At 36.0% G+C, this 144,179-nt stretch overlaps 1 protein-coding gene and 1 pseudogene across 1 annotated transcript; one reads left to right on the forward strand and one right to left on the reverse strand.

Moving 5' to 3' along the window:
- Positions 1 to 3,335: 3,335 nt before the first annotated feature.
- PSMD14 (proteasome 26S subunit, non-ATPase 14) lies at positions 3,336 to 99,921 on the reverse strand. The gene is made up of 12 exons (XM_060016686.2): positions 99,663 to 99,921; positions 93,213 to 93,341; positions 90,888 to 90,939; positions 45,262 to 45,333; positions 44,915 to 45,034; positions 42,287 to 42,357; positions 41,143 to 41,293; positions 27,192 to 27,299; positions 20,452 to 20,526; positions 17,145 to 17,270; positions 7,313 to 7,375; positions 3,336 to 4,874 (listed from the first exon to the last, which is right to left on the reverse strand). Exons 3-12 carry the CDS (start codon positions 90,933 to 90,935, stop codon positions 4,776 to 4,778), a joined length of 933 nt encoding a protein of 310 aa, XP_059872669.1. The 5' UTR covers positions 90,936 to 90,939; positions 93,213 to 93,341; positions 99,663 to 99,921; the 3' UTR covers positions 3,336 to 4,775.
- LOC132428606 (AP-3 complex subunit sigma-1 pseudogene) lies at positions 87,502 to 89,437 on the forward strand (annotated as a pseudogene).
- Positions 99,922 to 144,179: the final 44,258 nt, after the last annotated feature.

Below are 144,179 nucleotides of genomic sequence, written 5' to 3' on the forward strand. Positions count from 1 at the left end.
TAAGCTTTGTGACCACTGCTTTAGGAAGATTCAAAGATGTGCAATTTACTAAACATTTTCCTACCTTCTCCCCCCACCTCCCTCCTTTGGAGCTGAGGGGCGGAGGAGGGAATTCAACGATGCTAGGAGATTTTTCGGATCTGAATGAGCCAAATATTCAGTTGAATGTAACGATTTCAAGTGCAAAGTATACAAAGCGCGAGCCGGTGGCCTCTTCTCGCCCTGTAAAAGTTCCAGAGTCTGTCTTTTCCAGTTAATACAGAAGCACAAGACACCTGACCCAGTCCTTTGTGAGCAGGTCCTGTGTGTCCTCCACGAACACCCCCACCAACGCACACCTTTTAAACTACATACATACATAAATAAATCACTGCTGCTGAGAGCCACCTCCATGAGAGAGAGCGGGAAGGGGGAGTAGTGGGGGAGAAAGGCAAGCAACTCAGCCCCCCCATCCACCCACCTCGGGAAGGTTCGGTTTCTTGGTTGAGCACAGAAACAGTGACAATCAATGATCTCCTTTTTAAGTTTTGAAATAATCATAAGCTGTCGGGCTGAAGTGCCTTAATGTAGTTGCTGTGATGTTTACGAGGTCTTCCCTAAATATTTTATCAGCGAGCTTGGTTGCAGATTATCTGAAGAGCATCTAACTGGGGGCAGGCGCCATGCATGCCTCGCATGCCACTGCACTTCCTTCTCTCTGAGGTACGGCCTTGGCGACAGGTTCAAAAGCCTCGCCAGGAAAAGAGAGGGCCGGGTCCTCGCGCAAATGGGTTCCCTAGAAGCGTTGATCTGGGGAGACAGAGTGGAAGTGGTGTCAACGCAGTGATCGTTACGGAAGACTGTGTGTGTGTGTGTGTGTGTGTGTGTGTGTGTGTGTGTGTGTGTGTGTGTGTGTGTGTGTGTGTGTGTTTAATGTTTTTATAATCTGGAGGGGAGAAAAAGAATCCATGCCAGTAATTTTAAAATGAGAAAGAATCTAAAGAGGAATAGAGAAAAGAACCAGTTTAAAAGGATGTTGGCACAAATCAATAGCACGAGGCCCAAAGCAGCACCGAGGTGTAGGAAGAAATCTCCCAGTACTGGGTCTACAGAGGAGCCCAGCCCTCCGCCCGAACCAGAGGGCCAAGAGGCTTCACCGCTCTACGCTGCTTCCCGTGGCCGGCACCCGCCAACCTGCCCTCCTGTGGCTTTCCCGGGACGCCGAGCCGCGCGGGAACTAGGAGGAGGAGCGCAGCGCCGGAGCTCAGCTCGGCCCCGCGAGCTGGCTGACTGGCGGGCCGGCTCCACGCGGGGCACTGCGGGGGCAGGCGGCGAGAGAAGCCACCCCCGCGCCCGGCGCTCGGCCCCAGGCCAGCCGCCCCGCTCTGGCTCCATTGTCTAAGGTCCCCGTAGGCTCCCCAGCACCCTGGCGGTCCCGAGAGGGAGCCGCCCACAGACCCGGGGAGCGCGGGGCGAGCGGCCGCTGGCGCGGACCCCGGGGGCACACACTCTTTCCCTGCCGGAGGCTCGGCCTGGGCGCCTCCGCCCGGTGGAGCTCGTACCTTCCTCCGAGAGAGTGCATCTGCCTTCCTCGGGCCCGGCCGCTCCCTGAGGGAGAGCGGCGCCGGGGACATTGGGTGGGTCTGGCGCTTTGCAGAGAGGGTCTAACCCGACTCGACCTGCGCCTAGGCGGGCGCATTTTGAGAGCGCCGCCTCTGGGGGCTGAGCGGCCAGCGCTGAGCCCGGACTGCGCCCCCGAGGCGGGCGGGCGCCTTGGCCGCAGAGGGCACCAGGCGTGGCAAGGCCCGGCGAGCGCGGCCCAGGGCCGGAAGGGTTGGTGCCCAGATGTCCTGGACTGGGAAAAAAAAAATACAGCCAGACCCCATTTTCCTTTCGAAAGCAAATCTCAGCTCGTGGCCAGGAAGCTTCACTAACAAGCAGGGCCTTAACTGTTGAGGCGTTGGGGTGTGGGGGGAGGGGACAGCAGCTATGACATTATTGGACGCTTGGTTTTCTTTGCCTTTTACCTTTCACCACCATTTCTCCCGAGAGCCTTTGGCCTGGTTTTGGCTACTCTCGCTTTCCCCTTTTTCGATCATTCACTTCTTTGTCCCCGAATGCCTCTCCACCCCCTCCTCGGTGGGACAGAGCCTTCAGTGTGTCGCAGAAAGGAGAGACTCTACCTGGACTCTTTTTCGGGTTTTGTTATTCCCGGTACCCTGAACTGGCTTTTTAAAAAATGAAGAATGCTAAAAATGACTGTTAAAGTAGAGGAAAGAGAGAGTGCCTCCTCCTCAGAGTTTCTAAGGAATTGGATTAGGAGATAAATGTGCATTCTCACTTAGATTACCAGTACTGAATTCAGTGATTCCTCACATACAGGCTACGTCTTTAACATATATGCTCAAGAAGGAAAACAGGCTTTTCTCAGAATCAGCACATCAGCTCTTGAATCATACTTCCATAGAGCTGGTCTTCTCAAACTTTAGAAGTGCTTATGCACCACACCAGGACTCTTGATTCGGATTCAGCAGGCCTGTATTTCTAATGAGCTCCCGGAAGACTCAGGTGCTCCTGGTACAGGCAGATGGCACTGAATAGTGAGGCTGGAGCTTTTGATGCCCCCATACTAGGCTAAGTGGAAAGCGGGAACATCTCTGTATTAGAGGCAAGAGTTTTGGTTCTACTGCTGCTTTAGTGCTGCAGAGACCGGTAAAGATGCTCACATAAACACACACACACACACACACACACACACACCCTGAAGTGGCTTATTGAGCTTGTGATTAAATAAGTTGTTTCAGTGCCTGCCTCGGCCTGGGTTATCAGGCTGCTGCTAAAATAGCTGTGCATTCCAAGAGAAAGGTGTTCACTGAGCCTTCTTAAGACATCCTCATTCTGATTGACTCCAAATCCACAAAACTGTAGGTTTTTGCTAGGAGGGATTCTGGTAAGGTTTTGAAATTGGGAACGTCTCCAACATGAACCAAGTGGGAGAACATGGTATGTGACTGTGGGAAGTCCCGGAAGATGAGGTGATCAAACAAGAAGAGCAAAAGGCAGGCCTTGTGTAAGCCTTTTCAGTCACTTTACTCACTCAGGAGCTATTTTTCAGGGGACTAAAGTGAAAGAAAGAAAAAAAAAAAAAAGTAGTTTCCAATGCAATGTTGAGAATAACCCTTGTATTACTGAGGCCTTCTTCTTTGGACATATTGTACAAAAATAATCCTGACTAGCTTTTCACACTATATGTGAAGAAGTCACAGAACCTGATTTATGTAAAGGGGAAAATCATGTATTAAAAAAACCCGGAACACTTGCACACAAGTTTAAATCAGGCAAAAGGAAAATTTCTACAAACTTCAACTCATATTTTAATTGTAAATGGTTAGCTGTTATAATCCCAACAATTAATACATATTACAAGTCCTATATAAAATATACCATCACTATATTTAAAAGAAGAAACCACAGGACAATCAAGAAATGCTCAGAATACCTTATTCCGCCAAAAACAGAGACTGTGAAACATAGTGGGAATTTAAGCCACTTCCACTTTTAGTTTCTGGTAACTTTTCATTAGGCAACCAAGAACAGCCTAGAATTATTCAAATAGGAGAGTAATTTGGTTCACCACATTATTCATACTACTCTATCAGAGGCTGAAGCTCAATTCTAAATCCCCAAGTAAATTCCCTCTTTAATGAAGCCTTAGAAACATTCTTACCATTTTTCACAAAGAGAGAGACAATTAAATCTTTGTCTCCATGCGTTTTGCACATTCTTTGGTGTACCCAGTATGGTGCTGTACCATGTGTGAGTACTTATGTACATCAGGTTAGAAACAGGTTGAGGGACGAGGTCATCTATGAAAACTGCCATTAGTCAAATTTTTGTCTTTATCAGAAAACTGGGTACTTCTAAGTTAATTTAAGAAAGATGAGAGAAAACAGTAACAAAATTACTGCTTATGTGCTCATGATATTCAATTCACATTATGGCTACGTTTCTCGTTTTGCTTTGAGGACACTGCACACCTTCTATGGCTGTTTCAGCTGGAAGTCTAGTGAAGTTTTGCAGCAGGCAATTCCCAGACAATCGCAACACTGTTGGTGGAATGTACTCTTTAAAAAAAAAAAAAATCATCAAAGTCTAAATTTAAACTGCCTCCCTTTTCTCCTTATATGTACCCCTCTGAAATACTGAAAGTATAATCTGTTAACAAGATATTGAGTATTCAATATTAACTTGTGACAAATATTTTTAATAAAATATGTCAACATTTTTCTGGGTTACTCACTAATGAGGTAGCCACTCTTTAATGGCAGTCATTTTACATTTGTGAAGTTTTGTTATCACACTGATGTTTTATGTGTTATCTTAAATTACAAAGGAAAACATATCTTTGTGTGAGATTTCCAGTGCACTGTCAAATGTTATTCTGTCAATTCCACCCAGTGCCAAAAAGACCTCAGGAGACATAGACTGTAAATGTATTTTATTTTGTAAGCAACAATCAAAATATATTTGTGTTACTGATTTCTTCAAATATTAAATGGGATCTTAACAAAATTTGTCCACTTTGATGTATTCTTATACAACTTTGGAATCTGCAAAGACCCTGACTAAAGAAACAGAAGTAATTGCACAACGGAGACTGAAGGTGTTACAGTGCTGCAAATGATGCCAGATGTCTTACATTTAACCAAATACACCTTCAGAGGTCCCTTGATTTTGAGCATTAGGAACAAGAGGACTATACACTGAAAGTATCACTAAGAGCTTTTTGCATTGCTTTATTTAAATACAACAGTATCCAACATAGCTGCTAAACACTGGACAATATTTGAAGTCATAAGTACATCCACATGTTCCTCCAAATGACGTTTGGGGTCCTAAAAGAAAAAAGGAATAAGGAAAGAAAAAGAAAAAAGAACCATATTACTGGTAGATGAATTATTTAGATTTTTTTTCAGTAGCTGATGAAATTGGTAAAGAAAGCCAAAACTAAATTTATATATATTTTACAATTTAACTTTCCCTATATATTGTTACATTTTCAGGATTTCTAAATCTGTTAAAATGTTAAGGAGCTGATAAAATAAAGACCGATTTACACAATCGATGTTATGACTCTGCAGCAGAAATGATAGTCACAAGGAATTCTATACAAATCCGAAATCATCTGATTTTTTTAAAAAAGCATAAGCATTTTATCTGTGTGTATAAGCCTGATTATGTGTGTATACTTTCTGCCATTCATATATACTGAATGTCTGAGGGGGTACTTTACTCAAAGCAGACATACCAAAAGGAAAGAGTTCAATGTGAATTCTCATCACTTCCTCTGTAATTTTAATTTAATTCCTATGTAATTTTAATATTTCAGGAATAATGCTTTAAATGATTCAGGAAATATTCTTGGATCAAAAGTCACTGTTAGTAATTTAAAAATTTAAATACAATTTGGATCAATTCTAAAATGTTAAGGATATTTCGTGTAGCTATTTTGAAAAAATGTATCACAGAAAAGAATATAGGTACAATCCATTAATTTAAACCTGATCAAATCTGTATTTGAAACATCTGAGTTAAAAACAAGACTTAAAATTGCATTGTAATAAAGGAGGTTAAGTTTAAATGCTTAATATACATTTATGTTTAAGGCTGAGCTGATTGAAATAGTTCAGCTAAATTTGAAAGCTTTGAAATAAAGGATAGATACTGCACACAATAAAAAACTTTCAACTAAACCATTATTTTCTTATATGTATTTTGCTAAAATACCAAGACTCCTAACTTTAAACAAATGTTCACCACTGAAATTACTTCTTGGCTGTTCTTTTCTAAACTACAATTTCAATACGCTTGATTTCTTTAAAATACCCAGAGATACAACACGCTACAAATAATTTCAAATAACTAGACCACAACACTAAATTTTCTTTATTTCAGAAATAAGCCTTAGGACATTTTAGGTGACAGAGACTAAGAAAGACCGGCAGGAGAAAAAGATACTGGTCTGATTCCATCATAGGCAGTTTTGCTTTTGCCACAAAGGAGGCCAAACTAGTGAAGTACTATATTTTTAAAAAATGATTCTGATGATTATTAAACTTTGCCAATTATATATATTTTCAGTTTCACTTTTAATTTCTTTGCTGCTAACTGTTAAATAGAATCTACATCAAGAAACTATAGCATCAGAGTCATTTATTCAAAAAATAGTTACTGAATGCTAGGCTCCAAGTTGGTGATCTAATATTACATATTAGACTAAAATAAGTAGTGGGAAAAGACAACAAGGGTGACTGTATCACACAGGATGAGAGAATAAGATGAATTATACCTCATTTTCGGTTTTGGAGGGTTCCTCTTGTTAATGAAACTGTAATATTCAGAATGCAGTGAGATTTGACTTCACCAATTATGATACTTAAGTCAGACCCTTGCCCCTACTGCTCTATTGGAATAACTGGTTTTGCGGTGAATTGGTAACACACTTCCCTCAGTTATCTACATTACTTCTTGTGGCAGCTGGGTGATTCTTAGAGATTTCCCATCCAAGAATGGTCCTGGCCCAAACCTACATAGCTTGTGAGATGTGATGGGATCAGAGCATATGGTAGGATGGCTGAAAGCAAAGACAGCTTAGTGTCTTGCATCTGAAATATCAAGATTCTGCCAACATCAGCAATATGATAACCATGTTCCATGAAATGAAAAAATGTAATCAACATTCTTTAAAAAACAGTCTAATTAATCTGTAGATTCTTTTAATTGGTTGCTGTGTTCCCCCCAACCTTCAGAAAAATAGGAACTAAAATATATATTTCATCTTGGGAAAAGTGAAAGAGCAAATACTTAAAACCCTTTCCCTTCACTCAGTAGAATCCAACAGGGCTCTAAGCTTTCTCAGGAATATTACCTATATATTGAAGCCTACATATTGATAAACTATATCATTTTTAAAACTGTTACATATGAAATAAACCTATCATTCTATTATCTTCATGGACAATATTATTTCAAGTAAAAATAGTGCTTGGAAAATCAACTCAGGACACAAGTTTCCTACTTTATTTCTACAAAATTGTTTTCACTAAAGATAGTATCTCACAGGTATATTTGTGATTTACTTCTCTATAGATGGCAAAAAGAATCTGACATCAAATAATTCAGGGACCTTTAAAATTAGCATCACATTTACATGACAGAAGAAAAATGTACAGTGAACAGACAGGGAAAAAAAATCACACAGGCTCCAAAATACTTTTAACTCTACAAGAGCATGTTATTATGTGAATGCATAACCTATTACAGTACACCTCACCTGCTTGCCAACATTCTTTATTGCCAGCTGTTCAGGTGTCATCTTATCTTCTTCTTCTACAGCCTGTGAATGAAACACAAAGGACAGAGTTTCAAATTCTAAATGTACTTTTCCCACTGCTGAATAATCATCAGATAATGATGATCATAATTTTCATTCACAGAACCTTTTATTCAAGTAATTTATTGCACAAAAAAGTAATTCTGCTAATCTTCAGAAGAGCCTTCAGGGTAATAAAAACTATAACCACCATCATTTTGAAAACAGACTTAAGAAATTTGTAAAAGACATTGAAAATATCCAATTGGACCACCAAATGGAAGTGGTAACCATTTGAAAACTGTTACGGAATTATCTGAGGGATGGCCAAACTGGAGGATGGAAGACCCCCTAAGGGAGCTGCTTGTGGCACTGGGGTACTAACTACTCCCATTCTGTCTCCTTTTTCTTTTCCTACTTTCACTATGGCTCTCCCCCAACTTCCTATTATCTTTGTCACCTTTTTCTTGTCAACCAAACTGTGCATACCCAGTATCTAACTATCAGTAACACTTAGGATCAAAGGACCTGCTACTGACTTTTGATCCACAGCTAACAAATCATATAGTGTAATCCCTTAATACCTTCACATATTTAAATCTGTAAAAGTAATAGATATACTCAGAAAAAATTCTCAGTTCTCCACATGAATGATCTTTAATAATCATGAAGAAATAGAGTAATCTGAAGTTTTCAACATCAAAAAAATTACTTGAAACAAATGCCAAATCAAATAAAAATTAATTCAACCAAACCATATACACAAACCACTTTCTACTATTTTCAAAGCCAGCTACAAACTTTTATGCGTATGACCATAAATTTTCTAGCAGAATAATTTTGAAGTAATTACAGCATTTACATTAGCTACCAATATTGCCCTCTACCCTAATAATGCACCACTGTGTAACCTCTTTATTGAGAATTCTAAGTTTAAGCAACCTCCTTCGTAACAGTTTTGGGTATGGTACTGCCTGAAGCTAGGGCCCTGCATCAGGTGAACTCCTGGTCTATGATTTATCCACAGCATTAGATAAATGGAAAATGAAGAAAATTTAAGTATCACCAATCTTAAGAAGTAATACCATAGCACTTAATATGGTTACAAAGGGAGTGAGAAAACAGGGGCAGAAAGCAGGAAACCAAAATCCCAGTGAGGGTTAGATTTGGATACTCTAAACTTAATCATCTCGCAGCTGCCAAATTTCTTCATGTGTGAACAATGAACACGTAGGAAATGCAATCATCAGACATTTCCCATAAACTGGGAAGTTTGGCTGCATTTCACACCTTCTTAATAGTTTTGTAAACAGAGAACTTGAAAATGAGCAAAGATGGCAAGTATCTAATTTTATAAACGGACAAACTATCTGGAGAATTTTCCGCAGTAGAATCTGCCTAAAGAGAAAAGACAGTGAATAAGTATTGCATCTACTGATTATTATAGGATACTTATTTACAACACATCATTAGGAAATACATTTATGACTCATAAAACTAAAAAGGGGAAAATAAGTTAATAACACTCCAAATCTAGAATTCCCTAGACAGAGAATATATTCATTTTCAGAGTCAGATGTCACTCCTATTATTCGCAGCTAGTTAAAAAAAGTATCTTCTAACTGGAAAATTGCTTCTCCTACTATCTCAGTGTTTTACATATACAGAAACACTGGCAACGCATAAAAAGTTTGTCTTTCTAAATTACTTTTACAAATCATGACACTATACCTTACCAACCTGAAAACATATTAGATAAATGGAACAATTCACATTAAGTCTGTACTCTATATCCATTCAGTGTTAGTTCTATGCACACGCCAACAATAGTACTTTACGGTACTGGAAGGAGGTAAGGGTTTTGGAATTTGGCTCAAAATACCAATCCATGTACAAAATAGTTATTATGGAGTATTTTGGAGTGTTGCAAATATCAAAGATGGCAGACATGCAAAGATGAAAGTAAAAAAGCACTTAAAGCATTGATCTTATTTGAAAGGTTAAACAGAATATAAAAAGCTCTAACTCAATTTAAAAAATCTTTTATATCATTTAACCACTTTACCAATTAGTTTTTCCATTTCCTATAATTAAAAGAGAGAGTTCACAAACTCTTTGAGAAGTGCAGATGGTAAAAAGTACTCCCAGCCATAGATGCCATCTGGAAAATGAGGAGCAGCTGTAGATTTAGGCATATACTAAGGTTGCAAACCCCCATGACAAAAGAGTAAGCACATCTCTTACACTCTGAGATAGACCAGATCATCACATTAAACCCCTAAATATTTTCTCCAGCTACCTAAGTTACCTTTATCTCATCTATCATCTGAGCAAGACCAGTTTGCCTTCATTCATAGCTCTAATCTGGCTAGTCACCAGGAAAAATTAAGAAATGGTAGCAGCAGAAACAAATGAAATTCAGGCACAGGCAGTGTCCTTACTAGGGGAACTTCTGTGTTTATGGCAACTTCTGTGATTTGGCATCAAATTTTGCTTTTGCATTCGTGCTCTTCGGTTTACTCAACCAACAAAAAAGCACTGAAAATGTTTGTGGCTATTCACACTAGAAACGTTTTTAACAGTTTATCAACAAAGACCCCCAGATGGCTATCCCATCATGCACGGTCTGCACAGTTCTAAGAAATTCCTGGAATTTGGTCTGTTGTGTTATCATAATCCCCTCAGATGTACCCCCCATCTTAAAGAGGCTTTTACTAAAGCCATTAACCTCATTATCTTTTTCCTGGTAAGAGTCAAATTTCTCAAATGGAAAATCTGTGTTTCAAATTCTACCATTTTATTTACCTTCTAACAAACATGGATTGGACCCTTAGCACTTCATGAGTACTCTTTTAAGGATCTCCACCTGGCAAATTCCAATGGACTCAGTTTACTTGAACTTTCTGAACACCTTTTCCAATACCCCTTTTCTCTTCTAATCCTTTAACCTCTGCTTTCATGACACCATGTCTCTTATTTCACTTTATATGTCATATCTATTCCATTCCTTGGGCTTCTTTTTTTCCCTTTGATATGTTTGCAGTGTTCACTCTCAACATGTCATGCTTCCATTTAAGCACATGCTTTGTAAAATCACCTATATGGTATATTTTTTCACCATTAAACAATCTCTGCATAAACTGCTAGTGAACGTAATATAGGCATTTTAGTTCTTTCTTGATTTTCATAAAAAGTCAATGCATTGACTATATAACTGAAAATCACATTATGGGTTATGGGGATAGAGAATAAGTTTAAAGAAATGGCTTTTATAAAACATACTTGGGAAAGCAAAATTAACGAACATGAAACAATTAGAAAACTATATGAGAAAGTATTACAGGTGTGAATATGGAGAACAAAAAAGTGGGTTCCCTACAACCATTAGTAATTAAACATTAACATGTACATATTAATTTACTGAATCCTTAAAACATCCCAGTGAAGTAATCTACATTTTACATAAAGAAATTAGGCACTATCTCCTATATGTTAATTCCAGCAATACTTTTACTATAAATTTTTTTTCTAACTCTCCTTTTGAAAGTGCTTATAACGCTCTAGTACATTCTATGTATGTCCTCAACAGTAGAATTTTCCTCATTTTATACATTCAGTAAGTAACTATTAAGTACTCACTATGAGTAAGACAGTTCTTGCTCTTCAAGAAGCTTGCATTTGGGTTTTACTTTACCTGCCTGTAAATCTCAAATTATAATGCAATATGAAATATACAAAAAAGGAGTGTGCCCAACTGATGGGGACAATATAGCCACACAGCCAATAAGCAATGAAACTGTGAGTTAAATACAGTCTTATCTATCTCCAAAGACCTCAAAGCAACATTCATGGCAATTCGGGAAATCATTACTTTTTAATGACACATCCTGAATAAAGCCAAACCCATGATTTATTAAGTGACCCAGAATACGTAAATTCCTTCTAAAAATATTATAAGGAATCCAATTTTAAAATATAATTATATAAAATAGAGATATAAAATAAACATCATGTGTGTGCCCATACAAGTGTGTGTATGTATAATAGAAACTGCAGTTTAGACTGTTGAAAAAACTTTCTATGGCAGAGTCTACTGCTAGTTGCCTACCTAATACACATCTTCTTTTATAATATAGCTCTAATTTTATTAAAGGCAGTAATGCTCACAGGTAAAAGACTATATAGCCTTTCTCAAAGCAAAGTATGTCCACGTGATTAAGTTCTGCCAATGAGATATAATCAGAAGTGCTGGGTGGGACTTATAGGAAGGATCCTGAACAGGAATTGATTTAGTTGAGAGGTCTCTCTCTTTTGCCCTTGCATTTCTTCCTGTTGCTTGGAACTCAGATGGGATGGCTAAAGCTTTAGCAATCACCATGAATCATGAGGAGATCTAAACGATGGAAGCCAATACAAGGAAAGTGGAGCAAAAGATGGAGATATCTGGGTATGTAAATGTAATAACTTCAAAGTTTCACATGGACTTGAACTGCAAGAGATGTACATTCCTATCCTCTTTAAGCCATTGCTACCTCAAGCTAACACAATAGATATAAATAACACCTGCTTAGTGCAAAAACTAAAAAGAATCCAGGATTTACATAAAGTATAAAATTCCCCTACCTTCCACCTGAGAGGTGACACTGTTAACAGCATAATACGTTGAGATATATGTGAGACAGAGAGGTATCATTGAAAAATGGAGGGAAGGTAACATAGTAGGGACTTTTCATATTGTTACACAATTTCATTTTATACACATAACATCAAGTTTTAAATATTTCTCTAAGTTGGTACTTGTAGAATTTCATTCTTCATAATAAATCCTTAAAAGAGAACACGTTGGCTTAAAGAGTTATATGCACTTAAAATTTAAAGATAAAATGGGAGATGGCCTTCAAAAATGTCATATATCACTTTTTTATTTTCCTACTAGTGGCGCATTCTCCCAAACCATTTTTTTTTAATTTGAAAAGAAAAAAAAAATCTTATACTTTTAACTTTTTTCTTTGAATACTTAATAAGATTGAATTCTTTTTCATGTTTATATGCCATTCATCTTCAGTGAATTTTCCAGCTCTGTTGTCCAATTTATTATCCTTTCTTTATATTTTATAGGAATTCTTTGTCTGTTATGTACTTTTTGGATACTAGCCTTTTCTGTGTTATAGGTACAAATATTTTCTGCCAGTCTGACTCCTAATAAGCATTTAATAAATGTTATTTTTATTGCAGGTAAACTTTACTGTCAAGTTATCAAAATTTAAAAGCTCACTGATATTCTTACTAGCACTAAAGTAACCTTTGGGAAGCTTGACCACAGCTTTACAAATACTAAGTCTTACTTTTGGAAATGGGAATTTATTCACAATGTTTTTAGCATTTTTCAAAGAAGTCATATATACATATTTATGCATTTACATTTTTTATGGTAGTTATTCCTAAATACTTTGTAATTTTGGATGCTTCTGTAAACTGATTTGCCTTTTATATATATATACATATATATATATATATATATATATACATATTTTTTTTTTTTTTTGTGGTACGCGGGCCTCTCACTGTTGTGGCCTCTCCTGTCGTGGAGCACAGGCTCCGGACACGCAGGCTCAGCGTCCATGGCTCGTGGGCCCAGCCGCTCCACGGCATGTGGGATCTTCCAGGACTGGGGCATGAACCCGCGTCCCCTGCATCGGCAGGCGGACTCTCAACCACTGTGCCACCAGGGAAGCCCTGCCTTTTATATTTTTCAACTGGTTTCAGCCTATGTAACTGCATGGCTACATAATTCTCAATCATAATAGTTCTAATAGTATTCTAGTTTAGTTTCATGTATTTCTATGCTTGATTGCAAACATATCCTATCATACTTAAATAATGATAATCTGGCCTGGTTTCCCAATATTTATATCTTATTTTGTTTTTCTTATCTTATTGCACTAGCACAAAACAAGACCTTCTTATTTAATACAGCTACTTTGATAAACCAAATGTAATCATATAATTACATATTTTGTATGTAATTACATAAAAGTTGCATCCAAACCTTCTTTCAGGTTCCTAAGTAGGCAGTTTTTCTACCTGAAAAGTAAACTGTCAGATCCCTGAATTTATAGGGCTACATGCTTGAAAACAAAGCAAACTTTTATGTGTCTATGCTATTCTTAAAAAAGTCTTTTACAATTCATTTTTTCACTGGCAGATTCATTTACAAATATCCAATCAAATGTTATCAATATTAAAATACTGATACATCTTGGCACGAATAAACTAGGAGATTTGGAATAAAAGAGTTGTGGGTGCTAAAGTTCAGTAACTAGAGAAATCAATGACTAATAATCAAGCAGAACGTCTGCGTGGACTTCAGACTTGAAATCAAAAAGTTGGTACAAAGGAATTTAATTATTTTCTAACCTTCTTTCACTTTAGGAGCTAACTGGCACGTAACAGTAATTACCTTAGTTTAAAACACCAACCAATTAAAAAGAATACTATGAAGAACTGGTTGTATGGGCCTTTCTTTTTATATTTTAAGTGTTACTAAAAACTCCACCACATTCTCTTTCAATCACAGAGGGAATTACAGCCCCAAATTTGGACTCCTTCATATCACAGCTTATACATTGTTTTCACTTTATAACCAAACCTTACAAATTTTTGAGTACTTCAGAGATTTTTTAAAACTGTAAAATAGCAAAAACTTCTGTGGATGGGCAGCAGTAACCATAAATAGGTTATTTCCTGGCAGTAGTACCAATAAGAATTTACTTAAACTTGTAATGTTACAGAGAAATGAAAACCATTCCTACAGTCCACTGAATAATAACTTAAATTTCTTTAAAGGTTAATTTATAAAAGGTTAACTGTTTTAAATAGGATGAACTATTGTTTTCTCTTTAATCTCCACAGCATGAAAACATACACTAGAAAGATTAAATATATATATATATTTTCCCTACAATCTAGAAGCAATGGGAATTTCCAGCTGGAACACTACATATAAATCAGGGCATGCTCTTCAAAGCCAAACCTAATTCTGCTGGAATTTAGCTTGTATGGGCCCATCAACATTTTTTCAAAGCTCAATTCTCTCAAAAGGCTTGTTGTTAACACTTGGCAAATCTTATACACCGTCCCTTGGTTAATATTTATTTTGTAAGATGTGTTTAATTTAAAAAGTAAAATATTACTTTTTTGGTGTGTGCCAACCAATATCAACTTTAACTGTCTCCAAAAGCTCTAGCCCCCACCATTAATTTTTAGTCCCACATAGTAAACTGCTTGTTTAAACTTTTTTTTTCTTTTTTTTGGTCGAGCCATGATTTGTGGGATCTTAGTACCCTGACCAGGGGTTGAACCTGCACCCTCGGCAGTGCAAGTGCAGAGTCCTAACCACTGGACCGCCAGGGAATTCCCTGCTTGTTTAATCTCTTCATCTTCTTTCTCAATCTTTCTACTTCTACTTAAATTGGAAATGTTAATGCTACCAACATACTTCTGGTCACCTAGGCAGGAGACATTTAACTCATCTTTGATTCCTTCTTCTTCTACTTTATCTATCCAACTGGCACCATGTTTTATTTTATTAGTCTATTGATACCTCCCTTCCCACTGCCACTACAGTAATTCACACACTTAGTACCTTTTGTTTGGGTAATAGCAAGCTCCTCCTAAATATAGAATCTCCATTTCAAATCTCCTCTTACAACACTCTTTCTTCTATAGCCTTGTCAAATTATGTTTCTAAAGTCAGGTTCTGGGTATACCATGCCCCTGATCAAAAATAACTCTATCATGATTCTCCAAACTCTGTTACTTGACTTCAGTAACTTTAAAAATCTTTATTCCCCACTATTCACCCTTTTACGTACACCCTTCTCATGTACTCTAGCCAAACACAGTTTCCTAAAGATGCCCTTGCTTTTCTGTCTCCTAGTCTTGCTCATGATGTTCAGTTGGCCTAGGGTAACATTCCTTTGTACGTCCAAATCTTATTCATGCTTTAACGTCCAGTTCAAATGTTATTCTCTAAAGACATCATCCTGGGTCTGTACCAGCTGAAAGCAAAAGCCTTTGAACTTCTACAGGACTTCACATGGACTTCTCTATGGCAGTGTTCTCTAACTTCTAACTTGAATGAGTATACAAATCTCTTGGAAATCTTGTTAAAATGTTGATTCTGATTTAGAAGGTCAAACACCTGCATTTCTAACAAGATCCCAAGTGATACTGATGCAGCTGGTCTGTGGACAATCTGAATACTAAGGTGTTATCAAACACACGAATTTTGGTCAAGTACTCTGGTTATGAACTTTTCTTAATGCCCCTGTTTTCCTAAAAATGAAGGAAGGATCCCTGTTTTCCACTGCAAATTGTACAGAAGATATTTGATAAGTATCTGTAAGCATAACACTGTATAGTATGTATATGTTTTACAAATTGCAGGTTTTCAACCCATTAATAGGTTGCAAACTATATGTCGATGTATATAATATGTATGTATATAACTGAAACAGTATGAAATTGAGTCAAATGAGAAAGAAAATAGAATATAACCACTTGTAATAAGGGTAAATATTGCTTCATAAAACTTTTGTTGCAATATATATACACACATACATATACATTTGCAGGTACTGGGTCAAATGTAAAATCTATTTTTTATATGGGTTTTGGTCAAAAAAGTTGAAAAATACATGTTATGAGTTGAATCATGTCCCCCCTAAAAGGATACATTGAAGTCATAACCCTGGTTAGAGATTAGAGTTATGCTGCCACAAGCCAAGGAATGCCTGGGGACCAAGAGAAGCTAGAAAAAAAAAGAAGGATGCTCCCCACTAGAAGCTTCACAGGGGGCATGGCCCTATCAGTACCTTGACTTTGGACTTCTAGCTTCAGAATTGTGAGGGAATAAATTTGTTGTTTTAAGTCACCCATTATATGGTAGTTTGTGATTGCAATGCTAGGAAACTGATACAATACAGAAGATACACTTTAGTCTTGGTCAAGTATTCTCTTAATTTCAGAATTGTAAAAGAACATAAATCTATAAACAAAATGTTATCATGGCCACATATACTTTAGCATACAATAAATATTTTCAGGAGATTGTGAAAAATGTAACTTTTTTACATCCTCAATATGAAGTGGTCTCTCTTTGCTACTCTTTACATCATCCTGTTTATTGTCTTCACAGCACTAATTACAATGTATTATGTTGTGTTTATTTGTTTACTTTCTGTTTCCCCTACCAGAAAATAAATTCCATGAGGATAGGTCTTATTTTTTTACCATATCCCCAGCACCTGGCACATAGCAGGTTTTCAATAAATACGTATTAAATGAAAAACAGAGAAGTTCATAGAATAAGTTATATGTTATCAAGTATTAAATGCTGTTGTTGTTCACATCTCCTTGTTCCTCCTTCCCTTCCAAGAAAAAGTCCTCTGAATAATGAAGAGATTTCAATTGTAAAGCTATTTACAACAGGGGTTGGCAAACTATAAGCCACGGGTCAAATCTAGCCAACTGCCTGTTTTAGTAAATAATGTTTTACTAGGACATAGCCTCACTCATCCCTTTACGTAGTGTCTGTGGCTACTTTTACACTGTAACAGCAGGGTTGAGTAGTTGCAACAGACTGGATGGCTTATAAAGCCTAAAATATTTACTATCTGGTCTACAAAATAGGCCATTCTACTCTTAACTATTTATATTTATACAATGCCTGATATCTAATCATATATATTCTAAAGATTATAAGAAATAAATGTTGAAAGTAAGTTTTTACCTTATTGTAATTTTTGGCTAATTCCAACATCTCTTTTACCACTGATTCATTGTGTTTACAGTGTTCACTGTAGTCCTGAAGTGTCAAACCTTCCATCCAACTCTTCTTATGCAAATTTAACAACATCTAAAAAATATAAAGAAAAATTAATTATTTTCCTGTATTGAGAAAATTTCCTTTATTTGTCTTGAGAAACAACTTTACAAACAACTTTTGGAATTAGTGAATTTAAGTTTAATTTTATTAATTTAAATAAACTCTAATAAGTATCCTTCTAAATTTATATTAATAAAATCTAAGGAATACTCCAACTCATGGCCTTTGCATTTGCTGTCCCTTTGCCTCAAAGGCTATTTTTCTTATCTTTCTATGGCTTACACTTCTCACTTCCTTAGATATAGCTGCCATTCCTCACCACTATATAATAAAGCCACCCCATACCATCTAAACATCTTTCTTTCCTTAACTTGCTTTATTATTTTTATAACACTATAAACAGCTGAAATTTTTGTTTTCTTGTTTAGTGCATTTCTCTCCCATTAAAGAGAAATCAAGGCAAGGACTCTGCTCTGTTTACTTCAAGATTACCAAGGTCTAGATTCTAGAATCTAGATCATAATCTAATCATAGCAAATACTAAATAAGCATATGTTGAATGAATGAAACTACTATGTTACACACAGGATTTCTAATAGTTTATATAGCCCTGCTCTCAAATGCCGAGATAAGGAGGTAAATGCCTCCATTTACTGAATGACTGTGTCAATCTTTCTGAGTCCCTGTTTACATATCTATGAACTGAAGGCTTGTATTAGATAATCTTTAAATTTTCTTCAAATTCTAATATTCCATCTATAATTTAAAATTTTTGAACTTCTTTATACCAGAATGAAAAGTCGTAAAACTGGGAAGGAAATCACAGATCCATCCACTTTGCAATCACATCAGCAAACTGGGATCAGACCCTATTAGTAGTGATCATGGAACTAAACACTTTAGTTCATTATTTCTCAAACTGGACTCCTAATTCTGAATACGTATTCTTCGAAGTTCGTAAGTTTTCAAGTTCAGAGTCTTAAGACAGTTTTTCTTAAAAGTCCTACTCTATAATGTCCTTCAGTTGAGGATAATCATTGAATAAGAAGAGTTTTCTAAACAATTGATAAAATTATGCAATGTGAAAAAAAAAACGGTACCTACAGAATGACTATTGCTCTTTTGCTATGAGAACCAGTATACTTTAAGTAAGATCCACAAGCTATGAGGATCTAAAGACATAGTCGGAAGTGTATGAGTTTAGTTTAGAACAATTATTTGTTTAGAGGTTTGCAGCTAAAAGTGGTACAAAGTTTTCCTTATGCTGGAGAATAAGCTGCATGTCAAAATCACCTATGAGAATTTTCAAGACACAAAAGATCCGTATTCCTCCATGCCCCTCCTAGGGCCCATGGAAGCAAGAGTAGTTTGGAAAAAAACTGGAAAATTCCTGCACATGTAACCCGAATTTCTTGGATTGCTTCCCATCTTCGCCAGTGACAGTGTTTTAGAAAATACATCCTCAAGAAATTTTGGTGCAGCTGCAACTACCTATGCTATAAAACTACCTATAATTAAGTGTTGAGAATTGGATTTTTCTACACTTCAGAAGCAAACAAAGAAAGTTCCCACAGAGCAGGAGAATAATTCTACCATGCCTGGACAAAGATTGGATTGGGCCCCTCAGGTAACACTTGGAGTTAAGTATACAGGTTGGTGAGATAAGAGTAAAGGCAGGGCTTTGAGTATCAAGAAAGCACCTGAACTGAGCTATACTAGGAACATAAACAAAATATTAATTAATTTATGTAAGTATTTATATGTGTGTTTTTTATACCAAGGATGGTGGCTAAGTTTATGGGGTACCATAAAGGAAAAAAAGAAAAAGAAAATTTGATGTAATTAGATGGATATTTCCAAATAGCTGGGTGTCAGACTGATAAAATATTTATATATCTGAATGAATTTTTCAGTTTATGTCTGAGTGGTACCCTTTTATCCCACAGCCTGTACCTATTCTACATAAAATTAAAATAAGTGTTGAAAATGTACTTCAAGCTATCAACTAAATCTACCACAGGTGATATGAACTTTGGGACAAAAGCAAGCAGAAGGAAGAACTATGGCTCTGTGTCTCCCCTCAGGTCAAGGAAGAACTGGTCCCCTGCAGCCCCTCACTCAAAGTCATGCTCAAGCACCTAGGACCTTTGAGTGAGTTTACTGGTGGCTTTGAACTTTTAAAACAATTGTTTATCAAACTTCAGAAAATCTTATACAGCACATTCTGCCCACAATATATAAATAAGACCGAAAAGGGAGATGATCTGGTTGAAAGAGGGAGTAGTATGGAGAGCCCTCTAACTCCACTCCCATACACCATCACTAGAATCCCTTCTAGGGTGACTTTGTGGGGAACACTTTCAACTAGTAAGAAAGGTCTTGTTTACTACTGATTACTTATGTTTGGACTTCAGCGTGCATGTAGAAATCAAAACTTAGGGGCTGTCAACAGTACTCATGTTCTTTCAAATTTTTTAAGTCTTTCTCAGAGAGAAATACAAGAAGCTTATTTGGAGGATGACTAATTGTAATAATAAAGAAAAAAAGCAGTTCAGATTGTAATTTCAAAAAGCAGTAGGCAGACTTAAATATTTCCAATTAGTTGAGAGAAAAACTGTTCTTGAGGTAATCCTAAAACAGTAGAAACTAAAGAATGCTAATCTACCAAGACGCTAGGTAATTTTTAAAGTCATCAAATTTGATTACTATAAAAAGGTATAAAAATTTAGATCTAAATATCTGAAAACCCTTAAAATGCATTTCCCTTTTGACTCACCTTTAGTTTATCCTAAGTAACCATGGTACTTTTTTAAAAAGCACTACACAATTACAATCTAATTTATTCCTTTCAAATCTGGAAAGCTATTTATTTAGCAATTTAGTAACAAAAGGCCATTTTATTGGAGAAGATAAATTAATCAGAAAAATCGCAGAACTAGAAGAAAGATTTTTATAATTCATCATAAAACCAAACTGGAATGTTTGTTTCCTACTTCCTCTCCTGTTTTAGCGCCTACCAATAAGGTAAAATGTCTCTCAATTTGTCCAATAAAATATTCCTTTATTTTATGCTACAGTTCATCAGGAATGAAAAAATATTTGAACGCATCAATGAAAGAGGTCAACAATTTAAATTCAAATATACCAGGTAATAGTTTAAATTGTTTGAAATAGATTTTTTTCCGCCTCTAAGATAAAAATTTAAGCTTACCTTCTGTTCCAGTTCATTTTTCCGATAGTTAATAGTAATGGAGTAATAATGTCTGTTTAGTCCATGAATTAACGCCTATATAGATAAATGATTAGAAGGACAAATTAGTATTTTTCATCTAATAAAATAAATACAACTGTTTGAAACTGTTGACATATCCTGTAGACAATACCTTTACCATCTTCTAAAAATAGCTTTTTATCCTAAGTAAATATTAAACTTTTTCTCTCAGCTACGAGTTTAGAAGTGAGGTTTAGAGGTACAGGGCACACATTCTTTAAAACATGACATAGAGCCGCACAAATTCAACAGTTTTAGTAGCCTTGCTCAGAGTCAGAGATATGATTTGACCTCATCATAATCTAACCTATAATTATTCATAATTTATAAATAATACATAATTTATTAAGTCTGATTTTATTATTATCTACATAGGGGGATCTTTCTTATTTCAAAAGAAAAGCCTAAAGAGACATAATAATATAATTATTCCTTCACCCACAACATTAATCTGGAGTTTCCATTTTTCTTAATTCAGTTCTAACATATTAAAAATAACTGTGTCTGGGCTTCCCCAGTGGCGCAGTGGTTGAGGGTCCGCCTGCCGATGCAGGGGACACGGGTTTGTGCCCTGGTCTGGGAGGATCCCACATGCCGCAGAGCGGCTGGGCCCGTGGGCCATGGCCGCTGAGCCTGCGCATCCGGAGCCTGTGCTCCGCAACCGGAGAGGCCACAACAGTGAGAGGTCTGCATACCGCAAAAAAAAAATAAAATAAAAAAATAACTGTGTCTGCATATGTCTCCAAATTAACGAAATGGAGTTTGTTTTTTAGTGGGTCCAGTCTCAGGCAACCTCACTAAGCAGAAATTTTTCCACTGTACTTGATCACCAAGACAAACACTCAAATCATCATAAAAACTGAAGCTAATGGCATGGCTTTATTAAGAAACAATAATCCTGCATGTGCTGTAATCCATTCACAGCTGCACAAATGTCTAACTCTAGCTACATAGGTTCAAATGAGGTCCAAAACAGTTTCTGTGGACCCCTCTGTCAGCCTTCTAAGACATTAAAGTACAGAAATACACCCTGGACATATCTTCAAGTACAAAAACAAAAAGGGCTTTGGGGTTAACTCTCAGGAATCTAAAGATAAAGCTAACTAAAACAACCACCACACTAATAACTGGATTTTTACAATGTAGTCTTAAGGTGTTGAGGTAGAAGAAGGGGTGGAAAGGAAACATTTGATGAGCACCTGCACCTGCTTTACACAATAAGTCTTCTAATCTTCACAACAACCCAGTAAGGTAGGCTGGTTCCATTTGTATTTTGACAGATGAGGAAATAAGACACAAATCTCAATTTGTCCTAGTTTATACCTAATAAAATGCAAAGCTGGGATTTGAACCCAAGTTTTTCTGACTCCAAAGCCCATGTTTTTTTCTATCATACTATGCTACAATGTATCTTAGGAAATTCTTAAATTAAGTCTTTGTACTTCAGGGATCAGAATGAAAACAAAGCATAGTCTTATTTTTAAACTTTGCTAGCAAAAATCGCCCTACCAAATACTAACCCGTTTTAGGTATGTACTATAACAATCCATTCTTTTTAGTTTAGTTTTGTTTTTGGTTTTTTTTGTGTGGTACACGGGCCTCTCACTGCTGTTGCCTCTCCTGTTGCGGAGCACAGGCCCCACGGCCATGGCTCACGGGCCTAGCTGCTCCGCGGCATGTGGGATCTTCCCGGATTGGGGAACGAACCCGTGTCCCCTGCATCGGCAGGCGGACTCTCAACCACTGCGCCACCAGGGAAGCCCAACAATCCATTCTTATATTCCTAACATCTGCTATAATAAAATGGTTGCTATATGAAATTAAAGTACTAGGAGTATCTATTAAATCCTTATTCATTTCAATAATAATCAGGAATAGTGAATTCAATTTCAGTGCCTAGATATGCTGTACTGTGTGAATCAAAAAGTGGAGCTAATCAGTGCCTCCCTTAATCTGTACTCACCTTTATGCAAATTAGGAAGTGCATCCTCTGGGTGGAAGAATTAGAAAAAGGTGCCCAGTGCTCCAAGCAAACTCAGCCTGGCTGGAGAGCAAAGTTTAGGCTAGATTTCAGGTGCCAACTGCCCTCTCATCCAATCACCTTTATGCAGTGCTTCAACTATATAATTCTATATAGTGGCCATAAAGCTAATAACAGGTATGGCCAAGAGATACAGAAGTCAGACAAATGGGCACACAGATAGGTCCACATTTTGGAGATTAACTGTACTGCTGAAATATACAGTTTGGAACTTGAAGGCACTACCTACTTGATTTTCAATTACATTATTTAGATGGAAGTAGTACAACTAACAGGCAGCATGAAAGATTAGCAGGGACAATAATAAAACAAATATAAATTTAAATCAAATGATATCCTCAAGCCATTTCCCAATTTCACTTACTCACTTGCTGTGTGCCCCCAAGTACATTCATCCCAAATCACAGGTAAACTGGCCATGTACAGTCCTCCTTCCATATAAACCCAAAGGCACAGGCTCTTTTATTTAGCTCAGTGAAAAACAAATTCTCTCAAATTCCCCATTCTAGTTGACATTGAATTACAAGTTGTGACAGCATACACCAAATATAAGATTAGCTTTACCAAGGGGGAGACTAGCCTTTTGACAGGGTCAAATTGCAAATTAAACATAACATACTAGCAAATGCCATAGTATGTCAGGCAGACAAAGAAGTTACATAATCAGGAAATTTCTCAAAACATCAATACTTAACTTTTAAATTTACACCTAACAAACATATGATGAATTTAGGAAAATTTAGGCAATTCTTCATTAAAACAGGATATTGTCCTGAAGCTCATTCATTAATTATTTGAAATCTGCAACAGTTTCTCATAGAAGCACTGTTAAAAAGCATGGTTCTATTCTATAGTGTTTATATTGTGGGCTAAATAATATTTCAGTGACTGACCTGGAAAGCTAGCCACCTTTTAGAGCACTGTTTCTGGGACAATACTTTTTGGAATTACTAACAGGACTTAGCTTATTTGCTTCTTGGATATCCTGACCCTTGTTTTCTTTGCTCAAAGGCTGCCAACCTTTCAAAGTAGGAAGTTCTTCCTAGGTTGGTACTATCAGTCTAAGATGCTATTTATTCTAGACAAAGAGTGGCTTGGAGGAGGAACTAGACAAAGCAGAGTCTTGAGATCCCACTGATTAACTTCCAGGTTATTTCTATGTTTCTTTAAGCTAATCTTTAGAGTAGAGCTTTATAATTTTGTTGGTATGACAAATTCAAAGAAAAGCACACAAATAATCATTACGGTGAAATAATACTTCACTGGCATTGTCCAGACTACTGAGAAGAGGTTAGAAGTTATAACTCCATTTGCTCACTGCTGTGGAAAAGCAGGCATATTATAAAATACACAGCTTATGAACTATGTAATAACCTATTTATAGGTTCTTGATAGGTTAAAAAAGTTTCATGCTCTTAAAAAAGGCATATTTACTTAGATCTAAAGATATATGTTTGCCTTAAATTATTTTACATTGATAAACTGAAAATGTGGTACTAAATATAATCCAGTAAACCATACTTTAAAATGAATCTTTCTTTATATAAATATAATAGCTCTGGAAAGAAACAAAACATGTGCTTTGTTCCCTTTAGGGTGGAGAACTGGGTCACAAATGGCAAAAGAAGACAAGAATTTTTGCTAAATACCTTTTCATACCCTTTGAATTTTGAGCTGTATATATACATTATCTATGCCAAAATTAATGAATTAATGAAACTTCCAAATATAGTATAAAAGAATGAGGAGCTCTGGTTATGTACTAGTTCCTACAGTAACTCAGTGGATAAGCTAGGCAAATCACAAACTTGCTGGGCCTCAGTTTCCTCACCTACAAAATCATCACAATGGTTCCTTCTAGTACAACTATTTTATAGCTGTTTAACAACTACCGAAAGCAATGTTTTTCAAATAGTTTAACTGTGTTAGACAATGCAGTTGTACTCAGGGCTACACTTAGAGGTTCATAACCCTAGTATAATGCATCTATGCATCAACAGCTACTAAATTTCCATTCAGTTGACAACCTGTCTTCATATACACTGTGGCCCTTAAGCATCTGAAATGTTGTTGAACAATTTTTAGTGGAATAGTTTTACATTTTTAGTTACTAAAATAAATGCTTGCTAACTCTCAATTCTATACATTTGACAATAATGGTCAAATGTTCCAAGAACAAAATAATACAAAGTCACATATATTAATAGAAAAGTCTACAGTACAGGCATTATACTCTTCCCTCTCTATCAGGATTATTAATGACCTCTCATTTAAAACATGAAAGTTCACATAAACGTTGTCTATTAGCTTTGTCTTGTGGCAGATACTTCAATATTGCTATTAGTGCTTTAAAAATAACATTTTCTAAAAGCAATATATGTTTCATTGTAGAAAGTTTAAGAAATATAGAGAAGGAAAAACAAGAAAAAAAATTCAATAACCCTACAACCTAAAGGTAATCAATACTAATATCATATTGTAAATATATAGGCACAGTTTATAAAATATATATTTTCAAAAAGGAGAACTTGCATATGATTTTATAATCTTTTTCTTAACATATTTTGAACTTTCCTCAATATATTAAATAGTAGTCTACAGTATAACCCTAATATTCCCCCCCCTACTTTAAGTATGATAGTAAAAAAAAATCAGTGTTAGAAAAGCATTAGTAACCACCCACATGAGTGCTGATGGTACCTGTTAGGTTCCTATTCCTACCAGTAATAAGCTGGTTTAGGAATAAGATCCCTCTAAATACAAACTAACTTTCCTTCAAAATAAAAGGCACGGCCTTTCTGAAAGGCTTCTGATCCCTGAGGTAAAGATTCTGCTAACACATCTTAAAACTCTATTATGAATATCACCATTCACTTCCAGTTCTTCTGGGATGCTTTCTTTCTAGCTTGTCTTAGAAAACTAAGAAATTGTTTTAAGGTGTGCCTTTGTTCCGTCACTTTTTGGCTTGATCCCATTTGAGTGTTTCAGTATTGGAATTGTCTCAAAACTGTAAAGCACCCAGATAGATGTTTTCCTGATGGACGCTATAAAAACTGTGAAATAAATATATATACATTTTAATTGGAAGCCAAAACAAACTAAAATGAAATGGAAAACAATGACGCTGTAGCTGTTATATACACAGGTCCTTTTAACTTTGGTTTGGAACCTGCTTCATAAGGTTCACCTTAAATTACAGACTATAAGGTAAAAATACAAACTGGACTGATGTAGAAAGAAACAGATTTTAATTATTTAATTAACTCAAATTTTAAGGTTAAAAACCAGTGTTTAAATTTAAAAGATGAAATCTGCAACAGGTGGCTGTTGACTTGCAATTAGTAAAAACTTCTGGCAGAAACACACCATGCAGTAATCACAATGATCTTAGACTGTGAGATGCTACTTAACAAAAAAAATAATATTTGCAAAAAAATAATGAAGCAGTATGATGCTATGGGGGTTATAAGAAAGGTCATTATCACAGGCTAAACAGGTCCAATAATATATTCTCTTGGAACATGCAAGTATGGGCTTGTCTGTACCCAATCAAAAACACTAGTAGCTTATTTCATCGTACTCACTATACTTTGCAGTTTTCCCTGGCTTCTAAGTAATTTTTTCAAAAGGAACACACCTCAATCCTTTGAAAGAACTTTTTCACTTTGATGAAGATTTCAGATGAGTGACTGCTGAAAAAGTAAGCATCTAAAAGTATAAAGTTATCAAAGTATAACCAAGCTTAGTTTAACTGTCAAAGCCACAACTCCCCAGAGACAATCATATGACAGAGCAAGGTTTCAGAAGGGGAGCAGCAATAGCTACTATAATGTCTCTGTCCTATGTGTTCTATTTAACCAAACACGGTATTTCTGTCCTTTTAATTAATCTTCAGAGAAGCAATTAACTATATAGACACAGGTTGTGGTGCATTTAAAAACACATTTAAAATAATTTTTGCAGACAATAAAGATCTGTGTAAAAACAATGAAGCATGTGGATGATACAAAGAAAACATTAATCACTCAGGAGGATATTAAGTGTCTGAATAACTGTAATAATGGTGGTTGACATCACTAGAAAGAACAAGATATAAACTCTAATCAAAAGAAATATGTAGTTGTGTTTTATATGATTTGTTTTAAAAGTAGGGATTAAGGCAAAAAAAGAAAAAAGAAAAAGGTAAAAATATTTAAGTACTATTTAGGAACTGCTTCTGGGGACCTCTTAAAGTATACAATAATTTACCATTATTTACTACTATAAGAAATGTCTACTAACCAAACCAATAATGATACCATGATACCTAACGCACTCCACCTAAAACCCCTATCAGTCCTTTACTACAGTGTTAACCGTGCAAAGCTGTAAGGTACTCTCAAGATTAAGGCTCTACTATGCCCCCCAAAAGGGTGTCCTCAAACTATGTTAGGAAAGTTTAAAGACTTCACTGAAAGCAGACTCATATGTGAGCAAATCTAACTTTTGCAACACTATTTCCATAATCTCCTTTTAAAGCACAAGAAAAATTAATTGCAAAACAAATTAAAATGCTAAGTACTGGATCTTAAAATGGTCATTTATAACAGGCTTTTAAAATGTAAAACAGTTTTAACACATTATCAAATACAGGTATTACCTGGATAGATGGCTTGTTTAGGTGACCCAGATTTGAGGTTGTTTGTCTTGGTTCATGTCCTAAGACCATCATATTAGCATTGATCAATCTGAAGGCATCAATAACAACCTGTAAAAACAAGGTGTCAGGTCATCTCTTTTTTAAAAAGCAAGTGATGGTGCCAAGCAACACTGGACAAGGCATGATCAACTTGCATCTGTTTCTGGCCTATTTCCAGAAAATCATTTAATTATAATATTAATAAAAAAGAACCTCCTGCTGACTGCACCATCAGCACACCACCCTCTATCTTGTAATGTAAGGTGACACCAATTATTGCAATTTTCATGAAGCAGTAAAGGAAAATATTAACTTTGCATCTTTATTATTGAAATACGTCATTACTAAACTTACACCAAACAGCCTTCATTGGTGCGCATATGTCTGTCACCTAAATTTTACCTAATCAAAATGAATGACAAAGAGAAACTAAAACTGAAAGTGAGCACAAGCTAAGGGACCACATCTAAAGCCCAGCCCTGTCACATCAATTATACTACCACAGTACTTGAAATGACAACAAAATTACAACCAGCAAGGCACTTGCTCCACGTATTCTCTTCTAGTCAGATACCTTTTACTTCTTGTGACTATAAAAGACTTTGTACCTTGTCTGATGGCCTTAAATGTCCAAGCCACTGTCAAGAATACGAGGCACAATACAAGAAAACCAAGGTCATCCGTGCTTTAAGCCAGGAACATGGTATAGAATGATACAGCCCTAAGTTCATAGTAAAGAAATAACAATAGGTATCCTCTTTTTCCTAGGTGTACTCAATATTTCTGTAGAGAAACACTTCAAATTCTTACATGATACAAATCATCTTTTAGCTCATATATTAAGAGATTGAACAAGAACCACATACTATCCGAATGCTTTTCTCTGTTCATTATCATGGATTTGAAAGAACTTGTTAAAGCTTTTAAATGTTGTTAAGTTTTATGTAAAGAACTGGGGATCTTAAGACAGATGCCTCTTCCAGGGAATGTAAATCAATTACCTAGAGAATAAACTCAATACATTCTTCACATAAAAATATCTTAAAGCAGGGTAATACAGTTATTTCTAGATTTGCCTTTAAAAGTGCTAAACAACTGAGATTTATCAATGTTTTAAAATCTATTGTCTACTAGACTGTTTCTCATTTGTATAATTATAGTTTGAGGATACTAAGGGATTAAAAAAAATTTATTTCCAAAATAAACCAACTGGAATCTAATCAAGTCTGAAAAATCTGTAGTAAGTATTACTAAATGCTATATGCTAAAGAATAAGATTTAAAGAAAGAAAGAAAGGAAAAATCACCCTTTCTAAAAAGCTGCCATGAAGGGTCAACGGTACTAATGAATACAAACTTACACCAAAGCACTATGACAAGTGACTCAATCTAAGGCCTCCATCTACTCCGGCAATTCCCCCCCCCGCCGCCCCAAAACTTTGAATTTTGCTTTTATTTCTAACAGTTTGAATTTCCCCAAAGATTCCTCTTGCCTTAAAATAAAACCAAGTATCCCCAGAACATGCATGATTTAATAGTTTGTGAAAACTTTTTTCTTTTTATACAGTAACTATAATCCAGACTTAACTTTCACAATTATGTATAAATAAATATGGCCTAGGTTTATACCTCTTGCTTATACTTAAACTTTTTTCTAATCATTTTCATAAAGTAATAAGTACTACTATCAAACATGCTTTAATCAGATATTATCATAAATAATTTCAAACAACTGTTTAAAAACATATAGAAGTAAAATTTTCTACTAAAAAGCACATAAAAATAAGATAAAATGTAGGCTAAAGAAGGGAAAAGAGACCATTTTGATAGACAGATGTACAACTTAAATAAATACAAAATTAAGAATTGCTTCCCTAACCAATAGCAGTAAATATTTAAGAGCAAAGCATCATTTTGGTCCAGTTGTTTTTAGAATACTTGGATTCCATTTAAAGATTTCTGTATCATTTGTAGAAAAAGAACACTTCTACAAAACTATGAAAATTCCACAATATATCACAAAATATCTTTTTTATACTGAATGCTTCCAAACTAGAACAGGAGACCAGCTATTTTACACAAGAAAAAAATCTCTGTAATATTTCTCTGGAATATTATAAACAGGTGTGAAACTTCATAAAAGGGAAATAAAAATACCAGCTAAAGAGATATCATGATCAATTAAAAACAGTCTGAAATTTAGAAATTTTAATTCTATTTAAAATTAAGAGAAAAATTCAAGAATTTAATATACTGTTCAACTAGTAAATGATGGCCTAAATGAAATGAAATGTTTAGAATGACGATTTCTGAGTAGCAATATGAAAGCCAATAGAAAATGAACACTTTACACCAAGATTAAAGGAATTTGCTGCCATCACTATAGCAACTGTCTTAAGGAAACTAACATGTTCAACAACCTGCAGACCAAAATTAGATTTAGTACACAATAAAAATATAAATATGGCAATACAGTCTACATTTTAATTTCTATACGATTTTATAATTGCTTTTTGTGCTGTGAGAATAAGTGGGTTTCTCCTTTAGAGCAACCTATCAAAATAGACTCCTTAATGTCCAGTGCACTAATGAGCAATGGGTGAAGAAGGTGTTAATTATGCCATAGTAAGATTCAAGAAAAAGCCTTGGTGAGCACTTGGAGGTGTGTATAGGCTGATGGCGTTTCTCCATGTTTATGTATTTACAGCACGATGCAACAGAATGACAGCAAAGTGGTCACTCCATGGATGAGAACAGAAATCTTAGGTACAATAGACTGAACAAAGAACCCCCAAGGATTAATTAAGTTATGGGAGGGGGGCAGGGGAAAAATTCATTTTTGGGGGCTATATGAATTTTCTAAATGGTTTGTTTTAAAGTATATATACATTAAACCAGTTCAGCTTATGTCTTATAAGGTTATAAATCCAAAAAGTAATTTAGCCAAAAAACTTTGCACAAAAACTACCCCTTAATATGTACTAACAAAAACTTCCAAGCTAAAGTATGACAAACATTTTCAGGAATATGAAGCTAGACTTTTATAATTCCTTTCCATGCTGCAGTCCTACGCACCACATTGAATCTCCATTCACCGGTCTGACCATTTAATTTTTTCTGGTACAAGTGCCTTGAGACTTTTCAGAGGTCACTGCAACAGTAGACAGCTTATAACAAAACCATTAGCAGTTTGGCTAGCTTAGGGAAACCTCTTACTTTCCTTTTTTGTTTATTATCACTGCATGAATCTGCAGCATATGATAGTTTATAATTTCTCAGGCTTGTTAAATTCATGTTAAAGGTCTGTTTTCTTGTTGAATAAATTTTGTTCATATAATGCTGCCTATTTCATACACTCAGTCTTTAATAGCACCTTTGGTCTATGCGCAACTCACAGATCAAAACAGAGGACTAAAATAGGGGTTGATGATGCTATTTACATGTGTGATTCCTGCTGTCTTCTTGTTAGTAGCTTTAATATAATAGAAGACCTTGTCTGTTTTGTAATTAACACATCTTTACTGGAGAGATATTTGGAAGTGATTGCTGTGAATATACTGGTTAGTAAAATAAACACAATCACACACCACTTTCTGTTATCAGACAAATTTGTGAATTGTACACATTATACCCCAGATCAACAAACTGTGATATAACAGCCAAGTAGAAGACACATATTTATATAACCCTTTATTTTTCTGAAAATATGTATTCACTCTGACCTTGCAAATATAATTAGCTTGTGGGATGTGCAGATTTCAGTACCATGGTTGCTTTACTAATTGCAATTCTTGGAAATAGATACTAAATATTTGGAAGCTGCCAATACAAAATAAAAACTGCATCTTTTTTGTACATCTGTCTTAGCTTATAAAAGCAAAATAGTTTTAAAAACAATACTGTGTTCCACATTTATTCCAAGCACACCCAAGGGTCAAAGACCTATCATTTCATTTTAACAACGAATCTGGTTTAGGACACAAAACTGTAATTATTTTCAAATTCAGTTTAATCCATAATTTTTTGGCTTCTTTCATGAGTATGGTACAGTTTATCCAATATGCTATTTATTTTTAAATTCATGTTTTCATATCAACTGCTAGGTCACTGAAAGACTAGACTAAATTTCTAAAGCACCAATGTATGGTTCCCAATTTTTACATTCAAAGGAGACTAATTTTTAAGTAAAGCTTGTAAAATTAATTTAATTCAAAGGTGTTTGAAAGAAAAATACACAAGCACTTCTGGCAGTAGATACTGTACTTCATAATTTATCTCCCTCCCCACCCCCCTCTCCTTTTTTGTTTAACAGTAGCTGCCTTTGGCATTCCCAGCTGCCCTTATATTGAAGTCAATGACTATGGGAAGTGTTTATATATAAAATGAGCTGGAAGAAAAAAAGCTTGAAAAAAAAAATTCAGACCTCAAAATCAATGTCAAACATCAAGAAAAGAAAAGAGTTACAATTCAGTGACCAGTTAGGTTACATATTTAAACACATATAAACCCACCACCATAAATAAGTCTCTAAATGACTATAAAAATGCTAGGTGTGGAAATCAAATACCCTTTATCACCCAGAAATGACCTGTTATCAACTGCTTAGGTTGTTTCTAGATTCTTTAAAAATTAAGGGTGCATGTGACCTGGGAAGTACTGCTGGGGTTTGTGACCAGTTCGTTACTTCTGCTGCCGTGCACTGCCAGGCATCTATAAGAGAAAAACATCTTATGTCTCTTGTAAGCCCACGGCATAAAAAATTCAAAGAAATCTTACTTTTTATGCCATTTCCAATGAAAAGCACTAAGAACTAAAACTGACTCATGCCAAATGCATATCACTGAATTGCTGTGATTTCTTAGTCTCAACTTTGCAACATGGAAATTATTTATAAAATGTCAATTTTAGCTCTGGAAAAGAAATTCCTATGTGTATGTACATTTTCTTTCTTCATCCTTGGAGAATTGCTTATTGTAGCTAGAGATCTGTAGTACAACTTCAATATATTGGGAGAAAAGGGGATGGAGTATAACTAGCATAACGTACTTTTTTTGACAAGTGAAGACATGCATCAAAATGCAAACAGTAAAGCCACCGTTTTGGATATATATACTTTAATAAAAACAAATCGATCTCTAAAAACTAGTATGGTGAAAGGTAATTAAACATTTTTAGATTCATGAAACTTTCTAAAAAGAATATAGTTATGTCATAAAATAAATTTAGCAAAATTTTTACAGTGTATGCATGTACTCAGTATGGTATAGGTATTTAAATGCTTAAGACACTCTGCAGTCAGAAGCCTGCCTAAGTTAGAATTCTGGTTCTAACACTTGCTAGTTATTGAGCTAAGATAACTGTTATTTAACTTCTCAATGTCTCCATTTGCTCATGAATGACACCATTTAATGATAAGATTAAATGAAATAATATGTGTGTACCTACCACTATAGTTCTCAGTGTTTTTAACTATGGTGCTCATGGACTTGCCTAGCTCAGATCTCCTTTCAATAGAACCTACTGTAGAGAGCATAGCTGACTCACAAACTCCAGATGGTACACTTTTGGATCCTCTGGGGGTTCACCCCAGGTCAAACCTCCCTTGGGCTACTCCCAGCCAATGTCTGAGCACAGCAGGGGTACTACAAACCTAGCCATTCCTGCCAAATAAGGGCTTCTTCTAAAGGACAACTGTCTCAAGGACTCCCCAACAGCCTGGCTGAAACTTTCTTAGGAACATGCTGCAGTCTGACGCTCTTCCTACCCAATCCTACTTTCTCTTTCTCCTTCCACACGGTCAGACAGATTGAATCCCATTTTGGCGTTTGCTTCTTGTAGCACTCAACCTGACCAGTAAACTAAGCAGAATACTGCTACTGCAATACAATGTTAAAGTTAGAAAAAAGCCACCCTCAAAATCAAATCAGAATTATAAATTTGGTATCCACAGACATTTGGCATATGAAAATACCAACAGGAAATTAGGGAGAGACGTTTAAAGACATATTTCCCTAGGAAAATTCCTAAATAAAATAAAGAAAAAATGTAACAGCTATACTGAATATTATCTCTTTAAAAAAATGACAATATGCCTAGAATTTTGATACTCCTCTATGATAGGTATTTCTAGAATTATAGGTGATGAATAAACAGTGAACTTAAAAACTGAACTCTTCAGGGACTATTAATGAGCTACAAGATACTAGCATCTCTGGGTCACTGGTCAGATAACCAACTCAGAGTACCAATCCTATCTGGTGGCTACTCTGTCAAGCCAACATAAAATGAGCAAGTGACTTCAGATTCCCCTCTAGTAGACAAATGAAAGCAACACAATTGGTATGCTTATTGACAGTCCCACATAAAGTAAAGGAATAAAAGGCTCTAGAGATTAAGGGCGAGGGCTCACCCATGTTAGAAAGGCAGTAAGGAGGGGATAAGGGAAATAAAAGACTTAACATACATTTCTTGTGCTTTAACATCACCTTCAAAGAAAAATACAAATATATCCTTCAGACTGCCATCTCTCAAAAAATATAGTCCTTTTTGTAGGAAAAATATGCAAAGGTCAATTACTTTGCTATGTTATCACTTTTACATATTTTTATTGGGCTTGTTAAAATATCATATAGAAATTATATTGTCTAATACTCAACAATCAAGAGGTAGGTATTAATATTCTCAATTTATGGAATTCTCAATTTATGGAATTTATTCTCAATTTATGGATAAGGAAACTGAGGTTCCGAGGACTTGAATACATTAAATGAGATGACAACCAGGTAAGTGATACCACTATCATTTGTACATACACAGCATGCCAAAGCCAGTACTCTTCATCACCAAGCTATTTGATGTAACAGTTATCCTAACACAAATGCAAGAAAAGATCACTCTTAGATTCAGTTACTTCGCTGCAAGGTTTGTGTCTTATTCACCACTGAATATCCATTTCCCAGCAGAGTACCTGGGGCACCTAATATGGTGCAGAATAAATATCTATTAAAATGAAAAGCTCCAAGAAAGCATTTTTGGTTACGTTTTTTGGGGGGTTTTTTGGGCCACACTGCACTGCATATGGGATCTTAGTTCCCTGACCAGGGATCTAACCCACACCCCCTGCAATGGAAGCACGGAGTCTTAACCTCTAGGCAGCCAGTGAAGTCCCTTTGGTTACCGTTTTATATAAAGTTTTACCACTGAATGCCCCCACAAATTCATTATCTATAAAAATCTAATCACTAGCTTTACAAAATATATACTTCCCATTTCCTTACCACCGCTCAGTTTTGAATTCATGAAACACTCAAACATCACAAAGCACTGACTTGTGTTTAATTAGGAATAAAAACTGTATACAGAAAAGCTATTTGGCATGTAAAAAGTGGCAGTGGGCATCTACTGAAAAGCTTACTACTAGTCTAAGAATAATTACTGATCATTAGAATAATAATCAACTATGACTTAGAAGAAAATTCACCACCATAATCAATTTCTACCCTCTTCAGGAAATTAGTGATAACAACAGACTAAATCCGCCAAAACTAAGTCCCAGGCCCAGAAACATCCTCACAATTAACAAGGGTTAATGTCAAATCATTTGAATATGATCTTAAACAATTAATATACATGGGCTACGCAAAGGCCTTTTATACAAAGTCATAGTTTCCATTTTCCGGTACAACACTGGCATTAAGGACAGGGAGTAGATCTTACTCTCCTGTGTGTCCACTGTATGCCTGGCACACAGTAATGATCAATAAATGTCTGTTGAATGAATGACCAGGGATCGTAAGATTGGGGAAAGAAAAGCATTCAAGAGGCAAAAGAGTCAATAAATAATATTCTTATAGATAATGGGACATTGTTTTAAAGGTTTTCCTATATCTTTACAGAAACAGCTGAATTCAAACTAATTTGAAGCAGATGTCTATCACTCAAATGCATAGCAATTACTAAACAATAATAAATTAGCTCAGAAATTATATTACTAATACAGAAGCTCTAAATTAAAAGAACAAAACTAAGAACTGTTAGTTCTATATCAGATTTATGCTTCTTAGAATTTTAAACATAAAATTGCTTTAAAATTCTTAGCTGACAATTTCTGATTTATCAGCTAAATTAATGTTATAATTTAAGACTATTAAGTCTATCAGGAATAGTACATGCACATTAGCACCTAAAATATTTTCTTAGACATCCTCACAGATTGTCTAAGAGTGTTATAAAACTTCAAATTGATACTAGGAGTAAAAAACAGGACACAAACAAAAGATAATATAGTAACTAACCTTGTTCCAAGAGTTGGATGAGTATGCTCACAGAGCTATATTAGGAATGGAAATAGAATTTTTATGTGTCCTATTTTCTATTTTTCTCTTTCAGTCTGAAAAACTAGGCAAAGGAAAGGTATGTGTATATATACAATTTGAGATAAGAATTATTCAGCCCTAATTAACCTTTATGGGATACTGATCAACAGAAAATCTTATGAATGACAGCTATTCTAAATATCTTTCACTACCTTTGGAAGACAAATGACATGATAAACTTGAACTCTAACTCTGATTACACAAGGCTCGGATTCATCAAGGTTAATGTCTATGAACAAACTGGCTCACTGACCTTGTCAATCTCATGTTTCACTCATTTAATAAGTGATCACCGCTAATGTATACAAATTACTTAACCTCACAAAATTAGTTGCAGTTTTCTTATATGCTAAAAGTCTGAATTGGTAACAGCTAGCTGACCACTGAAACATTCATTCCTGATTTTACCTTATATACATTTATTTTAAAAAAACTACTTTTTGCAGACACTGCATCAATTCCAAGATATGGAAACATTTCTCCCTTAAAAGAAGCTCCAATCTTGTGAGAGAGACAACATACAGACAGGTGAATGAAACACAAAATGGTTTTAATCACATCAATCATTTCAAAGGCCAGAATTTTAAAGTAATATATTCATTTTCTTTTTCATCAGCATGCCCCAGAGAAATATGTTGGAAAAACAGTAAGTGCTCAATAAAAAAATCAGCTGAATCAGAAGAGTGTTCCTAAATTAGTCTGAACATACAAAATATAAACGGGAAAGTTTTCATTTCTTTTGTAATTATTACCTTCATCTTCCTAAAGTGAGCAAGTTAGTAATTAATTTATAGACTTGTTCTTAACAACATTTTCAGAAATGCTCACGTTCTATTTTTTTAAATATGCTAGTTGTTTTTCCTGTTAAGTATCAATTATTTTAATCTTCAGAATAATAAAGTGATATTTATTGCACACCTTCTATATGCATGTGCACTGTAATGATTACATATATCACTTTATAATATTCATAATATAATACTATGAGATAGTTACTAAAATCCCTGTTTAATAGATGAGAAAGCTCAAGATTAGGTAAGTTGCTCAAGGTCATGCTATAAAGAAGAGATAAAAATTGGATTCTAATACAGGCCTGATCCCAAAGCCTGTGCTCTTTACTTTATGCCCAGCCTTTATGGTATATAATTTTTAATAGCAATAAGAAAATGCTAAAACAAAACTATTAGTGGAGTAGCTTAAAATTGTCACCATCTTAAAACTTTCGAATACAAAATTTCTTGGATAAGTAAAATATTTTCCCCCTTACCTTGAAAAAGACATGACCTTCTAGATATCTGAAAATAAAAGGTAAGCTCCTATAACATACATTCCCTAATTCTTTCCTCCTATATTTTGTAGTTACTCTTCAGAGCCCTACCTTTTCTGTAAAACGCTGATTAAAAGACAACAATAACAGAGTGATGTCCTTAAAATTCAGTCCAAACTTCATTTACTTTATGCAGTCTACACTGATTTCTGCCTACTTTTAATCTGCATTTACTATGTTTGCTATACAAGTACTATTTTATTGCATATTGACACATAAAAGGTTCTAAATAAGTATTTGTTGAATCATTTGTCACTAGCAACCAATTTAATACTTAGTTACAGAAACAAAGCAGTACCAGTATAATTTGTATTATATCAGTATGCAGTGTAGGATTACCAGCACATAACTAGCAGAATGTTATCTGGCTCACTAGTGACACTAAATGTATATGACTTATCTTCTCAAAAAGACTAAGACCATTTTTTATTTAATTTGTATCCCCATTAGCATACAGGCATATCAGCTCTACTTAAGAAATACCTGATGATGAGTTGATCTGAAACTAAACACCACATTTTCAGAAGCCCATTGAGTATTTCCAATCAAAGTAAATAAAAAATCTTCAAGAAAGTCCAGCCAGTGTGAAGATTTATTTGAGATAAAGGGGTTTTAGCGATTGTATTTTCAAAATAGAGAACAGACACAAAGATTGCTTGGAGTTAGCAGGTAACATGTGAACATTTTACTGACAGGAATCCTGACAAGAAAATTAGTTCTCAAAAGTAGTCATGGTTGTAGGCTAGTTTTATGACTTTGCACAAAGTGACTGTTCTTTTTGCCTTAATGAAGAAGTATAGTCATATTACAAGTTGAATTTACTTCTAAATTTGTTGCTGGATTAAGTCCAGCTGTAGGTTGAATATACAAGATAACAAAACATTAAGCAAGAGGTTGCCACCATACCACTTGAGAACTGAAGTTTAAAATATTTTAATATGTGTTTTCTTTACAAGTAAACTAAAACAGAATCTTAAAAACTATTTCACTGGTAAGTTTTGAGTGGAGCTCGCTGGTAATTTCTATAAGCTTACACTCCATTTAAATTACAAATGTTATTATCATTGATTTTTCGCCTGTATCATTTTTAAACATTTCCAAGATTATGTGATATACAGAGTGATATGGATTCTTTATCATATAGTACATTTTATTTTTTATGTTGGTCTCAATGTTTGGTCCTAGGGATGTCACAAAAGCTGACAGACATGAGTCTGTCTAAACTGTTTTTAATTAATAGAAAAATACTATATGAGAAAATCAATTAATATATAATACCTACTAAAAATAGTACACAGAACTCTCGAGAACTCTGAGAAACTGCAGCTCCTTCCTCTTGACTTATGTTGAAGGGAATGATATCTAAACATGTAAATTAAGAGAAGGCCCTGCAATAACTATGGTACTCATTTTCCATTCCTGAGTTATTCTAATTACATTGTTCATAACTGTCTAATATTAAAGAGCCAGTAAACAGCTTGAGTTCTGAAATTTTATAGACCTAGATTTGTATCCTTGTTCTGCTGCTTAATACACAATAGTATGATTTTGGGCAAAGTAATCTTTTGACCCTAAATTTTTATACCCTTTCATTGACAAATGGAATAATAGAACCTATTTTCAGAATTATCAAAAAGAATAAATGAGACAAGTTCAAATGATTATTGCCGTAATACCTGGCACATAGCAATAATTCCATAAAGATAAAGTCAAGTCACTATAAAAGGAAATCAACCAGTTTGAATCAATTGAGATTACAAAGAAAGAATCCATTTTTACCTAATCACTCAAAAAAACAGAGATAATACTGGGACTTACAAAAATGAAAATACAAAAATATACAGGAAAGAGGTATTAAAAGAACAGACACCCACTTAAATCCTTTATATATAGTCATTTAACTCTTGATCTAATCATTGCCTTGCTAAATATTTTGACAGCTTTGATAAATCATGTGCAGGGAAGGGGAAGGGAGAGTCCTATGTTATTCTTCATTTTCTTGTAAGTTTATATTCTTAAGTATAATGATTTAACTAGAACACTCTGGCCATGGACTTACTAACATCTAATTTAATTCAGTTTTGAGACACTGAGAGAACTATAAATTATAACCAAACTCAGACACCTTATAAATGAAGTTACATTATTGACAAAAAAATGGATCCTTATTTGAGGTGATATAATTGTATGAATCTCGTTAGGTACAACAAGTGATGCGAATCATCAGTGATAGATGCTTATACTAAATTTTTTCCAAATAATTTTTTTCATGACATATAAAACTAGACAGCGATACATGTAATTTCCTAAAGTAATTTTTGATATATATTTTTAAATACTACACTTTACCACATGACAACAGAGTCATGTGATACAAGTATATTTTTTAATGAAATGCATTCTTTGAATCATGGTTAATTAGAAACAAACAATGCAAACTCCACAGTTATATAATACCTAAACTAGGTTTGGAAACTAAAACTGCCATTTAAAATACTATAAACAAGATAACCAAAACACATATTCATTTATTTACATTCTATTTTGAAAATGCTTTCTTTCACTGTATTTAAGTTTATATTTTCCTTTTCAAAGCAGCCACCATCACATGAGTTAAATATCCTAAAAATCACACTGAAACTACAAAACAGAATTCTAATTATGTTTAAAACTAAGCTTCAATTATTAGTAGTATATATTGTGGCATGGGAATTTAATCAGATAATTCTATTATATTTCTAAAATAATAATTATTACTTAAATGAGTTATTTATGGGTTACTTTTTTATAAGGTATCTTAATTATCAGAGAATTAAACTTAAATATTATACTGTACTTTAATTCATAAAACTAACAAATGTCAAAGATTTTCAACTCCTTTTATCTATATCAGTTAAATAACAATACACTTAGTAAAAAAGAAAGTAAATAAATTGAAGTATAGTTATATAGCAAGCCTCAGAAGTTACCCATTCAGAACTGCCTAGTATTATCAGTTTCTATTATTATTGTTTTTGTGGCTAGTTTCTACCTCTAAAAAGCTAAATCACATCTAATAGGATCATGATTTAGAAAAGACCTCAATTTTTATTCATCACAATTATATAATGTCAGAAAGTGTTCAAACTCATGACAGATAAAAACTCCATGTTTAAACAGCCATATTTAGTTTGTCTGAGCTGGTGAGCAGATGTAAATGTAATCTGCAATACTATCAAACTCCAGGTCTGATAAGCTAATATTTATTTTTAAGTGCTCCAAAAATTATTTGTAAAAGCTTCATAAAAAGGATTCCATAAATGTATTGTGATTGTATTTTAGCAATTATTCTACACTACAATGGACGTACATGCTCAAACAAGACACCTCAGCAGTATTTTAAAGCAGTAACCACCTAGCCAATTTCTGTATGTTCTGTAGTTTTTCTAATCCACTCTCCCTGTGGTTGAGCAAAATCGAATTGCCTCTCACATTTGCAGACAGCTCTGTGAAGGTGATAATAGAGCTGCTCCCTGCTGTCATGAGGCAGGAAATAGGAAAATGGCATATGGGGCTAGAAAGAAAGAAAGAAAAAAAAAAAAAAAGAAAGAAAAAAAGAAAAAAAAGAAGGAAAAAAGAACTAAACATGAACAAAAGATTTCAACAAAGAACAACTATAACCCAATATGCTTTGCAAGTTAATCTCTTTTCAGAATCATTTAGCATATCTAATCATTCATCTGTGTCCTCACTCCAAAAATGCAAACGGTTGATACCAAATGTTTGGGTCAAGTTTTCACTGTCTAAAATATTTGGAACCTACAACTGCAGAATATGTCCTGCACAATGTCTGCAAACAGAGCTCTTTAGATTTTTTAAATGTGCCAATCCCAAATTCACCATTTTAAAATAAAAGAAGGTACAGCAATGTTTATTAAAATATTTATAAAATGTGTATAGAAGGCTTTCAGTATGATTAACATTCTTAAATCTATGAAATAAAAATTAAAGATAAACATTTATAATTAGACTAATTAAAGTAGAAACAAATCTCTAAATAGGTAAATTGCTAATGATAATACCAAGACACATTTATTAACTGGTACAGTTTTTTGTTCGGTTGGTACTTTTGTGTAATTAAGAATCATGCTTTAAACAAAATAGATTTTTATGTGATGTATCTGTAAATAGAATGTGGCAGGAGATGCTAATAAACATAGAATCCACTCTACCTTTCCTTTTACACTCTGAATGGGATCCACAACCACTGCCACAGCTCTTTCCGACAAGGCTTCAAAGCTCTGCTGAGTGTTGATATCCACACCAGAAAGCCAACAACCAAAGCCAGGGTGACTGTGATACCAACCAACAACCATCTCAGGCCTGAAACAAAGAGGGCATTCAGCCGTTCAGAACAGAATAAGTAATACATTTATGATAGAAAAGAAACAACAAACTAACAGGGTATAAATTAAGAAGACATGAAAAACACACAGGTGTGAAAAAGCACCATTAGAAACACTGAAATCATACACCATATTATCCAGAAAACATGGAAATGAAAAAGTGTGACAAAGGAGTGCTATCATTAAGAGATGCACATTAGCAGTGGTAGATAAGGCTTTCAGTTTTTCACCTTGTTACCACACTTTCTCAGAGCCAGTTTTTACCCTTTCAGCATTCAAGTAAATATCTACTCTTTAACTCCTTAGCTCTGGGAGTTGGATTTTCCAGGCAGAGTACATTTTTAACAATGGACACCAGGATCCACTGTTGTGAAAGGATTAAATATCAATTAAACCAGCAGTAGAACTAGGAACTCAGTCAAAAACCAATTTGCACTGTTCTGCTCAGCTGCTGAGCCTTTTGCTAACATTAATTTTGAAGTTTTTTCCACAGTAGAAGAATTTGAGCAAGAGAATGACAACTATTGAGAGATTTAATCTGGGGTAAAAAACTTGAACAATATTTGGATTGTACTTTCCCTGTCTTTAAAACTCAATATGACTACAAATATAATTAAATATTCAGAATTTTATTTAGCTGCAACTCTCAAATTTTGGAACATACAAGCTCTTTCAATTATAAGTGACTAGAGAGTAACTCCATATGCTAAACGGTGGGAAGCTACAGTCCAAATTTACTATGTAACAGTTGAGAATTTTAACATGAGGCAGTTTCCTAACTGGCAAATTTCTATGATTCTAGAGGAAAGAGATACTAGATAGGTGGTGCAGAGCACTGACAGTGATACTTTTACATTAATTACGTGGCTTTTTTTCCCTAAGAATGATATTCACAAACATGTAAAATTCTGAGATACATTTCTGAAAATATTTCCCATAATTCCATTATATGATCATTTGAAATACTTACCTTCCTGTCTGCTTCAACATATCCAACATCTTGGCTTGGAACACTGGATCGACTGCCTCCACACTGACACCCTGATTTAGAAAGAAAGCAAAACGATTAGCTTCTATAACAATGAGAAAAAAAATTATATTATAAGATAAATGAACAAAAAGCTACTGCCTAAAAACCTGTGTATATTATTTTGGGATACCAAAATAAGTTAATAGGTTTTGATACCCATATTTGATACCCACTCATGTCATTCAATTATAAACCATACATCAATAAAACTTTTTAAATTGCCAAGTACCAAGAAAACCAAAAAATTGCCAAGTACCATACTGCTGTTAGCTAATGAGTTAAGATAGTTTTTTTTTTTTTTTTTTTTTTTTTGAGTTAAGATAGTTTTTAGGCTCCTTTAAAAGAGTTTATGGGGGCTTCCCTGGTGGCGCAGTGGTTGAGAGTCCACCTGCCAATGCAGGGGACACGGGTTCGTGCCCCGGCCCGGGAAGATCCCATATGCCGTGGAGCGGCGGGGCCCGTGAACCATGGCCACTGAGCCTGCGTGTCCGGAACCTGTGCTCTGCAACGGGAGAGGCCACAACAGTGAGAGGCCCACGTACCAAAAAAACAAACAAACAAACAAAAAAAAGAGTTTATGGCCATGACTAATGTGTGTGTGTATATATACACACACCAGAAATACCAAATAAGTGAACCAACTATTTTTTGGTTAGATCAGTCTAGGCAAGCATACTTCCTAACGTCATCCTCTGATAACTGATAAGCACTAGGCCTCTTCCATCTCATCTGAAGTTCTACAAATATTGTGCTATTATAATAATCAACAGTTCAAGTTGGTTTTTTTTTCTTCAGTAATATAAACACCTTGAGGAAGGAAAATAATTTAATAGTTTCCCAGAGTTGTTTTTATTTGTTTTTTGGTTGGCTGAGTTGGGAGGGGAGGATGTTCAGTGCTTTAGTTAGGACTACTTGGTAGATTAGGCAATTGGAGGGAAATATATACATTTGAATATTACCTCAAATATAACAGCATTCTCAAAATATTCCCCACAAGAGGCAATCTGCAACCAAGTCTTTTAAATGCTGCATTATTTTGCTAGTTCAACCAAAAGAAAATTTTAGGACATGGAAGTTAATTAAAGGCATTCATATTATCTCTCCAGTGATAGATCACTGCCATTATAGCTCCCTCAAGGTTTTCCTCTAACATCAGGAATTTAAGTCTAATCTACCTAAACAAACCAGTTAACATAAGCACTTCTTCCCACCAAAATAAACAGTATTTTGAATTCTAATTGAGAGTGCATCCTCAAGAACAGGGGTATGCAATCTACTGCCTACAGCCTAAGAATGTTTTTTAACATTTTTAAAGGGTGGTTTAAAAAAAAAACAAAACAAGAATATGAGACAGAGATATATGTCTTTACAGAAAAAGTCTGCTAACTCTTGGGCTAGAAGAAAAACTTTCCAACTCTACTACAGAGAATGAACATGGGGATCAAATATTCTATTTTATATTGTCAAACAAGCACTTGTAGTACAAGGAAATAAAGGATATTAAAACTTAAGAACCCTTTACTACAATGGATATCCACATAAGGACATTCATCAGACGAATATACATATTATATTTTCTTAGGCAAGTAGATGAGAAGGATATATGTGTTATTTTTCAGAAGGTAAGTAAATGGTTATTGTTTTTTGGCTATTAAAAAAAAATCTAAATACACACCTATCTACAAGCCCAATGCATTAAACAAAACAGCAAAACAAAACAAAAAACTCCCACAAAGAACAATGCATTCTAAATGCATTAAAGTAGAGGACTTTCAAAATGTGTATGCAGTATGGTTCGTCTATTAACAAATTACCATGTGAAAAAGGCAAAAAGAACTAAAGTTTGTCATGGTTTTTTGTTTTTTTTTTTAAACTTAACATTTTGAATAGGAAAAGCTTAAGAGTCATTTATCACCATACACAGAACATTTTAAAAAGGGTGATATTTCAAAACAATAAAAACAAAACATGAGGACTAGATAATGTAGGTGAGTTGAAACTCTAATTAAGAGTGTCTCTGGGGGCTTCCCTGGTGGCGCAGTGGTTGAGAGTCCACCTGCCGACGCAGGGGACGCCGGTTCATGCCCCGGTCCGGGAAGATCCCACATGCCACAGAGCGGCTGGGCCCGTGAGCCATGGCCGCTGAGCCTGCGCGTCCGGAGCCTGTGCTCCGCAACGGGAGAGGCCACAACAGTGGGAGGCCCGCGTAAAAAAAGAGTGTCTCTGAAATCTTTTGAACCAAGTGTTCAAACTAATCAAACTAGTATCCTACTATTTTAAGGTAACTAACTTATAAATCCAGTACACTGTGCTAGTTAAAGCTAAAAGAACAAGTAAAGGGATTAAATGTTAGCATCACTCAATTTGTGGATCTACAGGGAATTCATAATGCATTTAAAAGATCAATGATTTGATTCAATACAGTCTAAAAATTTCTATCATTAATCTTATAATGAATTTTTCTATCAGAAAGAGAAAATTACAATATGATGAGAGTTATTTTACACAGGAAAAGAAAGGAGAAAAGAAACACATTTACTTGCATCAGGCAACCAAAAAAGTACTCACTGTTCCTGACTGTGGCATAGCAAACACGTCAATCACTCTGACAGTGTAATCATCAACAAATTCTCCAAGCATCAGACCCATAACTTCCATTGGAACCCCAGCACGACCATGTTTTAACATCTGTAAAGAGGAAGATATATAGACACAAAGCTTTGAGACCTTTGGACCCACCCCCCTTTTTAAAATTAATAACTTAATTGTGTTTCAGTGGAAATAAAACACTCTATTTTATACATGCACCTAAAACAACAGCTTATGTGTGAAAGGGTTAACGTGAAAAATATTCCGAAGTAAAAGAGAGAAAGCAGCTGAACTCTCTGAAGCAAGTAACTCCATTCAACACTTACTTTTAACAGTGCCAGGGAAGAGATATAGACTTGTTCTGCTGTGTCCACTGCAGGAGCATCTGTAGGTGGGCCCTAGAAACAAGCATACAAATCATTATAAATACAAAGAACTTATGAGTTTAAAATTAAAGTTACAAGTTATTTAAACATGATTGTTTTAAAAGAGTTTAGGGGAAACATGGTAACTATTCAGCTACAACACAATCAAAACAAGCTTGTAAATATCAAACCTGTAGAAAACATCAAACTTAGTACTCAGGTAAGTGTCCAATGGACAGAACGCTTGAATCTTTCAGCGATGCTAATTTACCTCCCCTACAAAATAACTATAATGCACCAATTAGCTATGTTTCTTACCCCAACGTGAATGTAAACTGATTAACTGAAGGACCAACACGAACAGTAAATTCTCTGAGCCTGATTTTCAGCTAAAGACAGCATGTAGATTAGGGCTATGGGATCTCTGCAGAAACTTAGGTATGGGGGGGGCGGGTGAGGGGCGGAGAAGACTTCTAATCCCTAGGTGAAAGAGCTGTGAACAACATGCTCTTCACTTCACCTGATGAAGTTGTTCCCCTCCCCTATACAACATCAAATTTAACACAACTGCCCCAGATGTGAACAAACTGGTTGAGACTGGTATAGCTAACATGAAAATACTTCCAAATCCTGACAACTACCTTTAAAACAAATACTACTATTAATCTTATTACAGCCTAAGAAGATACTATGTTTCCCCCTAAGGATTCTATCTTCTTCATCAAAATCACCAAACCACTATTTAGTGTAACATTCTGCCACACGAAGTAATTTAGATATAGTCCTTACCCTCAAGATGACTACAATCTTATAAATTTAATTCTGCCCCAATCAGTGCACATGGAAAGCTTCTTGTTTTTTAATACTGAGCAGTCCTGGGAAACTAAAATGAGATGTGACTTATTTTTTTTTTTTTTCGGTACGCGGGCCTCTCACTGCTGTGGCCTCTCCCGTTGCGGAGCACAGGCTCCGGACGCTGCAGGCTCAGCGGCCATGGCTCACGGGCCCAGCAGCTCCGCGGCATGCGGGATCCTCCCGGACCGGGGGACAAATCCGCGTCCGCTGCATCGGCAGGCGGACTCTCAGCCACTGCACCACCAGGGAAGCCCGAGAGATGTGACTTTTAATTGCCAGGTCCTGTTTTGCTTAAAGTTCCCTTTCCTCAACAATAACTCTATTACAATTACATAATGAACACGTTAGCTATCTAAATTGTAAGTCAATATTCTATCTTGCTTTCATGGATTTGCTTATTACTAAAATTAAAAAATTGCTTTACTCATTACATTTCACACTTATAGGTCTGTGTGTACTTTGTGCTTCTTGTCTATTTATATGCCAAATTCTGTGATGCTTTGTTTTGTTTAAAAGCTCATAATACTTACTGGAAGCACTGAGTATGAAAAGTTCTAGAATAAGTTTTCTCTAAATATAAGCATCACATACAAAAACTACCTCTATTTCCTTATATACAAAGTGGTGAGAAAAATAAAATCCTTCAATCCTTCAAATTTTATGTTTAAAAATACATGTCAGATAACAAATTTAAAAAGGAACGAATTCTTCATTGTTATCACCTAATGCAGCTTTGCTGCTTGCCTTTCAAATAGATATGAAAATTCTAAGGTAAGCTAAAGTGCTATCATGCCAAAACATTTGTTGAGGTCACCACATAAAACAAGATAATTTTGTTGATATTACAATTTTATTCATCTAATTAAGAAAGTTTAAAAAGTTTAAGAAAAAAGAGAAGAAATAGTAAATTAGTTGTCACAAGATGTTTTTGGGGAAATAATACCCTAAGGTCAGGATAATGAACACTGTATTCATAAAAGTTATTTCCTAATTCAGAACAACTTAAAAAATGCCCATGACAAAAGTTAAAACTGATATCTAGGCTAGAGTTATTAATACAGCCTTTCTCAATGTGCCAGGAAATACTTATTAAGAAAAAAAAAGAATAGGGAAATAAAACATCACATCATCACCAAAATGCATTACTGACAAAGTTCAAAAACTATTTCTGCCAAAATGCATTACTGACAAAGTTCAAAAACTATTTCTGCCATCAATGAAAGAAGAAACACTGTTTTGTTCAGCATTATATATATCTAGTACCTAGCAAAGTGCCTGGCACACAGAACTCACTAGGTATTGGTTGGAAAAAAAGAATGAACAAGTTAAGGTAGTGCAAGCCAATGGAACAGGAAGGAAAAATACCCACCAGTTACCCTGGGAGAGAGAACAAGCCAGATGCAAGCAAGTACAAAGATCGCTAGCTCCTCTCTCACTATGTTCTTCTGGTTCAGAAACATACTAACAGAAAACCATGTAGCTGGCTTCTCTATTGTTGTTTCTTGAGACAGCAGCCAGTGATATTTCCTGTTACCCTTCTCACTCTATTACTACTGTTTCTTGATCTAGTTAGAATAAATTTCCCAGAAAACAACTTGACAAGAAGTAGAGAAGGGTTTGTACCAGTGAACTGCAACCTAAAGAAAAAAAAAAAAAGTAACCCATGTAAAACACCGTCTATGGAACATGTGTTAAGGATCTCTGGAGCAGATGCTATCATTTTTCTATCATCATGCTCACCTGTTCAGAATAGCACACAACCAGGCAATGAAGAAAACCCCATTAAATATCCTGGAAACTGAGCTAAAACAGTTATGTAAGAGCCAGTACAGCTGTAGATCAAAGATGACCTGAGTTGAGAAAACTGTGGAGCAATGTACAATTTACATACATTGCCTTTCAGCAAACACTCCTGAGGAATAGCATTCAGATAATTCAAAGAGAGGAAAGTCATTTAAAAATAGGAATCATATACAAAATTCTGGAAAACTATTTGGCACCAGCAGAATACAAGACAATTTCTTATCTTTGAAATAGAACACTGGAGGATAGACCAAGATGAAAAGATGAAAAACAGTTAAGAATTAAAGTTACACTGGAGTAAACAAGGGTAAAAATAACACTATGACAAGTTTAATTCAGTGATACAGAACATAAACTTTTGAAGATGTCTTAGAATGTAGAGTAAAAAAGTTACAGATGAAAACTATTAAAAATATAATACTAGAGGAGAAAGGAAGGAGATGTAAGCTAAGAAATACAGTTGATCCTAAGAATAAAATAAGAAATGGAAAGCATCAATAAGACAAAGCTGAAGAAAACTTTCTTGAATGAAAAACAATTCAACTTTTGCATCACTAAATGTCAGGCAATAATCAATGAAAAAAAGTGTTATATACATTGTAAAGTCTTAGGTAAATCTTAACTACATGAATAAAGCAAAATTTCTAAAACCATACAAATAGAAAAACTACATAACCTGAAGAAAAAAATGCACCTCAGCTGACTTTGAATTTCTTTGCAACATTAAATGGCAGAAAACAATGAAACAAAGTTTCAGACTTTTAAGAGAGATACCCTCTGGAGTCAAAAACATTACACTCTATGAAAAAAAAAATGTCTGAAGGCCCACAAATATATTACTATATACACAAGGGCTCAGAAAATATGATTCCATGTATCTTCCTTCAAAGAACTTTTTGAATAAATGATCCAGTTGAGACCCCACAAATGAAAAATAGAAAATTAAAAATGGAAAAGCCATTATACAAAACAATTTGTTAAGACCACTGAAAGCAGTTAAAAACAGAGAGAGCTAAATAACACAAATAACCAGGGTTCAAAACCACAGATCTCACCCAATAACTATATAGGGCAATGGAGAGAAATGAAGTATACAAAACTCTCTGTTTGACATATAGGAGGGGAAAAAAGAGATCTGTTTAAGTGTTGACTTAGACTATTACAGAAATATGGATTTGAGAGTCTTTTGAACAAATTTAAAGTAACCACAATAAACATTAAAACTGAATATACACCTTACCAAATCTCTGAAGAAGAAAAAGCTAACACAACACTGACAATAAAAAATATGAAATGAAAATGAAATGAAAAAATATAAATGAGGTATAAATGAGGTAAAGTCCCCTGTTAAAGGCCTTCTATAATGGGTTTAAAATGGAAATTCATGTATATGCTGCTTACAAATAAGAATTAAAACAAAACAAAAGGATTGGTGAGATTTGTCAGTGACATAGCTATTTCTTTTTGCAAAAGAAGCCACAATGGCCACTATATTTTACTTACCTTGCCTTTCTTCAGTGATGTGTTACATTAATAGATTTCCTAGTATTAAACCACCTTTCCAGGATAAATTGTCCAAGTTTAATTTACTATTTTTATACTAAAATTTAAAATGTATTTATACATAATTTTTATTTATATTACTATATATATTATTATGAGTGAGACTGACCTGACATTTTCTTTTTTTCTGTTAAATTTGTCAGGTTTTGATATCATTATGCTAGATGTATAAAATGAATTGGAAAGTTTTACAACTTCCCATTTTCTATGTTGTAATACAATGTATATATACTAAATTATCTATGTCTTCAGATTTAAATTTGGACAAGTTCACTAATGAAACTTTTGGCTCTGACGCTGATTTTGGAGCTAATTTTTATAACATCTGCAGTGGTTTTAATAAATTCAGGTTACCTGTCTTGAAACTAGATGGAATATTATATTGTTCCAGAAAGTTTCATTTCATTTAAATTCAAAGTTATTACCATAGAATCGAACATATTCTACTTTATCTTTTCTAACTGTTCAGTATGGAAAACATTTAAAACTAAATTTGTTTCTCCATGTCACATTATCACTACCCAGATAGATCAATGATTTACATTAAAAAAAAATCAAATCATAACCAAAACCATGAAAAAAATATTGGTGAAGGGAACACCTCCTAATTCATTCTATGAGGCCAGCCAGCATTACCCTGATACCCAAACCAAAGACACTACAAGAAAAGAAAACTACAGACAGACCAGTATCTCTTATGAACATCGATGCAAAAATCCTTACAAAATACTAACAAACAGAACTCAGCAGCATATTCAACGGACTATCTATACACATGACTGAGTGGGATTAAAACTTGCAATGCAAGGATGGTTCAACAAACAAAAACTGGCCAATGTAATACACCACATCAACAGAATGAAGGGGGAAAAAAAACCCACATGATCATCTCAATTGATGCAGAAGAAGCATTTGACAAAATTCAACACTCTTTCATGAAAAAAACACTCAACAAACTAGGTATACAAGAAAACTACCTCAACATAATAAAAGCCATAGATGAAACATCCACAGTGAACATAATGTCCCATGTTGGTGAAAGACTGAAAGCATTTCCTCTAAGATGGGGAACAAGGCAAGGATGCCTGCTTTCACCACATCTATCCAAGATAGTACCGGAAGTTCTAGCCAGAGCAATTAGGCAAGAAAGAGAAATAAAAGGCACTCAAGTTAGAAAGGAAAATTTCTCTGTTTGCAGATGATATGATCTTATACATAGAAAAGCCTAGGGCTTCCCTGGTGGCGCAGTGGTTGAGAGTCCGCCTGCCGATGCAGGGGACACAGGTTCGTGCCCCAGTCCGGGAAGATCCCACATGCTGCGGAGCGGCTGGGCCCGTGAGCCATGGCCACTGAGCCTGCGTGTCTGGAGCCTGTGCTCCGCAACGGGAGAGGCCACAACAGTGAGAGGCCTGCGTACCGCAAAAAAAAAAAAAAGAAAAGCCTAAAGAATCCACAAAAAGGACATTAGATCTAATAAGTGAATTCAGTAAAGTAGCAGGATACAAAGACAACATTCAAAAAACCATGCAATTCTACATACAAATAATGAACAATCTGAAATATTACAAAAATAATTTCATTTATAATAGCATCAAAAAGAATAAAATACTTGGAATTAACCAAGAAGATGAAAGTCTTATACAATGAAAACCACAAAATAATGCTGCAAGAAATTAAAGAAGACATAAATAAATGGAAACACATCTCATGTTCATGGACTGGAAGACTTAATATTGTTCAAATGTCAAAACTACTCAAAGTGATCTACGGATTCAAAGCAATCTCTGTCAAAATTTCAATGACAACTTTTGCAAAAATAGAAAACCCATCCTAAAATTCATATGGAATCTCAAGGGACCCTGAACAGCCAAACAATCTTGAAAAAGAACAAAACTGGAGGACTCAGACTTCCTGATTTCAAAATTACTACAAAGCTACAGTAATCAAAACAATGTGGTATTGGCATAAAAACAGGCACATAGACCAATGGAACTGAACAGAGAGCTCAGAATTAAACCCTTGCATATATGGGTCAAATGATTTTTTAATAAGAGTGTCAAGGGTGCCAAGACAATATTTGCAAATTATATATCCAAAATACATAGCGAACTCCTAAAACAACCAAAAACCTGATTTAAAAATGGGCAAAGGATTTGAATAGACGTTTCTCCAAAGAAGATATATAAATGGGCAGTAAGCACATGAAAAGATGCTCAACATCACTAATCATTAGAGATATGTAAATCAAAACTACAAGGAGATACCACCTTACACCTATTAGTATGGCTACTAATAAAAAACAAAACAAAACAGAAAACAAGTATTGGCAAGGATGTGAAGAAATGGAAAACCTCATGCACTGCCGGTGGGAATATAAAATGGTACAGCCACTGTGAAAAACAGTGTGGTGGTTTCTCAAAAAGTTAAAAATTGAATACTGTAAGATCTGGCAATTCAACTTCTGGGTGTATAACCCCCCGAAATGAAAGCAGGTTCTCAAAGAGATGTCTGTACACCAATGTTCACAGCAACGTTACTCACAAGAGCTAAAAAGTAGAAGCAATCCAAGTGTCCACCAATGGATGAATGGATAAGCAAAATGTGGTATACACATACACAATGGAATATTATTCAGTCTTAAAAAGGAAGGAAATTCTGCAATATGCTACAACATGGATGAACCTTGAGGACACTATGCTAAGTCAAATAGCCAATCAAAAAAGACAATACTGGGCTTCCCTGGTGGCGCAGTGGTTGAGAATCCGCCTGCCGATGCAGGGGACGCGGGTTCATGCCCCGGTCCAGGAGGATCCCGCATGCCATGGAGCGGCTGGGCCCATGGGCCGTGGCCACTGGGCCTGCACATCCGAAGCCTGTGCTCCGCGGCGGGAGAGGCTACAGCAGTGAGAGGCCCGTGTACCGCAAAAAAAACAAAACAAAACAAACAAAAATCATAAAGACAGAAAAATATAATGATGGCTGCTAGGGGCTGCATGGAGGGGAGTATGGAAAGTTACTGTTTACTAATGGATAATATTTCAGTATAACTAACTAAATAAATAAATAAATTTGACCTGGGCGAGGAAATACATTCTAGTTACAAATCCAACTGAACAAAAAAAATATATAAAACTGACAATATAATCTAAAATTTCTGAATACAGGCATACCTTGGAGATACTATGAGTTCAATTCCAGACCGCTCCAATATAGTGAATATTACAATAATGAAAGTCACATGAATTTTTTGGTTTCTCAGTGCATATAAAAGTTATGTTTACACTATACTGTTGTCTACTAACTGTGCAATAGCATTATGTTTAAAAAAACAATGTACATACCTTAATTTAAAAATACTTTAGTGCTAAAAAAAATGCTAACCATCATCTGAGCCTTCAGTGAGTCATAATTTTTTGCTGGTGGAGGGTTTGAAATATTGAGAATTACCAAAACATGACACAGAGACACGAAGTGAGCAAATGCTGTTAGAAAAATGGCACCAACAGATTTGCTGGATGCAGGGTTGCCACAAACCTTCAATTTGTAAAACACAATTATCTGCAAAGCACAATAAAGTGAAGCTCAATAAAATGAGGTATACCTGTACTAAAAAAGTTAAAAGGAAAAAAAAAAAAACCTGAAAAAATAGTTGCCCCATTTATGACAAAAAGTCAATACCCAAGTTAACGAAATACTAAAATCTTAATGGAAACATGGGCAAAGAATATAAAGCAACTAATTACATAAGAAATAATGAAATAAATATGAAAAATATTCAACCTCACTAGTTGACCTCCTTTAATTAAGAAATGCCAATTAACACATTAAGACATTGTTGTTGCTGTTGTTTTCCTATCAAACAAGCTTTACAATGCCCAACTTTGGAGCGGGTGTGATAAAAGAGACACTCTCAGCACTACTGGTGGAAACGTGAATTAGTACAAACTATCAGAAAAGCCACTGAGCAATGTATATCAAGAGCATTACAACTGTACAAACTTTTTAACCCGCTTTTGCACTCCTAGAAATTATTTAAGTAAATAAACAGTGATGTTTGCTTGAACCAGAATATTCATGATACTTCTTTTAATAATGCAGATAAACCTAAGAACAAATAACAACCAATAATTTAAAAATACTGTTGAAAGCTCCTTTCTCTGAGATCTCAGATGACTCTAGCCATCTTAATCAGCAATATTACCTTAAGTTAAAAGTACCCTAGCTTGGGCTTCCCTAGTGGCGCAGTGGTTGAGAGTCCACCTGCCGATGCAGGCGACACGGGTTCGTGCCCTGGTCTGGGAGAATCCCACATGCCGCAGAGCGACTGGGCCCGTGAGCCATGGCCGCTGAGCCTGTGTCCGGAGCCTGTGCTCCGCAATGGGAGAGGACACAACAGTGAGAGGCCCACGTACCGCAAAAAAAAAAAAAAAAAAGTACCCTAGCCTGCTGCTATATTGAATATTTTTAACTTACAATATTGAAGGAAACTTCCCTTAATTTAAAAAGAAAGCTAATAAAAAGGAGTATGGCTGTGAAGTACATTCACATGGAGGCAGATTCCTCTCCCATCCTGAAGGCCATGATAACAAACAGAGGTAAATTAGGAACTAACCTATAAGACACCACACAAGTTTCAACATTTACCAGTGCAAAGTATTTTAGAGCACTGAACCATGAGGTCTTTTTATGGTTGGCTCCTGACTGTATGTAAAGGATTCTACTCCAGAGTTCTTCACTCTCAGAATCTGAGCTACCAAGTACGGAAAAGTGACTTAAAGTCATCATATATAGGAAATATTCCAAAGAACTTAATAAAGCTTGGAAAAGACAAGATACAAAACAACTGTCTTCAAATATATGAAAAGCTGTCAGACAAAGTTCAGACTAATAGCTCTCAAAGTGCAGTCCCTAAACCAGATGCACCAGCACCACCTGGGAATTTGTTATAAACACACAATCCTACTGAATCAGAAATTCTGGGGGCAGAGTCCAGAAATCTTGGTTTTTAGAAAGCCCTCCAGGTGATTCTGATGCTTGCTAAAATTTGAGAACCACTGATTTAGACTATATAATTTGTAGAACTATGGACTAATGGAATGAAGCTATGGGGAGATTGAATTTGGCTTCAATGTAAGAAAAATCTTGTATTGGTCCAAGCTATCTAAAGAAGAGCTCCAGTTAATGAGTCCCCTGTAACTGGAGTTATGCAAACATAAGTGGTTCATATTGGGGTAAATGTTACAGAGGGGTTCAAATATTTGATGACTAATTAAATCAGATGATTTTTTTTAAGGGTTCCCTCCTCACTTAGTAATACTACCAATCATCATATTATTTCCTAAGGGAGACATCTCAAATTAAACATCTTCAAAAATCAAACTCACCATGTTTCTCTACAAGCTAACCTTCCCAACTTATAATTATCTTGAGTCTCAAACTAGAAACCTAGGCAAAATTTTCATTTACTCTCCTTCAGTCCTTATAGTCAATATATCACCAAGTTTTATCAATTCTTTGTTATTCTGCAGTGTGACAGAGATTTTTAAAATACTCATTTTTGGGGAAAGAGTTTCAAGAAAATACCATCCATAGAGTTCACTCCTAGTTAAGTAAGTTTGGGATATAATGAATATCCACCCTACCCCCCAAATTTATGTTGTATGTTAGAATATTAGAGGCTCTAAGAAAAATTCTGGAGTGGAAAAAATGTTTGTCTTTGTTTAACCTGAAGTTTTCCAATTCATTCCATGGTCCACATGGTCTTCTCAGAGAAAATCTGGACTTTCTTTTTCAGGCTCTGAAAAAATTTATCATTTTTCAAATGTGAGGCAGAGATCAAGCCCAGGCTCCAAATAATATTTAAGTATTTACCATGTGCCTAGTACTACAGCTGTATGGTTAAATGAAGGCTTCAAGAAGCTTATAATGTAAATGGAAAGGCAGACAAAACACACATTGGCACAGATCATCACGACTGAAATGCAGTCTCTGACTTCTAGTCATGTGGCCTTTCCACTACAGCATACCATCCCTTTTTCATATGCCCAAATATACTTTTATTCTGGAAGCTTAGTTCCTTTCCATTGTTTACAATTTTAGAATCCTCTTCCACCTGGAGCCATTTCCTACTAAAGAAAATGGAAATAAGTCTTGGGATGCTCTTCCTACCTAAAAGCAGTTAGTATGCCCACAAAGAACGGGGAACACTTCTGGGCCTCCCTTTATTTTCTGAAGTCTAGATGGGCACAGGGGGCTTGGCTGACCAAAAGGCACTACTGAATTTACTTATAACATAGTATGTACACTACTGTGAAAACAAAAATATGCCTTTTTATTAAAATATACTGTAGGGGGCTTCCCTGGTGGCGCAGTGGTTGAGAGTCCGCCTGCCGATGCAGGGGACACAGGTTCGTGCCCCGGTCTGGGAAGATCCCACATGCCGCGGAGCAGCTGGGCCCGTGAGCCATGGCCGCTGAGCCTGCGCGTCCGGAGCCTGTGCTCCGCAACGGGAGAGGCCACAACAGTGAGAGGCCCGCGTAACGCAAAAAAAAAAAAAAAAAAAAAAAAAGAAAAAAGAAAAAAAATATATACTGTAGGAAACAAGTTACACAACATTTGGGGCTTTTTTTTTTTTAATCACAGCATACAAATGATAGAAAAATAATAAGGCAAGCACAGTTCACAAACATATCACCTTATTCAAACAATTAAATCATGGTTGTACATATGTCAGCACACCAAATTATTTGAGTATCACTTTAATGTATTTTAAAGAACTGAGTAAATATGCACAACAACAAAAGTAGGACACTAGTTCATTACAGAAGCAGAGATATCAAGTAAGAATTTTCAAGATACTTGAGGTGCAAGATGGCTATACCCTAGGCAAATAAAGATATCGAGGTATAGCTCTATATCAAATGTTAAATAACTTAAGAAAAAACACGTGTGAGTCAGGGGATTCAAGGAGGAGAAATGTACAGAGTAGGAGCAGTCAGGGTAATGAAGTGGTAATGGGCACAGAAAGCGACTTCCAGGATTGGAAGGTGCCACCCAGGAAAAGAGATATAGGATGGTTTTTATTCCTCATCCACAGAAAGTTTCCACGTCCCTTTACCCCTGCCCTCATGTCTCATATTTATAATCCTATGACTTTAATGAGAAACAAAAGATTTCACAAGTAGAAAGTGATACAAACTTTAATGTTAGATTTAAATCAACTACTGTTAGTCTATGTTTACATTCAACTAAAATGGACATATGGTGATCACTTACAATGACAAATTACATGTGTTCCATTCACAGGATGAAAAAAATTTGAATAAATGTACAGAATTTGAATTACTTTCAAATACCTTTCATTTATTGAGAATTTATTATGTTTAAGAAACTAAAGAAAAAAGAAACTAAGCTAAATGCTTAGTTTAGCTGGGTAAACTAAAGTAAAAAACTATACAGTGGGGGCTTCCCTGGTGGCGCAGTGGTTGAGAGTCCGCCTGCCGATGCAGGGGACACGGGTTCGTGCCCCGGTCCGGGAAGATCCCACATGCCGCGGAGCGGCTGGGCCCGTGAGCCATGGCCGCTGGGCCTGTGCGTCCGGAGCCTGTGCTCCACAATGGGAGAGGCCACAACAGTGAGAGGCCCACGTACAGCAAAAAAAAAAAAAAAAACAAAAACTATACAGTGATATAAATCAAATGAAAACCTGGGCCCAAATATTTTTTGAATTTCAAAAATTGGCTTACGCTGTTATTATTCTAAAAAATAAACAATGAAGAAAATGTTTCTGATGTTTAATCAACAGCATAACTCTAAAATTACCAACTTACATGGTGTTTGAACTATTCAAGTTAACTCTATTGACCTTATAACAACTATCTAACCACCATAATAAACAAGTACAGAAAGTCATTTTTTTTTAAAGATTGAACATGATGTAACTTAAACTCCAAGGTTCTTTAAAAACAACTATGAGAATAACTGAAGGTACTTTTATAACTAAAGTGGTATTACGCAAAAGAAAAGATAAAAGAAAAAACTAAAGAAAACTGGTCTGTATTTCACAAAAAGCACACACACACATCACTGACAACAAATAAGTAAAATAAGAAATATATGAATGTTCTACAACTTTATAGTCTACTCTTAAAACTTAAATGAATGTAACAATTTGAAAATTAGAATATGATTTAGTTATATATTTCTGTAAAAAAACATGGAACTAAAATGCACATATCCCTCATACAAATAAGAAACTGAAATAATTACTTTTGCTATATAAATCCACAATGCTCAAATCCTACAGGCACAACTTTGAAATCACTTAAGTAAGTGCCTAACTCTTTAAAATAAGTTTGTTTAAAATGAGGTAGGGGGGAATCCATACCTTTAAACTGACTAACAGTATAAGTTAGCTATCTAACAGAACTGCAGGGTAAAATAGGTGAGCCATAGGCACAAGCAGTGTGACTGACCTTTATACATACATGAAAATCTACCTAACCAGTGATATAATACCTATTAGGGACCCCACAAGGCCATCAAACTTACCTCTGTACAATGAGTTTTATCTGTCATTTAGTAAAACAGAAATTATCATCCAGGTCCACAAATTTTAAATGTGGTAAAATTAAATGAGACATGAGTTGTTTTTTTGTGTTTTTGTGGGTTTTTCCCCCCCCATTTAGAAGGTTAAAATCTGATCCAGCATAAAAGGCTGTGACTTTTACTTGGGCAGCCCTTGTTGACTAAGTGTTAAAAAAAAAGGCATTTGCCATTATAACAGGATAAAAACTAATGCCTCAAAGTGTTACCTACTCAGGCCTTTTAACAAATATGTTAACACTATTAGTTATATTACTCCACCTTTCTCTTAGTGTGAACTGGTATCAATTATTTAGCCAATTTTATAATGTTATTAAAGTACCTGCTGATTAAACATGAACCAAAGTGTCACTTAGAAAGAAATGTAAAATAAGTAGTATCACTGAACTGCAACACTCCAAAAAAACCCAAAAATATAAAGTTACCTTAGGAAATGACATAAAGCATTTGAAAATTTATTAAAAAGTTGTTCTAGGATTAAAATATTACCTGGACTTATTTATTTTTATAATGGCTGTTTTAAGGTATTTGGTCCTGCATTATAGAATTATTTTTAGAGGTCTGTTAAAATATTTTTCAACAAACAGAAAGCAAGTTTTATTAACAAATGAAGGTGACTATATTTTTAAAAACAAAATAAAACCTAAACATATATTGGAAAGCTGACAGAAAATAATTCTTAATTTATGGTATGCAACATAACCCTCGACAAATTCTGTCAAAAAATTTTAAATCTGATGAAACCACCACCTTCAGTTTCCTCAGTTAATAACCCCTGAAGGGGAAAAAAAACCTGAACAGAAAATAAGCAAATTCAAACATTCACAAATAACTATCACTGTATTGTTTATCTCTTACCCAGCAAGGTAAGAAACAACCTTTTAATACTTTAATTTTGTGAGTATTAAACAACTAGTGTGAAAAACAAGCTGCATGTAAACTATTTCTACTGTCTGAACTTCAATGACTAGCTGAGGCAACCTGTTATAGGAGGTGTTAATTGGCAATAGGAGTACAAGTCAGAAGCATGTTCCCCATAGTCCTAACCCAGCAAGGCTAGGTCATTAAAGTGGAAATGAATTCTTTCATGTCGACTTAACCCTTTCAATGCATGCTTTCAGCTGTTTTCTCTCAGTTAATTTTAAAAACTTGTTACTTTTTAGAGTTAAAAAAAAAAAGTTCCAAAAAAAGATCCTTTGGCTGACAGTTCCAATGACTACATTATTCCAGAAGAGAAGAACAGAGCAAGCTAATTGCATGGTAATACTGCAACTCTCCCCTCTGAAAAACATATAAACTAAATGTATTCTTACTTTAACACTGAAAAAAGAAATAGGATATAGTGTTTAAAAATAGCTCAGAACCATTTAGCCACATAGGTTTTGATTTACATTTCTGTTTAAGATCCAAGGACTATCTCATGATGATAACTTAACCACCTTAACCTTGGGATAGAGTAGTAATAATTTTTTTATTTCCACAATGTCCATACAAGAATCCCCATTATGAAAATGTTTTGGAACATATATGAGATAAACACCTTTCTAATTAAGTTTCATTATTCTGATAAGGTGCAGTCACAGCATATCCTGATGACTGGTTGCCAAAAAGCCAAAATTCCTTTTATAGCATGATTTCAGAGGTTTCCAGATGGCACATTAATTCTTTAAAAAAAAAAAGAGAGACAAAAAGAAGGAAAGAAGAATAAGAATAGATGCATTACTTTTGAAATGATGCATTACTTGTGAAATACCTTATTTATAAATACTAATATTCTCATATAATAAGCATTATAGATATTTAAAACTCAACTATATAAATAACATTCTAAATATTACAATTTAAAAAATTAACATACATATGCTACATCTTTCATCACTAAGTAATCTTGGAAGTATTTCCTTTAATAAAAATATTATCAGAGGACTTCCCTGGTGGCGCAGTGGTTAAGAATCCGCCTGCTAATGCAGGGGACACGGGTTCGAGCCCTGGTCCAGGAAGATCCCACATGTCACGGAGCAACTAAGCCCGTGCGCCACAACTACTGAGTCTGCGCTCTAGAGCCACGAGCCACAACTTCTGAAGCCTGCGCACCTAGAGCCCGTGCTCCGCAATACGAGAAGCCACTGCAATAAGAAGCCCGTGCACCGCAACGAAGAGCAGCCCCCTCTTGCCACAACTAGAGAAAGCCCACGCACAGCAACGAAGACCCAATGCAGTCAAAAAAAAAAAAATCAGAGTAAGAACTAAACATTAGAAAATCTATAATGCTTAAAATTATGCCTTGTGATAAATCAATAAAAAAATTACCAGCATGACAACAGAGACATAATTTCATCCACTGTTGTAACATAGCTGAGCTCTCAAGTAACTATAACCAACAATACGCTTATTAAAAACTTGATCAGCAAGGGCTTAGATAATGGGAAATTTAATGGTTGAGGATGTCAAAAAATGGAAATCATACATGCTATATTCCTACATCCTATTCTTTATTCTTTTCCTCCTTCTTTTCATTCATCTCCTTCTTTCAAGCATTCCAATTATGACAAACTCAGTTCCTCCTCTCTGAAAACTGACTTTTTTCCCTAGGCTTACTCAGCTCTTCCAATACAGCAAACCTAAGTGGCCACCCTGGAGCCAATATTTTGAGAATATAAAAATTGCAGTGGGGAACAGGCAGTGTGGTAAGGCAAGGTAACAGTTGGGGAGAAGGGGCGATGACACCATTACTTGGTTAAAAAGACACCTGATCAAAATAACATAGGGGCTGGCGGCCTAGTGAACAATGCTGTGATATTTCTTTCTCTTTAAGACCACCCTTGATATTCACTTTGAAACATTTTCACCTACTTGAAAATGTGTGTGTATGTGTGTGTGTAAAAAATGCCATAAGCACCAACCACTTCAGACATTTTTGTGAAATCTGTCTTACCAGAACAAGGACCTACTGTTTCCCACTCTGGGTGACTTTCACTCTGCCCCACAGCAATGAGAGAGGAACAAGCAGTGTTTAACTACCTCTGTTATAAAGAAGCATCATCCACAGAGGTTCGATTAGTCAAACTTCAGAAGCTGTAACTACAAACATTTAGGAGTGGCTAAAACATGCTATCTTTTATACTGGAAATAGGGTCCCGGAATCAAGCAGAACCTCTAAAGTCCTACAACAGAACATTAAGGCATCAGAACTGTTCCACAACAGACCCTACAATTGGCTTTGACTTTAAAGTTCTTACAGTCACCGGTGGCCCTTTCTCCTTTTATACTGTTCAACTATTTATGTATTTAAATTATAAAACATGTAAAATATAGTCAGCCACAAATAAACTGGTTATTTTGGGAAGCATTCATAATTCACTAAGTAGCTCATCTTTTAAAGTATAGTATGCAAAGTCATGTATGGAATGTTACACACACATATACAAAGAATGCATGCTTTTATTTATTCACTCAACAACCACAGACCTGAGAGCCCACTGCCACGTACTGGTTATACAAAGGTAAACAGGCCCCTGTCCTCAAAATGTTTACAAACCAGAAGGCAGGCAAGAAAAACTATAAAAGCACCACAAAAGCATGTATAGGGGGCAAAGAAGTCAGAGCTATGTATTTGATACAATTATCCCTTATACTAAGAATTGAAAAATATGTATAACTTTTCCAAGCAAAAAAAAAAAAAAAAAGAGGAGAGTGGCAAGGAAAGAAACTGACATTTAAAGGCACAAAGACATGAAACAGCAATCATCCTGTACATTACCATTCAAAGCTTTTTAAAAAATAAAATGGGCTGACTGAAGCATGGATTCTTAAGAAGCCAAACATGAGTCAATACTGCTTCCATTTCAATGGGTGTTTTACTGCGGATGTGACTTTTTTTAAAGGTCATTTTTTTTCTTATCCACACTTTGCCTTTTATGAAAAATATCCAGCACTTCAGAATATAAATCAAACAGTTTGGAGTTCTCTGACATGCTTAAAAGAAATACACAGTTATAAGACAAGAGAGAAGATGGTGTGTTTTCCATACAAAATGCTTATAGTAATATGTAGTATATCTTTGGTTTATAGGAGTTCTACAAATATTATATCTGACTTATAGTCTTGAGGCCAAGGGCTATTTCTCTTTAACATATAGTTCTCAAAATAAAATATTTTTTCAACAAATATTTGTAAAAAGCTGATTACCTGACATCCAAGCAATGGGTATCCCTGGAAGAGAAGACAGAGTTCAAGACTAGTTGGATCACTGATCAGAGGAGCTTAGGGTTAAGTGGATGCTACTGTGACCAGCTTATTAGAGCCACTAAGCAGCCATAAAAGCCAGGCCCTAGAGGTATTAACACAGAACACTAATAACCTTGCCTGTTTGGGTGCATCTTGCTTTATATTTTTTCAAATATGATATTTATCTCATCTAATGAAAGAAGAGAAAGACCAAGGAACCATGTATTATATAAGAAAAAGTACCATATAGAGTAGAGGGAATCCAAAAATTGTGGGCATGGCTAGGAGAGAAAAAGGAAAAGGACTTGGGGAAACTGTATGTGCTACATACTGCGACATGAACTAGGTATATGATGAACGAATTACACGTGGTGCTAGTCCTTAAAATGTATGTAGGAGACAGATAATTATACAAGTAAATATAAAATATATATATATATATATAATTGTAATAGGGGTTTGGTACCAAAAAAATAGGAAAGAGAATAAACTTTGGGGATATAATAAAAATAAAGCCTTATTTTCAAAGAGCCTCCCCAAAAAGCAAACAAGCAATGAACATGGAAGCCAGTGGTTCTTAAACCCTGTTTATTCCTCAGAATCACCTGGCGAGCTTAAAAAATTCTGATGCCTGGACCCACCATCCGAGACTCTGATTTAAACTGCTCTGGGGTGAGTGATTCTAAAGTACAGCCAAGGTTGAGAACCACTGTTGTAAACTTATAAAGCAAAGATTTCCTTATTGCAAGGTTAATGAAATGACTGAGGTAAGTCTGCCCAGCTACCTGGCTAGGAATTTCAGAGGTCTACAGCCAACTGCCAAACATATCACATTCAATATTACTATAGGGTTTTATTATCATTTCAACTCAGTGAAATACAGAGGTTTTACAGTGTCACAGAAATATGAAATAAGGAGAGATTAATCAGGTTTGGAGACATCATGGGTGACAATTACTGCTATAGCCCTTCTCTCTCGAACATAATAGAACTACATCTCCTTGATTGAAGTTAGATGTGAACATGTGACTTGCTTTAGCCCATGAGATGTAAGCAGAGGTGACCTGTCATTCCCGGTCAAAGCTTTTTAAGAGCCAGTGCTCAGTGATGATGTTCTATCAGCTTGAGTCCCAGAGTAAGGATGATACCACAGAATAGTACCCAGCTGACACAGCGTGAACAAAAAAGAAAGCTTTGTAGTTTTAAGCGGTTGAAGTTTAAGGGTTGTTGCTAAAGCATAACCCAGCCTTCCTCACTGACATAGTAATTAGTAATTAGTAATTCATCAGACAAACAATGGAGGCAAAGGACATTCGTTTAGAGAGAATTACTTATACAAAGTCATGAATGAATGAGAAGAATGACATGGGACACTCGAGGAATTACAAAAAGATGCTCAATAAATAACTCTTCAATTTCTTCATAAATAAATGCAGTTTTGGCTTTTATTTTTTGATCACTATCTCACCCACTAACATGCCAAGCAAGGCATTCTGATGCCTCTCTGAGCCAAGCACACATGAAAATGCCAAAGGCAATCCTATGCTTATGTGGTCTCCGTTAAGAACCTTAGATCCCTTCTCCAGGAGGATAAGTATATCCAAAAGGCTGAATAAATGAGAGGCTAGAGAAAAGGAAACTAATATGCCTGAAGTATACTTAGAGAACAAGAGACTGAGATAGTAAACCAACTAGGCAGCATGGACACAAGGGTTATTGTTTAGGGAACTAATCTGTTTTAGGCCTAAGAGTAGAAAGTTGCCTTCCTGGGTGTCAGAGAGGCCAATGAGGCAGGTATGTGAGCAGTTGGGAGAAAAAGAGAGCCAAGTGACAACTATCCACAGAGCAAACAACAAATGTTTTTTTCAAACTAACCACTGTTAATTTCTTTTAAACTTTGTTTCTTTTAAACTTCATTATAAAATATTTAAGAGACACAAAAGACCTAATAAATAATACTCTCACTAAACAGCTTATGAAATAAAACATCACCAAAAGTTAGGCTGAAGCTCCTGTGTCATCCTCCCTGATTGACTGCATCTTCTCCATACCCCCTGTTGTACCCACTATTCTAATTTTTGGTGATATCATGCATTTCCTCATACTTTCACTATGTAAGTACATGTAGGTAATATATTTTATAGTATTTGTATGTTTTTAAATTGTATATTAAAACTTAGAATGTATTATTCCTCCACTTGCTTTTTTCCTCCAGTATGTTAGTACGGATTAATCACGCTGATATATGTAGATCACCTACTTTACAAAAGTCCACTGTTAAGCAAAGTTATGTACACATTCTCCTACTGATGGACAATTAGGTTGTTTTCAATTTTTTGATATTATAAACTAGAGATCAGCAAACTAGGGCCTGTGGGAGAACCAGCTGACTGTTTTTGAAAAATGAAGTTTTATTGGAACACAGCCAGGCACATTCATTTTGTATTATGTATGTATGGCTGCTTTAACACTACAATGGCAGAGTGAAATTGAGTGGTTGCAACAGAAACCATTTGGTCCACAAGTCTAAAATATTTACTATCCAGCCCTTTAAGAAAGGAGTACCGAAGGGTTATAAACAATGCTGTTGTGAATGTTCTTGCATCCACGTGGGAGACTTTCCCTAGGGAATATAATTAGGAAAAGATCTCCTAGGGTGTAGGATAAGCAAATTTTTTTTTTTTTTTTTTTTTTTTTTGCGATACGCGGGCCTCTCACTGTTGTGGCCTCTCCCGTTGCGGAGCACAGGCTCCGGACGCGCAGGCTCAGTGGCCATGGCTCACGGGCCCAGCCACTCCATGGCATGTGGGATCTTCCCGGACCGGGGCACGAACCCGTGTCCTCTGCAACAGCAGGCGGACTCTCAAACCACTGTGCCATCAGGGAAGCCCAGGATAAGCAAATCTTCATCGTTACTAGATTTTACCAAAATGTACAAGGTGGCTGTATACTACCACTAGCTTATACATGTTTATAAACCATTTGTGTTTCTTCTTCTAATGTTCCTATCTTTTGCCCATTTAAAAATGTATGCCTTTTTCTTATTGATTTGTAGAAGCAAAATACATATACTGATGACTAGTGCTTTGTCCATTATATGTTAGATATATCTTTCCCAATCTGCGGCTCCCCACTTTGCTTTTTACATTTCTTCATGCCTCAGTTTTATGTGAAAAAATGAGGACTCTTAGCAATAACACAACTTCATATAGTTGTTCAAAGACTGCATGAGTTAATATATTTAAAGTACTTAGAACAGTGCCTGGCACATCTAAGTGTTCCACAAATATTAACTATTTATTTTATAATCACGTTTATAAAGGAAAACGAATTTTAAATTTCAATGTAAATTTATCAATCTATCCCGTTAGTATTTGTGCTATCTATCCTGTTTAAGAAATCCTGCCTTACACATTAAATTTTATGTGTCCATAAAGCAATAACCTATCTTGTTTATTTACTACCTCTGAATGCTAAGAAAGAACAGCACTTTCTGTTAATTTGGTTTCAATTAACTGTTCAATGTCAGCATATTTTCTTAAAATCTAAGTACAGGGGCTTCCCTGGTGGTGCAGTGGTTAAGAATCTGCCTGCTAATGCAGGGGACGCGGGTTCATGCCCCGGTCCGGGAAGATCCCACATGCCGCGGAGGGGCTGGGCCCGTGAGCCATGGCCGCTGGGCCTGCGCGTCCGGAGCCTGTGCTTCGCAACGGGAGAGGCCACAACAGTGAGAGGCCCGCATACTGCAAAAAAAAAAAAAAAAAATCTAAGTACAATTTTAATACTGATCTCTCTAAAGTTCCACTAGAAAAGAGAATCCATCTACAATATCTAGTCCCACACAAATTTTTCTTATTAAAAAGTAAGTAAAAAAGACATCTGCTTATGTCCAAGATAGAGTAACAGGGACTAAGTTTACGTTCTCACCAGAAAATAAAAAAGATAAAACTATATAAAACAATAGCTTGCAAGACACTGATCAGGCAACAAAAGACAGTGATCTCTGAGAACCTGGAAACAAAGGAGGTGAACCCTGCTACTACCTTGGCTTATTGCCTTGAGACAGTTTCCAGGCTGCAGTGCAGGGGGAAGGAAACCAGGCAAAGACTACTGGACTCTCTAAATTGAGATGTTAAGAGCTGAGATTACTGGGAGACCAAAGCAGCTACAGTTATCAGGACAGACTACCAGAGAGAAAATAGCTGCAAAGGGAAAAAAACCTTGGGATCTTCTGAGAGTCCTCCTTGAATATTCAACTGAGTACTAATCAGTGCAGGTATATGAGGAAACTACTTAAGGCCGTGTTAAGAACACCCAAAAAGATTAGAGGGAGGAGTACCTCTCACATAGCACTGGTAATAATGCTTTTCCCATCAGCCAAACTTTAAAATGCACAAGGCGTTGATTAGACAGAAAGGTCTTGCCTCAGTAGTGTAAAATAATAAGCCCAAGACTAAGCACTATTCCAGTCTCACGTAACAAATTTTAAAAGCAAAATAGAAAGATTCAAACAGGTTCCAAGTCATTTAACTGCACCCCATAACAAGTATCAAGAATATTCTATAAAAATAAAAAACAGCCAACATACAAAGTAAAACTCACAATGTCAGGCACTAGTAAAAAAAATTACCAGGCATGCAAAAGAGTAAGAAAATATGACCCACAATGAGGAGATAAATCAATTAATTGAAACCAATCTGGAACCAACATAGATGTTAAAATTAACAGACAAGGACATTAAAATCTTATTATAACTGTCAAAAAGTTAAGACATGAAACACATAAAAATGACCCAAATGAAACTTCTTATGATGAATGTCACAATACATCAGTGGCAACAGGATAAAATATGCGGTGAATTTAGAGGGGCTTGGGGGAGCTCTATCTCTAGGGTGTCCACGGGTGGCCAAAAGATAGAAAAAAATGCTGTAAGATGAAAAATATATTGGATAGGTTTAATGAACGATCAAACACTGCACAAGAAAAAATTGAGTGAACTTGAAGACACAGCAAAAGGAAATGAAACACAGAGACCAAAGATACTGGAAAAAAATTAACAGAGCCATCAGCAGTGACAACTACTGTAAGAAAAATATACATGTCATTGGGATCCTTGAAAGGGTGGGAAAGGTGGTAGGAGGACAGAAAAAATATTTTAAAAAATAATTTCTAAATCTGTTGAAACTTGATGAAAATAATAAATCTACAGATATGGGAAGGTCAACAAACCACAAGCACAAGAAATACGAAGAAAACTATGTCACTGCATAGCATAACTAAAAACCAGTGATAAAGAGAAAAAATTTTAAAGTATTACAGAACAGTAAGGAGAGATACTGAGATCAATGAAACAGATTTGAAAGTTCAGAAATAAATCCCAACATTTATGGTCAATAAATCTTTGATAAAGGAGCCAAGACAATTCAATGGGGAAAGAAGAGTCTTTTCAACAGAAGTGCGAGACAACTAGATATCTACATGCAAAAGCATGACCTCACACCATGCACAAAGTGGATCACAGAACTAAATGCAAGAGTTAAAATCATAAAACTCCTGAAAGAAAACAAAGGAGTAAATCTTCATGAACTCTGGCTAAACAATGATTTCTTAGTACAACATCAAAAGCACAAGTTATAGGACTTCTCTGGAGGTCCAGTGGTTAAAACCCTGTGCTTCCACTGCAGAGGATGCAGGTTCGATCCCTGGTCAGGGAACTAAGATCCCGCATGCCGCACTGTGCGGCCAAAGGGGAAAAAAACAAACACACATCATAAAAGAGAAGGCTGATCACCATCAAGAAAGTGAAAAGAGAGCTCACAGACTGGAAGAAAATATTTGCAAATCATATAAGGAGGCTTGAGTCCACAGTATATAAAGAACTTCTACAGCTCAATATTAAAAGAAAAATAGTCCAATTTTTTTAATGGGCAGCAGACCTGCATTACAAAAAATGTTATGTCCTTCAGGCAAAGGGAAAATAATACGAGATAAAAATATAGATCCACACAAAAGAAAGAACACAGGAAATGATAACTACATAGGTAAATATATGATTTTTTCTTATTATTTAAATCTCTAAAAGATAATGCACTGCTATGAAAAATAGTATGGCAGTTCCTTAAAAACTTAAAAATAGAGTTAACATATGATCCAGCAAATCCACTTCTGGGTATATACCCAAAAGAATTTAACACAGTGATTAGAACAGATATTTGTATACCAATGTTCACAGAAGCATTATTCACAATAGTCAAAAGGTTGAAACAACCCAAATGTCCATCATCAGATGAATAAACAAAACATGGTATATCATACATGGAGTATTATTCAGCCTTAAAAAGGAAGGAGGGACTTCCCTGGTGGTGCAGTGGTTAAGAATCCGCCTGCCAATGCAGGGGACACGGGTTCAAGCCCTGGTCTGGGAAGATCCCACATGCCACGGAGCAACTAAGCCCGTGCGCCACAACTACTGAGCCTGAGCTCTAGAGCCCGTGAGCCAGAACTACTGAGCCCGCATGCCCTACAGCCCGTGCTCCGCAACAAGAGAAGCCACCACAATGAGAAGCCCACCCACCGCAATGAAGAGTAGCCCCTGCTCGCCACAACTAGAGAAAGCCTGGCAACAACAAAGACCCAACACAACCATAAATGAAGGAAGGAAGGAAGGAAGGAAGGAAGGGAGGGAGTGAGGGAGGGAGGGAGGGTGGAAGGGAGAGAGGGAGGGTGGGAGGGAGAGAGGGAAGAAGGAAGGAAATTTTGACACATGATACCACATGGATGAACCCTGAAGACATTATGCTAAGTAAAATAAGACAGTCACAAATCAGCAAATATTGTATAATTCCACTTATATGAGGTACCTAGAGTAGTTAGATTCATAGAAACAGAAAGTATAATGGTGGTTGCCAGGGGCTGGAGGAGAGGGGAATGAGGAATTATTGTTTAATAATAGGTACAGGGAAGATGAAAAACTTTTGGAGATGAATGGTGGTGTTAAGTGCACACCAATGTGAATATACCTAAAGCCACTGAACTGTACACTTAAGAATGGTTAAACTGGCAAATTTTGTTATGTATATTTTACCACCGCCACCAAAAAAAAAAGACTACTCAGACAAAAATAATAAAAACATACTACAAATTTTGTAACAGGTGAGACTAAAAATTATAGCAACACTACCATACCAGAGGAGATACAAAATATACTATTTTAACATTCAAGTGAAGTAATATAATATTACATGTGAAGTAATATAATATTACATGAAAGAGGTAGAAAAGGAAAAAGCAACAAAAGAACAAATGAGAAAAATACTAAGTAAACAGCAATATAATAAATTGAAACTTAATCATATCAATAATTGCATTAAATGTAAATAATCTTAAAATTTCAATTAAAAAGCCAAGATTATCAGAGTGGATTAAAAACAAACAAGACCTAACTATATAGTGCCTACAAGAAAGTTACTTCAAATAGGAAGTAATAAAGACCCAAATATATTAACATGAAAAAGATAGGAAAAGATACACCACATTAATAGTAATCAAAAGAAAGCTAGGATGCTATCAATTTCACAGCAAAAAACATTACAAGGGCTAAAGAAGGTCACTATATAATGATAAAGGGTCAAAACACGATCATCTCAAAAGATGCAGAAAAGAGACTTGACAAAATCCAACATCCATTCCTGATGAAAACTCTGACAAAGTAAAAATAGTAGAGAACTTCTGTAACCTGATAAAGAACATCTATTAAAAAACATACAGCTAATATCATATTTGATAGTGAAATAAATGCTTTCCCCCTAAGATCAGGAACAGGATAGGAATGACTTTTACCACTTCTATTCAACATTTTACTGACATTTACAGTCAATTTAATAAAGCAAGAGATAAAAGGCATCCAGATTAGAAAGGAAAAAGTATAACTGTCCTTTTTTTATATATACTAATTCACTCACATTGAGTCTAAATTTCAATAAAAAAAATAATTTTTGGCTGCATTGGGTCTTTGTTGCTGAGCGTGGGCTTTCTCTAGCTGCAGACAGCGGGGGCTACTCTTCGTTGCAGTGTGTGAGCTTCTCCTTGCGGTGGCTTCTCTAGTTGCAGAGCATGGGCTCTAGGCTCATGGGCTTCAGTAGTTGTGGCTCGCAGGCTCTAGAGCGCAGGCTCAGTAGTTGTGGTGCATGGGCTTAGCTGCTCCACAGCACGTGGGATCTTCCTAGACCAGAGCTCGAACCCGTGTCCCCTGCACTGGCAGACGGATTCTTAACCACTGTGCCACCAGAGAAGTCCCCTAAAACTGTCTTTTTCACAGACAAGATAATCAATGAAATAAAAATACTGCTTATAATAGCATCAAAAATATGAAATACTTAGACATAAACATGACAGGATATAAAAATTCTGTACACTGAAAACTACAAAAAATTACTTAGAAAAATTAAAGAAAATCTAAATAAATAGAGAGATATACTATGTTCATGGGTTGGAAGACACAATATAGTTAACATGTCAATACTCTTCAAATTGATGTGTAGGTCTGATATACCAACAGCCAAAACCCCAGCAGATTTTTATTTACTGAAATTGACATACCTAATTTTTAACCATATATGAAGATGCAAAGGACCTAGAATGGCCAAAACAATGCTGTTAAACAACAACTGGAGGACTAACACAACCTGATTTCAACACGTGTTATAGAGCTGCAGTATTCAAGACAGTGTAGTACTGGCTTAAAAAGATAAATAAATAGATAATGGGACAGAATAGAGACTCCAGAAATAAAGCCATACATTTAGGGACAACTGATTTCCAACAAAGGTACAAATGCAAAGGTAGAGAAAAAAATAATCAACAACTGATGCTGTAACAATTTGATATTCACATGCAAAAAGTTTTAAAAACTGAACATGATCCATATCTTGCATCATATATAAAAATTAATCCAAAATGGATCACAGAACTAAATATAAAATGTTAAACTATAAAACTTCTAGAAGAAAACAAGTGAATATCTTTGTGACCTTGGGTTGGCATAAATCTCTTTGATATAACACCAAAGTATAATTTGTAACAGAAAAATCTTATAAACTAGACTCCAAAATTAAGAACACCACTCTTCTTTTTTTTTTTTTTTTGCAGTACGCAGGCCTCTCACTGTTGTGGCCTCTCCCGTTGCGGAGCACAGGCTCTGCATGCACAGGCTCAGCGGCCATGGCTCACGGGCCCAGCTGCTCTGCGGCATGTGGGATCCTCCCGGACCAGGGCACGAACTCGTGTCCCCTGCATCGGCAGGCGGACGCTCAACCACTGCGCCACCAGGGAAGCCCAGAACACCACTCTTTGAAAAACACTAACAGAATAAAAAAATAAGCCATAGACTGGGAGAAGATATCTGCAATCACGTATTCGATAAACGACTTATATCTAGAATAGATAAAGAACTCACAAAACTCATTAATAAAACAGCCCAGTAAAAACTGGGCAGCAGACTTTAATAAAGACCTCACTAAAAAAGATATATAAATGTCAAATTACCACATGAAAAAATGTTCAGCATCATAAGTCATTAAGAAAATGCAAACTAAAAGTATAATCAGATACCACTACCTTTTAGAATGGCTAAAATTTTAAAAATTAACCATACCATGCACCAAATGTTAGCCAGGATGTGCAGGAACTGGAACTCTCACACTGCTAGTGGGAATGTAGAACAGTAAATCATTTTTGAGAAGTTTGGCAGTTTTTTATTTTAGTAAGTTAAACACACACCTACCATATAATCCAGCCATTCCACTTCTAGGTATTTACCCAAGAGAAATAAAACACGTACAGAGTGTTCACAGCAGCTTTATTTGTAATAGCCCCAAACCAGAAAACACTAAAATATTTATGAATAGGTGAATGGATAAACTAAGTGTGGTATATCCAGCCAATGAAATACTACTTAGTAATAAAAGGGAACGAGCTACTGATAAACACTCAGAGAAGTATCTTGAAATATAGTAATGAAAGCCAGATGAAAAAGAAAATCTACTGTAAATTCCATTTGTTTAACAGTCTAGAAAATGAAAACTAATGTATAAAGGCAGATGAGGTGTTGCCTGAGGAATGAGGAAGAGTGAAAGGAGAGGGCCTACGAAATGGCATAAATAAATCTGGGGGAGAGGGGGAGATGGATGTTCACCATGATGATTGTAGTGACAGTTTCAAAGGTGTATGTATACATGTCAAAACTTATCAAATTATGTACTTTAAGTATGTATAGTTTAGTGGCTGCCAATTATATCTCAATAAAGCTATTAAAAATAAAACAAAAATAAAAGGCTTATAAATATTTCTATCCTAACTTCTTATAACTCAAGAATATTGTAAAGTTATTTAATGCCCAAGTACCTCCTCTTGTGATCTTTCTCAAAAATAGTGACTACAAAATAAATCTCTTTTGTAAGCATAAAATTGAAAAAAGGCCTACAAATAGGGTAGATAATACGATCTTTCATAGCAATTCAGCAAATTCCGGCATCATGGCAAAAATAGCATTCATTCAAAGATGCCCAATTAAAACTTTTTAAGAGCAGTTTTCCTATCTTTCAAAAAAAAAAATCAACTCCTGATTCCACCTACAATGTAATTGGTTTACAGCACCTGTGTTTACTTACACACACACACACACACACACACACACACACACACACACACACACTCCCCCTCTCTCTCCCTCTCTGACTCCCCTTTCCCTCTGCAGTTTCCAAACCTCCTATCTCATAATTTGTAGTTCCAAAGACAGCTCCAAAAGTTAAGAGAAATTATGGTCTTAGGAGACAATCTAGTTTAGGGATGCTTCATCAAGGCTTGACAACTCACCACAACGTTATGTGCTTGGAGACAGCCAATATTTTAAAGTATTCGTTGAGTGCTGTATGACTTTGCAAAACATTTTTAAATCCTCTCATCGTTTTTTTATTGATCCATAAAACAACGAAGTGGTCAAAGAAGTATAATCACACTTTTATTGAACATACAGATAGGAACAGACAGGAAAATAAACACAGATAATTTAAACAACTGTGCAATCTACACGTCAGAACCAAATCTCCTGACCCACAGTCTAATCCCTTTGATTCAGTGCATCATTTCAATTAACACAAATGTACCTTACTGTTTACACACTGAAAAATATTATTACTTATTGCTCAAAATCATCTGCACAGGCAGCCCTGAGACCATCACCATGAACAAAGAATAACCATTTGAACTGGGCAATTCCTATAAAGTCAGTATATAAGGAAGATGATGATGCTTATCAACAATTTGATAAAAACTCCCTCCCAAACTAAAATATTGTAAACAGCATAGATATTTCGGAATCAGAAAAATTAAACGTGAGGCTGAATCCTCACTACACAGCTTAAAGCTAAGGCTCACTTTCCGTTGTGAAATGGGGCTAATCATACCCACAGTACTGGTTACTATGAGGATTAAGTGGTATCAACATATGTACTGCAAATAATACAGTGCCTGGCACACAGCTGCTATCATTCCACCTACTACTTTTAACGATAAACTTTTAATACTTAAATTACTGATGTCTATCAAAAACTAGCAATTCTGGGCTTCCCTGGTGGCGCAGTGGTTGAGAGTCCGCCTGCCAATGCAGGGGACACAGGTTCGTGCCCTGGTCTGGGAAGATCCCACATGCCGCGGAGCGGCTGGGCCCGTGAGCCATGGCCGCTGAGCCTGCGCGTCTGGAGCCTGTGCTCCGCAACAGGAGAGGCCAAAACAGTGAGAGGCCCGCGTACCGCAAAAAAACAAACAAACAAACTAGCCATTCTAATTTCAATATAATATATATATGCTTTAGAAATAAATACTAAATTTAGATAGAAAAAGGCTAATACTTTGTTTTTCCTTTAACTGAGTTTCACTCACAAACATGCCATTTAGGTACTCAGATTAAAAACAACAAAAACCCGCCAGCACATTTCCTTCGTAGTATACACAGACACAGAACATGCTTGAAATTGGTTCTTAATCTGTATACTTGTGAAAATTTTGATTACTGCCTTTAAAAAATTAATCTAACTTTTCTTTAAATAACTTTGAATAAGAAAACCATTCACATGAAGTGCAAAGGTGTTGTTAACAGATCTTAATGTTTATGAAGAGTGAAGTCAAGGAAAACTTAAAACAAGTTTATTAATAGTTGCCAGAGTATTAAGAATGAAAAAATCACCTGTGGTCAAGGAATCACAATGCAAAAAGTTTACTTTTTCAATAAAATTCTAAGGGTTTTATTTATAAGCAACATCACTGAAAATACTAAAGAAAAAACTGATATCTAAACTCATAATATACTTCCATAATCCATATAATTTTATGGCTGCTTCTAAATAGTATAAGCATCTTTAATTTCCTGTTTTCCATCAATATTCAAATATACCATAAAATATCCAAACACAAGCAATGTTGTATTAAGACAGTGATCTTGCTTAAATTTAACCATTGGCTGACAGGCAAGGCACCATGTAAGAGCTTTAAATGTACAATTTTGCCAGTTGATATACAAAAGTTCTAAATTAGCATATGAAGAGTAATCTACAGATGGCTATGTACAATTCAGAGAAGTCAAGTGAATAAAAGGTAGAGACTGTCTATACTTACAAACCTAAAATGGGCTAAGCAAAGCTTTCTCAATTTTCTGCCACAATTCAACACTAAACATCAGCCAATGGGGTTGTTATGGTCTCATTATTAAAATAATAAGTAACAGTAAAGCTATTATCTACTACACCTAATTTGAGCTCCTAGACCATTCTTGAGTCTTTTACATAAATTACTTCTAATAATCACATAATCCCATGAAGTGGATACTACTGCGCCTACTGTATAAATGAGCAAGCTGAAGCTCAAAATCAACTAATGTGTCCAAGGTGATCAAGGTAAGTGGTGAAGCCTAAATTCAAAGCTGCCAGTGTTGTAGTAAATATCCTTGTGAAAACATTAAGATAGAAAACAACCTAAGCATTACTGACAGAGGACTGGTTAAATAAATCATGGTTCACCCATAAAAAGGAATAGCAAACAATCATTTAAAGAAAATGAGGCAGCTTTATATGTATAAGTATGCAATAGGACAATCTCCAGAATATACTATTAAGTATGTATACTGCACTGTCTAATATAGTAGCATTGGCCACATGCAGCTACTTAAACTATTTAAAATTAAATTTAAACATTTAGTTCTTCAGTCATACCACCCACACTTTAAGGGCTTGATAGCTACATGGCTAGTGGCTACCATATTAGGCACCTAGCTATAATACATTTCTACCCTCACGGAATGTTCTATCAGACAGCATTGATATAGAATATCTTTGGAAGAACAGAAAGAAACTGATAACAGGTGTTTCTAGGGAAGGGGACAGAAACAGCAAGGACACATTCAACATACGCACAGTTAATTTCTTAACTCTGTAACATGTCATATACCACCTATTTTAAAACAACTATTTACCTTTTTTAAAAACTGTCTTGTTTGGTTCTCAGAAAAACTCCTTGATTTATGCTCTTAGAAGCATAAAAGGCTCAGAAGTTCTAAAGCATAACAGCTAGAGGGTAAGGGACAGAAATCACCTCTCCAAGATTTCTTAGAAATACTCTTGCCCACTACCCTAACTTCATTAAGCATTTATCTATTCACAATATTATTTGGGATACCATGCAAAAGATTACCAAGTTGCTATTTCTGAGGAATTATGGAACAGGGACAGAAAAAACATCAGGAGAAAAATGCTTACAAGGTATGAAAGAGTAACTGTGGTCAAAAGGCACAGGGGAAAGTTCTATTCTTTTGGGAAGAAAGGCACAGGTCACACTGTCACATCTCTCTTCTTATACTTCCATTTACTGCTCTACAGAGGAGCACTTAAAAGCAACAGCCTTTCAGTTCTGCTTTGAAGTCACTTTTTTTTGCCAAATGTCATATTTCTTCAAACGATATAGTACACTGAACAAGTGAATTGCTATATGCCTCAATTTCCTCACCTGTAAAACAGAAACCTGTTGCCTAATCAATGTTATTCACTAACTACCGGACATTTTTGCCTAGGAGAGGGAACAGCCAAACCTTTGAGAACAAAAAAGGCACAGTGGTCAGATACTCCCAAATAACAAACAACAAAACATTTGAATTGATACTTTTCTCTCATTGGGGGATAGATGGTCCACTCCGGGAGGCTGAAGGACCTGAGGATGGTTCAAATTTATGAAAATCTACCCTGGAAGAAAAATGAATAGGAACAAGATCACAAACCACTCACTTTCCTTCATGCTGACACAGCATTCTCATTCTCTTCCTCTTCCATGGAGCTCAGCCACCGTTTACATCTGGTCTAGCTCCAGAGCGTGCCTTTCTTTCAGCAATGCCCAAAACATACTGCCTTTCACAATGAGTTTAGGCAGGTCAGAGATCTGTGCCAGGGCAGACAGAAGGGCAAGCTGGTGTCCACAAAGTGACAAGGACGTGAATTTGTCCCCACACAGACTGGTGACCAGGAAGCCTGCCCAAATTTCAGGAATCTGGGTTTATGGGAAAAGAAAAGCATGATACAGGCCTAACAGACAGGAATGTCATTCAGGGACTCCAATAGCTAATCATATCCACAAGCATTCAAGGAAGTCAACTTACTAAAGAAATCATCCTATAAAATATAAGACCAAGCAAGAAAGATATAGTATTGTGAAGAAGGACATATGACAATTATTTCCAGAAATTTATATTTCCAAGTTGTTATTAAATTTTTTAATGTAATAATTACCAATATGTAACTTAAATCCTTAAAAATGTATAGTGCTGATGTTAAATTCACTTTATACAATTGCTACATAGAAACCTCAACACTTACATAGCTTACACTATTATCCATTTACTTAAGGGAGTAAGACACTTGAAACTGAGTTTATATTAATGGGAAAGTGCAAAGAAACTTGCCAACATGTGCCAGTTCCATGGCCCACAGGTAATGAGCATTGCCTGCCTGTGCCAGTCAGATCATCAACCAACATTACTGTGAAGGCCATGAAAGAAGCTGTTAATACTCTGGTTTAATCTCAGCACAGACCAGAGCAGCAGATTAGGCAGAACTTTACATCAGTGGCAGGTCTCCCAAGTTCTCTTGATGCCACAGAATTCATAAGTGGGATCAGTATGTTCTAAAAAGACATGGTACTGCAAAAGGAAAAAAAGGTTCCACAGCATCAAGCAGTGTAATACTTGAAACCTCATCATCAAAGTGACAGTTTTCAAGTGCCATTTATGATGCCCTAGTCTGGAAACATCCCAGCTAACCCATCTGATCAACAATTTCACAGATGGAAGCACTTGATGGCTAATTGGCAAGTCTATTATTCAAATAAAACAGCTCTCTGTACCTCTTCTTTCATTATTACAAGTCAAGGTACAACAAGATTGGTCATTCAAATTAGCTTAATAATAGAAGCCTCTTTCCAGAAATAATTTTTTTAATGAAACCACACATTTTGACAATTAGTTTAGAGCACTAATCAGTTTATGAACAGTAATGAAAATGCTTTATAAACTAAAAGGAGTAAGAAATATAAACCTTCTTTAAAAAGTTGTACTATTTGTTTCCTCTGTCTTCATCAATATGTCAAGATATATACATTGTCACAGGGAATAAAATGAATGAAATATTTACTCATTCCTTAAATATTTTAAAAACATTGGCCAAGTATTACACGTCATAATGAAGAAAAATCCTCTCAAATATTTTAGGTTTCCTAAAGAATTGTAAAGCAAGAACCTTCTCTTCACCTACATTTTGCAGTAAAAATTCCAGACTGTTTAAGGTTTTTTAATTTATGAAGCAAGTAGCCAGTGACAACATTATTATAGATATTATCTACCTGAGGACATGTTGATGTAGATAGGCTTTGGCATCAGGACTTGTGTTCCAACTCTAGCTCCACTTCTTGTTAGTTCCGTGACTTGACCCTATAATATGGAAATAATTATCCCTACCCATATAGGATTGTTGTGAGGATTAAACGAGGAGATTATATACATAGAACATCTCACATTAAAACATGGGAGCCCTCAGCATTCGTCCATTTGGCTCTCATCCCTTTCTCCACACCACTGCTATAAATTCTAGAGGGGAATCCTGATACAACTGTCAAAATATGTGAGTTCTGGGCTTCCCTGGTGGCGCAGTGGTTGAGAGTCCGCCTGCCGATGCAGGGGACACGGGTTCGTGCCCCGGTCCGGGAAGATCCCACATGCTGCGGAGCGGCTGGGCCCGTGAGCCATGGCCGCTGAGCCTGCGCGTCCGGAGCCTGTGCTCCACAACGGGAAAGGCCACGGCAGTGAGAGGCCCGCGTACCGCAGAAAAAAAAAAGTGAGTTCTCTTTACAGATCCATACATTTGCTCCAGATCCCACTGAAACTTACATTCCCTATTTAGAGTATCTGGCTATCTCCCTATATTGCTACAATTTTCATAGATGCCAAGGAAATCCCCAGGAAGATCCTTGTAGAAAGACTGAGCTATAAAATATTTGAAGACCTCAGTTAGCCTATAAAATAGAAACTAGGAAATGCATATAGTAACCAGAACCTGCAAGTGGGAAGGAAACAGTAGCCAGAAACTGTGGAACTAGTTATAAGCTAAAGTAAAATCAAAATTAACTCCCTATAGTGATACAGCAATATAATGGTAACAAAAATGTATTTTACTAGGTAATAAAATAAGTAGTTTCCCATGATGTAAAAGAATACCTTTTCTATATAACAGAAAGGGGTGCTTTTCCAAAACTAGGTTTTGTCATTCTACTATTACTTTTGATAAGCATTTTGCTTCTAATTACTCAGGCTCTTGTGTTTACAACACTAGGTAACAAAGAACTAATAGTTAACAGAGAGATACCACAGGCAGGTAAGAATATGTAATCAAGTAAAAACAGAGGAAATGAATATACAATGAATGGGAGAAAAGTATAACTATCATAGTCATTACTTAACTCTTTATTGTCCCTAAGCCTTCCCATTGTGCCCAACACAGGCATTCATTCAGTCTCCTGGAAGGAAGAGCCTGTGAAATCACTGGCAACAGTTTGAAAAGCAGCACTGGGAGGCTGCCCACTAGAGACCATTGCCCTGCTCTCGTGGCATGCTTCCAGGATGCTCAACCCAGAAAATATTCCACAAAGAACCACCTTGAATGTATGTTGTGGGAGAGAACACTGGAACACTGGCCATGTCTGTCCACATTTCAAGTGAGTACGATAACCTAAAGAACTGTCCAAATGATCATATGAACTGAAAAATTAGAAACTATGTAACACAAGTTTAAGATAGGAAACCCAAAGATCAGTGTACCAAATGAGAATGGTTACCAGTAAATCAAACAAGTAAAACAATGTTGAGGGTAGGGAAGGAAAAGACATAAATTCGATTTTTATGACCATAACATCCCATACATTTGGAATATTAAGATTATGCTGTAACATCTCAGTTTCCTATATTAGACAGAGGTATCTTTTCTTGTTTCTCACCCCATATACCCTTTCTACCAAAAGCAGTATCAGTTGTCATGGATCCATCATATCCTTGACTTTAATTTTAAAATCTTAACATTTCATTTTTCCTCATGATTTTGATTTTCTATTTCATCAGAATGTGATTAATTCTGGAAGACAATTTCACTATGATTGAAAACACGTCACTGCTCCCCTTATGTTCTAAAGAATTCAAGCAAAGTCATTTACGGTAATTTCATATCAAGACAGAATTTAACATTCACAAGTGTCAAACACCTTTTCCCTTGAAAGCCCAGTCACAACTAGAATGTTCAAACAAAAGAACACAGATTAACTATAGTGCACCCACCAGATATCTGTTTTGTTTCCCTTTTACTTGAGAACTCTCAAGAACAGATTTGAGACTCCTCAGGAGCACATTTTTCATGAGGTTTAATAACTATTCAGAAGAATTATACTACAATGACACCTAGAAAGAATATGCTCTAATTAGCATGTTTTTGACCTGACCTCTTTCTGATTTTCTACAGTAGAAACATCAGCTCAAGTATATGAATAGAATAATTAGGAACTATACTTTTTTAAATAATAAAATTATTACATGACAAGAGCAGCAAATGAAAAAAAATTAAAAGCATTTCGTATTTTTCCTTTGTTTCTAAAGCAAAATCACTATTTACTTGTAGTTAAGCAAAGAAATAAAAGAATTAAAATTTCTTGACCCTTCCCTATTTCTCAATAGGAACAAAAATGGCCAAATTAATCTAACAGTGTTTAGAAAGGCTCTTTGTAAATGTTCAGAGGATCACATCAGGATACTCAAAGAATCAAAGGGGGGAAAAAGGTAACCAGAAGCACCCATCAGTATATAAAAACTGTCAATACAGACAGGTTAAAGAGCTCAGGAACATAAAGAGAACTCATAAAAAGCCTTTTGTAAACACCTGCTCATTTTCATGCTACTGCACCAGCAGTAAATAAAGGTTTTATTTCAAATGTGGCTGAAGCCACACCAGAATCTCTCCAGTAGATAAATACACAATAAAAATAAGTCATAATCTGTAATTTATTTTAAAACAGTACCGTAGTAGCTTCATGTCTCCGCTTCCATTCCTAAGTCTCATCTCCAGAGTATCCAGGTTCTTTAAAAATGGAAGTATGATGAGCATAACTCCTTTCCTCAAAAATCTCTAACAACCTCCCAACTCACTTGGAAGAGAATTTTCTACAAGGCCCTCTATGATCTAGTCTCTGGCAACTGCTATAGTGTTACCCTCTTCAACTCCAAGGAGAATATGGAATGTCTAAGTAAGGCATGAAAAAAAGTACTGAAAAATAAAATGAATTTCTGATTATGTTTTACTTGGCAGCTTTTTAAAAAAAGTTTTTACCAAAGGAAAATGTTATTTAATGCTATTCACTGACTTGTTCTTTTGCTTTAATTTTTGTGTTTGTTTATTAAAAAGAGAGAACATTATTTATGAAGTGGAAATTCCTTTTGTCTCCCTCCCTTCTCATGCATTTGGTATGAGTTATCTGGGCATGTGTTATACAATATGGTAGCCACTATCTACATGTGACTATTTAAGTTTAAGTAAAATTAAAAATTCAGTTCTTCAGTCACACTAGGCACATTATCATGGACTCAACAGCTACATGTGGCTATAAAATTTAAGTTAATTAAAATTAAATAAAATTTAAAATTCAGTTTTTCACTTGTTCTAGTCACATTTCAAAGGCTTAATAGCCACATGTGGCTAATAGCTATTGTATTAGCAGAGATATAGAACATTTCCTTCACAGCATAAAGTTCTATTGGACAGTGCTGCTATAGAACTTGTAATACTTTTACTAAAGTTACATGCCCTTAAAAAAAAGTTATTCTATGTTTTTAAAATTAGCATTAATGCTTTCATATTGTATGTATATATCTACAACCTGAAATTTTCTCTTAATATGTTTGTAAGGTCTATTACGCATATTGAGATATAGAATCTAGTTCATTTTAACTGCTGCATAATATTCCATCATAATGCATCTTGGCACAGATAGACACTTAAGTACTTTGCAATTTTTCAATAATCCAAACTGCCACACCCACACCAACCCTAAGGAAAAAGGCTTCCATGAGAATTCTTGCTTCCCCAAGTCTTCATTAACACTTAAAACAACATACTTTTGTTTAAAAAAACAATCTAATACTTGTTTTACTTTTCATTTCCCTGATATACGGTGAGGTTGACCATCTTTTCATGTTCATTGGCAAATCTTGTTCTACAGATTATCATTTCATGATCTTTTTTTCCCATGGGTCTTTTTTGTGTTACTGATTTATGGTTCCACTAAATGTGTTGTGGATGGACGTGTCACAAATATCTCCTCTTGCTCTACTACTTGTCTTTTAAGTTTGTTTATATTGTCTTTGTTAGGACAAGAGTTAGTAATGAATTGAGGCAGTCAAATTACTAATCTTCTCTTTTGAGTTCTGCTTTCCTATTTTGAGGTCATAAAGGACGAAATTTTCTTCCAAAAAACATTTTTTGGAGCTATGTACTGTATGTCTGACATGGTCACGGGTTAGTTTATTTAATCCTTATAAGAACTATCTGAAGTAGATATTGTTACTCTCATTACAAAGATATGGTAATTGAATTTCTTAATGTGGTAAAATATACATAACATAAAATTTACCATTTTAACCATATTTAAGTGTACAATTCTGTGGCATTAAGTACATTCACATTGTTGTGCAATCATCAGCACTAACTATCTACAGAACTTTCATCTTCCCGAAGTGAAACTCTGTACCATTAAACACCAACTCCCCATTCCACTACAACCCCCAACTCCTGGCAACCACCATTCTACTTTTTGTCTCTATGAATCAGACTACTCTAGTAACTCATTTAAGTGGAATCATAAAATATTTGTCCTTTTCTGACTGGCTAATTTCATTCAGTATAATGTCTTCAAGGTTCATCAATGTCATAGCATGTGTCAGAACTTCCTTTTTAAGGCTGAATAATATTCCACAGTATTAATACACCACATTTTGTTTATCCACTCAACCATCAATAAATACAAGTTGCTTCCACTTTTTGGCTATTGCAAATAATGCCGCTATGAAATGTCTGTACAAATACCTGACTCCCTAATTTCAGTTCTTTGGGGTATATACCTAGACATGGAATCGCTGGATCATATGGCAATTGTGTAACTTTTTGAGGAACCGCCACACCATTTTCCACAGAGATCACACAATTTTACATTCCTACCAACAATGCACAAGGATTTCTCTACACGCTCACCAACAGTTGTTTATTTGCTACATATTTTTGGATAATAGGCATCCTAATAGGTGTGTCTTCCAAAATTATAAAGTTTAATCTTCACAGGTAGGTCTTCAATACATCTGATATACACTTTTGTGTACAGAATAATGGAAGAATCTAATATTATTTTTCCCCCCATATAGAAAGCCACTTGCTTCAGCATCATTTAATGAACAGGCCTCTCCTTCCCCACTAATTTTTAATACCACCTCTATTATAAATCAAGCTCCCATATATGCATGAGTCTGTTTCTGGACTTTGTATCTGATTATGCTGATCTACCTGACTATTTCTATACCAATATAACACTATTTGAGTCACACAGCATTAAAATATATTTTGATATTTGGTAGAGCAGTTTCTTTTTCCTTTCTAAGAATTTATTTGCTATTCTTGGATTTTTTTTCTCCTATATGAATTTTAGAATCAGTTTTCTAATTCCATGAAAATTCTGGTTGATATTTTTATTGGAACTGTATTGAATTTATGATTAACTGAAGATAACTGGCATGTGATATTGAGACTCATCATTCATGAAAGTTTATTATTTCTTCATTTATTCCAGGCATTTCCCCCCATTACTATGTTAAATTAATTCTTTCTATAAAATGTTAGACCAAAATCTGAAAGACAGATAACTGAAAGAACATTTCTATTCCAAGACACATAACAAAAACCAAAAAAACAGTTATTGGTTATAAATATAAAATCTGTATACTGTGTGAATTTGGGAGTTATAACAAATAAAATAGATCATATCCAATTCATGAAGTTATTTTTTTTAAGTCTAGCGACCTGAAATAATCCTTCAAAATGTAGCTTACATCTCACCACTTTCAGAAAGCCTTCTCTGACCACTCACCTACAGTATTTTCCCTTATTTTTGCATCTGAAATTTACTGAGGTCTGCGTTAGAAAGGTACAATCTGATAACTTATAGGCAACAAATATGTTTTTGGTTTGTGCTTAGTTTGGCCTATATCATGTTTCTTAAAAACTAGAGACTAAAAAAATTAGGGAATTTCACACAAAAATCATAGGATTTCTGACTTGCAGGTTGTATGTCACTCTCTCTCAGTTAAGAGAGATTCCATTTCCATGCTTCCTTGATTACCAGGGTAGGCAAATCACACACTGATTCTTAAAGCTTCCACCTAAAAGTGACCTGTTAATTTCCAACTCACGCTCCATTGGCCAAAGCAAAATCATGAGCAGGCTAAGTTCAAAAATGATGGAAAAGGGCTTCCCTGGTGGCGCAGTGGTTGAGAGTCTGCCTGCCGATGCAGGGGACACGGGTTCATGCCCCGGTCCGGGAGGATCCCACATGCCGCAGAGCGGCTGGGCCTGTGGGCCATGGCCGCTGAGCCTGCGCGTCCGGAGCCTGTTCTCCGCAACAGGAGAGGCCACAGCAGTGAGAGGCCCGCGTACCATACACACCCACAAAAAAAGATGGAAAAGTGTAACCCTACTATGTACCTAGAAGATTAAAAGACAAAAATATTCATATAACTGATGACTTTACCTTCAAACTCTTTCCTCCTACCTATTCTTCAAACTACCACTAGAATTACTTTTCAAAAACACAGATTCAGTTATCCCACAGCTTTGCTTAAAAAGTATTCATTAAAGTACATCTACTAGGGAAAAAGTAAAAATCACTAAAAATGGCATTCAGTACCTTTTATAATCTACTCCAAACTCCCTTACCAGATTCTTTTCCCATTTTTCCCCTCACATCACCTGTTCTCCAGGACTTTCTCAATATATGTTGGCTACATTCCAAAATTTAGCTCAAGCATCATTTCCTCAACTCAGTCTCACTTTCTTTTTTGGGGAAAAAAAATTAAGTACCACATCCTCTACAAATCACATTATTTACAATAAGCACTGGTATTCGCTAATTCGAAGAGTTAATATGTGCCAGGCACTTGAAACATAACTGCTGTATGTCTACTAGAATGTTAGGTCCCTAGATTAAGTAACAATGTTCTTGTTTACCTTGGTATTCCCTATAGCATAACACCCAACACATGAAAACTCAAAATACTGGCCTAAAGAATGTAAATACAAGACGAGATAATAAATGTCATTGACATTTTACTTGTTTCATTTACTTTTTTTTTTTTTTTTTTTTTTTTTGCAGTACGTGGGCCTCTCACTGTTGTGGCCTCTCCCGTTGCGGAGCACAGGCTCCGGACGCGCAGGCCCAGTGGCCATGGCTCATGGGCCCAGCCGCTCTGCGGCATGTGGGATCTTCCCGGACTGGGGCACAAACCCGTGTCCCCTGCATCGGCAGGCAGACTCTCAACCACTGCGCCACCAGGGAAGCCCTCATTTACTTTTAAGCTTATCTTGACTCTTTCTAAAGCTAAAATGGACCAAGAGACTTAAACAAAAACTTTTAGATGGAATTCCCTAGCGGTCCATTGGTCAGGACTCCAAGCTTCCACTTCAGGGAACACGGGTTGGAATCCTGGTTGGGGAACTAAGATCCCCCAAGTCATGTGGCATGGCCAAAATATAAATAAATAAAATAACTATCATTAAACTATTTAAAAAAACACTTTTAGATGCTGCAGACTATGCTTTGGTTAGGCCCATCTGTTGGGCTTAGTCTTGACTACTTTTGGAAATAGTTTAGTTGCCAAGACCTAAGTTGGGATAGTTATGAAGACAACTGAGCAGTCAAATTACAGCAGTAAATACTTTTAATACAATCATCTCACATCTTTCAGTAATTTCAAGTTCATAAGCACTTTAGCAAAGTAAATAAAAACACACATTTGAAATAAAAGCTATTTGTTTACAAATTTTAATAGTTCTAATAAAACATCTGTTTCTGCTTCACTACTGATAAGTTATATTGAAGTAGGGGATTGTAGACAGATTTAATGATTTTAGCCTGCTACTGTTCACGTATTAACATTTAAAAGTGTAATATTTAAGAAAAACTTTAAGTTGTTTTATAGGTATGCATACCATAATGAAGAACTAGGAAAAAGTACCATGATAAAGCTAAAGGAAGAAAAATTCTTAAAAAAGACATTGTGAACACTGTGATATATTAAAGTCTCGTGAAAAAAGAACTAAAAGTAAGCCAATAGACTTGGCAATTTGAACAATTCCAGTACAGTAATGAAGAAGGAGGCCAGAATATAATCTCATGAGAGTCAATGGAGGTAAGGAGGTAGAATATGTGAGTATAAGCTATTATTTCAGGAATTCTTGAAATAAATGGAAGAAAAGGTTTAATGGCAGAATGCAGTGAAGTTTTGTTGTTTTGGGGATACAGGACACTTAAACATCTTTGTAGGCAGAGGAAGGGGTCAGTGGAGATGAGCAAGGTTTCAAGAGAGGATGGGATCAGAGAATAAGTCAAAGCATTAGCCATGGAAAAGAGAAAGGTCATTTCTAGTCAAAGAAAGTTGAGTCAGTAGAATGGATGGAAAACCCTGTTCTGCTACTATTCCCATGTTTTAAAAGAGACATCTGCAAAGTTAACAGCAAGTAACCTGCCCCTATTTATGAGGAAATTCTGACTTTTATATTATATGGTAAGATAGTAACATTTCCCATTGATTTTTGGAGGGGTAAAACAACTTCTATCTCCTTTCTACTTTTTTTTTTTTTTTTTTTGCGGTACGCGGGCCTCTCACTGTTGTGGACTCTCCCACTGCGGAGCACAGGGTCCGGACGCACAGGCTCAGCGGCCATGGTTCACAGGTCCAGTCGCTCCGCGGCATGTGGGATCCTCCCGGACCGGGGCACGAACCTGCGTCCCCTGCATCGGCAGGCGGACTCTCAACCACCGCGCCACCAGGGAAGCCCATCCTTTCTACTTTTATTGGCTGCTACGCATTATCTAATGGAAAGAGTAGCTATTATCAATCCAAAGGTCTTTGACTTTTTATTAAAAATAAATACACTCGGGACTTCCCTGGTGGTCCAGTGGTTAAGACTCCCCACTTCCACCACAGGGGTGCAGGTTCGATCCCTGGTTGGGGAACTAAGATCCCGCATGCCGTGCGACGCAGCCAAAAAAAATTAAAAAATAAACAATACACTTAACTTTTTTCCTGTTTATTAAAAAATAATACACTTAATATTTCATGTTTTAGAAGTAACATCATATCCGTTTGTCATATTAGTCTAGAACAAGAGTAAATTAACTTTTAAGAAAAAATGTAATCATTGAACACCTAGTATTTGATAAAGGAGGTAACACAGAAATAAGAACCCCATAAATCATTCTCTTGAGAGTCTGTCATCTAATCAGGAAGATGAAACACATGAAATATCAGATTCTCAGGCACCACATTTTTAAGTTCAAATAGAATACAAACTGAGGGGGGGATACGTGTTGATTAAATTATCCAAAACCAAGGACAGGTTATTGAACCAACACTTAGTTTTCCACTCAATGCAAAGGTTTGCAGCGGTCATTGAGATATGATGTAACTCAATTGGTGGTCAGTCAACCCATTATTTCATGTCCAACAATTTCCCAGCATGGATTTCTGGCATGGATATATAATTTATTGCATCTACTACTTAAGGAAAAAGTTATTTTGGTATTTAAATTTGATGCAACTCCCCTTAAGAATTCTACTAAGGCAACATCTTTACCTGTAATTTGCAGGTAAATGTGCAGTATCTACATACCACCTCAGTTCACTTCTGACACTTTTATATGCCTACACATTGTTATTGCTAATTACAGAATGAATTAGGGAAATTGTAGACGCTACCTAGAATGTTTGTAAATGTATGGAAGCAGCTTTAGAAGGGTCAAGTTCAGAGAGGCTTAGGCCTCTTAAGAGAATGTATTACACAGATCTTACAAAAATGAAGAATCATGAAGAAACACGCTTACAGTAAAGGAACATGAGAAATATTCAAAACTAACAAAAGTAGGGGCTTCCCTGGTAGCACAGTGGTTAAGAATCTGCCTGCCGAGGGGGCGGGTGGGGAAGGATTACCAGCGAGATCCCGAGGCGAGTCTCGCGCGCCCGCCCCCGCCCTGGCCCCCAGCTCCCACCCGGTCGGCCCGGCTCAGCCATGATCAAGGCGATCCTCATCTTTAACAACCACGGGAAGCCGCAGCTCTCCAAGTTCTACCAGCCCTACAGTGAAGATACACAACAGCAAATCATCAGGGAGACATTCCATTTGGTATTTAAGAGAGATGAAAATGTTTGTAATTTCCTAGAAGGAGGATTATTAATTGGAGGATCTGACAACAAACTGATTTATAGACATTATGCAACATTATATTTTGTCTTCTGTGTGGATTCTTCAGAAAGTGAACTTGGCATTTTAGATCTAATTCAAGTATTTGTGGAAACATTAGACAAGTGTTTTGAAAACGTCTGTGAACTGGATTTAATTTTCCATGTAGACAAGGTTCACAATATTCTTGCAGAAATGGTGATGGGGGGAATGGTATTGGAGACCAACATGAATGAGATTGTTACACAAATTGATGCACAAAATAAACTGGAGAAATCTGAGGCTGGCTTAGCGGGAGCTCCAGCCCGTGCTGTATCAGCTGTAAAGAATATGAATCTCCCTGAGATCCCAAGAAATATTAACATTGGTGACATCAGTATAAAAGTGCCAAACCTGCCCTCTTTTAAATAAAAAATTTAAAAGGCCACTCTCAGGTAAAATCCGGGGGAAATGTCATCTAAGTTTACCATGCAGTTGTTTACCAAAAATAGAGGAGGAGAGGCTTAACTTTTGCTCTTGGATTTAAGTCAAGGTACTGTATAGAAGTTATGTAAAATCAGTATGGAAGTTCATTGTTGCTTTTCTTGTTCAGTGATTTTGAAGAATTGAGTAGTTACAGTGTGATTTTTTTCTTTGTTTTCTAAACTGCATTCCTATGGCCACCTAAGGCATGCCTCTATGTATTGGCTACTACAGTATTTTGAAAAGTGTTTGGGACATTTCTTTAAATTATGTATAACCCAAAATGTTGGTGTTTTGTATGGATCACAAATACAGCATTCCTTAATTCTTTCTGTTATTTGTCAGAATTGTTATTTAAAGAACGAAGTATGTATTGCATGAAAACATTATGACCTTTTTCTCTTAGTTTAAATAAACTCCAAGGTAAATGGACTTCTAAAGCACCATTCTGTTTGCCTGGTATCTACTTTAGCAATAATTTTTTATGACCCTCTGACTCAACGAAGTAAATAAAAATATATTTTATCACTGTTAAAAAAAAAAAAAAAAAGAATCTGCCTGCCAATGCAGGGGACATGGGTTCAATCCCTGGTCAGGGAAGATCCCACATGCCGCGGAGCAACTAAGCCTGTGCGCCACAACTACTGAGCCTGCGCTCTCGAGCCTGCGAGCCAAACTACTGAGCCCGCGCGCCACAACTACTGGGCCCACACGGCACAACTACTGAAGCCCGCACACCTAGAACCCATGCTCTGCAACAAGAGAAGCCACCGCAATGAGAAGCCCACGTGTCGCAATGAAGACTAGCCCTCGCTCACCATAACTAGGGAAAGCCCACGTGCAGCAACGAAGACCCAACGCAGCCAATAAATAAATAAATAAATGAACCTCACTGTTTTAAAAAAAAAACTAACAAAAGCAAACGTAAAATAACTGAAGTCTGTGCAATGATGCAATATAGGATCACATGATTTCAACTTTCTAAAAGGAAAAGGTTTATTAGTCATAAACCATGATAGACCCTTGTAAAAGAACCTACAAAACATTGAAAATTTCATGAAATCTCAAACAAAACTATTTCTTAATAGTCAAAATATTAGACTACTTTGAATAAAGGAAGACAAAGTCATTGACAGTGATATGGAAATAGGAAACAGCTGACAACTAAAAGGGTTCTTAAGGAGGGTTATAAAAATAGTCCCAAAATTTGGACATAAAATACATTCAAGTCTAACATAGTCATCTCTTTTGTAAATGTTGGACTGGAAAGATAATCAGTGTAGAATTCAAAAGAGGCAGAAATTTCTTCTTCAGTTGAAAGCAGATAGAATATCCTGAGATAGAAATCTATCTGGAGGCCATTTGCCCCAACAGTATGGAACAAGACAGATGATAATATTAAAACAACTGAAAATTCACTTAATTTTAATAAGAATGTAAAAAGGAACCATATATGCCAAATTTAAAGAAAAGAGAGGTATTACTTATTAATTCATCCATGTATCATAATTACTAGAAGGAATTTATCAGTGTTAAGACTGTACATACAAACATTCTATGGGTTTTCTGGATCTTGCCAAGAGTATGCCATGTTTACTTTTTCATGTGTTACTTTTAAAGTCTACATTGTAAACCCAGAAATAAGATACTTTGAGTCTTTTTTTTTTTAACCAATAGGCAAGTTTGATAATCTCGCATATCCCAAAACTTTAAATCAAAGCAAATAGAGAAAATTCTTATTCCTGGGAGAAAATTAAATTAAGAAAATAGAACATTTTCTCCGCAAGTTATTTAGTGTTGGAATACAGTAACCAGCAGTAAGGGAAGCTTCTTACCATAAGGTTATCTGTGAGGCGATTTTCTTGGGACTGACTTTTTTCTCTTTGGATAACTAGTGAAAGGCTTATAGTTTACACACAAAGAAACACGTAGAGTCTATATACTAACCTGGCCCAGTCCAGGCATACCTCCTCCAAGTCTAAGCAGTCTGTCCATATTTCTAGAAAACAGAAACAAAGAAAAACGTTCCTAAGCACAAAAGTGTTTACTCAATTGCTATCTACATAATTCACCTTCAGTCACTCAGTATGTCAAAAATATTGGTGGTAATTACAACACAACATCAGACTTCCTGTTAATTAACACCACATATTAATTCAAGAAGCTGTCTTCCATGCTAATTAACAGACCTTATTTTACTGCTTTGGTTTTGGGTTATCCCCAGTTTTAAAGACAAGCAATCTTAGCATACTTTCAAAACTTTGCTATCATTAAGTTAATTATATTTTCTTATTGTTACCTAATAAAGTACCTGAATGAGGAAAAAGTGCCTGAAATGCTTATCATATGTATGATTGAATTTCCTTCAATTTGTCCAGAGTGTACAAATAAAAAGTCCTCACTTTTAAATTAAATTTTAACATCCTCATTAGTAAGTTCTGTGCTAATTAACTTACAGCTTGTCAGTTATCATCAAAACTACATGTGAAAGACATTGTGAGCAGATTATGGATCTCTGAATTAGCATCAAAGGCTTTTTAAAAACGAACTCATTATACTAAAAGAAATATAAAGTAATATTGCATTAAATGCATTAAGATAGTGTTCTAGAATCCACACAGATAGTTTGCCTTATTTCAGATACTGTAAAGATATACACCTTTTTCACTAAGGAAATTTGGCTGCTGTTCTCAATTACAATTTTAGAGTTAATCAGTACCAAGAGAATTAACTTTGAAATATCAATCTGATTTGTTTTTTATGTCTGGAATAACTACAGAAGATATTCTTATAAGCTTGAAAAATTCACAGAAGAAATCAAAGGAAAAAACAACAAGGGTACTAGTATGGCCACAAATACACAAAAAGGAGTAATCAAATTATAAAAATTAATATTAGTATAACTAAATACTCTAAACAATGAAGCATTTTTTTCTACTTAAAAATTGCTACTATGCCTTAAAATTCCTCTTCTTCCTATGTGTATGCTTTAGAAAATGGTATTACCACAAATTATATTCTAAATTAAATGCTAACAGATTACTTTAGTCATTTGTCCATGTTGTTTTACTAGTTAGAATAGATATACAAACTTTTCAATAATGTACTTATGATCATTACTGCCTAATTATATTTGTTGAATCCTGCAAACAATTTAATCCTGTGAATATTTAACACTGTTGGTACAGCAAACTTCATTCAAGTCCATATTTAGAAAAGTGCACAAATGATACAGCCATGGAACCTGTACAAAGTGAACACACCACCATAACCACCACCAAGATGAAGAAAGAGAACCCTGTCAGCACCTAAGAACCTCTCGTATCCCCTTCCTAGTCTCTACCACCCTGCAAAGGTAGAATTCCAACTTCCAACAGCACAGATCACTTCTGTTGCTTTTGAATTTTATGTAAACAAAATAATATATGTTGTCTGGCTTGTTTCACTCCACAAGTTTGTGAGACTGACAACAGATAAACTCATTTTAAAAAATGAAAAGGCATATAAGAAAACTGGATAGTCTAAACAAAATTTCCACTTTATAACCTTAACTCACCTTCCTAATAGCAATATTTACAAATAAAATCTCCATCAAATTCTCATTAAAATTCCTCAACTCAAATATGGCATTGATACATATCACTTTTTAAAGGCTGTAGACTGAAAACAAAACAAAACCCTGTGTATTTTAAAATATAAAATACGTTTATTCCTCTACAATATATTACCCCCTTCAAAAAAATTCTTTTGGCCTAGTTCAAGCTTACAAACATAAAGAACAAATGGGGAAAAAAAAACTTTAGACATTCTATATATTCCAGGCCAAAGTCAACTCCCAGCTGTGTTCAGTTTATCTATTCCCCCTGTGTTGTTTCTGATGACTTTACACAGACTCCAGATGCTGTGAATATACATGAGCAATGTGAGGAGCAGAGGGAAAGAAAATCTGGCAGGTCAAATTTGTGTTTTTAACAAAATTAGATGTCTCAGCAAACAGGAAAAAATTTAACAAACTAAATATTTTAAGATAATAAGGTTTAATAAAAATACTAACATTTGGAATGAAATACATCGATAAATGTTCTAAGTCATACTACTTTAAAAAAAGTTTCTAGAAAGCAGACAAGGACAAAACTGCTAGTTATCTAAATGACTTTCATGAGCCCCTCAATCTGGGCTTTTCATGTGTGCTAAAACTGATACATTTTCATAACATCTTTATGACATATCCTGTAAGGATAGATAAAAGTAAAATATATTCTTAATGCTCACCTGGTCAGTAACTACAACTCTTGTGATGTTAAGCTTCAATTTGTTGAGTTTGACAAATTTCTTCTTAACTCAAGCTCTTGCTAATGCTGGCAGGTACAGTTTTTCCCAAGTTTTTATTTTTTTTCTCTCCTAAAAAAAAGTAAATAAAATAAGATGTAATTATTTTGAGAACTAAGGAGGGAAATATACCAAGAGCTTTAAAAGAAGCAAAATTCCTAAAAGCAAAATAGAAATCAAAATTGATTTTTAATTACCATTTCCTGAGAGTACAGAATGAAATACCATCCAAGGGAGCTACAGAGCATAGTGATTGCCCCTGTATCCAAATTTTGTTTCTAAAGTTTCTTTTTTGAGCTGTTCTAATTATATGTAGACTGACATTTCATGACTTTCAGTCTTTCTAGGGTGTTTTAAATAACAAAGAAGATTTATTCATTTTTTAAATAGAACAAAATTCATTCTATTGAGTAATTACCATATAGGTTCATTGTACATTGTTAGAAATCTATAACATATTATGGAATCTAAGTGGTTAATTTTCCTATATCTTTAAGGTTTGTTATTTCATTATCCTAGGAATTACTCTGTCATGTCTTAATCAGTTATTCCCAACTATGCCAAAAAAGACTAAAATAATAAGAAAATGGAAGAATGGTAACAATCATCCTAAATGATGCAATAGTGAAATACATTACAGCCATTGCATCATCCTTCAGTTTTTATTGTGCTGCCCAAAGCACTGCTTCATCTTTCAAAAAGATATAAAAGACTGGAGACATCATCTTTGTAGTCTTTTTTTTAGCTTTCATTGAACACAGTTGAGAATTCAGAATTCTTCATTTTCCTCCCATAATGGCAAAGAGAAAACTGACAGAGAAAAAAAGTTTCACAATTATTAGAGAATCACAAGGTGAATGTAAAGAAACAAGTAACAGCACTCTAATGATAACAAAATTGACATAAGCCAAGGTTTCTTTGGCACTACTGACATTCAGAACCAAATAATTTCTTATTGTAGGGGGTTGTCTTGGGCATTATAGGATGTTTAGCAGCATCCCTGGCCTCTACGCACTGGATGCCACCAGCTGTGATAATCAAAACTGTCTCCGAAGAGGGAACCCTCCTACCCTGTTGGTGGGAATGTAAACTGGTACAGCTGTTATGGAAAACGATATAGAGGTTTCTTAAAAAACTAAAAATAAAACTACCATATGATCCAGCAATCCCACTCCTGGGCATATATCCGGAAAAGATGAAAATGCTTAATTAGAAAAGGTACATGTACCACAATGTTCACAGCAGCACTATTTACAATAGCCAAGACATGGAAGCAACCCAAGTATCCATCAACAGACGACTGGTTCAAGAACATGTGGTACATATACACAATGGAATATTACTCAGCTATAAAAAAGAATGAAACATTGCCATTTGCAGCAACATAGATGGACCCAGAGATTATCATACGAAATGAAGTCAGACAGAGAAAGATAAAAATTATATAATACCACTTATATGTGGAATCTAAAAAATAATACAAATAAATCTATGTACAAAACAGAAACAGACTCACATAGAAAATGAACACGGTTACCAAAAGGGAAAGGCTGTGGGGGAGGGATAAATTAGGAGTATGGGATTAACAGTATAAACTACTATACATAAAATAGATAAGCAATAAGGATTTGCTGTATAACACAGAGAACAATAGTCAATACCTTGTAATAACCTATAATGGAAAATAATCTGAAAAAATATACTTATATAACTGAATCACTTTGCCCTACACCTGAAACTAACACAATATTGTAAATCAACTATACTTCAATTTTAAAAAAATGTCTCCAGACATTGCCAAATGTCCCCTAGAAGGGCAAAATCATCCCAGTTCAGAACCACTAATATAAACAAAATCTCAGACCACTGACAATATCCTGTATCAATTTTCTCAAACTTAAAAATTAATGACTGTTGGAAACAGTTTGAGAGCTCTTCACAAAGCTCAACACAGAATTACCACATGACCCAGAAATTCTACTCCTAGGTATATAGCCAAAAGAATTGAAACAGGTATTCAAAACAAGAACATGTACATGCATATTTATAGCATAACTATTCACAACAGCCAAAAGGTGGAAACAGCCCAAATGTCCATCAAAGGGGGTAAGGATAAACAAATTCTATATATACATACAATGGAACATATGGAATATTATTCAACTATAAAAAGGAATGAAATACTGATAACTGTTACAACATGGATGAACGTCAAAACATTATGCTATGTGAAAGAAGCCATGCACACAAAGTCACATAGTGTATGATTCCATTTACATGAAATATCCAAAATATATAAATCCACAAAGACAAAATGCAGGTTGGTGATTGCCAGGGGCTGAGGGAGGGAATAAAATGGAGAAACTGCTTAATGGGTAAGGGATTTTACTTTAGAAGAATGTAAAATGTTTTGGAACTACATAGAGGGGGTAGTTGCACAACATTATGAATGTACTAAATGGTACTGAACTGTTCACTTTAAAATGGTTAATTTTGTGTTATGTGAATTTTACCTCGAAAAATTACTTTTTAAGGGATCAATGAGTTGAACAATATATTTCTAAGACCAGAAAGGAAATATGACATTCTCATCCAGTTAGTATTCGACAAGGACTTCATTATACACTATTTTACAACAAGAACCTGTTTTGATAAAGAGATGACATATTCTGTTATCTTTTATGATGTTGATACAGTTGATAAGTGGACAAATGCTGAAGTGTACACAAAGGTGAGTAAAAATGTAGAAATTTTAAAAAATCATTGGATTAACTCTAATTGGTGTTTATAAATCTAAAAATAAAAATGTTTTATAAGCAAAGATGATGGACATCTCCACTTCAACAAAATTATAAGCTTGTTTTAAAAAGTACTGCATCAGGGAAGATGAAAAAGGTCTGGAGATGGATGGTAGTGATGATTGCACAACAATGTGAATGAACTTAATGCCACTGAACTGTATGTCTAAAAATGGTTAAAATGGTAAATTTTATGATAGGCATATTTTAACACACATACAAAGTATTGCGAGTGCAAGTAGAACCAAAAGAAAAGATAAGCTGGGGCCTATTAGAGACATATTTAAAATGTGGAACTGATCTTTATAAGATGGGTATGTTCCAGGTTCATGCATGATGGATGACGAGCACTTAATTACATTCCAACAATGTTGTCCATTTCAGGTACATACACCTTCAAATGACTTAAAGGTGTAAGAAATTTTAAAAGGTCTACTGGCCCAGATGGTAAATGGTGATGACTGTTTTTCTTGCTATATGAGGTTAAGAGCTATGAGTCTGCAATCTAAGTGCCAGGATTCAAATACTGGCTCTAACACGTTTTAGCTCTGTATCCTTGGGTCAGTTTCCTCTCTCAGGCTCAGTTTCCTCATCTGCAAAATAGGGATAATGATAGTATCCACCTCATAGAGGTGTTTAGATAATTAAATAAGATAATGAACATAAACAACATTTAACACAAGGCTTGGCACATAGCAAGTAAACAATGATGGCACATAGCAAGTAAACAATGAATGCTAGCTGCTGTCATCAGCACCACCATCCTGAGCATAGCTACAGTTCATCCAGCATGGGTTCTTCTTCCCATAGAGTTTGCCATTTAGTGAATTTCAAAACATGGCATATTTCACAGTACTAAATGAATCACACTGGAGAAGAGGGACTTGCATTTTGCAGAACTTCGCAAAGGGGTTCATAAAAATTAAAAGTGTTACACTAGAACATAAAAGAATACTTCCAGTGCTTAGAAATAAAAGCAATGCAAAAGGTCTATGGATCTAAACCAAGTTTTTACACCTATCAAAAAGCAGAGGACTCAACAGCTTATTCATGATATGATTAACTAAAACATTATGAGATAATATGAATAAAGTGTCTATGCCTAATATGTCATACATAATGTTTAGAATCCTAATTGGTAAAAAAAAAAGGGCTGATGATTTTCCACTTCTTCATCTCACAACTGAGCTAACAAAATCATGAAGCCCTTATCTGTTCAGGTTTTTCTACTGTTTCCTAGCTCATTTTTCATTTTTTACTCCTCAACCCATGCTGCAGTTATATACTATTACTTCTCAGATTGATGCTAAATCCTTTAACTACTCCATATTTGTGATCTCACTGTATTTCTAATTCCTCTACTGTCTGATTTGTGGAAAGTAATTAGGAACTTCTTTCTCTCACTTTCTTAAGGGCTTTCTTCAGTGGAAAAAATGGAAAGAGTCAACGTTAAACTTAATTATATAAATAAGGTTTTGAAAGTAAGATTCCCCCTGTTTAGAACAGTGAGGATGGAATTATCATGAATATCTTCTTGTGCTAGCTCTTAATTACAGCACTGAAGCAAAATATTTATTAAATACTATCTTGTTTATAAGGTGATATGGAAACAGAGCCACTAAGGAATTTAGTGACTTTCACTGAAAGAATTTACAATCTACCTGGGGAGGCATGATATAATCCCATAGAAAAAACATAAAGTGAAAGAATAGTAGTATTGAGCCAGAAAGGCTCTGGAGGCAATCAGACCTAGATTTGAATCCTGGCTTCATCACCTACCCTCTATATGATGTGAACAAGTTACCTTCTCTTAGCCTCTAGACTTCATCTATAAAATGAGAATAATATCTTCCTTGCAAGTCTGTTGTAAGAAAAAAATGTAAAGCACCTAATATAGTGCCTGAAACATTCATAGGTACTCAGTAACTGTTGTTATTGTTATTTATCTTAGAGCCAGGAAAGATTATTTAATCCAATTCTCACTTTACAGATGGGGACACCAAAATACCAGAAAACAGAATGAGTGTCAAATGAGTGCAACAAACCGGGTATATGACAAGTTCATGAGTACTAAATCACAAGTATTCAGGTAAGGCTTTCACAGGTAGACAATGACTTATGAAACAAACATTGCTATAAAATTTAAAACAATTAAATAGAAGCACAATTGCTCCTTGTTATTGATTTTCAAACATGGGTCCTGAAATTAGATATTAAACACAAGGGTTACAGACAAGTATAAAAATAGAATAAACCCATGTCAAACAGGTTAAAAATCCAGCTTTTCAATTAAAACAGCAATATAATATTTGTCAAGACCCTTGGGGGAAAAAAAAAAAATCTCCCAAACTCAACAGGTGAGGCTTCATTGAAAGATCATGACTTCAAAACTTTCTTCTGTTGGCCAGATGCAATTCTGTCCTGGGACGAATTCAAGACAATATTCAGGCTTCTCACTAAATACCACTTCACTAAACACATCTTGTAGTTAATTCTGAGCCACCATGTATCTTAATCTCTTCAAATGCACAATAACCCATTTAAATTTATATGTTTAAAAGAAACATAATTTAAACTTCAAATGAGCCAGTTGCTAGCTTTATAGGACAAGACTAGAAGGCCACCATTATATTAATCATCTCCACTATAACTGTATTCAGTTCTTTTTTATTGCAACATTATCAGTGGCTATCGTCTTGCTTACTCACAAACATTAAGTCTGCTCACTAAATACTTTTGTGAGCAATGAAAAAAATGATTTTCACTCTAGAAGTACATTTCTTGCTAATTTTTAAAGCCTCTTCCTTGCCTTTCCCAACTTTTGGATACCATTTTAATTTCAAGAATTTTTCCTTAGGTCACTAGGTTTATATTCAAACTCTTTCGAGAAATTTACATTTTTCTTCTTTGCCTGACACAAAGTAGTGCCCCCAGGAAAATTAAGTTCCAAGATGTAACACACAGTAGCAGATTCCTACTTTACTGAAAACAGGAAATGTAATCAATTCATCAACAACTACTCAAGTGGGACAAACTGAAAGTTAAGTTAAAAGGCAGAGCAGGAATAACCATACTTTGTTTTAAAGAGTTTCAAGGTTAAAAAACAATGCACCTCTGGGGTTTTGTTTGGTTTTGAAGGCAGTTGAAAACCTAACACTATGAGAAAAGGGGTCAAGGCCTAAGGTTAACACAAGTGATAAAGCAAACATACATTCAACGGGAAAGTTAATTTTATTCTCTCGCCCTTGTTTCCTGTCTGGCGGGAAGTTTTTCAACACAGGGGTAAGTTTCAACAGAACACAGACAAACAGAAGCCAAAACTAAGGGTCCTCTCTGAATAGAGAGGAGAGGCTCCCAAGATGTGGTGAATTCAGCGGAGCAGAAACGCTTGGAGGAAGGAGACCACATCCAGACCTAACTTAGTCAGAGACCCAGGGAGACAGCGTGTAGGACGAAGGGAGCTGGACTCCACCCTCACCGCCCGGGACCCCAGTGGAAACTAGGCTGAGCAACGTGACTCAGGAAAGCAAGGCGCTGGCAGCGGCCTAGCGCGGCTGCCTCCGCGGACCTCTGGGGCCTGCGTTCCCCGTCTTACCTGAAGGCGGGCGGAGCAGGAGGCCGCGGTCTGGACCCTTGTCTTCCAGCAGCGGTGACGCAGCGGCGGCGGCGAGAGCGACAGCAACACCAGCAAGCTCCGACTCGGCCGAGCTCTGGCTCCGCGAACCTGCGATGAATCAGCCCGATTCCATTCAAAAGAGTCGCCCAGGCCTCCGCCGCGAAGCACTTCCGGGTTCACTGCGCCGCTTCGGCTTCCGTTTCCCCGACGGCCAATTGAAGACGACTCGGGAGTCGAGCGGGCGTCCCAGGAGGAGCGCCCGGGACAGAAAACGCGGGCCGCCCGCTTCAGGCGTCCCGGCTTGGAGGGCGGGGCGGAAGTTAGCGCTAGGGCCGCTCCCGCCTCTCCGACATCCTCCCTTCTCTGCCCGCACCTCTCCCTCCCCAGTTCTGTGCGCCCGGCTGGCGCCGAGATGAAACTGTAGGAACAGGAAGACCGGAACCCCTTTCTTCGTTTTAGTGTTCACCGCGGCCCTACGTCAAAACTAAAAGGTTCACTTGGACTAAGATTAACTTGGTCATCTGAGAAGCAAAAGAAAAAAAGGGAGAGGTGTGAAAAGAGTGGAAATCGGTCGGATGTTCTTTTCCATAGTGCAGTCTACCCACCTTCTTGTCTTTACCAATTTGCAAAGGTTGAATTTCAAGGAAAACAACCATTTCCCTAGTGGTAAAACCATCTATTTTAAGCCCAATTTAATTTACAAGGTTTAAGAAATCATATACTCACGTTTCTCCAGGTAATTATCATCACCAATAACGTTTCACCCATTATCTGCTAGGTTTTCAGAGAGCAAAACCGCCCAGGAAATAACTATTGACAAGTTTATATCACATTTCTGTTTAGGGCAGCACGTTTACCAAGTCCCTCTCACTTTGTCAGATACGTTCCAAATGACTAGCATCTTTAAAGCATTCCTAAATCAAGAATGGTGATGAATCTACTGGATGGAGGGAAAGGAAGGATTGTGGCATCTGAATCCAAAACTGTTTGAGTGGCACAATTACACAGAATTTCCCACTCAAAGATCTTTATCTAAAAAATACATAAATTATTTCAATCACAGGTAATGTTAATTATATTTGGATCCCTGTCTTTATGTTTTCTCTCAAACCTGTGCCTCCTCCCTTTTTTTTTTTTTTTTGGTAGATGACCCCATCCTCCATTTAATTTCCCTCATCAGATCTGAGAATAGACAGACCTTACCTCTGATTTACCTGTTCGCACTGGCCTCCCAATGAAACACCCTGGAAATCACGAAGGGTCTAATCTGTAAATAGATTTTCCAATCCACCACTCCTCTTTCTCCTTTCTCTGTATTCCAACCTTAACTCAAGCCTTCATTACTCTTTTCCTAAAATACTGCATTAGTCTCCTTGATCTCTCTGCCTCCAGTCTGTCTGCCCATAATTCATTCTCCGCTTCATTGGCAAAGGTTCTTTCTGCTATACAAATACAGTTGTGCTCCTTCTTTGCTTAAAATTTCACCAGTGGCTCCTCATCCAATACAGAGGATGATCTCATCTTCGAGATCATCTTTGAGCTTCCCTGGTGGCGCAATGGTTGAGAGTCCGCCTGCCGATGCAGGAGACAAGGGTTCGTGCCCCGGTACGGGAAGATCCCACATGCCGCGGAGCGGCTGGGCCCGTGAGCCATGGCCGCTGAACCTGCGCGTCCGGAGCCTGTGCTCCGCAACGGGAGAGACCACAACAGTGAGAGGCTCGCGTACCAAAAAAAAAAAAACCTCTCATCTTTGTTTGAAGCACCGTTGCTCCAGCCATACTATTTAGCTGGGGAATGTGATGTCCATAGGGACTTTGAAAAACTCTGACATATTTCAGGGAATCCAAGTAATATGCATGCTTAGGATTGTGTGAATGGCTAGGGCTGTGTGAATGCTCAGGAAAGACCTGAGAAGGCTCTAAGCTCTCACCTCTGGCTAACCTTGAGGCTCTACACAAGCAAGAAATGAATACAAAAATAGAGTTGTATACTCCCTGGCTGATTGTTGAAGTCACACCCCAACACACATACTAAGCCCCTCCACAAAGACTAGGAAACGTATTGGTTGAAGACATTTAAGGAAATCCCTGTCCAGTCATCAGATGACCACTAAGCTAACTGAGCAAAGACATCAGTGGTTATGCACAACAAAGAACACAGACTTTAAGGAATGAATTCAGAAAATTCACTAAATCAACAATAACTACAACAAAGAAAAACAGCAAAAACCCTGGGGAGAGGGTAGAATATGATTTCCAGAGTGGCCACACTGTATTATTCAAAATGTCCAGTTTTCAAAATACAAAAGTTTAAAAGGATGATACATGCAAAGAAATAAGAATGTATGTATGGCCTGTACACAGGAGAAAAAGCAATCAATAGAAAATATTTCTGAGGAAGCACATATTACATAAAGACTTTAAGATATTTTAAATATGTTCACAAAGCTAAAGGAAACCATGTCTAAAGAACTAAAGGAAAGTATGATGAGAATGTTTCACCAAATAAGTAACATTAATAAAGAAATTGTTTTGAAAAAAAAAGAAACAAAAATTCTGGAGTTGAAAAGTATAATAACTGAAGTGAAAAATAAGAAGGGCTCAACACCTTGAGGAAACTGAGGATATGAAAACACAGGATACTGACCCCAGATAACTGAGGTACATATCAAAGGAATGATTTCAGTGAACCTAGACTCCTGCATCTTCCCATACATAGAAAAGTGCTAAATTCCTTAACTTGGGATACCTGGGTTTATTTAATTAACAGTAATCTTTTGATGTTCCAACTACCTGCCCTTTGTTCCAAAACTCCTATATATCCTAGCTCCCTCCTCGCCTCCTCAGAGCAGTTCTCTCAGGCGTACTTGAGATGCTACCTCCTGGGCTGGAAGCCTTAAAAATTCCTGCCAAATAAAACATAACTCTCAAAAAAAAAAAAAAAGGGCTCAACAGCAGACTTGAGCCAACAGAAGAAAGAACCAGCAAATTTGAATATATGTCACTTGAGATTATCCAGTCTGGGTACCAGAAAAAAAGAAAAAGAATAAATATGCATGAACAGAGCCCCAGAGGGCTGTCACACACAATCAAGCATACCATGTATAATTGGAGTTCTAGAGAGGAGAAATATAAAAGGAAAGGAATAATATTTGAAGGAATAATGGTCAAAAACTTCCCAAATTTGATGAAAAACATTAATCCACACATCTAAGAAGCTTAATAAATTCCAAGTGGTATAAACTCAAAGAAATACACACCTGGACACATTATAATTAACCTGTTGAAAGCCAAAGTCAAGAAGAGAATCTTAAAAGTGTCAAGAGGGCTTCCCTGGTGCCGCAGTGGTTGAGAGTCCGCCTGCCGATGCAGGGGACATGGGTTCGTGCCCCGGTCCGGGAAAATCCCACATGCTGCGGAGCGGCTGGGCCTGTGAGCCATGGCCGTTGAGCCTGCGCATCCGGAGCCTGTGCTCTGCAACAGGAGAGGCCACAACAGTGAGAGGCTCACATACCGCAAAAAAAAAAAAAAAAAAAAGTGTCAAGAGAGAAGCTACTCATCACATAATCCTAAATAAGATTCACAACCAAAGCTATGGAAGCAGAAAACAGTAAGATGACATATTCAAAATGCTGAAAGAAAAACACTGTCAACCAAGAATTCTATACCTAGGAAAGCTGTCCTTCAAAAATGAAGGAGAAATTAGTACATTCCAAAATATATGCATAAACAAAAATAAAGAGAATTTGTCACTGGGAAACTTGCCATACAAGAAATTCTAAAGGGAGTCCTTCAGGCTGAAATGAAAAGAAACTAGAAAATAACTCAAATCCACATGAAGGAATAAAGGAAACTTGTAAAGGTAACTATATAAGTAATTATAAAAGACAGTATAAATATATTTTTTGTTCATAATCCTTCTTTCTCCTATTTGACTTAAAATACAGCTGCATAAAGCAATAATTATAAGTCTGTGTTGATAGACATATTATGTATACAGATCTAATTTGTATCACAACTGTAGCATAAAGGTGGGGGAGGGAATAAAGCTATATAGTAGCAAAGTTTTGTATACTATTTAAATCAAATTAGTATTAATCCAAGCTATGTTGTTCTACATTGGTAATTGTAATCCCCAGAGCAACCACTAAGAAAATAATCAAAATATATATAATAAAAGAAATAACAAGGTAATTAAAATGGTACACTAGAAAATATAATAGATATTTAACACAAAAGGCAGCAGTAATAGAGAAATAGAAGAACAGAAAAACATACAACATTTAGAAAGCAAATAGCAAAATGGCAGGTTTAAATACTACCTTATCAGTAATTACATTAAAGGTAAATGGATTAGGGAATTCCCTGGCAGTTCAGTGGTTAGGACCCCATGTGCCATCACTGCCAAGGGCCCAGTTTCAATCCCTGGTAGGGAAACTAAAATTATACAAGTCAAGCAGTGTGGCAAATAAATAAATAAATAAATAAATGTAAATGAATTAAATATTCCAATTAAAAGGCAGAGATTGGGCTTCCCTGGTGGCGCAGTGGTTGAGAGTCTGCCTGACGATGCAGGGGACATGGGTTCGTGCCCTGGTCTGGGAAGATCCCACATGCCACGGAGCGGCTGGGCCCGTGAGCCATGGCCGCTGAGCCCGTGCGTCTGGAGCCTGTGCTCCGCAACGGGAGAGGCCACAGCAGTGAGAGGCCCGCGTACCGCAAAAAAAAAAAAAAAAAAAAAAAAAAGCCAGAGATTCACAGAATGGGTTAAAAAAAAACCCAACTATATGCAATCTACAAGAGACACATTTTAGATTTAAAGACACAAATATTTTGAAACTATAAGGATGAAAAATATATATACCATGCAAACAGTAACTAAAATGGTATGACCACTTTGAAAATTGTTCTGGCATTTTTAAATAATAAAGTTAAAAATACAATTACCAGGGACATTGGTTCAAGATGGTGGAGCAGAAGGACATGCGCTCACTCCCTCTTGCAAGACCACCAGAATCACAACTAACTGCTGAACAGTCATTGACAGGAAGACACTGGAACTCACCAAAAAGATACCCCACATCCAAAGACAAAGGAGAAGCTGCAATGAGACAGTAAGAGGGGCACAATCACAATAAAATCAAATCCCATGACTGCTGGGTGGGTGACTCACAAACTGGAGAACACTAGTACTACAGAAATCCACCCACTGGAATGAAGGTTCTGAGCCCCACATCAGGCTTCCCAACCTGGAGGTCTGGCAACGGGAGGAGAAATTCCTAGAGAATCAGACTTTGAAGGCTAGCAGGATTTGATTGCAGGACTTCAATAGGACTGGGGGAAACAGAGACTCCACTCTTGGAGAGCACACACAAAGTACTGTCTGCATCAGCACCGAGGGAAAGGAGCAGTGACCCCATAAGAGACTGAACCAAACCTACCTGCTGGTGTTGGAGGGTCTCCTGCAGAGGCGGGGGGTGGCTGGGGCCCACCGTGGGGACAAGGACACTCGCAGCAGAAGTTCTGGGAAGTACTCCTTGGTGTGAGCCCTCCCGGAGTCTGCTATTCGCCCCCCCAGGCAGCCAGATAGGCTCCAGTGCTGGGCCACCTCAGGCCAAACAATCAACAGGGAGGGAATCCAGCCCCACCAATCAGCAGACAAGCGGATTAAAGTATTAGTGAGCTCTGTTCACCAGAGCAACACCCAACTCTACCCACCACCACTCTCTCCCATCAGGAAGCTTGCACAAGCCTCTTAGATAGCCTCATCCACCAGAAGGCAGACAGCAGAAGCAAGAAGAACTACAATCCTGCAGGATGTGGTAGGGAAACCACATTCACCGAAAGACAGACAAAATGAACAGGCAGAGGACTATGTACCAGAGGAAGGAACATGATAAAACCCCAGAAAAAAAACTAAACGAAGTGGACATAGACAACCTTCCAGAAAAAGAATTCAGAATAATGATAGTGAAGATGATCTAGGACCTTGGAAAAAGAATGGAGGCAAAGATTGAGAAGATGCAAGAAGTGTTTAACAAAGACCTAGAAGAATTAAAGAACAAACACCTAGAAGAATTAAAAAACAAACAAACAGAGATTAACAATACAAAAACTGAAATAAAAAATACACTAGAAGGAATCAATAGCAGAAAAACTGAGGCAAAAGAACAGAAAAGTGACCTGGAAGACAGAATAGTGGAATTCACTGCTGCTGAACAAAATTAAGAAAAAAGAATAAAAAGAAATGAAGACAGCCTAAGAGACCTCTGGGAAAACATCAAATGCAACAACATTAGCATTATAGGGGTCCCAGAAGGAGAAGAGAGAGAGAAAGGACCCGAGAAAATATTTGAAGAGATTATAGTCGAAAACTTCCCTAACATGGGAAAGGAAATAGCCACCCAAGTCCAGGAAGCACAGAGAGTCCAGGCAGCATAAGCCCAAGGAGAAACACTCCAAGACACATAGTAATTAAACTGACAAAAATTAAAGACAAAGGGGCTTCCCTGGTGGCGCAGTGGTTGAGAGTCCGCCTGCCAATGCCGGGGACACGGGTTCGTGCCCCAGTCCAGGAAGATCCCATGTGCTGTGGAGCGGCTAGGCCTGTGAGCCATGGCTGCTGAGCCTGCACGTCTGGAGCCTGTGCTCCGCAACGGGAGAGGCCACAACAGTGAGAGGCCCGCGTACCGCAAAAAAAAAAAAAAAAAAAAAAAAGACAAAGAAAAATTATTGAAAGCAACAAGGGAAAAACAACAAATAATATACAAGGGAACTCCCATGAGGTTAACAGCTGAATTCTCAGCAGAAAATCTACAAGCCAGAAAGGAGTGGCACAATATATTTTAAATGATGAAAGGGAAGAACCCACACCAAGATTACAGTACCCGGCAAGGATCTCATTCAGATTCGATGGAGAGATCGAAAGCTTTACAGACAAGCAAAAGCTAAGAGAATTCACCACCACCAAACCAGCTCTACAACAAATGCTAAAGGAACTTCTCTATGTGGGAAACACAAGAGAAGAAAACGACCTACAAAAACAAACCCATAACAATTAAGAAAATGGTAATAGGAACATACATTTCGATAATTATCTTAAACATGAATGGATTAAATGCTCCAATGAAAAGACACAGGCTCGATGAATGGATACAAAAATAAGACCAATATATATGCTGTCTACAAGTGACCCACTTCAGACCTAGGGACACATACAAACTGAAAGTGAGGGGATGGAAAAATATACTCCATACAAATGGAAACCAAAAGAAAGCTGGAGTAGCAATACTCATATCAGATAAAATAGACTTTAAAATAGAGAATGTAACAAGAGACATAGAAGGACACTACATAATGATCAAGGGATCAATCCAAGAAGAAGATATAACAATTATAAATAATATGCACCCAACATAGGAGCACCTCAATACATAAGGAAACAGCTAACAGCTATAAAAGAGGGAATCGGCAGTAACACAATAATAGTGGGGGACTTTAACACCTCACTCAACCAATGGACAGATCATCCAGACAGAAAATTAATAAGGAAACACAAGCTTTAAATGACACAATAGACCAGATAGATTTGATTGATATTTACAGGACATTCCATCCAAAAACAGCAGATTGCACTTTCTTCCCAAATGCACACAGAACATCCTCCAGGATAGATCACATCTTGGGTCACAAATCAAGCCTCGGTAAATTTGAAACATATTGAAAACATATCAACCAACTTTTCCGACCACAATGCTACAAGATTAGAAATCAATTACCGGGGAAAAAAACGTAAAAGCACAAAAATATGGAGACTAAACAACACGTTACTAAATAACCAAGAGATCACTGACGAAATAAAAGAGGAAATCAAAAAATACCTAGAGACAAATCACAACGAAAACACGATGATCCAAAACCTATGGGATGCAGCAAAAGCAGTTCTAAGAAGGAAGTTTACAGCAATACAATGCTACCTCAAGAAACAAGAAAAATCTCAAATAAACAATCTAACCTTACACCGAAAGGAACTAGAGAAAGAAAAACAAACAAAACCCAAAGTTAGTAGAAGGAAAGAAATCATTAAGATTAGAGCAGAAATAAATGAAATAGAAACAAAGAAAACAATAGCAAAGATCACTAAAACTAAAAGCTGGTTCTTTGAGAAAATAAACAAAATTGATAAACCTTTAGCCAAACTCATCAAGAAAAAGAGGGAGAGGACTCAAATCAATAAAATTAGAAATGAAAAACGAGAAGTTACAATGGACACCACAGAAATACAAAGCATCCTAAGAGACTACTACAAGCAACGCTGTGCCAATAAAATGGACAACCTGGAAGAAATGGACAAATTCTTAGAAAGATATAACCTTCCAAGACTGAACCAGGAAGAAATAGAAAATATGATCAGACCAATAACAAGTAATGAAACTGAAACTTGTGATTAAAATCTTCCAACAAACAAAAGACCAGGACCAGATGGCTTCACAGGTGAATTCTATCAAATATTTAGAGAAGAGCTAACACCCATCCTTTTCAAACTCTTCCAAAAAATTGCAGGGGAAGGAACACTCCCAAACTCATTCTATGAGGGCACCACCACCCTGATACCAGAACCAGACAAAGATACTACAAAAAAAGAAAATTACAGGCCAATATCACTGATGAACATAGATGCAAAGATCCTCAACAAAATACTAGCAAACAGAATCCAACAACACATTAAAAGGATCATACACCATGATCAAGTGGGATTTATCCCAGGGATGCAAGGATTCTTCAATATAAGCAAATCAATCAATGTGATACACCATATTAACAAATTAAAGAATAAAAACCATATGATCATCTCAATAGATGCAGAAAAAGCTTTTGAAAAAATTCAACATCATTTATGATAAAAACTCTCCAGAAAGTGGGTATAGAGGGAACCTACCTGAACATAATAAAGGCCATATATGACAAACTCATATCAAACATCATTCTCAATGGTGAAACACTGAAAGCATTTCCTCTAAGATCAGGAACAAGACAAGGATGTCCACTCTCGCCACCATGTTTCAACATAGTTTTAGAAGTCCTAGCCACGGCAATCTGAGAAGAAAAAGAAATAAAAGGAATACAAAGTGGAAAATAAGAAGTAAAACTGTCACTGTTTGCAGATGACACGATGCTATACATAGAGAATCCTAAAGATGCCACCAGAAAACTACTAGAGCTAATCAATGAATTTGGTAAAGTTGCAGGATACAAAATTAATGCACAGAAATATCTTGCATTCCTATACAATTACAACAAAAGATCAGAAAGAGAAATTAAGGAAACAATCCCATTCACCATTGCAACAAAAAGAATACAATACCTAGGAATAAACCTACCTAAGGAAGTAAAAGACCTGTACTCAGAAAACTATGAGACACTGATGAAAGAAATCAAAGATGACACAAACAGATGGAAATATATACCATGTCCTTGGATTGGAACAATCAATATTGTGAAAATGTCTATACTACCCAAAGCAATCTACAGATTCAATTCAATCCCTATCAAATTACCAGTGCATTTTTAACAGAACTAGAACAAAAAAAATATCTTAAAATTTGTATGGAGACACAAAAGACCCTGGATAGCCAAAGCAGTCTTGAGTGAAAAAAACGGAGCTGGAGGAATCAGACTCCCTGACTGCAGACTGTACTATAAAGCTACAGTAATCAAGACAATATGGTACTGGCACAAAAACAGAAATACAGATCACTGGAACAGGGTAGAAAAGCCAGAGATAAACCCACGCACCTATGGTCAACTAATCTAAAAAATGAGGCAAGGATATACAATGGAGAAAAGACAGTCTCTTCAATAAGTGGTGCTGGGAAAACTGGACAGCTACATGTAAAAGAATGAAATTAGAACACTCCCTAACACCATATACAAAAAGAAATTCAAAATGGATTAGAGACGTAAATGTAAAACCACTCACTATAAAACTCTTAGAGGAAAACATAGGAAGAACACTCTGACATAAATCACAGCAAGATCTTTTTTGATCCACCTCTTAGATTAATGGAAATAAAACCAAAAATAAACAAATGGGACCTAATGAAACTTAAAATCTTTTGCAAAGCAAAGGAAACTACAAACAAGATGAAAAGACAACCCTCAGAATGGGAGAAAATATTTGCAAACAAATCAATGGACAAAGGATTAATATCCAAAATATATAAACAGCTCATGCAGCTCAATATTAAAAAAAACAAACAACCCAATCAAAAAAGGGGCAGAAGACCTAAACAGACTTTTCTCCAAAGAAGACATACAGATGGCCAAGAAGCACATGAAAAGCTGCTCAACATCACTAGTTATTAGAGAAATGCAAATCAAAACTACAATGAGGTATCACCTCACACCAGTTAGAATAGGCATCATCAGAAAATCTACAAACAACAAATGCTGGAGAAGGTGTGGAGAAAAGGGAACCTTCTTGCACTGTTGGGAATGTAAATTGATACAACCACTATGGAGAACAGTATGGAGGTTCCTTAAAAAACTAAAAATAGAATTACCATATGACCCAGCAATCCCACTACTGGGCATATACCCAGAGAAAACCATAATTCAAAAAGACACATGCACCGCAATGTTCATTGCATCACTATTTACAATATCTAGGTCATGGAAGCAACCTAAATGTCCATCAACAGATGAATGGATAAAGAAGATGTTGTACATACATACAATGGAATATTACTCAGCCATAAAAAGGAACAAAATTGGGTCATTTGTAGAGGTGTGGATGGATCTAGAGTCTGTCACACAGAGTGAAGTAAGTCAGAAAGAGAAAAACAAATATTGTATATTAACATATATATGTGGAACCTAGAAAAATGGTACAGATGAACCGGTTTGCAGGGCAGAAATAGAGACACAGTGTAGAAAACAAACATATGGACACCAAGGGGGGAAAGTGGCAGGGGGTGGTGGTGATGGGATGAATTGGGAGATTGGTATTGACATATATACACTAATATACATAAATAGATATCTAATAAGAACCTGGTGTATGAAAAATAAATAAAATAAAATTCAAAAAAGAAAATACAGTTACCAGGGTATTACCTGGTGGTCCAGTGGTTAGGATTCGGCAATTTCACTGTCATGGCTCAGGTTCAATCCTTGGTCAGGGAACTAAGATCCCATAAGCCACACGTCACGGCCAAAATAATAATAATAATAGTAATAATAATAATAAAATTGCCTTTTGACCCAGCAATTCCACTTTATATATTTACCAAAAGTAAATAAAACATATGTCCATGGGCTTCCCTGGTGGCGCAGTGGTTGAGAGTCCGTCTGCCGATGCAGGGGACACAGGTTCGTGCCCCGGTCTGGGAAGATCCCACATGCCGCGGAGCGGCTGGGCCCGTGAGCCATGGCTGCTGAGCCTGTGCTTCCGGAGCCTGTGCTCCGCAACGGGAGAGGCCACAACAGTGAGAGGCCCGCGTACAGCAAAAAAAAAAAAGCAACAACATATGTCCACACCAAGACTTAAACATGATAGCTCATAGTAGCTTTATTAACAATAGCCCCAAAGTGGAATTAATCCAAATGTTTCCCAACTGATAAATGGGTAAAGTGTGGTATGTCCTTACAATGAAATAACGCTCAGCAATAAATAGGAAACTACTTATATATGCAACAACATGGATGACTTTCAAAAACATCATGCTGGGGCTTCCCTGGTGGCACGGTGGTTGAGGGTCCGCCTGCCGATGCAGGGGACGTGGGTTCGTGCCCCGGTCCGGGAGGATCCCACGTGCCGCGGAGTGGCTGGGCCCGTGGGCCATGGCCGCTGAGCCTGCGCGTCCGGAGCCTGTGCTCCGCAACGGGAGACACTACGGCAGTAAGAGGCCCGCGTACCGCAAAACAAAAACAAAAACAAAAACAATGGCAAAAACATCATGCTGATGAAAAGAAGTGAGATACAAAAGAGTACATACTGTATAATACCATTTTAATGAAAGTCTAAACAAATGAAATCAAATATATATAATAGTTATGGAAAGCAGGTCAGTGATTATCTTGGGGGTTCAAAGTGGAGTTATGTGGGAGGATTGACTGCATGGGGTGGGAAAGAATTTTTTGGATTGTCAGAAATGTTCTATTTCTTTATTGTGATTTATCAAAATTCATCAAACTGTACACTTAAAACAGGTACATTTTATTGTATATAATTTATACTACCATGTAGTTGATTTAAAAGAAGAAAAAAATCCTCACATTTGTTAGTTTATTACTTTCCTTAGTCATATCAAAGTATGACTCCTGTCTGAAATGTACTTCCTTCCGTCTCCCATCCACACACCGTACCCCAGTGTTTTGGAGTGTTAATACTAGTCATGTTGCTTACCCTACAATCCTACTCTATCATCCCTGTTTTACTTGTCTGCCTTTGCATCTAAATGTTAAGCTTCTTGAGAGCAGTGGATATGGCCTAGCCATAGTAGGTACATAGTAGCCATAGTAGGCCATAGTAGGTACATAGTAGCCAATGTTGTTGAATATTGGAGTAATATTTGTTCAAGTACTTTGCTTACTAAGAATACTCGAAAGGATCAGAAACATTTAAAATGCAGATACAGTCCCTCTTGAAATAATCACTTCTTTAAAGTTAAACAAACAACAAAATTTATAGAATTCAGTCCACATATCTGATATGAATATTACATCTAATATCTAGAACATTCATTGTTTGGGTTAGTCCCAATGTGGCTTTGGAGAACACTATATGCACAGAATTGTGAATTGTTTGATATGTTTCCTAAAATCATAAGTCGCCAAAAAGTTCACCTTATTAAATACATAATATACATGTGTCAGAGAGAAACTTTCCTGCTCATTTGGTATCTTCTGAACCTGACAGGTTCATCAAATGAATGAATAACTCTGGCAATTAGCATGAATACATACCTGTTCAAAATGCATCCACCTTATTATAAAAATCCCTTCCTTTTTGTAAAGAGCAATCCATGCATATACATATAACTCCTTTCATACAATGTCTAACTATGTGTCTAACAAGAAATTATAACAGTAGGTTTTCAGATAGCCTAACTTTATAATTATGAATATTAGAAAACAGCTATTGCCATTTGAATTTTAAAGAAATGTTTGGAAAAAATTTAAGAAACACATTGTTTTCTGTTCAAAATCAGTTTTAATTGTTATACCTACTTATAGTTTTTGAATTATGCAGTTTTTGAATATTATAAATATAGATCTAGTACAAGAAAAAAGAAAAATAGGAAAATATTTACTTTTTAAAGTACAGTGATTTAATTTAATGTATAAAGCCAATAGGATAATCGTTACTTCTGCCAGATGGTATTTTACATTTTGATAAAAAGATATATTCTTAATCATATATGTCAAGAAAAAGGGACCATATGTTGTTAAACACTTCCAATTTGTCATTTAATTTAAAAGGCACTACTGATATTGCCATAAATTTTTTTTGGTGATGTGGCCTAAGTATCCTTGGTGTCAATAAAATTTAATTTTCTCAAGTAATTTCCTTATTGCTCTTTGAGCAAATAATTCAACAAAGAATTTTTTTAGCATCTATAAAGAAAAGATGCCATAAAGAGGATAAATCAGGGACTTCCCTGGTTGTGGAGTGGTTAAGAATCTGCCTGCCAATGCAGGGGACACGGGTTCAATCCCTGGTCCAGGAAGATAAGCCCATGCACCACAACTACTGAGCCCATGCATCACAACTACTGAAGCCTGCGCACCTAGAGCCCGTGCTCCACAAACAGAGTAGGTACCACAATGAGAAGCCTGCCCTCTGCAACAAAGATCAGCCCCTACTCGCTGCAACTAGAGAAAGCTGTGCACAGCAATGAAGACCAAACGCAGCCAAAAAAAAAAAAAAAAAAAAAGTAATGGGCATGTTACCACATTATTAAAAAAAAAGAGAGAGAGAGAGAGAATAGGGCTTCCCTGGTGGCGCAGTGGTTGAGAGTCCGCCTGCCGATGCAGGGGACGCGGGTTCGTGCCCCGGTTCGGGAAGATCCCACATGCCGTGGAGCGGCTGGGCCCGTGAGCCATGGCCGCTGAGCCTGCGCGTCCGGAGCCTGTGCTCCGCAACGGGAGAGGCCGCAGCAGTGAGAGGTACGCGTACCGCAAAAAAAAAAAAAAAAAAAAAAAGGATAAATCAGAATCCAGAGTCTATATTCAAGTTACTCCTGGGTAAAAAAGCATAACCTCTGTTTCCAAGAGGCCTCTAAAAGTTAATTTACTGTATTCTAGCAAAGTAAGTAAAATATACAGAGTAACTCAAATGATTCCAAACTGATGTGCCTTAAGTTCAGAAACCCAGTATATTCTAAAGATTTAAAAAAAGAGAGAGAGAATTCCCCGGCGGTCCAGTGGTTAGAACTCCATGCTTCCACTGCAGGGGCCCCGGGTTCAATCCCTGGTGGGGAAACTAAGATTCCACAAGCTGTGCTGCTGGGCCAAAAAAAAAAAATATATATATATATATATATTTTTTTAATGGGTATTTATATTACAAAATAATTTTGCACAATAAAAAAAGTTTCTAATGAAAGAAACTATATGGAAGACACAGAAAATAGCATTACAATCTATAATGGGAAAAGGAAATTGGTATTAGATGAGAATTAAAACAAAGGTTTTATATGCCTTTGTTTCCTCTGCCTTTTGAAAAGAGAATTTGTTGATCCCTTTTCCTCTGCCATTCTCCACCCATTTCTCTTTTCATTCTATAGGGCTTTATATATGATTTTATTCAGGCTGAAAATTTTAATTACCATGTATATTCTGAAGACTTGCAAATTTCTGTTGTCTGAACATATCTCTTCTCCAGGTTTTTCATTGTTGTATGACTATATCACTATTTATCCATTCTCCAGTTGATGGACATTTGGGTCGCTTCCAGTTTTTTGTTTTCAGTTTTTTGCTATTATGAACAACACTGCTACAAACATTCTATGTATTCCCTGGTCTATCTGACCAAGAGATTCTCAAGAGTATCTACCTAGAAGTAAAATTGATGGGTTCTAAGGCATGCATGTTGTCAATTTTACTTGATAATACCAAATTGTAATCCAATATAATGTTCAAACTTTCTTGTTGCTCTAAATCATCACTCTCATTTAATTTTGTTGGACTTCTTAATTTTTGTCAATCTAATGCGAATAAAATGATATATCACTTTGCTTTAATTTGCATGTTCCTGATTACTAATAAGGTTGAACATCTTTCAAATGTTTGTTGTCCATTTATATTTACTCTTTTCTGAAGTGCCAATTCATGACTGTCACATTCTTTACTATGAAGTTCTTCTTATTATTATTGTTTTGCATACTTTCAAACTCTTCATTTTGCACTTCAGTGAAATGAAACCCAAAGAGGATACCCTGCATGGGAAAGGTCATGTAGCTAGTAAGTAGCAGGGTCAAATTCATAGTAACCAGTGATTTTTTATTTTTTTGGTGGAAAAGCAACTGATGTGCAACTAATGTGATTTCCTTCTATGTTATCATTTTATTTTTCTAAGTAGAAACAAATATAATATAAGATTTCTATGACATTTTAGACTGTATGTGACTACCTCCTTTCTAAGCCAGGCAGATATATGGGCTTAGCAGTCCACTGAGATTGGAATGCTGCTCCAAGGAGGCTACACCCAACAGTGAAACTTGAAAAGTTATAGGTCTGTTCATTATAATTGCAAGTAGCCTAGGAAATTTGTTAACAACTATCCTGGAAACTCAAATTTTGGGGATAGAATGAGGGAAGTGTGTAGTGTAATAAAGACCCCCAGATGAGGCTGATCTTTCTACTCATTGTGATCTACCCACTCATTGTTTAAAGTGACTGAGAGGTAGGGCTTCCCTGGTGGCGCAGTGGTTGAGAATCTGCCTGCCAATGCAGGGGACACGGGTTCGAGCCCTGGTTTGGGAAGATCCCACATGCCGCGGAGCAACTAAGCCCGTGCACCACAGTTACTGAGCCTGCACGTCTGGAGCCTGTGCTCTGCAACAAGAGAAGGCCGCGACAGTGAGAGGCCTGTGCACCGTGATGAAGAGTGGCCCCCGCTCGCCGCAACTAGAGAAAGCCCTTGCACAGAAACGAAGACCCAACACAGCCAAAAATAAATAAATAATTAAAAAAAAAAAAGTGACTGAGAGGTAAAATCAAAATACAGTGTATTTCTCATCGTTTATCATGAATACCACAGGTGGTACCCAAGATGATTTTGGACAGTCTGTGGACATTTTTTACATTAATAGGTATGTACTTATTTTAATGTATACTAGAAAAATATATAAAGAGCATATCAGACCTTTAATTTAATGGCTATTATTGCTTAAGATAACACTCAGTTTCTTTTAAAAGCACCTCTTTAAGGAAAATATTAAGTAAACAATAATGCAAACAGTAAGTGGATGGGAAAAATTGTGAAAAAGTCACGTAAATGACCAAAATTTGGGAAACACTGGACAATGATTATGATCATAGACAAATCTGGGTTTATAAATTGACTCCATTACTTCCTATGTGTATGAACGTGGCAAGTTATTTACTTTCCTTGGCTGTATTGGTTAATATATTAGTTGCTTTAGCAAAGGCCAAAATAGTAATGGCTTAAACAGGTTATAACATTTCTTTCTATCTCACATGAAGATCAAGGTGGTGAGGGGGTCAGAGTGGCACTGCTCCATGAGATTCTGAGAAGCCTGGGGTCCTTCTACCCAGCTGTGCCGCCATCCTCTCATATTACAGCATGTGGGAAGGGGAAAGAGGAATTAGGGGGGCAAGCAGCTTTTGGTTAAGAGCTTGAATGAGAACTTACACATATCACTTTTGTTTACACTTGGCTAAAGAGACTATCATCTCTAGTGGGAAGGAAGGAAACAATGGAACTTAAGACAATGGACATCAAGCAACAAAAGACAATGAACCCTGAGAGATGGAAAACAAGTGAAGGGAGCCCTCTAGTTCCCCCAGTTGTTCCAGCTTACCGTCCGGAGAAAATTTCCAAGCCTCAGCACAGGAAGGGAGAACGTAGGCAGAACCCAGAGGCCTACCTAATTGAAGAGACAGATGTGGGAGTCTGGAGAAACCAGGCTGTTAGAGTTCACAGGGCAGAGAACCAGAAAGGAGAGAGAGATGCACAGGGAGAACGCCAGAGATCTACAGAGAGACTGTCCTGAATATTCAGTTGATTGGAGATCAGTGCATGCGTGTGGCTCGGGAAAGAACCATGTGAAAGGATTAGAAGGAAGGGTGACCAGTTCGTAAGGGCCAATAATAATGCCTGTTCCCAAGAGCTAGACTTGGAAAAAACCTCATAATTAAAGCAGCATCAGTAAGAGCACCAAGAATGGTATGCTTCAGTAATGGGGAATAATTAACCATACACTAAAAGTAGGTCCAAAGGATCAAAGTACTTCTAAGTAACTGACCAGATTTAATACTGGGATAGCAATTCTCCCCAAGCTGATTCTAAAATTCATATGGAGGTGCTTCCCTGGTGGCACAGTGGCTGAGAATCCGCCTGCCAATGCAGGGGACACGGGTTCGATCCTTGGACCAGGAGGATCCCACAAGAGGTGGAGCAACTAAGCCCGTGCACCGCAACTACTGAACCTGCGCTCTAGAGCCCGTGAGCCACAACTCCTGAGCCCGCGTGCTGCAACTACTGAAGCCCATGCGCCTAGAGCCCGTGCTCCGCAGCAAGAGAAGCCACCGCAATGAGAAGCCCGCGCACCGCAACGAAGAGTAGCCCCCGCTCGCCGCAACTAGAGAAAGCCCACGCACAGTGACGAAGAATAAATAAATAAAATAAAATATTAATAAATAAAATATTTATTTATTTATTAATAAATTTTATTTTATTTATTTAATAAATAAAATTAATAAATTTTATTTATTAATAAATTTTATTTATTTATTTATTAATAAATAAATAAATTTATTTAAAAATTAAAATAAAAAAATAAAATTCATATGGAAATGCAAAGGACTTAAAATAACCAGAACAACTTTGAAAAAAAAAAAAAAGGTAAAGGACTTAAACTACCTGACTCTAAGACTTAATATACAACTCCAATAATCCAGCCTGTGGTATTCGACAGTTCTAGAATCAAATCCTAGTTCCACCTCTTACTTACCTTGGGCAAGTCACCTAATCTCTGTAAGTTTCAGATCTCTTATCTGTAAAATCAAAATAGTAACAATCTGGTAGGATTATGTGACTAAATGAAATAGTGTATATGATGCACTTAGCACAGTACTGGGCCTGTATAAAGAATGTCAGTTTTTCTTATCCACTCAGCCCCAAGCTCTATAAGACAGGGACTATATCCGTTTTGATTATCACTGTATACTTAGGGCCTTAGAATGAAATTGAGCTTCAACTATCTCAAGCAAAGAGTTAACAAGTAAATAGTTAACCATATAATTAAAAGAACTTTAGATATTATCAAAAGTTCAACACCATCACTTTTCAAATGATTTGCATGGAATTTAGAGAACCCAAGTTTCAAGCCCAGGTCATTCTTATCTAGCGATTCACACCTTCTCTCTTATTCTCAAATACTTTGGCTTTAGGATACCTTAACATTGGGACTTCCCTGGTGGTCCAGGGGTTAAGACTCTGTGCTCCCAATGTAGGTGGCCCGAGTTCGATTCCTAGTCAGGGAACTAGATCCTGCATGCCGCAACTAAAAGGTCCTGCATGCCGCAACTAAAAGGTCCCGTGTGCTGCAACTAAGACCCAGCACAGCCAAATAAATAAATAATTAAAAAAAATAATTTACTTCTAATAATCCCAAATTCAAGTGATAGATAGTATTAATTATAAGAAAAAGCTCTAGTTTCAGAATAGTATATTTAGAATAGCCATGGTGGTCTATAAGCTGAATACACAAGTGTAAGCAAATGATCTATTTTAAAATTTAGCATGACATTGAGTTATTTTGCATAGAATTTAGTCTATAAGAATTTCAAATTTAAATATCTAGTGACCACTATTTCACAATATCTCCAGAGTCTACACCTTTCACTTTGTAGCAAGAAAAAATAAATAAATAAATAAATAAATTGAATCCTGCTTATCATACTTCAAATGCCCAACACAAATGCCCCCAAGAAAATCCTTAAAACCATTACCCAAACTACCTGACCCCCTTTTAATGGTTTTACATAGTCCTGGGTCAATTTTTTAAATCTCTTCATTGTTTTTTACTTCAAAGTTTTCATGTCCTATCTTGTTTTGTGTTATTAACTTTGTATAAATATTCCCAAATTTTGACTTTTTTCGATGATGTTGAAACTGGCATGTAATGTAATTCTGCCAGTATACTCAGGAAAAAATGACTATGGTAATCCGGTTAAAAGCTGATTCATAATGTATAATGGCTGATAAATAATAAATTTAATTTTAATCTTCAAAAATTTAATTTCCATTTTGGTGGATTAATCTTCATCATGTTTTCTCTCAGCTGCCCCTTTCCACACAATGTTCTACTTCTGGCCATTTTCATGGGCACATTCAGTGCTTAGGATGTATTTCTCGCTCCTTACATCTACCTACAGTTATGAAACTCACCAAAATTTCCATCTTTTTCATTTATATACTTCTTAACCTCCCCTCCCCATTCTTGTTCAAATAAGCACGTGCACAGAAGTAATTTCTTCCTATTTTTGGCATTGACTAGGCCCCTTTTAGAATCCTATATCTAGCTTTTATCACATTTTAAGAAAAAGAACAAACAACAATAATAATTGCTTTAATAATAGAAAAATGAGTGAATAAAGATGAGAGTAATTTGGGGTTTTCAACCTAGAAAATAAAACTAACGGATGAATTCAATTGAATGTTATTTTGAGAAAAATACTGAATGTTCTCTATTCCATATAAGACATAGAATGACAATTTTGAACAGCTTTATTAGCCATAATCAAAGAAGGCTTTATCATCTGTAAGGATAGTATCAAATATTTCAAGTTCTTGAGAGCTTTAAAATAAGATGCACAGGGAGGTACCCAATGTTTTGACTGATAATGTCCTATCTTCCATTTACTACTTGGGGAGCTTGTAAATGAAAGAAACTAAAGTTCCTCTCCTAAAATTGTTAGGGTACAGAGTGCCCAAAATACAGTAGAAGAGTGAAGACCTTAATGGCTTAGTATCTCTAGATTATGACCTTTTTTTGACACTATATATGTGTATTCTCGCTTAAGGCAATTGGCTATATCAGATCACTACTAAAGACTCAACCGCTTTTCTATCCCAGGATTCAAGAAGCATAGTATTAAAAAAAAATAATTAAAAAAATTAAAAAAATAAAAAAAAAGAAGCATAGTACTGTCATTTGTTATTTGTTTCAATGTGCAGAATATTGTTTGCATAAAATTCATTCCCTTAAGAATTAGAAAAAAAAATTTTTCTTAATTTTATAAAATCCCAAAACTGACACTTAGCTCCTATTTTAAGAGTAAAAATATTAGTGAATTGTTGGTTAGGACTTACATAAAGCTCTGAACTTTTTATAAAATAAACTTGATCCACCTATAGATAGGATAATTAAATTAAAAATGTGTTAAATATCAGAAAATATTGCTCCATTTACACTTCAAAAGCTTTCTTAGCCTCTAATGAGGTAGCTTATACAAGATAATCTTTGTTGGATGATATTAATTGGTACTATAAAGAGTCCTTTTATTAGAGTATAACTATTTTCATAATGAGCTTATTTGACTTGCAGATTAGTTCACTATAAATCCTATTAATCTTTATATTAGTTTTCTTAGCATTTTGTGATAGCTTTCTATAATTATTGTGTATTTAATAAATTAAGCAATAACCTTAATGCTTTAAAATGTTAGTGTAATAGATGAATTTCAAACAATTCGGGTGAAAATGAGCTCATTCATGAAAAGGATTTAATATTCATTCACAAATGACAAGAATTCTCTATAGGTAGATGGTAACATTCTAAATAAACCTCAGCCATTGAGTGCAAGTTTCAAAAGTGGTAATTTTGAGAGTGCAAATAATTTGATTAAGAATTAAATAAAGGCAGATTATTTTTCCTTACTGAGAGATAACTTTTAATTTTATGCTTCAAAACATGATTGGACTATCAATACTTACAAGTGAACTATTAATCATTCTGACCAAAAAAATTTTGAAAATAATATTCACATGCAACACAACATCAAATCATATATATATACACATATATCAATATAAATTCTATTTTATATGTATTTATATGAAGTAACTTTATGAGACTAGCATGTAAAAAAAGCTTGCTGAAAAAAAAAAAAAGCTTGCTGGAGTTGTAATACTAACCATGGTATCTGTGCTGTGGAATTGCCTTGAAGGTGACACCTTTTTATAATAGGATACTTTGGACATTTGGCATTATGCCAATTTTATTAGGTTGTAAGTGTTTCTAATGAATTTTTTTGTAATGAAGTGCATTTGTTAGGAAGATAAACTCCAAATAATCACAGGTAGTTCTCTCGCGCACTTGACAACTGCACAGGAAAAAGATAACCTTAACAGAGTCCACAGGATTTTGCTTACACCATAAAAGGGGTTTTAAGGCAGTTCTAATGAATTTTTCATTGTTTGGAACAAGCACTTTATATATTTCTTTGAAAAGTCTATTCAATTTTTTCTAATCTGCATAATTTTTAGATTATTTAATTACTTATTAGACAGAGCTAATAAGTAATTAAATAATCAATAATGGGACACATGCGAAAGATTCAAAACTAGTCAAAACTACTACGAACTAAACAAACTGAAAAAGTCAATAGGGGCTTCCCTGGTGGCACAGGGAATCCTCCTGCCAATGCAGGGGATACGTGTTCAAGCCCTGGTCCAGGAAGATCTCACATGCTGCGGGGCAACTAAGCCCATGAGCCACAACTACTGAAGCCTGTGCGCCTAGAGTCTGTGCTCCGCAACAAGAGAAGCCACCGCAATGAGAAGCTGGCACCGCAACAAAAAGTAGCCCCTGCTCCCCGCAACTAGAGAAAGGCTGCATGCAGCAACGAAGACCCAACGCAGCCAAAAATAAATAAATAAATTTATTTTTAAAGAAAGGAAAAAGTCAATAGGCTATTTAATTACTGCAAAAGAGAATTTATTTCCATGGCTATATAGTGTTTCGTTAATCTTAACAGAAGGATAGAAAAAAGAAGAAAACAAAACAAACAACAAAACAGCCCAAGTCTAGACCAGATTATGCTGCTAACTTTGTGACTTTAACTGCTCTGGGCCTCAGTGTGCACAACTAGAGACTGGTTTTCAGCTTCTTCCTCTTCCTCTTCTTTTTCTTATTCTAGCAATAGAACATTTTGTCAGGTGGAACCTTACATGGAGCACCAATATATAAAACAGATAAATGCAGAACTGCTCTGTTGAGGTGGTGGGTGGGAAAACCTGGAGCCCTCTGCAGATTTATATTTTTCGCTGTATAAAACTTTCAAGAAAAGTTTGCTGACTTTGCTTTTGCTTCTGGGCTGCATATACTCAGAAAAGGATTTCACAGCATAAAAAATTGTAAACAATCATATCTTCCTTCTTCAGAGACTTTTACATTTAAATTGTTCATCTATCTGGATTTCATTTTTGTGTATGGAGTAAAGTAGGTCTCTAAATTCTCATTTCTCAGGATTACTACCTAATTGTTCCTCTGTTTATTAAGTAATTTGTCTTTATCCTACTGATGTGAAGTGCCACCCTTCTCCTGTGATAAGTTCTCACATATCATCAAATCTATTTCTATTATCCAGTACTTTAGTTTTAGGGATGCTTCTAGCTCTCTCCATCCTCCACCGATTGCCAAGAACAATTGGTTGCCTTTTTTTTTTAAACTATGAAGACTTACAGTTTCATATACCAATTGTTAGCATTTTGTATATCTTTTCATGCCACATTTACTATTCTTTATTGTCACCTGTGTAAAATATGTTGACATCTATTGCAATTGTAATCAAATAAAGACATATATAAAACATTAGCATTAGTGGTTGAGAGCATGAATTCTAGAGCCAGAATGGGGACAATTATGCTACTTGTTAAATAGGCTTGTTGTGAGGATTAAATGACTTAATATTTGTAACGCACTTGGTAAACATTACGTGTTTGTTAATTATTATTATTATAGTTATTGCATATGACCTATAAATCAATTGACCTAGTTTGTACATGATATTTTATCTTTTTTTAGTTGCCACCCTTAAATTTTAACATGACTATTTAACTTAATGTCTACATTTAGTCTTTTCCAACACTACTTCTCCAACTCTCTGATTCTCTGACACCATCTGGGTGTCCTATAATTCAATCCTATTCTGATACTAACTACCCAGAGTTAGTGTCAGACTTCACAGGTTTAAGGGCTCAGTCTCATAAGACTGCCCTCACTCAAACATCAGGCCCAATACCAGGTTCTCAGGTTACCTATACTTCTGTCTAACTTGGCTACAAATTCCAGGGTTCCTATAACCTCTTCTTCCTCCAAAGTTTGATAATTTGCTAGAATGACTCACAGAACTCAAGAAAATGATATGCTTATTATTCCAGTTTATTATGAAGGATACAAAAGAACAGGCAGATGAAGTACATAGGGTAGAGAGGGCCCAGAGCTTCCATGCCCTCTCCAGGTATGCCACCCTCCCAGCACCTTAATCTGTTCATCAATCTGGAAGCTCCCTGAACCTCATTGTTCAGGAGTTTTAAAGAGCTCAATATCCAGCCCCTCTCCCCTCCCTGGGGGTCAGTGCATGGGGGTGAAAGTTCCTACCCTCTAATCACTTGGCCTTTCTGGTGACCAGTCCCATCCTGAGGCTATCTAGGGACCTACTCTAAGTTATCTCATTGGCATAAACTCAAGTGTGACCAAAAGGGGCTTATGATGAATGAAAAAGGTCACTCCTAGCACTCAGAAAATTACATGGGTTTTAGGAATCTTGTGCCAGGAACCATGGACAAAGGCCAAATATATTGCTTATTATACCACAGTGGCAGGTATTCGATGTCCTTTTTCCTTCCTGAGCTCGCAGAAGACCATAGTTCCCAGCCCTGTAGGAGTTGGCCAGGACAATCTGATACTTCCGGTCAATAGACTAAGAGAAGAAGTGATGTGTTTTGCTTCTGGGCTGAGGCAGTAAAAAGCCACCATGCAATTTTCCAGTTCCCTTTTCCCCTGCAGCGGCAAATGTGGATGTCTTGTGGTAAGAAGTTGGAGCCAGAAAATCAAAGAAGATGAGATTGCTACGTGACACACGAATGACAGCTGCCCTGAAGAACTGCGTCAATGAGAGTGATCTATGAGTGACAGAGAAGTAATATTTTATGTGTGAAACCACTAAGATTTTAGTTCTTGTTCGTTACCACAACATAAACCTAGCCTCTTCTGCCTAGTCTCTTCTGCTTAGTGTATATTCCTTTTTTATAATCTTCTTGCTGGGACTCTGACTAGAAGCCTTATACCAGTCAGAATCCCAGCAGGAAACAGAGACACATTCAAAAGATATCATTAAACGACAGTTTAATTAGAGACGTGGGCCAGTTTAAAGGCACTCGATTGAAGCACCTGCCAACATGAAGCCATTACTCTCCCTAAACTTGAGGCGAAGGGAGGGAGGTGGTAGTAACCAGAGCTGAGCTGAGAGCTTTAGCTGTGGGGAGGAGCCACCAGACAGGAGCTATGGCCTTAGGGGAATCCAGGCATTCTCAGACTAAGACGGGCTTCCAGATGATTCAGTCCTCAGGGCAGAGAGCAGGGTGAAGAGGATGAAGAGCAGAAAATATCCAGCACAAGCCTCATCAAGTCATTGCATATCTTGCTGTAGGATACTGAATTAACAATTACATCTGGGGCTTCCCTGGTGGCGCAGTGGTTGAGAGTCCGCCTGCCGATGCAGGGGACACGGTTCGTGCCCCGATCCGGGAAGACCCCACGTGCCGCGGAGCGGCTGGGCCTGTGAGCCATGGCTGCTGAGCCTGCGCGTCCGGAGCCTGTGCTCCGCAACGGGAGAGGCCACAACAGTGAGAGGCCCACGTACCGCAAAAAAAAACAAAAAACAATGACATCTAAGGAGTACGTTCATGGTCAAACTGCATCTTGACAACCACCTTGAAAGTTATAAGGATCAGGAAAAATGCGCTGACATTAGGGAACACCCTGGGATATTCAACCGAAAGAACTACACACACTTTCCCTGTGATTAGTGCATGAGAATCTAAAAATTAACACGAGAAATAAAAACATCAAATGTATACGTTTATGAATAAACTGAATAAAATTCAAAATAATTTTGGATACCCAGCAAACGTTTAGTTTCTTATGTGCTTTTTCAGTACAGAGACCTAATCTTATCAGTCTTTATAACCCTAATATCCAGCACAGTTTCCCCTACTGCCTATCATATAAAGTAAGTCTTTAAGACAGAATTCCTTACATGACCCTAATGACATTCTCGTTTTATTTCTTTTTACTTTCCCCATTGACCTCTACATCTACATGCACCTCTACATCAATACATCATATTAACTTTCAATTTTATGCTCCTAGTTTATATGCCTTTTTGCTCCCTCTTTGTCATTTTTTACCTATCACTCTGTTCTAGATCTTACTCAAAACTTCTTAAATCTTTCCTTGTCTAATCATACCCCATCTAAAACATTTCCTTTCAGTACTTGTTCAGTTTTTACTATCAACTAGCCTTGCCTATCTGTATTAAAGTGTCAAAGAATTAAAGGAACTGTATATCTACCATAGCCAGGAAATATTATATATGGTTTCACTTAATTGGCATTATTAATTCTTTATAGAAGAGAATATAGTATTTACGTTTGAACATACCAGTAGAAGAAATTATAGAAATATATGTCAGACCAAGTAATGAACACACACAATAAACTTTTAATAGAGATGTTCTCTCTTGGGCTGGCACAAAGCACCAGAAAAAGCAGGTATGCCCTTTCTTGAACTTTGATTGTACAGTGGTTACAGGTTTTAAATGCCTTTTAAAAATTAATTTCCCTACTAAATATTTGCTGTTGTAATTAATCTCTTGTCATTTCAGCTGTATTTTGTTAGATTATAAACAGAGGCTATATATTTTTTCAATCTCATTAATTCCCCAGATCGTGTTTAGTTATGTAGAATACCTATTTAATAAATATTTGTTGGTTAATTATAATTAATCAGAAAATCCAGTTTTCCTCACAATGGGCTAATTTTGGAATGTATAATGATGCTGCTTGTAACCACTTTCATCAGAGAAAAGAGAATTCCACTCCATATTAATAATTTTTAAAAAGAGCTCGGAATGTAAGAAGACCATTCTTCATAAAATGTATATATATAATAAATAATATATCTATAATCAATATTCAATAAAGTTTTTTCTTAAACTCTATTTGTGTTGATTTTCCATTTTATATTCCTATATCTTTACTGTTTATGTTGACACGACTTTCATCATCTTCAACCTCTTCCTGACTCCGTGATTTCATTAGTCTGAATTCTTTTGAAATTAAATAAATAATTTTCAGTTTAATCTCCACAATTTAAGACATTTTTTAAACCTTTAACAAAACCTGTATATGTAGCCAGTTCCATATTGTCCTAATCCAATGACAAAACAATTACCCTGAAACTACCGTCTTTTGCCACTAGATGGCGCCTATGTCTAAGTAACAATATCTATTCTTTAAGTTTAACTATTTGGAAAAAACCTTGTCTTCCTTTGAGGTAAATCCCACTAGTGAATTTTCATGTTAGGTGAAATTTATCTAAGATTTAAAGAATTGTTCATTTTAAACAACCCAGATTAAAATCTTTCTAAAATGGGCTATACATTTCTCTCCTTTCTTAAACTAGAACATATAAAGCTGTTTCCTGATGATTGACAGTGATCATCATAAACATCAGTTACAGTACTACACAAGCATATACAGATTATTCTAGTTTTAACCCTATATTAAATGGTCTCAGATAACTATACTTTTTGAGATCATTTTTCACAGTATTTTTGTATAGTCTGGTATTTGGGGGGCTTAATTTTTAATAAGCCTTTTAGTCTTCTTTATTCCAGATACTACTTCTTAAAAGTAATTGCTAGCAGCAAGTGTCTCCTTTCCTCAAACTTTGTTTTGAAATATAGCTAATGTTTTATGATCAAATAAACCAGATAGATAAAATTATTAGAATTGGGTCAAATATAAATGCTATTGATGAATTACATAGACCTTAGTATGTTTTACGGCATCTATTTTGAATAGTCTATGACATCTGTTTTGAGTACTGAGATGTTTTGATAGTTGAAGCAGGTTAATAAGTGATATATCTTAATATATTGATTATATTTATAACTAATAGTTGAGTTGTAGAGCATTCAAAAATTTGAATGCTATTTACTATAATAACACTTCCCTTGACTTCTTTCTCCTTTTAATTTTAGCACTAATAATATTATTGATCCCATTAAGGTGACTCCAGGTCTGAGAACTTATTTCATAGAAGTAATTTCAGGTCTAGTTTTTACTATTTGGAAAAGTATTTTCATATGCCTATTGAAAAAATAATCTTGTTTATGAAAAGGAAATATTTGATGATAATAAATATTTACTAACAATAAAGTCATTCTTAAACTTTAGTATGCATCAGAATCAACTAGAGATTTTGCTACGATTGTACACAGATTCAAAGTCCCCACTTCCAGAGATCGTATTTCAGTTGGTATGAGGTGGAGACCAGGACTCTGTATTTTAAATAAACATCCCAACTGATTCTTTTACCGCTCTGTGTTTTTCAGAGTTCTCAGCTGGCACTAAAGAAGAAATTCTCATTTGAATGGATGTAATCTTGAGTGTTTTATTTTGCATTCAAAATTAAGGTGTGTTATACAATTGTAACTTACAGGAAGGAAATTAGTTTTCACATCAAAGCCTCTTCCAAAATAGGGCAATACTGGAATTTCCATTTAATACTTATTTTCTCAATAAATAGTGTTTGAAGACATCTCTTCATAGTCCAAGTCACATTTGAAGATCTAAACTAAATCTAAGCTAAAATCTAAACTAAGATCTAAACTAAAATCACTTCAGATTATTATTTATTAGTAAGACTTTCTAATATGCAGTTATGAAAAATTAATTAATATTAACGTAATGATCTCAGGGTATTTTAAACACTGATCTTTACTTTTTTAAAAAATGCTCTTTCTAAAAATCAACTCTTTCCCTTCTTACCTTGTAGTAACACTTTTCCATGTCTCTTAAGTGACCCTGTTTTGAGCAGTGTTAACACTTCAGAAAAATCTCCAGATATGTGTCATGTATCTTTTGGTCCTACTTTAATAACAAAACAAAGTGTCCTTGTTATCCTCACTTGCTCAACCAATGTACATTCTTGCCCCTGTGTTTATATAATACATTCATTAGTGGTTTTTACTCTAGTGTTTTGGGCCATAAAACTAGAGTTTATTATCCTCCAGGTGATGAATCTTCTTATTTACAAATTAATTGCAGATCATGTGTGGGCAGCATGATTGCTGATCCTGCCTAACGAATACATTTAGTGTTTAATTTTTTTTTCTGTTGCTATTTTCTAATTTGAAGTGGGTAGACCAAAACCAATTAATTCTATTCCAGTTTTTCAGTACTTTGTTGCATGCTTCTTCTGTCACTACAGATGCTTATGACTCTTAATGTATGGCTTTAAATAACATCGATATTAGAGATGTGCTGATATTAAACTACATGCTCCTGATAACTGCATCTTTCAGGTAAACCAGAGCTGCTAATTACTTAAGAAATTTTAGGTTACATATTCATAATTTAAATTAATTTATCGTCAACAAACTGCTTATACTTAGATTGCTTTAATAATAATAATCATAATCATAGAACTAGAAAATTTTAGGAACATTTAAAAACATAGCGGGGGGTGACACAGTGGTTAGGAATCCACCTGCCAATGCAGGGGACACGGGTTTGGGCCCTGGTCCGGGAAGATCCCACATACCGCAGAGCAACTAAGCCCATGTGCCGCCACAACTACTGAGCCTGCGCTCTAGAGCCTGCGTGCGAGCCATAGCTACTGAGGCCTGCACGCCTGGAGCCTGTGCTGGGCAACAAAAGAAGCCACCGCAATGAGAAGCCCGCGCACTGCAACGAAGAGTAGCCCCCACTCACCACCACTAGAGAAAGCCCGTGCGCAGCAATGAAGACCCAACACAGCCAAAAAATAAATAAATAAAATAAATAAATTTTTAAAAAAATAATAAAAACATAGCTCAAAGACGATAATAGGTAGTTGAATGTAATTTTACCAGAGGGCAGTTTTGTGGGTTTTTAAAATATCTGAATATAAAATTAAGAAACAGACATCTGAGATATTTTAGATGTAGAAGTTAGTAGGTTTTTGTACTCCTCAATATCTAGTCAGTCAAGACGTGAATGAAGCAAAAAAAACAACCTTGTATTTGTGAGACAAGCATTATTGAGGCTATTATAAAATTTCTGGTGAACTTTAAATCTCATGATGAAATTTTAGCATTAGTGAGTGAGTGGTAAGGTAAATTAAGTGAACAGGTAAATATTTATGTAAATATAACATGACACAGCCATTACCCTAACACAACAAGAATCCAGTGTATAGTAGAAGTATCTTTAGTTTTCTCATGTTAAAAAAATTGTGACCTGGTTCTATATCATAATATTAGTCTAGGGCTTCCCTGGTGGCACAGTGGTTGAGAGTCCGCCTGCCGATGCAGGGGATGCGGGTTCGTGCCCCGGTCTGGGAGGATCCCACATGCCGCGGAGCGGCTGGGCCCGTGGGCCATGGCCGCTGAGCCTGCGCGTCCGGAGCTTGTGCTCCGCGGCGGGAGAGGCCACAGCGGTGGGAGACCCACATACCGCAAAAACAAACAAACAAAAAACCAAAAACATAATATTAGTCTAATGACACTTCAGTGACCCTAACATAATAACAGACAACCAGGTACCACCACCCCCCAAATTATGTGACAAGCACTAGACACTTGAAACATAAAGAGTAGTGAGTGTGATATAAATAAATTTAAATATAACTATTTTTTAGTATGTATTATATTTCTAGCACTGTGCTAGGCCTGATCATATAGGTTATTTCATTTAATCCTCAATTGTATATATCTTCTACAGATGAAGAAATTGTAATTTATTCCTGACTTCTTAGTTTTCCTGCTCTCAATTATATATGCTCCAGTGGAAGTAAGCATTACCATCACTAGAATTATTAATGCTAAGGCTGTGTAAGCACTTGAAGAGATTAAGGTATCAAATGGGTCCTTGAACTGGATGAATTTGAAATTCATCCAACCCTAAGATTCTATACATTTATGTAACACTGCTCTGTTTTAGCCTTAAAAACCATACAGCAGGGCAAAAAAACAGCAGGATAGTACAAATACGAAGAATCAACCATGTTCTGATGTTCATAGATAGGCCATATTCATGGCAATCTGTCCAGGAGAGTTTGGAGTTGATTATGCATGCAAAATTAATCGTTTGTCCTTAATCGTCCACATCATAGTAAAACAATCACCTAATACATAAAACATGAGAAAGAATTGGTTAGAAAGGACTCCCCCCACCCCAATTTTCTAAGCAGTCAGCTTTATACTCTCACCTACAGAATGAGCAGAGGTTAGAACATTCTAATTCTATTTCTCTGTAGGACACCAAAAATAGAAGCAGTTTGCATTGAAATAGTACTGTGACTAAGCCTAGCCTCACTGTTGCATGTTTCTAATTGCATGCACTTCAAGGTTTGAATTTTTTTAGAAATCTATTAAAAGTTAGGAAAGTAGGCCCTACAGTATGACTTATAGTTTACTTTTAAATATTTCAACTACTTAAAATTCATTAGTATTTAAGGCAGTGTTATTTTTCACTTCTTTTAACTTCATTCCTTTTCATTTTTATAAATAGTCATACAGATAAGTTACATGCTTATGTGCATGGGCTTTAAAAAAATAACCTGGAGGGCTTCGCTGGTGGCGCAGTGGTTGAGAGTCCGCCTGCCGATGCAGGGGACACGGGTTCATGCCCCGGTCCAGGAAGATCCCACATGCTGCGCAGCGGCTGGGCCCGTGAGCCATGGCCACTGAGCCTGCGGGTCCGGAGCCTGTGCTCTACAACGGGAGAGGCCACAACAGTGAGAGGCCCGCGTACCGCACACAAAAAATAAATAAATAAAATAAAATAACCTGGAAAAAAAAGATGGCCAGTCATAAAAAATATAGAATAGGGACTAAAGAATATTTGATAAACTTTGTCTTACTTTAATATCAACTTTTGGCTATTTTACATGATAATTTGTGTTTGAATAAACTCCAATGGCAAAGAATTCTTAAGTGTTTGCTACAATGAATGGGAACGAAAAGTTTGGTTTTCCTGCTTTCATATGTCTTTTCCGCAGTAAAATTGCTTTTTTATTGGGCAAGTAGGTTCTTAGAGTCAGTTCCTAATTTCTCATTAGAGTCAGTTTTAACCTCTACTTTTTTATTGTGGTAAAATACACAATATAAAATTCACCATTTTAGCCATTTTTAAGTGTAGAGTTCAGTAGCATTAAGTACATTCACGTTGTTGAACAGTCATGACCACCATCCATCTTCAACCCTCCATCCTGTTTTTTTTTTTAACCCTTATTGCTACAGATACAGAATTGGACCATTGCTGCAGCTTTTCTGACCCCCATTTTCCCTTCCTTAGCTGGCTTCCACAAGATAAATTTGCCAAAGGCCTTCTAACCTAAAGGCTGCGTTTGTTTGTATTTACTATCAACAGATACTAGTAGCATGAGGTAGCTAAGGAAAGCGATCGCATTAGCAAGTAGATGGGCCAACACAAATTATGAGGAGTCATAAGAATGTTTACAGGCTCAAAGACGTTTTGAACTTTCTGTAAAATTACAATCGTATATTTGAAAAAAAGAATTAAAAAAAAAACTATAAAACTAAAAGCTCAAGTTTAAAGCTATGAAATCCTGTAGCACAGACTTTTCCCTCCAGAATATGAAATACAGCTCACAAGATATGAAATTATATGATACTGGGGATAAAATCTGTGAAAATGTCAATGCTTTGTACATTAATTATTTGTATATCTGAACATATTACCATAGATATTGAACCTCCAAAATAGCTTCATACAGCTGTTCTCAAAACATATGTGTAAGATAAGGCCAAACTCACTCTTCCAGTATATCTATTCATTCCATAATTTAGTTTTCAATTGAGCCTGAACATATATCAGGTGAAAATAAGATGATCCAGATCTGTCAGTATTGGTGTATATGGTTCATTTGTTATAATTTGTGGAATGCTTGCAAGCGCTCTTGGTGAGCATTCTCACATGGAGAGAGATAAGAAAGAGACAAGATGGCAAAGGTCAGTCAAGTTGTGCAGTTTCGTGAAGTGATCAAATACAATAAGTTTTAAACAAACAAGGCAAATTGTTGGCTTATTCAAAGGCAAGGTGCTATAGTACAGTATTTGAGTGCAAATTATTTGATATCTTAAAAGCTATTTCTTATTGTTTCTTTTCAGTCTAAAGTGACTGACAACACTTCTGAAATCACTTGCTTCCATTTGAGTGGCATTTCATTAAAAATCCCAAGCTAGGATCCCTCTTATTCTTTTATTAAGTATTGCAGTCTACATCAAAACTGTCTACAACCATGAGTCGTTTGTGTTTACGTCTTTGCATTAACTGCCTTTCGATTATATTGAGAAAATCACTTTTGTTTTTCAATTACTTATTAGATTCCAAAAGAAACAGTTGTCAGAAATAAGTTTACAGTGGCGAATGCTGCATCAATAGGTGTAAAATCAGATTCTGTAATTTTTATTTAAGAAAAGGGACCTGCCACACTATCCACTGTTCCTTTGCTTACCGATTTTTGGTAGTGATGGTATACCTAATTCCAAAGAGAAAGTTTTGTTTTTTAAAAAACAAGGTAGTGTACTTTACCAAGCATATCATGAGCTACCTTGACATTTTTCAGGAAATGAGTTTTTTTCAGCCTTCCTTCTTTATATGTCTTAATTTTCTCTCTGAAATGATACGATCATCTCTTCATCCCACAAGTAAATCTATTTCAGAATCAAAGTGCACAGCAGAGAGCCAATGATTGAACATATTTAGTGTAAAAATGGAGAAATGACAAAGACTGCAGAGAAAACTAAAGGTCCACCAATGCAAGTAGATGTTATGCTAAAATAAAGTTTATAATTTTGGGCTTTTTTCTACCCTTTACATTTCTCTTAAGGTCAACTTCTGCACTTCAAAATCAATGACTAAAGTAGCATAAGCAAGAACAGTAGGTAGATATGTTGTCGTCTGATAGGGTTATGTTGATGCCAATCCTCATTTGAGGTAAAAGAACCACTGCTGATTTGCACATATGAAAACAAGGCCACAGAAGACATTTAGGTTCTTGCTTAAACCCATCAAACCTTGCCATGAAATTGCCACGTGGAAGATTTTGATGCAAATAATGACTACAGAAGTATAGTGCTTGCAAATACTCAGAAGCTAATTTAAAATTACGAAAGGCAAAGAATGAACGGCCTGGCTTTGAAAACAAAACTGTTGCGTTGAAGTGTAGCCAACTAGGCAAAAACAAATGGTTGCTGGAGACCCCGTCAAGTGGATAAGTTATTTTGGGTGTACCTGAGGAGGGACAAAGATGAGAGAAGCCATTTCAGAGCAGTTCTGCTTTCTGCCTCTTTTGTTCTTGCCAGGGTGCCCATTTTTAAAGTATTCAAACAAAGAACCACAAACCGCCAGTCACACCATAATACCAGCTTGTGTTTACATTTTCAGCTCTCCGGATCGTGATCCTATTCAGTGCACACAGAGCGAGTGCTCGTGTACACGCGCCCGTCCGCCATCAGGAGGAATGAAACTGTAAACACAAGCTGGTATTTTGGTGTGATCACGCTAATATGGCGGCTTGCGAGGTCAAGGGGTGGAAGGTGAATTATAGATCCAGAATTTCCTTGCTTTTGTCAGTTTAAGTCAGGCTGCTTACGTAGTAGCTGCTTTTCCAACTTGAATAACTCGGCTCTTTTAAAGAAATGAAGACCTACCTTAAATAATTAGAGGGACTGCACTGGAGAACTGTCTTCCCAGGAAAGTAGTGGAAGTCCCATTCCTCAGAACCTATAAAATTAGACCATGAAAGGCATGTAACAGTCTAGTTCAGAAAGTAACCGTGTGTTGGTCACGGCAAAAAGTGTTGGGTAAAATAATCCAATGCCTCCTAGAGAATGGCCTTGAGGACACAGGGAGGGGGAAGGGTAAGCTGGGATGAAGTGAGAGAGTGGCATGGACATACATACACTACCAAATGTAAAATAGGTAGCTAGTGGGAAGCAACCGCATAGCACAGGGAGATCAGCTCGGTGCTCTGTGACCACCTAGAGGGGTGGGATAGGGAGGGTGGGAGGGAGATGCAAGAGGGAGAGGATATGGGGATATATGTATACGTATAGCTGATTCACTTTGTTATAAAGCAGAAACTAACACAACATTGTGAAGCAATTATACTCCAATAAAGATGTTTAAAAAAAATAATCCAATGCCTCTGCAGGACTTCATATCTCAAAAGAAAACCATTTAGGTGGCTTGTTTTACTGTGAGAAGTTCACTTAACCAAGAAAATTGGGGAGAAAAAAGTTGTTTAATTGTTCAGTCAGTGTACCCTATAGAGAAATGGACCAAGTTTGAGATGTAACTCAGCATACTTTTCCCACCTTATTCTTGAACAAAAATTTATTTTTGCCTTTCAGTTACAGGTAGATAATATATCCTTAACCAAAGTTATGCTAGATGGGATCTTCAAGATTATTTGGACTTTGAAGTACTACAGAAGTATCATCAGTACAAAAAATATCAGAAGGGTTTCCCAACTCACCCCAACAAGGACAAGGAAAAAGATCATTAAGACCAGATTTGTTGGAGCTCAATTCCTATAGAAACATATGCTAGCTAATAAATAAAATTATTTTTATAGTCTCATTAATTTCTTCATACAGGTACAGGGAAATATAATCCTTTCAGTCTGTTACTTTTTTTTAAAGTATAAAATTACTAAAATCATCAATGTTAGAAAGATGAATGGTGGTTTCAATACATGGGATGCATTTATCTTGCTCTTGGCTCTTTTGAGTGAAGGTTACATGAGGACTGGTTATATTTTTAGTAAAACAATTTAAAATTTCCATTCCAGCTGACAACAGACATTTCTTTCAATGTGTATTATTTAGATTTGTGTGAAAAACAGTCCTAAAGTATAATTCAGTTATCAAACTGTGTTTGTCTGTTGTCTATGTCTGTTGTGCATGTTTGTTGTTCTGTGTACAGAAATGGAAAACAGAAAGAAAATTTTCTTCTTTATATGTGAAATTATTTCCAGTTCATTAGAAACAAAACTTTGAAAAAAAGCTCAAAGAAGGGAGATTTTTCATTTTAAGGTGAACAGGCCAATAATAATAATTGTATATAATAATAATTTTCTATACATTCAATATATATTATTTAGTTGTTCCATAAGGAACAATCATTCCTGTGACAACACTGCAATTTCTAGAAGTAAAAAGTTCAGGTAGTCCTTTGGTCCATTATAACCTTAGAACTTTCCATAAGCATGAAATTATCAGCCAACCGTACGTTGAGATATGTGGAGTTCCCTTCTCTTAAAACCCATTTCTGATTAATGCATAACAATTGACCACTTCCTCCTGTCATGTGCATGTGTTCATATGTAATAGTATTTGTAATGGATGTATATAAATAGCTATATAAGAAGCAAACCTATAAAAATAACTAGAATAACTAAATAATCCATACTAGCCTATTTTAAGTAAATTCATTTTGGGCTTATCTTGTCTATCCTGTTACACCATCAACTGTTTCAAAATCTGAACTACATTTAAATGAAAGTTATAGTTCCCACAGTATCACTTATTCTGCTGGCCTTGGTCAGTAATGATTAAAAATGGAGGTGGAGGGAGGTAAGAAAATAGAATGTAAGAGAGGCCAATGTCCTGAAGGACTGTAAAGACCTCAGTAGGATTTTCCATATTTTTAGAAATCACTAACATATCTCTTATTACCTGGTCTACAACAACGTCTTCAGTTTTCCACTGATTGTAGACAACTGGTTTTTTTTTTTGGCCGTGCCTCACGGCAAGTGGGAACACCAGACAGAGAAGTCCCGACATACAACTCTTTTAGGAGGAGAGGAGAGAGAAGTAGATTTAAAGAATAAAGAAAATAAGGGGCTTCCCTGGTGGCGCAGTGGTTGAGAGTCCGCCTGCTGATGCTAGGGGACACGGGTTTGTACCCCGGTCCGGGAAGATCCCACATGCCGCGGAGTGGCTGGGCCCGTGAGCCACGGCCGCTGAGCCTGCGCGTCCGGAGCCTCCGCCTCCGGAGCTTGCGCGTTCGGAGCCTGCGCGTTCGGAGCCTGCGCGTCCGGAGCCTGCGCGTCCGAAGCCTGTGCTCCGCAACGGGAGAGGCTACAGCAGTGAGAGGCCCACATACCGCAAAAAAAAAAGAAAATAATATGAATGATGAAAAACAAGCAAAAAGCCACCCTATTTCTTGCTGCATTTTCCTGCTTTAAGGGTTTTTACCTGCCTCTTTCTTCCTTGGAGTGTTTTAATAGAAAAATGTATGAAAGTAGCTTATTTTCTACTTATTTAGTTAAAATTCTTATCTTCTTGATAAAGTGGGTGGCTATTTCTTAATTTGAATAGTTAGAGCAGAAGAGGGTAGCCATCATTAGATTTTGTATCATTTTACTACCTTAATGCCTTTTAATTTGAAAAACAGTGATAAGTTTTATGAAATGATTATTTGGCTAGTGGTTCTTCTACTGACTAGATCAGATTCTGTAGAAGCTAAGGGGACAGGTGATGCCTAAATTTGCTTCTTAATAATGTTAGAAGTCAGCTCAAAAGATCATTGAATGAGACAACCTCAGGCCTCAATCATGAAAAAATTTTCGTCTTTTCAAGACAGAAATCTGTTCAGATTAAGTTAGGCTTCAGAGAAAATAATGAATGACTTGGTTTAGATATTAGAAGTTTTAAAAAGTGGAGATCAAAGCCTGTAGCTGAAATCTAAGTGAGAGTTTACATAGAGCAAGCATAAGTTTAAGCATTTATAACGTTTAAAAAGTTTACCTTCTTTCTAAGGCAATTTCTCATATGTGAGAATTTCTCTTCCTTATTCATTATTTAAAATATTTCTCATATGATAATATAGAAATAGGAAAATAATTTTATAACAAAACATTAGATTGTATACAAGTATATGTAAAAGTAGAGAATAAGAAATGACAAGAGATAAGTAATGCTTTTGTATTTGAATTACAAAGGCATGGACAAGACTTAGTCTCAGCAATAAATACCATGTGTGAGGCAAATAAATAGGAAATAATATATCACAATGGAATATACATTAATAAATACTAATACCTAGTGGGATTAAAGCAAAGTAAGATAGACTTAAAGAAAAATATTAATCTACTCAGATATTAATCAATATAAGACAATCAGATAAAATCCTAACATGGGATGTATCTACTCATTCAAAGAACTATTCTATCTTTAAGTCTTGGTAGAAATGACCAGCTGCATCTCCCTAGAAGTTTACCAGGAGGGACCAACACTCTAGGTTCACGGTAGTCTCAACACCACATGTATGAATAGTATCCATTGGATTAAATAGAAATTTGTTACTTTGCCTCTAAACAAAGAGGGGAACATAATCTGTATAAGGCATTTTCTAGGCATATCTTGATTTATTTCCCTTTTTTATTTTTAAGAGATTGTTCTTTGTTTACTGTTTGTAGCCTTGTAATGGGTGGGATGTGTGAAGAGAGGAATGGCAGAAAAGACAGAGCTGTAGAGAATAATTATAAATACATCATACTTTAACCATTGTTTAAGAAGGAAAAGTTTCTTTGTATAAAAGAGTATTGTTTAAAAAATCACAGGTTTTATTTAATTATTGAATATACAAGTGCATGCTCATTGTTAAAATTTAAAACAATATACCAATACATTAGAGTAAAAAGTGAAAGCACTTCTCAGCACCTTTAAAACTTACCATTTTATTATCACTATACCTCCCTATCCCAGAGGGAAATAAGATTAAAAGTGTGGTGTCTATCATTTCAGAACATATTCTTATGTATTTGCATCACATAAATTGTTTGGAGAGTTTTACTTGTTTGGTTTTTTAACTCTCAACAATACATCTTGTAGATTTTTCCATGTACTTATATATAGATATACCTCCTTCTTTTAAAACTGCTGCATAGTTTTCCAAAGTAAAGATGTACCCCAATTTATTTAACCCTGCCAATGATGAACTTTCAGTTTCTTTCAAGTATTTTCTATTGAAAACAATGATTCAGTGAGTAGCCTTGTATACCTATCTTTGTGGGTATGCTTGAGTATTTTATAAGATAGATTCACAGAACTGGAAATGCTGGATCAAATGCATGTGTATTAAATTTTGATAAACACTGCCAATTGTTGACCATAATGAATGAAAATGCCAGCTAAACACTTTTAAATGCTAGCTTTAAAAACAACAAAGTTGTGTAGACGTTCAAAGAACCAAAGGGCCAGTTTTGACTATTATATTACATCGTTAGTTCATCCAAGCAACAAATATGTATTGAGTGCTGCCATACCTCAGGTGCAGGCTAGTGGCGGGACAGTAAGTTACAAGGCAGAATAAACATTATCTTCACCCTTAAGATCACAGTCAGTTCTGACAGTGGAGTCCTATGACGCAATTTTCCCTTTGTCTTACAAAAAAGGAATGAATGTTTGAATAAAATAGAAAATAATATAAAACTAAATTGATTTTTAAAATTGAAGTAGGCATCCTACATTATTTCCAACTTATGCATATACATATGCATTGGCAATTCTATGACCAAGAGAGAAAGGCTATCACTTTTGAACATACTGTCCTCCAAATGGGTTGATCTGTCTATATCGAATGCAGAGAAAACTTTAAGGGATATTCAAAACTAACACAGACATCAACACCCTTTGGCAGCCTATTAGTTATGCAAATATGAAGTTATCAATAGTTGGAAAAATGCAGTGAAAAAAACATGGAACCCACTGGAAGGCTTTCAAGCTTGTTTAATCAGACAGAGATGAGTAAAGTGGTAAAACATGAAAGCAGGCCTTCACTTGGGCCAGAATAAAATCATGGCAAATAATATCAGTAGTTTGGAAAGAATATTTTTTAAAAATTGAGCAAGATTAACTGACCCATTTATAATATGCAAATACACTGCTTTCTTACACAAAGGTTGCACCACTGAGCTGAGACCTGGGAATAAACTAGTATGCTTTCCACGTACATATACACTTTTCTCAGAATCATTGGCATATGATTAAATGAAAACAAAACAACTTTACTTCATTCTTGCTTTCTACCAAAACACATTTCTTATGATTGGATCTAAATTAATTGACAGGTTTATGTTATATTTTTGAAAAATGACATTTATTCTTCCTTAAAAATTCTCAACTCATATATATATCACACACACACACAAGAAACAGTCAGTGCCTCGTAAGACTAAAAGCAAAGGATGTTTCATCTCCTCCCAATCGCCTTTTTACTGGGAATTTCTTCGGTTTTATATTACATACCCCTTTTTAAATGCTTTGAAGATGCCCCCTTTCAAACTTCAGTATTTCAGGACTAGCAAATAACATTTAAGAGGGCATTTTATTTTCAAAACTTGGGTCTTTGGAGGACAACTTTGAATATATGGCTCTAAGCCTCAAAGTGATGCTTAAAAGTACATTTAAAACCCTGTATTTCTATGTTATAATCAAGAATGAATGGGTATAGTTTTAGCAGCATTTTATTGGATGCCTGTGTATAATAGCCCAAAATGATCCACATAGCATAACTGATGTATTTCTAATATATTCATTGCTATTTATTAAGAGGAAATAAGAGTAAATTAGACAACTGTGCTATTTTGTTTTATGTTCAAAATGTACATAAATGTGTCAGTTTATTGCTATGATGAAACCATATAATAAATATTTGTGTTAATTCATTAATCAATAATACAGATTAAAGTGTTAGGCAACTTGGGACTTACCTGGTGGCCCAGTGGTTGAGACTCCGCGCTTCCAGTGCAGGGGGTTCAGGTTCGATTCCTAGACGGGGAACTAAGATCCCACATGCCATGTGGTGTGGCCAAAAAAAAAAAAACTGAAAACAACAACCTCTCAAATGACGTCTTGCTTTAAAAAAAAAATCTTTCTCTTTAAAACAAAAAGAAGTGTTAGGCAACTTGAGATAAATCCATAGGCTCACACTGTCAGAAGAGTTCATTTGGTTTGTCACTGACCTTCAAATGACAGTTTTAACCAGATTGATAATTGCTTATTCTCTTACTTATAAAATAGAATACTTGTCTTTCCAGAAATAGAAAATTTTAAATCTTTCTTGGTATTTATCTGTAGTGTTTCCTTGACCTAATAAACAATACTTCCTTATAAAAGTTACATAAAACTGTCTGTTTTAATAAACATCTTTTTCTTATTTAGACATGAAGAACCCCTGCTCAGCATCTTTTCTCTGAAAATAAATCTTACAGTTGAATACCAAGCAAGTCACACCTTAGCCTTTTAAGACTGACTAATGGCAATTCCTTAGCTTTCCTGAAGGACCTGAATTAGATCTTCAGCTATTTTTGTTGTTGTTATTCTTTCGACTCTCATAAATTTCCCCACATCCTTTAAAAATGTGATCGAGGGCTTCCCTGGTGGTGCAGTGGTTGAGAGTCCGCCTGCCGATGCAGGGGACATGGGTTCGTGTCCCGGTCCGGGAAGATCCCACATGCCGCGGAGCGGTTGGGTCCGTGAGCCATGGCCGCTGAGCCTGCGCGTCCCGAGCCTGTGCTCCGCCACGGGAGAGGCCACAACAGTGAGAGGCCCGCGTACCACACACACACAAAAAAATGTGATCTAAAACAGGAAGTAATTTTCAAACAAAAGTATAACTAATACTTGACAATAGGAGAAACTGTCCCTTGCCTATTTAAGATTATTTAGGAAATCATAAAAATTACGTTTGTTTTATCCCACATTGTTGACTATTTGTACTTTGTCGATTAACATTAAAGTTTTTTCTTCTGTCCTTTTTGCCTAGACACTGTTGTAAATCATATACTGCACTGAACATTTATGGCCATTTGCTTCTTCTGAGCATCATTTGTTATATGATTATTATCCTAAATTCAATTTTATTTTTTCAGGATACTAACCACCACAATTAATTTAATATCATTTGAAAATTTGTGCAGTATAGTTTTGACTTTTTAGAATAAACAGAAAATATGTTGATTATTATGGGTCCCAAGAATAACCCCTCAGCCCTCTCTTGGTAAGGCCTTGAAACAACTTGCTCATCATTCTAAACGTAGCATGATTGAGAAGATATTTTCCTCAGTTATTAATGAGATGAATATATGTGATGGAATCAAAAGTCTGTTTATTCATTTGGAAAAAAATGGTAGAGAATAGTCAAAAAAATCCTGTAAAAGAAAGAGTGATGAGATAGGAGCTATTATGCTTTTCCACATATTAAAGTATCTTGCAGAGCTATAGTAAGTATACTGTGAAGAAGCAGATATACATTTTTTGAATTAGCGATTGCCAGGTGCAATGTGTTTGACATTTATCATCTATATCATTGAATCTTCACATTAACCACATTTTAACAGTGAGGAACCAGAGACTTAAAAAACATAACTAGCCCAATCTGGTAGATAGTATCATTTGTTTACAAGTCATCAATTTCCCCCAAGTCCTTGAGCTGTGAAGGCAATATACTTTCCTTTTCTACTCACTTAGAGCTTGGCCAGGTGATTTTTCTCAGACCAATGGAGTGTGGATGGAAAAGAGAATGTGCTGAGTTGAGATTTAAGAAGTGTGGCTAAGTTTTCACCAGCCTTCTTGAACTCCTGCCACTTAATCATGAGAAGAAAATGTTCTAGCGAGCTGTTGTTACTTCAGCTCAAAAAAAGTGGCACGTGAATGTCATAAACCTGACCTGGAGCCAAGCAAAGTCCATTTGTGTCCAGCAGAACCCTGCAATGTCACAGTTGGCCCAGATACCCATGAGAGAGGAATAAATGTTTGTTGTAAGCCATAGAGATTTTTCTTACTAATGTTGTCATAGGAAATGTCTTTGATACCAAAGACATTGAATTCAGTGATACCTTGTAAATTTGATTACTTAAAAAAACTTCGACAAAAATGACACAAACAAGATAAAAAGACTAAAGACATACTGAAAGAAATACATATCACAAACAAAAGATTAATATTTTCATTCTTTAAGGAACTACTTACAGGTCAAAACAGTGAGATATGGGTTTCCCTGGTGGCGCAGTGGCTGAGAGTCCGCCTGCTGATGCAGGGGACACGGGTTCGTGCCCCGGTCTGGGAAAATCCCACATGCCGCGGAGCGGCTGGGCCCGTGAGCCATGGCCGCTGAGCCTGCGCGTCCGTAGCCTGTGCTCCGTAACAGGAGAGGCCACAACAGTAAGAGGCCTGCGTACCTCAAACAAACAAACAAACAAAAAACAACAAAAAAAAAAACAGTGAGATATATATACTCCAGAAGAAAAAGAGGAATCAGGATAGTTAATTCACAAATATAGAAATAATAATAGACCATAAAACATATGAAAACATGATAAAATAGACCATAAATATATGAGAAAATGATAAACCTCATTGCTAATCAAATTCTGGAAATTAAAAGAACAATGAAATACCATTCCCCAGCTATCAGATTATAAAAGATATTTTAAATAATATTAACACTCAGTATTGGGAAGGCTTGAGATAAAATCACTATGACTTTCTGGAGGAAACAGAGGCAGGATGAAATCAAAAGTCTTAAAATTATGCATACTCGTTGATCTAGCATTTCTGTTTCTTAAGGAAATAATGTGTCAAATGTAAAAAGATGTTTTAGAATGTTCATTGTAAAATACTGAAAACTAAACGTTGCTCAATAGAGGATTGATCAAGTAAATTATGGAACGTCATGAAATAAAATATACATTTCAATGGTAACCACTAAGAATTATGAAGATCTGCATTTATGGACATTAAAAGGCAGCAGTGATTATACATTAAAAGAAAAAAAGAGGCTATAATACAGTAGGTATAGTGTGGTCTCATTTATAAATATATGAAATATATATGAATAGAATTAAGTCTTGAAGAGTAGGCAAAATATATATATTTTTTGGGAACATATGTATATGTGTAACTGATTCACTTTGTTGTAAAGCAGAAACTTCACACCATTGTGAAGCAATTATACCCCAATAAAGATGTTAAAAAATATATATATATATATATTTTTTAATTAATTAATTAATTTTTGGCTGCATTGGGTCTTTGTTGCTGCGTGCAGGCTTTCTGTAGTTGCGGCGAGTGGGGGCTACTCTTCGTTGGGGTGCGTGGGCTTCTTATTGCGGTGGCCTCTCTTCTTGTGGAGCACAGGCTCTAGAGCACAGCTTCAGTAGTTGTGGCACACAGGCCCAGTTGCTCCGAGGCATGTGGGATCTTCCCGGACCAGGGCTCGAACCCACGTCCCCTGCGTTGGCAGGTGGATTCTTAACCACTGCACCACCGGGGAAGTCCCTAGGGAAAATACTGACAGTAGTTTTTTTTCTGGATGATAGGGTTATGGTTGATCTTCAAAAAAAGAAAGTATTTTTTCTATGATATTTGAATGCTTTTTACAATGAGAATATTAAATATTTATAGTTAGTAATAACGAATAAAATACTGTACTTTTGAAAAGAAAATATATGAAAAATAGCAGTATCTTCTACTACAAATAGGGCAAAAAGTCTACAGGACTCAAAATAGGTCATACCTATAGTTTCTTCCTTGTCTAGGTTCTCATAAATTATTCATAGAAATCCTATCTATACTCTAATAATCATTTTTGTTCATTACTTCTTTGCAGTTCTTTTCAGAAAATGACAGGTATTATATTCTGCAGTCGTTTATATTTCAAGGGATTCTTCATAATTGGTATTTTCTCAAGCCATGTTTCTATGACTCAAAAAATCATATAAATGAAAACAATTATATTAAGTAAAATTAGAATATTTCTACCTAAACCAATAATTTTAGCCTGAACTTGAACTGACCCATTACTTTAGGATTATTTTTAAAGTCAAGAAAATTAAAAATCAACCATTTCTTTCATTTAAAGAAAAAACAATTAGAAAATAGTCTTCCATGAGACAAATTAACTTTACAAATAATGGCAATTATGCAATATTATTTA

This window comes from Delphinus delphis, chromosome 7, assembly GCF_949987515.2.
Source record: "Delphinus delphis chromosome 7, mDelDel1.2, whole genome shotgun sequence".
Classification (NCBI taxonomy): Eukaryota; Metazoa; Chordata; class Mammalia; order Artiodactyla; family Delphinidae; genus Delphinus; species Delphinus delphis.

Bases quoted from the DNA above. Each gene is read 5' to 3' on its own strand.
- PSMD14 (XM_060016686.2), bottom strand. From the start codon at position 90,935: ATGGACAGACTGCTTAGACTTGGAGGAGGTATGCCTGGACTGGGCCAG. The intron at 27,300-41,142 runs GTAGAGTGGATT...TTGTTTTTACAG, and splicing joins TTCAGAGTGTAAAAGGAAAG to GTTGTTATTGATGCCTTCAG. The intron at 20,527-27,191 runs GTAATACCTGTA...TTATCTATATAG, and splicing joins TAAACAAGCCATCTATCCAG to GCGTTAATTCATGGACTAAA.